General features: G+C 46.2%; 6 protein-coding genes, 2 non-coding genes and 1 pseudogene across 11 annotated transcripts; 6 read left to right on the top strand and 3 right to left on the bottom strand.

The window, feature by feature from the left end:
• Positions 1 to 18333: 18333 nt before the first annotated feature.
• Positions 18334 to 20929, top strand: LOC125552591 (uncharacterized). Of its 2 annotated transcripts, XM_048716193.2 has the most exons (3): positions 18334 to 18492; positions 19077 to 19164; positions 19469 to 20929. In XM_048716193.2, the coding sequence occupies exon 3, from the start codon at positions 19485 to 19487 to the stop codon at positions 20691 to 20693; it is 1209 nt and encodes a 402-aa protein (XP_048572150.1). In that variant the 5' UTR covers positions 18334 to 18492; positions 19077 to 19164; positions 19469 to 19484; the 3' UTR covers positions 20694 to 20929. The 2 variants fall into 2 exon arrangements, with proteins under 2 accessions (XP_048572150.1, XP_048572149.1); XM_048716192.2 differs by lacking the exon at positions 19077 to 19164.
• Positions 20930 to 21190: 261 nt separating this feature from the next.
• Positions 21191 to 25035, bottom strand: LOC125552590 (putative 26S proteasome non-ATPase regulatory subunit 3). The gene is made up of 8 exons (XM_048716191.2): positions 24858 to 25035; positions 24576 to 24766; positions 23070 to 23207; positions 22856 to 22992; positions 22704 to 22758; positions 22504 to 22614; positions 22032 to 22271; positions 21191 to 21952 (listed from the first exon to the last, which is right to left on the bottom strand). The coding sequence occupies exons 1-8, from the start codon at positions 24943 to 24945 to the stop codon at positions 21440 to 21442; spliced, it is 1473 nt and encodes a 490-aa protein (XP_048572148.2). The 5' UTR covers positions 24946 to 25035; the 3' UTR covers positions 21191 to 21439.
• A 3208-nt stretch (positions 25036 to 28243) lies between these two features.
• Positions 28244 to 31777, bottom strand: LOC125554102 (polyamine oxidase 1-like). 2 transcript variants are annotated; one of them, XM_048717710.2, is made up of 10 exons: positions 31620 to 31777; positions 31279 to 31531; positions 30280 to 30426; positions 29919 to 30174; positions 29680 to 29823; positions 29436 to 29585; positions 29090 to 29347; positions 28909 to 28990; positions 28691 to 28781; positions 28244 to 28597 (listed from the first exon to the last, which is right to left on the bottom strand). In XM_048717710.2, exons 1-9 carry the CDS (start codon positions 31729 to 31731, stop codon positions 28702 to 28704), a joined length of 1482 nt encoding a protein of 493 aa, XP_048573667.2. In that variant the 5' UTR covers positions 31732 to 31777; the 3' UTR covers positions 28244 to 28597; positions 28691 to 28701. The 2 variants fall into 2 exon arrangements, with proteins under 2 accessions (XP_048573667.2, XP_048573666.2); XM_048717709.2 differs by having other exon boundaries at positions 28244 to 28602.
• A 33866-nt stretch (positions 31778 to 65643) lies between these two features.
• Positions 65644 to 66132, top strand: LOC147976491 (uncharacterized). The gene has a single exon (XM_087520881.1). It carries the CDS (start codon positions 65644 to 65646, stop codon positions 66130 to 66132), a length of 489 nt encoding a protein of 162 aa, XP_087377007.1.
• A 925-nt stretch (positions 66133 to 67057) lies between these two features.
• LOC147976492 (small nucleolar RNA U3) lies at positions 67058 to 67281 on the top strand. Its single transcript, XR_015602347.1, has one exon. It is a non-coding gene; the product is annotated as a small nucleolar RNA U3 (small nucleolar RNA).
• An 844-nt stretch (positions 67282 to 68125) lies between these two features.
• Positions 68126 to 68339, top strand: LOC147976493 (small nucleolar RNA U3). The gene has a single exon (XR_015602346.1). It is a non-coding gene; the product is annotated as a small nucleolar RNA U3 (small nucleolar RNA).
• A 19234-nt stretch (positions 68340 to 87573) lies between these two features.
• Positions 87574 to 97517, top strand: LOC125530305 (FRIGIDA-like protein 3). The gene is made up of 3 exons (XM_087518827.1): positions 87574 to 88321; positions 96426 to 96598; positions 96686 to 97517. The coding sequence occupies exons 1-3, from the start codon at positions 87649 to 87651 to the stop codon at positions 97334 to 97336; spliced, it is 1497 nt and encodes a 498-aa protein (XP_087374953.1). The 5' UTR covers positions 87574 to 87648; the 3' UTR covers positions 97337 to 97517.
• On the top strand, positions 92502 to 96419 carry LOC147976494 (uncharacterized; annotated as a pseudogene).
• A 5129-nt stretch (positions 97518 to 102646) lies between the features above and the next one.
• LOC147976495 (uncharacterized) lies at positions 102647 to 107170 on the bottom strand. Of its 2 annotated transcripts, none has more exons than XM_087518828.1 (6): positions 106954 to 107170; positions 104042 to 105306; positions 103790 to 103949; positions 103512 to 103687; positions 103170 to 103431; positions 102647 to 103075 (listed from the first exon to the last, which is right to left on the bottom strand). In XM_087518828.1, exons 2-6 carry the CDS (start codon positions 105103 to 105105, stop codon positions 102929 to 102931), a joined length of 1809 nt encoding a protein of 602 aa, XP_087374954.1. In that variant the 5' UTR covers positions 105106 to 105306; positions 106954 to 107170; the 3' UTR covers positions 102647 to 102928. The 2 variants fall into 2 exon arrangements, with proteins under 2 accessions (XP_087374954.1, XP_087374955.1); XM_087518829.1 differs by lacking the exon at positions 106954 to 107170 and adding an exon at positions 106246 to 106930.
• Between the last annotated feature and the right edge of the window lie 37009 nt (positions 107171 to 144179).

The raw sequence follows: 144179 nt of genomic DNA on the forward strand, positions 1-144179 counted from the left end.
CTGGACGAAAGGAATCCCATCCGACTGGCCAACATCATTAAAAAAAAGTATCGCGAGGTTGCCTAAAAAAAAATCTAGTTTTGAGCCTTGTAGCTATATAAGGCTACTCTCAAGAAAAGAAAAAGGCTACATCAGGCCATGATGAGCAAGCACTCTTCCATAGTTAATGTCTTTTATTTACAAAACATATAACTGCTCTTCTAGATTACTTAAAATAAACTGCATTTGCAAACTGCTGAGCCTTTTAGCCCGACGATGGCGATAGTTTTATTAGTTGAGATGCCTTGGTGATGTGTGTGCTTACCTTTGCTAATGTACCAACTAGGATCGCTTATCCATTGGCAGCACTTTGGACTAAATCACTCACCATGTTCACACGGTGAGTGGGAACTTGTGTAGAAAAGGTGGAGTCGTGTTAAAAAAAAATGTGAATGGTATAATTGTCGTTTCACTCGTGCCTTGTATTTTCTTCTGTCTCCAAAATTCACCTCTTAGTTTTTTAAAGCTATTTCACTTCCTTAGTTATGTGCTAAGTTTTGCCAACTAAAACCACGGCAAGAATTATGGATCAGAGGAAGTACTACATAATTTCTCACAGCAAAAATAAGAAGATACAGTACTACATAATTTCAGAACACACTGTGCACTATTCAATAGTATTTCTTCATCTTTTCTGGGATGCAGTTAATCTCTCACACAATATTCGACTTTTTTGGCAGGAAAATATATAGTTGATATGCACTTCTTGTTATATTGATGTATGGGAATGGGAGGGGGTATTTGTGATTTAACGCATGTGATACAAAACTTGCACCTATTCGGCTTGAGTGGCTGCAAACCCTTTAGGAATAAGATGCTTTGGCGGAATGGAACATAATTCTCGTTGACTGAAACTTAACTTCTTTTGCATAGTAAACAGTAACTTGCTAAAATGAGTTACATAGGAGCAACTCTAACATAGTTGTTGTATTGGCAGCCTCATAACACGTATGGACCACACTCCATAATAATATGGAGGTTGTCGAGTTGATGTGCAAAGTCAAAGTCGTCATATTGGCTGCCTTCACATATTTTCTTTTATTTTCTGTTTTTCCTTGTGTTGACTCAATATCCACACTAATTTGAGCTAACATTGCATTACACGGATCTTACATAGGAGGAGTGAAGTTGATTAGCGGTATTTTCATATCATATGTTCAAAATTTGTCGGTTTCTAGCGACTATAACATGATTTTGAGCCCGCCACCTCAATGATGAATGCTATGCACGGGGCACATGCATATTTGATGTGTCCACTTGTCCTTTTGGTGCGACGGTGAGGCGGGCCGGCGATCTCATCTTTATCCATTCCTGCCTGTGGTCGTCGATGTTGGGGACGACTTTATCAAGGAGGGAGGGGGAGTCCTAATATGGCGTGATTCTTTTTGGTGAATGTCACCATCTCCATGTCGAATTTGTGCTATCTAACACACTCCCTTTCTCGTCATATCCACAGATTCCCGACAACGATCTCCTTGAAGATTAGGTCGGGGCGAACAATCGAGGTGTAGGTAGCGTAGTGCTCATCCCATACCTCCTTAACTGTGAGGCGGCGGGGAGTACGTGGTGACCGATATGAGTTGTGTGGGCGAGGCTTTTCTTGGCCATACGGGATATGTATATAGCCGTGCTCGATATCCCAAATAATGGCGCTTGTTTGGGGATTTCAATCTGACCACTCACGGGGGAGGATGGGATACTGTTGTGCATACGTAGCCAAAAGGGCCGGCCTGGCACAACACGGCTAGGCCTAAGTTAAACGGGTCAAGCATGGCATGGCCTGACCAGGCACGCTTAGTACACGGGCCATACCATGCAAGCATGCGTGTTGACCTCCGTGGCCCAGACACATCACTACTATTAGACGGTGGCCCAGACACGTCATAACTATTAAACGGGTCGGCCCATCGGCACAATTAGCCATCGGCCCACATATTATTTAGCCTATTGGGTTGTCTGTAAAATAAATAAAATAAATAACTAAATGGGTCGTGCCGTGCTGGCACGCGTGCCTAGCCTCCAGGCCGACACGGCCCTAGGCGGGCCACATGTCGGGCCGGCCCATCACAGGCCGGCAGGGGCGGAGATAGGTCCCAGGCCCCCAGGGCCTGGGCCCGGGGCGTGAGGCCCAACTCCTTTGGTGAATGTACTGCTACCTAATACGTGAGGCCCAAATCCAGGAGAAATGCTTGAAGGCGGCCCGGGGCACGCGGCCAGCCTGGCTCCGCCCCTGCAGGCCGGGCACATGTGCTAACGGGCTGGTCAGGCAGGCACGGCTCAGTTGGCCAAGTTTGCTCCTGCACGGCCTCCAGCGTGTCATGGCGATCCCACCCCTCCTCCTCAGGGTGCCATGGGATCCTCCTGCCCATACGGGATATGCACTTTATCTTTTTTTTTTGCAGGATGGGATACACACTTTATCACTAATGAATTTCTTCAGAACACCACTTCGAAAAGTTTATTTTTTGCAAGTTTTTGGACAGAATTTGCATGGACATTAATATATGCCACACGTGTGACACAAACACATGGCAACTTCGAATTTTTTTTATGACAAGTTTAGTGATATGAGGATGTTAACTTTAGTTATCAAGTATGACAATTTTCTTTTCAGATGGCAAGTTTCCGTTTATTTTTTGGGTTTGTTTTTTTCTCGGATGCCAACTTTTGTCCCAAAAAAACACCAGAACCGAAGTGTTTCGTGTCGTACATTTATCATTTAGGATTTTCATTGGTTCTGCTTCGAGAGGTCCTGGCCAATCCTTGGTCTAGACATTTATCTCAAGTTCTTTTAGCTTATCGGGTTGGTAGGCACGTCACATCAACGCTCAGTGCTCCATTCAAAACATATGGATTCCCCACTAGACGATTGTTCTGAAAAATAAATAAATAAAGGCCAAATAAGACCTGCCATCGAGTTGCGTGCACCACCGTGTCATTCACTCATTAGGCCGGAGCACGCTTCCAGGGAGAAAAGCGTTGGTTAATTCCATCATCGCCAAATAAAAAAAACTGGAAACGGATGTGTTCCGCTCCGTTGGTGAACCGGCGACGCTGACGAACTGGTTTGTCCTTGCCGTTGGCGCGTCGCGGCACGGAAAAGGAACGGAACGGAAGGAGTGGTCGCGCTCTCGGAGACTTCGTTGTAGGAGAAAGAAAAGAGAAAAAAAGACAACCGTAGGATGAAGTGGGAGCACGGATGGAAATATGAGAAGGGAGCAGGCAAGCCGGGCGGAAGATGCCGATCCGTAGACTGATCTCAGCAGTTTCCTAGTACGCGGCTCCGTTCCACCCCAACGGTTGTTTCACCGATGGGGTGGCAGATACTTTTGCACGAACATTTTGGGATGCCTTGGGAATTACGAAATAGGCCACGGAAGATTAGTTTTGTAAACATGTTCCGGAAAGTATACGCGGGCATCTCGAAAAATCGCTGGCATGTAATGTGAGTGTTCTTTTACCTTACAAAAAGTACTCAAGGACGACGATGGCACGATGACTCGATGAAGACTCATCGTTGATGACTCAAGATTTGCTTACCGTGCTCCACTACACTAACGAAGACAGCCGACCCACAGGGCCATCTCCTCCTCTCCCCATCTATTAGCCGCCGTCGAACGAAGCGGGTGGGCAACGCCTGCTTGGCAGACGGTGGTGGCGGGCTCATCTCTAGGCTACAGGAGTCCTCACAGTTGGTGTGCGCTGCGGCGTCCCTAGACGGCACGTGCGTCGGCGGAGGTTGTACACGAGGCGCCAGCCCTAGGACATCTCGGCGGTGTACATACCGTTGCGGCTGTGAGGGGAGCACGACAGTCACTCGTCGTGCCAACGGCCTCGATGGTGATTTGCGGTAGATCCTTTCCGTTTCTAACGCAGCGAGGACGAATTTTCCTGGTGCATGTATGGACGCGATTTGAAGATGTCGTGGTCGCGTGCACATCGGTCATTTTTCTTCCGACGCCGCGGCCCAGGTTGCTAACCATCTCCACGAGACGTAATGTCAATAGGTTCCCGACGACGCGCTCCAAAGATCAGATGTCTCTTCCTCGGTGCAGAGATTTGGAGTGCTCGACATGGCTCAATATGGCGTCTGCGTCAACAGATCTAGCGATTCAACTTTTGCATAATGCGTGAGTTTCACCGTTGTCCAAGGTGACCCATGTTTATAAACTCCATCTTAACTACCTTTGAGGAGGCTACTTGCCATCATATTCTAGAACACAATAGGGAGTTTTATTTGTCTAATATAGCCCGGTATTTTCTACTACTTCTTTGACTTTATCAATATCTATACCTACTATTAAAGGAAGTAGGTATTCTTGATTTGGTTTAGTCATCTTTGTTTGGTTTACACACGTTAAGCGATCTGTGTCAGGTATTTGTATGTTGATGAGCCTTTTATGGGCTTTCATAGAGACCGTGAAAAATAATTGGGTCTAAATAAATCAACATTGTGGGAATTGAACACAAGACCTATGCGCCTTTCTATTTACTAATCTCAATTCACTCTAAATATACGAGTGCAGGGTGAGCTAATTAAGCGAATGAGCTAATAAAGAAAGGATTGTGTGCCTAAATAGAATATTTAAACGGATATGGCTAACTAAAGAAAGGATTATGGGTAAACCAGTGGAATAACTAAAAGGAAAATTATGGTCTTAATAAATTCTACATGAAGGATTTGAGGTACTATCTCCGTCTTGGTGTATGAGTCATTCGTCTACTTCTAGGTCATCGATTTGAGGAATTAAATATGTGTTATATGTCATGAAAAGTATATCACTAGATTTCTATATGGACGTAGTTTCTAAATATATATTTTTTGTCATATATAGGCTGTGAGACATTATGTTTGCACAAAACATTAATTTTTCCGTTGCAACGCACGGGCATATGTGCTAGTACGTACATATAACACACGATAAACTGTTTGACATTGCTCACATATGCTTTCATTGAAATCGAGTGAACCGTCGGTCCGATGTGCTCACAATGATTGGAACTGTTGAGAAATAAAAACATGTGATCAATTGTATCGGAGGGATGCCTCCTAGGAGGTGTCTGTTGGGGAAGAGGTGTCTCCCCAACACACCCCTTCACCATGTATATAAGTGGGTCTCCCACATTGCAATGGAACTAGTGGATCATTTGGACTCTTCATGTGTCTCTTTTACTTTCACTCTATAACACGTTATCAGCACTTAGACTCTATCGAGAGCAATTGGCGACACGAAAAGAAACTGTCGAGTGGCCTCCTTCTAAACATCGGCCAGTATGCACGGAGGTGCTCGGCCGTGGCAGCGCTCCTCCGAGGCGGAAGCACCACGCCAGTACGTGAAGGCGTCGATCGCAGAACTACAAGCGGCGGCAACAGCACGTGATGGCAGGGTTGATTGCGCAAGGACATGCAGCGGCAACACCATGGAGCATGCATGCATCCGTACAAGAGATTAATCATGAGAATGTTAATTTCTTTGTCTTCTTATGATTAAGGGATACAAGAATCTGATCTATTTTTTTTCCTGCGAGGATTGCTTGGCTCTTCGCTGAGAGGAAAACTCCATCTAAGCAGCAGTTACGTACGCTCACGGCAGCCGGCGGAGTCGTCCTGTTGCATTCGCATCCGGCAAACGAAGGCCTCTGATGCGGATCCATTCAATGCGGAACTGCTTGGTTCCACGCACAGATTGGGATTAGTCAATTGATTGCTTAATCAATCATCTTTCAATTATTTTTCCCCTGTACATCTACGCACTCACGAGATTTACTTCCATCTGAGCACGTACAGAAGGAGAAAACAAGAAGAAGAATCTCAGACATTGGAATCCATCGATTCCAGGAAGAACGAGAAAAGAGTCATGGCGGTGACGCGCCTGACGGCCACAAGGAATCAACGAAGGTGGCTACGCGTGCAGAACAAGCAGCGCGACATGGGGCGTTGTCGGGCCCGCGCGACGGTATGATGGGTCTTGGTGGAAAAGAGAAGAGGCAGCCCTACATGGGCTGCGCGCCTCCCCCTTCCCCTAGTCCTATTAGGACTAGGAGAGGTGGCCGGCCCCCTCTCTCTCTTTTCCCCCTCCGCGAATCCTATTCCAACTAGGATTGGGGGGGGGGGGAATCCTACTCCCAGAGGGAGTAGGACTCTCCTGGCGCGCCACACCTTGGCCGGCCAGCCTCCCCCCCTCTAGTCCTTTATATACTGAGGCAGAGGCACCCTAGAACACACAAGTTGATCCACGTGATCTATTCCTTAGCCGTGTGCGGTGCCCCCAGCCACCATATTCCTCGATAATACTGTAGCGGAGTTTAGGCGAAGCCCTGCTGCTGTAGTGCATCAAGATCGTCACCACGACGTCGTGCTGACGGAACTCTTCCTCGACACTTTGCTGGATCGGAGTCCGGGGATCGTCATCAAGCTGAACGTGTGCTCGAACTCGGAGGTGCCGTAGTTTCGGTGCTTGATCGGTTGGATCGTGAAGACGTACGACTACTTCCTCTACGTTGTGTCAACGCTTCCGCAGTCGGTCTGCGAGGGTACGTAGACAACACTCTCCCCCTCGTTGCTTTGCATCACCATGATCTTGCGTGTGCGTAGGAAAATTTTGAAATTACTACGAAACCCAACAGTGGTATCAGAGCCTAGGTTTTATGGTTTGATGTTATTTGCACGAGTAGAACACAAGTGAGTTATGGACGATATAAGTCATACTGCCTACCAGCATGTCATACTTGGTTCGGCGGTATTGTTGGACGAGACGATCCGGACCAACATTACGCATACGCTTACGCGAGACCGGTTCCCCCGACGTGCTTTGCACACAGGTGGCTTGTGGGCGACTGTCTCTCCAACTTTAGTTGAACCAAGTGTGGCTACGCCCGGTCCTTGCGAAGGTTAAAACGGAGTCTATTTGACAAACTATCGTTGTGGTTTTGATGCGTAGGTGAGATTGGTTCTTGCTTAAGCCCGTAGCAGCCATGTAAAACTTGCAATAACAAAGTAGAGGACGTCTAACTTGTTTTTGCAGGGCATGTTGTGATGTGATATGGTCAAGGCATGATGCTGAATTTTATTGTATGAGATGATCATGTTTTGTAACCGAGTTATCGGCAACTGGCAGGAGCCATATGGTTGTCGCTTTATTGTATGCAATGCAATCGCGATGTAATGCTTTACTTTATTACTAAACGGTAGTGATAGTCGTGGAAGCATAAGATTGACGAGACGACAACGATGCTGCGATGGAGATCAAGGTGTCGCGCCGGTGACGATGGTGATCATAACGGTGCTTCGGAGATGGAGATCACAAGCACAAGATGATGATGGCCATATCATATCACTTATATTGATTGCATGAGATGTTTATTCTTTTATGCATCTTATCTTGCTTTGATTGACGGTAGCATTATAAGATGATCTCTCACTAAATTATCAAGAAGTGTTCTCCCTGAGTATGCACCGTTGCCAAAGTTCGTCGTGCCCAGACACCACGTGATGATCGGGTGTGATAAGCTCTACGTCCATCTACAACGGGTGCAAGCCAGTTTTGCACACGCAGAATACTCAGGTTAAACTTGACGAGCCTAGCATATGCAGATATGGCCTCGGAACACGGAGACCGAAAGGTCGATCGTGAATCATATAGTAGATATGATCAACATAACGACGTTCACCATTGAAAACTACTCCATCTCACGTGATGATCGGTTATGGTTTAGTTGATTTGGATCACGTAATCACTTAGAAGATTAGAGGGATGTCTATCTAAGTGGGAGTTCTTAAGTAATTTGATTAATTGAACTTAAACTTATCATGAGCTTAGTACCTGATAGTATCTTGCTTGTTTATGTTGATTGTAGATAGATGGCTCGTGCTGTTGTTCCGTTGAATTTTAATGCGTTCCTTGAGAAAGCAAAGTTGAAAGATGATGGTAGCAATTATACGGACTGGGTCCGTAACTTGAGGATTATCCTCATTGCTGCTCAGAAGAATTACGTCCTGGAAGCACCGCTGGGTGCCAGGCCTGCTGCTGGAGCAACACCAAATGTTATGAACGTCTGGCAGAGCAAAGCTGATGACTACTCGATAGTTCAGTGTGCCATGCTTTACGGCTTAGAATCGGGACTTCAACGACGTTTTGAACGTCATGGAGCATATGAGATGTTCCGGGAGTTGAAGTTAATATTTCAAGCAAATGCCCGGATTGAGAGATATGAAGTCTCCAATAAGTTCTATAGCTGCAAGATGGAGGAGAACAGTTCTGTCAGTGAGCATATACTCAAAATGTCTGGGTATAATAATCACTTGATTCAATTGGGAGTTAATCTTCCGGATGATTGCGTCATTGACAGAATTCTCCAATCACTACCACCAAGCTACAAGAGCTTCATGATGAACTATAATATGCAAGGGATGAACAAGGCTATTCCCGAGCTCTTCGCAATGCTGAAAGCTGCGGAGGTAGAAATCAAGAAGGAGCATCAAGTGTTGATGGTTAACAAGACCACTAATTTTAAGAAAAAGGGCAAAGGGAAGAAGAAGGGAAACTTCAAGAAGAACAGCAAGCAAGTTGCTGCTCAGGAGAAGAAACCCAAGTCTGGACCTAAGCCTGAAACTGAGTGCTTCTACTGCAAGCAGACTGGTCACTGGAAGCGGAACTGCCCCAAGTATTTGGCGGATAAGAAGGATGGCAAGGTGAACAAAGGTATATGTGATATACATGTTATTGATGTGTACCTTACTAGAGCTCGCAGTAGCACCTGGGTATTTGATACAGGTTCTGTTGCTAATATTTGCAACTCGAAACAGGGACTACGGAATAAGCGGGCACCGGCAAAGGACGAGGTGACGATGCGCGTGGGAAACGGTTCCAAAGTCGATGTGATCGCGGTCGGCACGCTACCTCTACATCTACCTTCGAGATTAATATTAAACCTAAATAATTGTTATTTGGTGCCAGCGTTGAGCATGAACATTATATCTGGATCTTGTTTGATGCGAGACGGTTATTCATTTAAATCAGAGAATAATGGTTGTTCTATTTATATGAGTAATATCATTTATGGTCATGCACCTTTAAAGAGTGGTCTATTTTTGATGAATCTCAATAGTAGTGATACACATATTCATAATGTTGAAGCCAAAAGATGCAGAGTTGATAATGAAACTGCAACTTATTTGTGGCACTGTCGTTTAGGTCATATCGGTGTAAAGCGCATGAAGAAACTCCATACTGATGGACTTTTGGAACCACTTGATTATGAATCACTTGGTACTTGCGAACCGTGCCTCATGGGCAAGATGACTAAAACACCGTTCTCCGATACTATGGAGAGAGCAACAGATTTGTTGGAAATCATACATACCGATGTATGTGGTCCGATGAATATTGAGGCTCGTGGCGGATATTGTTATTTTCTCACCTTCACAGATGACTTAAGCAGATATGGGTATATCTACTTAATGAAACATAAATCTGCAACATTTGAAAAGTTCAAAGAATTTCAGAGTGAAGTTGAAAGTCATCGTAACAAGAAAATAAAGTTTCTACGATCTGATCGTGGAGGAGAATATTTGAGTTACGAGTTTGGTGTACATTTGAAAAATTATGGAATAGTTTCGCAACTCACGCCACCCGGAACACCACAGCGTAATGGTGTGTCCGAACGTTGTAATCGTACTTTACTAGATATGGTGCGATCTATGATGTCTCTTACTGATTTACCGCTATCGTTTTGGGGTTATGCTTTAGAGACGGCCGCATTCACGTTAAATAGGGCACCATCAAAATCCATTGAGACGACGCCTTATGAACTGTGGTTTGGCAAGAAACCAAAGTTGTCGTTTCTTAAAGTTTGGGGTTGTGATGCTTATGTGAAAAAGCTTCAACCTGATAAGCTCGAACCCAAATCGGAGAAATGTGTCTTCATAGGATACCCAAAGGAGACTATTGGGTACACCTTCTATCACAGATCCGAAGGCAAGACATTCGTTGCTAAGAATGGATCCTTTCTAGAGAAGGAGTTTCTCTCGAAAGAAGTGAGTGGGAGGAAAGTAGAACTTGACGAGGTAACAGTACCTGCTCCTTTATTGGAAAGTAGTACATCACAGAAAACTGTTTCTGCGACACCTACACCAATAAGTGAGGAAGCTAATGATGATGGTCATGAAACTTCAAATCAAGATACTACTGAACCTCGTAGATCAACCAGAGTAAGATCCGCGCCAGAGTGGTACGGTAATCCTGTTCTGGAAATCATGCTACTAGATCATGATGAACCTACAAACTATGAAGAAGCGATGGTGAGCCCAGATTCCGCAAAGTGGCTTGAAGCCATGAAATCTGAGATGGGATCCATGTATGAGAACAAAGTATGGACTTTGGTTGACTTGCCCGATGATCGGCAAGCAATTGAGAATAAATGGATCTTCAAGAAGAAGACTGACGCTGATGGTAATGTTACTGTCTACAAAGCTCGACTTGTCGCGAAAGGTTTTCGGCAAGTTCAAGGGATTGACTACGATGAGACCTTCTCACCCGTAGCGATGCTAAAGTCCGTCCGAATCATGTTAGAAATTGCCGCATTTTATGATTATGAAATTTGGCAAATGGATGTCAAAACTGCATTCCTGAATGGATTTCTGGAAGAAGAGTTGTATATGATGCAACCAGAAGGTTTTGTCGATCCAAAAGGAGCTAACAAAGTGTGCAAGCTCCAGCGATCCATTTATGGACTGGTGCAAGCCTCTCGGAGTTGGAATAAACGCTTTGATAGTGTGATCAAAGCATTTGGTTTTATACAGACTTTCAGAGAAGCCTGTATTTACAAGAAAGTGAGTGGGAGCTCTGTAGCATTTCTGATATTATATGTGGATGACATATTACTAATTGGAAATGATATAGAATTTCTAGATAGCATAAAGGGATACTTGAATAAGAGTTTTTCAATGAAAGACCTCGGTGAAGCTGCTTACATATTAGGCATAAAGATTTATAGAGATAGATCAAAACGCTTAATTGGACTTTCACAAACAACATACCTTGACAAAATTTTGAAGAAGTTCAAAATGGATCAAGCAAAGAAAGGATTCTTGCCTGTGTTACAAGGTGTGAAATTGAGTAAGACTCAATGCCCGACCACTGCAGAAGATAGAGATATTATGAAAGATGTTCCCTATGCATCAGCGATAGGATCTATCATGTATGCAATGCTGTGTACCAGACCTGATGTGTGCCTTGCTATAAGTCTAGCAGGGAGGTACCAAAGTAATCCAGGAGTGGATCACTGGACAACGGTCAAGAACATCCTGAAATACCTGAAAAGGACTAAGGATATGTTTCTCGTATATGGAGGTGACAAAGAGCTTGTCGTAAATGGTTACATTGATGCAAGCTTTGACACTGATCCGGATGATTCTAAATCGCAAACCGGATACGTGTTTACATTAAACGGTGGAGCTGTCAGTTGGTGCAGTTCTAAACAAAGCGTCGTAGCAGGATCTACATGTGAAGCGGAGTACATAGCTGCTTCGGAAGCAGCGAACGAAGGAGTCTGGATGAAGGAGTTCATATCCGATCTAGGTGTCATACCTAGTGCATCGGGTCCAATGAAAATCTTTTGTGACAATACTGGTGCAATTGCCTTGGCAAAGGAATCTAGATTTCACAAGAGAACCAAGCACATCAAGAGACGCTTCAATTCCATCCGGGATCTAGTCCAGGTGGGAGACATAGAGATTTGCAAGATACATACGGATCTGAATGTTGCAGACCCATTGACTAAGCCTCTACCACGAGCAAAACATGATCAGCACCAAGGCTCCATGGGTGTTAGAATCATTACTGTGTAATCTAGATTATTGACTCTAGTGCAAGTGGGAGACTGAAGGAAATATGCCCTAGAGGTAATAATAAAGTTATTATTTATTTCCTTATAATCATGATAAAAGGTTTATTATTCATGCTAGAATTGTATTAACCGGAAACATAATACATGTGTGAATACATAGACAAACAAAGTGTCACTAGTATGCCTCTACTTGACTAGCTCGTTAATCAAAGATGGTTATGTTTCCTAACAATGAACAATGAGTTGTTATTTGATTAACGGGATCACATCATTAAGAGAATGATCTGATTGACATGACCCATTCCATTAGCTTAGCACCCGATCGTTTAGTATATTGCTATTGCTTTCTTCATGACTTATACATGTTCCTGTAACTATGAGATTATGCAACTACCGTTTACCGGAGGAACACTTTGGGTACTACCAAACGTCACAATATAACTGGGTGATTATAAAGGAGTACTACAGGTGTCTCCAAAGGTACATGTTGGGTTGGCGTATTTCGAGATTAGGTTTTGTCACTCCGATTGTCGGAGAGGTATCTCTGGGCCCTCTCGGTAATGCACATCACATAAGCCTTGCAAGCATTGCAACTAATGAGTTAGTTGCGAGATGATGTATTAGGGAACGAGTAAAGAGACTTGCCGGCAACGAGATTGAACTAGGTATGGGATACCGACGATCGAATCTCGGGCAAGTAACATACCGATGACAAAGGGAACAACGTATGTTGTTATGCGGTCTGACCGATAAAGATCTTCGTAGAATATGTAGGAGCCAATATGGGCATCCAGGTCCTGCTATTGGTTATTGACCGAGACATGTCTCGGTCATGTCTACATTGTTCTCGAACCCGTAGGGTCCGCACGCTTAAGGTTACGATGACAGTTATATTATGAGTTTAGGCATTTTGATGTACCGAAGGTTGTTCGGAGTCCCGGATGTGATCACGGACATGACGAGGAGTCTCGAAATGGTCGAGACGTGAAGATTGATATATTGGAAGCCTATGTTTGGATATCGAAAATGTTCCGGGTGAAATCGGGATTTTACCGGAGTACCGGGAAGGTTACTGGAACCCCCCGGGAGCTAAATGGGCCATGATGGGCCTTGGTGGAAAAGAGAAGAGGCAGCCCTACATGGGCTGCGCGCCTCCCCCTTCCCCTAGTCCTATTAGGACTAGGAGAGGTGGCCGGCCCCCTCTCTCTCTTTTCCCCCTCCGTGAATCCTATTCCAACTAGGATTGGGGGGGGGGGGGGAATCCTACTCCCAGAGGGAGTAGGACTCTCCTGGCGCGCCACACCTTGGCCGGCCAGCCTCCCCCCTCTAGTCCTTTATATACTGAGGCAGAGGCACCCTAGAACACACAAGTTGATCCACGTGATCTATTCCTTAGCCGTGTGCGGTGCCCCCAGCCACCATATTCCTCGATAATACTATAGCGGAGTTTAGGCGAAGCCCTGCTGCTGTAGTGCATCAAGATCGTCACCACGCCGTCGTGCTGACGGAACTCTTCCCCGACACTTTGCTGGATCGGAGTCCGGGGATCGTCATCGAGCTGAACGTGTGCTCGAACTCGGAGGTGCCGTAGTTTCGGTGCTTGATCGGTTGGATCGTGAAGACGTACGACTACTTCCTCTACATTGTGTCAACGCTTCCGCAGTCGGTCTGCGAGGGTACGTAGACAACACTCTCCCCCCTCGTTGCTTTGCATCACCATGATCTTGCGTGTGCGTAGGAAAATTTTGAAATTACTACGAAACCCAACACTTGTTGCATACATAATAATTTTCCCTCCTTTATCATCATGGTATTGGACGATTAGAGAAATTATTGACAATTCTGTTGGCCACAACTTGACAAGTTGCAATATTCCCAACAATCATCAGATTGTTTTATGCACTACATGTGACATTGGGGAATTAATTTTAAGGTACTCTCACCTTAAAATTTGAAATGAGCCAGCCAATATTCTTGATTGGATGCAAGAATATGTTTGGATTATTCAACCATTATCTGGGTTATCTTGGTACTTCATGCTGTTCATAGACGCATCTAGAAGATGGTCTTAGGTGTGTATATCCACACATAACCATGCATTTATTGAATTAAGTGCTCAAATTGATGAATTTAGAGCAAATTATCCTAACGTGGGATAATTCCATTGGAATGGAAATGTCGTTGAAGTTGATTCACGGACATTCAATGGTTATATTCAGTATATGCTACATAACCAGAATGGTTTGGCTGGATATCTTATGAAAGAGATTCAATATTGCATAGCCAATGTTGCAGAATTGTGATTTACCGACATTTTGTTGATGGTAACATGCGGTCTCACACTCCGCATATTTGGTCTAAATGAGATCAAATGATACTGCACCCCCTTGCAGTTTGTAGGTGGAAATAAGTGAAGTATTTCCCATCTGCGGTAATTCGGTTGTATACCGATATCACCACCCCAGCGTACATCATGGGCCTTCACATATGGTTGGAATCTATGTGAGGAATAACTGTGGTATGTTCGTTAATCTGCCGAATACCTTAACCCTAGAAAGGGAGTTATTTGCAGCCCATACGCTGATTGCTTTTGCAATAAGAACATTTTCTGGCATTAGGGGGAGATGTGTACCACAAAGAATGCCAGGAAATGGATAAGAAATGTCATAGACATTTTGTCCACGTACTTAAGAATCTGAACTGCATGTTCAGATTATGAGAAATTTGCAGCATACTGCAAATAATCTGCCAAGTATATTTACTGATGACAAAGGTGTCAATATGGTCAAGTACCAGAATCAGTGGAGGTACCTAATAAGCCACTCATCTCCCTAGATGAGAGCAAGAGGGGGAGAATTCTGATCGCATGAGATTAAGTTCTCATATGTTTCAGCGGAAACATGTGAGATTGACTCCTCGATCAGTAAATATGATTCAACCTCGGGTTGAATGACACCTGAGGGATGCGCGGCATCCAAAGTCCAACACATATGTGCACACATTTTTAGGTGTTGGGAAATCGAAACACCTTGACTCCGTTGTTGTGGGAAATCACAAGGAGTTAAGAGGCGTAGTAAGAATTCCACAATGATATTGATTCATGAGAATCGTATATGAGAAAGTCTACATATGTCGACATAAAATTCTTCTTGAGAATTGCTAGAATCCTTTTGGGTCCTGAGCCAAAATCCATGGAAAGTGTTGTCTGCACTTATATTGGTTCAAATGAAAGGAAGCAATTAAGGAAGAGTGGCACTCGCTCATCAAAAGAGCGGTATTTACCATTGTAAAACCTGCTCCTCATATGTATCTTCCAGAGGGAAGAGAAGTGAATTTTCGTTTGGAAACGAAAATAAACGAGGTGGTGAGAAAGCGAGGCTTGTAGCACAAGGGTTTTTCGCAGAGACCCGACATCAGTTACGAAGTAGCATACCTTTTTGGTATAAGTGGAATTATGTTTCGATACTGAATGTTAATGGCAGTACAGATCCATACGGTTGATGTATGTAATGTCAACATACTCCATGGGTCAATTAGTTTGGATGTATATATTGAAGTCATTGAATGACTTGATAGTCTGAATCCAAAGGTAAATCGCAACATGCATGTGTGGAACTTCTAAAGTCATTCTATGACTTGAAGTAGTCGGAGATTTGTGTGGTGCAACCGACTAAGTGAGTTATTCCTTGACAAGGATTACTCTCATACTAATGATTGTTGACGTGTATTCATGAAGAAATCCTGGGTTGGATTTTACATCACCTTAATTTGTGGTGTCGATGATCTTATCATCAAAGTCTATATAATACATGAAATACACACAATCATGTTAAGACGGATATTTGGGTTAAACCAAATTATGTTAAGCTTATGACTTGAACACATCCCCCTAAGATATCAGTCTTCATATATCCGAAAGTATTGAAGAAGTTCAATATGGATATATTATATCAAAGACACATATGGTCATGTTATACCTAATATGGGATATAGATCCTTGATACATAGGGGAGATGGTGAAGTGATAGAGGAGCATGAATTGCCATATCTAAATACCATCAAAGCACTCATATATCTTGCAAAATATGTCAGGCCTGAGACTATAGTTTTTGACAATTTATTGAGAGTGCAATTCCCTAAAAGGTATAAGGTTTTTGTAAGGAATATCCTGGGATATATCCAGGGCACAAAGGGTCTTGATCAATTTCATTCGAAAAATCAAGATGGGACCATGGTTTGATATATTGATAGTGGCTAATTATCTGATCCCACAATGACATATCAAAGACTGGATTTGCTGGAAGAGTACTTTGAAGGAAGTATTCAGAATAGACTCTAAACGAGTCCTTCCAGTGAACATTCTATTTCATTTGAAGCATCGGAAAATGTGGATGACTTCATAGAATGATTGGCCACATGTGAAATCATGTGGATATTATCATTATCTACCAAGATAATGTCACTTGTATTGCTTATGGGTTATATTTATCCTTGTGAATTACAGAAATGTAAGAGGATAATATGCAAACAGATTATTGTGATATTCACAATATCTCTATCAATGTTTACATTCCAGAACTAGGTTCGTGGAATTGGTATGAGATATTCTTGAGGTTTGCAAAGTTCAGGGGGAGTAAAATCCCAAGTTATAACCCGTTGGTGATCCTCAAATCACTGATACTGTACTCTTTTCCCTTTATGAGTTTTCCATGATGGTTTCTCATATAAGGTTTTTAACGAGACAATATAAATACAAGTGCGGATATATGCCATATTGGTTTCTCCTTTTTTTTCCACTGGGTTTTAAAGGAGTTTTCGATGGCATATTATTATAAGGTTTCACCTCAATTTTTTCCACAGGGTTTTTGGAGGAGTTTTCAGTTTGCAATATACATATGACAAATTGATCAAGGGGAGTGTTGAGAAATAAAAACATGTGATCAATTGTATGGGAGGGATGCCTCCCAGGAGGTGTCTGTTGGGGAAGAGGTGTCTCCCCAACACACCCCTTCACCATGTATATAAGTGGGTCTCCCACATTGCAATGGAACTAGTGGATCATTTGGACTCTTCATGTGTCTCTTTTACTTTCACTCTATAACAGGAACGACACGAACTTGGCCCACCCCGTGACTAATTGACAGGGCCGGTCCTGAGGGGGGGGGCGGGAGGGGCGGCCGCCCCGGGCCCCCGAGTACGAAGGGGCCCCCGATGGCTTGCTTTCCATATATACGTGATATTAGCCCATGTGTAGAAAGATTCTAAAGAAACGGGAAAAAGGTAACAAATCGCAATCTTCTCGGCTTGCTGTACGAGGCGCAATCTTCTGCTTCTACTCCGCTTCCCCACTTGGCAACTAATCCGCCCCAAGGTCTACTGCTCCCCCGCCCGTATCTTCTATTCGTGATTTTTCTGCTGCTGTCCGTGATTAGTGGAACTTCCTCTTTTCAGATTTCCTGTCGAAGAAGAAATTAACCCCGAGTACAGATTTTTCAGATTTCAATCAAACTCCTCTTCAACGCAGATCCCTCTTTTTCTGTAGTCTTTACAGGTCGTTTATTCGTTTTATGAAGATGAAGATCCATCCTTTTCGAAAAATGAAGATGAAGATCATCACCATACATATCTCTTTCTCACACTCCGATTTCTTCTGTTGTTTGGGATTAGAAAAGAGGAGCTCGGATTTTTGGTCGTGACTAATAAGAAGCAGCAAAATCTTGCAATTTTTAATCTTCTACCCTCCAGGCACCTTGTTCCGAGCCTTTGTTAGCAATTTTTTATTTTATTAACAGGGTTTTTAATTTATTGTTTCATTTGTATGTGTGGCAATTATCAAGATGTTATTTAGAATGTATCCATCTGGTAATGAGTAAATAAAATAAAGTTGCATATGAGTTGATTGATTTTCAGAAAGGAGATATTGACATTTTTAAACAACTGATGCAAGTACTTCTACTAGAAATTCTGAAAAATGCCTTTTGTTACTGTTGAAGAACAACCCAGTGAGAATAGGATGATAATACTAGAGTAGGCACAAACCTAATAGAAAAATATAATTGCCAATTGAGAAAAGCAACCGATTTTTCTATGAATGCTTATGACCTTTATTTGTTGGATAGTCAACATGACAAGGCAACACAAATTATAGCGCATCGAGAATTTAGTTGCAAATTGAAATAGAGAAAAATGTGGCCTTAGGGCCCCTTTAAGCCGTCTTGCCCCGGGCACCCGAAATCTCAGGAACGGCCCTGCTAATTGAGCGTACGAACGGAGTTGGCAAGAGATAGATAGATGGCCTCCAAGCCTGCAAGCACCTCCTGTCTAAATCAGCTCATTCCCGACGACCCCGTCCAAAGTGCCAACAAACGCCAGCCACATTGGCCGAAAGAAAAAAACCTTGTGCCAACAAATGCCTAACAAATGCATTTTTCGGAGAACAGGAGCCCTTTTCTGCAAAAGCAGCGCCCTTTCATGCTAGTAGTAATTTACCTTTCCCCTCCCCTGATCCCATCCCTCGCCCGGCCGCCCAGCTCACACTCCTGCGCCTCGAGCGCGACTCGCCTCAGCGCTCAGCTCAGATCGCCCCACTGATCCTCGGCGAAGGAGGTAATTAGCACCATCCCTGCCTGCGATTTCCGGTCTAAAACCGTTGATCTCCACTCCCTGTTAGCTCATGATGCTTCTTCAGTAGCAGTAGTAGTAGTAGGCCACCGGCGCCTGGTCGGAGGTCAGCCTGCCAAACCTCCATGTCTTGTGTCAGTAGTTCTGTCTCTGTCTGTTCTTGATTTGGGCACGGATCACCTCGTACTTGTTTGGGCGGTAGGGTTTTTTTAGCCGGGCTGGGTTATTGGTGCTATTTACGGTTACTGGTGCTAAGATGTCGGCTGCTCCTTTGCCGAAATTGCTTCTGTGGCATTGCTGTATCTGTATGCCAGTATGCGCCTGAATCTCAACATTTGTAGCATGTGATGTTTAATCTGTCTGTGCACTACTGCCGTTCTTGCTGCCGCTTTTCGTGTGATTTTTGCGGTATGCGCTGCGTAAATCTCCGTTTACACGCTGTGGTGAAGCACCAAATTTGTGCCGGCTGTGCTTAATAGAGAGGTGAAGGAGATCAAATCGCGGACTGAACTTCGTTTCAAGTCTGAATTTGTGTTCCTAACCTTTTTGAGTGCTCTTCTTGCTTTCAGAGAAAATCCCTAACGGTTTCCTCGGACCACCAAAGCTTCCGATTTTGCGGCAGTTGGAGATATCTTTGGGCCAAAAGCTCTTCGGATAGTGAGTCTGAATTCCTTGACCTTCAGCCTCCTTTAGTCAGGGTTCATTTCTATCTTTGTATTGATCCTTTTGGTCTGAATTTGAAGTAGCTTGCCTTGCAATACAACATGATTAAATATGTTTACCACCATAGGATAAAGACTCCTCCTTATTTAAAGTCCAATTGTTTTAGCTAATTATTACTGTCACTGTCTCGTGTCCATTCTGCTTAGCTTCAGCTGCAATTTGCTGTCTTGGTTCACACAATATTTTGTCTTATACTTCAGCACTGAAGAAAATATTTCCTTGTGTGTGTTAATTGCAGTCTTGGGATACCTACAATGGCAGCAACATACCCTATGCCTGATCCACCGGTGCTGAACAACTATGCTATTACTCAAAGACTCGACAGCTCTGCTACCGAGACAGCCGGCAGGGACAAGTCCATAGGCTACCTGGACATCTTCGTCCACCAGGCGCGCGACATCCACAATGTTTGCATCTACCAGAAGCAGGACGTGTATGCAAAGCTGAGCCTCACAAGCGACCCACAGGTGTCGTGCTCGACCAAGGTGATCAATGGGGGCGGCCAGAACCCGGTGTTCGACGAGGGTCTACGGCTAGACGTGCGCAGCACGGAGGCGTCGCTGAGGTGCGAGGTGTGGATGCTGAGCAGGGTGAAGAACTACCTGGAGGACCAGCTTCTCGGCTTCACCCTCGTTCCTCTGTCAGACATCCTTCTGGCCGATGGAAATCTGGCCCAGGAGTTCTCCATGTCGTCCTCCGACCTGCTCCACTCACCGGCCGGGTTTGTGCACCTGTCCTTGTCTTATGTCGGCAGCTCCCCGGATGTCATCGAGATCTCATCGCTCAATAAGTCGGCGTCGGCGGTCACCGACAGTGGAAATGGCAGCTTGGATCCTTGTGAGATTGAAAGGATGGAGTTCCCAGACTTGAACATGGTGAACGAGAATGAAATGATGGTCTCCAAGTATTTCGAGATGGACTGTGAGAGTGCAGTGAAGGCTGAGAACTGCAAGTTACCACAGCATGATGCAGATGAGCCTGGTCCTGAGGTCTCCAAAATCAATCCCAAGGAGTATCCTGACGAAAGCCCTGTGAGCTGTGTCTCGACCACGGGCTCCTCCCCGGAGCTCTCTGGCACGCTGCAATCGGTCTCTGAGCCGTCCGAGACCGCCGTCGCGGCGGCATCCTCCACCGGAAGCCAGAGGGAGAAGAGCCAGGGTGTCACTACGGATGGCGAGGCCGATTCTTCTGAGGCGCCATCCAAGGATGAGGTTGCCCAGCCTGCAGTGATCAGCGTGAACCTCCAGCCCAGGGAATCGGTTGTCCAGCAGGACATAGTTGACATGTACATGAAGAGCATGCAGCAGTTCACTGACTCCCTTGCGAAGATGAAGCTCCCGCTGGATGTCGAGAACGGTAGTCCCTCGGCTGATAACATCGACTCGAGTGCAACAGAGAAGCCGTCGCCATCGCCGTCGTCGAAGGGTCCTAGGGTCTTCTATGGAAGCAGAGCCTTCTTCTAAGTTGCTGCTGCTAGCTAGGCTGGCTCATACATACTCTGCTTGCCTCACTAAGGAGGCTAGACTCTCACTGTAAACTTGTATTGCTAATGGTGTTATGCTTAGTTTAAAAAGATGGATATTTCATAATAATTCCAGAGCTGTAGATTCAGCTTGTGTAACATAGTATACTACTGCATGTAGTTAAAAAAGATGGATATTTCATAATAATTCCAGAGCTGTAGATTCAGCTTGTGTAAGTAACTTGATACTGCTTCTACATTTGAGTCGCTAGAGTTTTTAGTGCTAAATAAACGTGTGAAATTCGTTCACCTTGAGAAGGATTTACATCAGCTTACACATCAGAAAACTGCGTGTCATTTGCACAATATTCTCTTGAGTGGCACCAAGTATTAAGATCCACTATTAGATTTGCCACCAATTACAGGAGAAAGGTGGTAACTTGACCACTGCATAATCGCAAAGAAACAGGGCAAGGAAAAAAATAGATGGCAAATATATGTAAGGAAGCACAGACATACCAAAAGTCTTGAATGGACAAGGTGGATTTCAAATGGTACAGAGATCCTCGAACCCAGTTTCGATGAGGAAGAGAAAAGATAAACCCAAAACACATTTACGGTCCAATGAAGTGCTGATCGACATAGAATTACAGATGTAAAAAGTTTACATGATTCAAACCTCTCCCTCGAGGGGAGAATCCAGTGATTTCAGGGATCTAAAATCAACAATTCAAAAAACAGACCAACTTAAAAATCATCATCATCCTCCTCGGCCATGTGCTTTGCCAGCTCTTCCTCCTGCTGGAGCCTTTCTCGGCGCTTCTCAGCGCTCTCCTTCTCCTTGTGCGAATTCGGGGGGAACCTCATGGCCTTGACCGCTTCATTATGCATGTTGAGGCAGAAAGCAATTCTGGAGTTGAATGCAGCCTGGGGTTCATTTGTCGAGTAGACATCACCAGTTTCTTTCGACACCATCCAGCCATTTGCATGGTCTATGGTGGCATCAATTGCACCATCTCTTATGGCCTTGGCTACGATGCACTCCGCATCAGCAACAGGATTCTCAGTGTCTAGCCTTAGCTTCTTCGCAATATCAGCAAGAGAGATCCGCGAGTATGAAATGCTGATGTTGCGTAGTCCAGTTCGAATGACATTGTGGCGAAGCCTCACAATCAAATTGTGAGTCCTGTCTGCACTGAAGGTGCTCGCAAATTTGTCTGCAACAGCTCTGAACAGTTCCAAATCGCCAATCCTGACCGCCTAGACACCAATAATTCAAATGTTATGACTAGAGCTTTCCAGACAGTAACATGAGATTTAAAAGAAGACTGGAACTTACATTTGTAAGCTCAAAATATGGTGCCAAAGCTTCCTTCATTCCTTTCTGCATGAAAACAGTCCTCTCTGGGATCTCCCCAAGAAGCAGCCTTACTATGATAGCCCATTTATTGCACTGAATCCTAAAGCCACGAGCTGCAGCCGGTGCCTTCCTAGCAGCTTGCAGGAGGCTTTCTTTAGCATCAGTGTACTCCAACTGAATTGTTCTGATTTTCCCCAAGTAGAAGAGGTACCGGCAGAACTGTATTAAAACATGTTAACAGTTGCTTGAGTGTATCAATAAAATCAGTTAGGCTGCAGGAAGATCTCACACATCAATCATCCCAAAGCAACATTAAACCATAAGGCATTTTTAAAAGAATAGCTAACAAATAAACTAGTTTCATAATATTTAAATGTACTGGTGTAATGCAACTGAAACATGATACAATCAATAAAGTGCAGATGATGATTGGAAGAGGCAGATGAATTACTTGCTGGTTGGAATGGGCTTCAAAACGTGGTGCCTTCGACCTAAGTTTCTCTGCCTGGTCATACAAGTTATAGTGGAGGTAATTGCGGAGAAGCAGGTTGAGCAGGGTTTCCTGTTATCATGAAAAAACAATGCATTTCCATATATTAGCACAATTTAACAGCATAACACAATCAGCAAGAACCAGGAAAACAAAACTACCTGACCAAGCTCATCGTGATGTAAAGTTGCCATTCTATGTAACCCAAGGAGATTACTGTACAGAGAAGCAAATATGAGCGATGGATTACAAAACAGGGTAAATGGAAACTAAGGAAATACTAGAGTAGGGGAAGATGTAGAAGTTGACATACCCACGAATTTCAGCAAGGGTGTTTGTAAGTTCATACACATACGAATAATAGAAGTATAGTCTGGAAGCCAAAACATCAACAGTTCTCCTGTTCAAGTTCTTCAGACGAGCAATGCTTCCAGTTGCGCATGCTTTAGCCTAGAGACAATTGGAGAACTTTAACTTAATAATATGTTGCATATGCTGCACAAAACATATCAGTATATTAGACATACCTCATCGTATTTCTTCTGATCAATGAGGAAAATCAGAACAAGCAAAGAACAATATATTTCAATCTCAGGAAGGCCATGCTTGATAGAAATCTGAGTTGCTGGAGCTGCTGCATCAATATCCATCTCAGCTTCATCTTCCTAAAAAGTAACAATAGATGCATACCAGGATTAATGAGTTTCAAATAACAGAATAATATTTTTAAAAGCAAATCTAACTTCAAATGTTTTGTTCTCTAAATTATGGAGCAGGTGGCAGAAGTCTAAATTGACCGGACTTCAAAAGCATCTTCAGCTCCTCACATAGAAAGGCCGATTAACTAAGTATGTAACAAGCTTCCTGACATTCTTAAAAAACTGAAGTTATCTGGTAAAAGGCAAGTGGCAATCAGCCTGGTAATCAGTTTAATGGGTATCATCATAACAGAGACACAGATTTGGAAAAATACACCCTACTACTACAACTCCAGTAACAAATTTCCCCATGTATCTAAACATACGGCAAGCTCCCACATGCAGAAGGAGAAGAAATAAAGTTGCAAATGAATGACACAAGCAAAAATGACGTGACTAGAATTTAATCACACAATGAAAACAGAATTACTAACTGAAGGAAAATAAATAAATAATCAGAATCATACGATTATTAAGAAGAAGAAACCAGCAAGATACTTGCCATAGGAAGCTGTAAAACAGTTAATTATGCAGTGTGCAAATGATAATCACGTATAAAAGGGAGCGCCTATGTGTCAGGTGTCTTTTTTTGCTCTCAGTCCATTTTTTACAATCCAATGGCTCTGGTTCTTGTTCCACCTCTGGCACCTGAATCCAACGCCTCGCTCTTCTTCCACCTCCAACACAAACCCTCAACTAGACCCCCGCCCCCCTTACAAAAACCGAACCAGCTGAGGTCCTTCCTCCACTCTGGCTGCATCGGCACCGCAAGCTGCGTCGTCCACACCTCCGGCGAGGTCCTGGCGAGCCCTCGCCAGTGACGCCACGCCGTTCCGGCTCGAGCTTGTTGCTGAACTGCTCACTTCCAAAATCGACTGATCCAAAAAATATTTTCGGTTGCCTGATGAATAGCAACTGTACATATTAAAAGCTACCATCATCAGTTCCAGGTCCAGTTTCACCCAAAAAAAATCCAGACCAGTCCGGAATTACTGCCCCTCCGTTTGAAATATAAATTTTAGATTTTAGCAAGAATTTTTCCAGCCTCGGATTTGTTCACCCAGTACAAAACAGGAAAACGAGTTACCAAAAGGTTTTGGTACCCTGAATCCTGAACAGTACACAAACCATGCGAGTATGTGGCCGTCGCATACGCAAAAATGAAACTAAGACTGAACACTGACTTTTATAGGATAACCACCAGAGCTAACATGAAACTGTGAATTGCGCATGGCAACAACTACATGGAGGCAGTGAGGGTATCATCATGGAATCAACTGCAGTGGAAGACTAAGTCGTGGGCCATGACAAAACTCTGGTTGCTCAGAACTTTACCTTGGGGAGGAGGGGAGTGAGGCGGGCGTATGCGTCGCTGTTGGCCGGGAGGGCGAAGGCGAGGAAGGCCGAGACGTCGCGGGCGGCGAGGCGGCGGCGCAGGGCGATGGTGAGGCGGACGGCGCGGGAGATCCGGCGGACCTCCTTGGTGACCGACCCCGCCTCGATCACCGCGGCGATCTCCTTCAGATCTGGGGAACGAGCAAGTCAGAACAAATCTGAGGCACCCTGCGGCGCGGGGAGGAGAGACCTAGGGTTTGGGGGAGGGGGACGGGGGCTTACGTTGGATGGTGGAAGGGGCCGGCGCCGGCGCCGCCGCTGCGGCGGCGGGAGGAGGGGCCGCCTGCGGCTCGCCCATCTGCACGTCCATCCCGGCGGTAAGGGGAGAGTGCGAAGAATTGGTGCCGAAGCTTGGGTGCGGAGGAGCCTTTCGCTTTGTTCCTTACTTGTGGGTTAAGAAGGTCACACTTTCAGGCTTTCAGCTACAAAAGGGGTATTTTGGAAAATCGGAAGGAAATTTTCTCTACTCTGTATATGTGCCATGAAGAACATCTCTTCACCAAAGTACTCGCTCTTTTTATAAGTATGTTTATTATACAAGGACCATTCTATTTAAGAAAGAAAATGGCCATTGATTATTTTATTTTATTTTTGCAAAAAAAAAACTTCCTATCAGTTCATCAACTCTCAAGTAGTACGAAGAACATCAGAAGTAAAAATTACGTGTAGGTCCATAGACCACAAGCAACGACTACAAGCACTGAAATAAGCCAAAGACGCATCATCATCACCTCTCTCTCACTGAAGCCATACAAACCTTGTTGTAGTAGTCTGTTGGGAAGTCGTCGTGCTGAGCCTCTATAAGACCAGCGTACCAGAACAGCAAACAGCGTTGATGAAGATAACCGTAGATAAGAAGGATCCAACCGGTAGACACGCGAAATACATATCAAGTACATGTTACAAAATACATATCTTTTAAAGATTTTTTTCAATGATATAACTTTTGTGATATATGATTTGTACCTTTGCTGATAAAAATAAGGGAAACGCTCCCGTCCAACCCGTTGATCCGTCATTATTGTCGGTTGCCTGCCTCGGGTGACAGCCACAGTCCCTGCACCGCTACCAACCACGAGCCCACATTCCTTTTTTTTCTCCTTTTCACCCTTATCCTCTCGAATCTTCCTATGATCCATCTTCTTCCCCCAGATGACCCCATTTGCCCTCCTCTCTCTCTCCCACCCGCTCTCTCGCTATCACAAGCAGTTGCTACAAATCTCGAGCCTATGTTGCAACTCCCCAATCCGCCCCCTGAGCCCTGACGGAAATCCTGCCAATCCTCAAGTCTGTCGCCAACTACTGCAAAGAGGGCCACCGCTGGCACCGGGTGTTGCAGGCTAGGGACACCAATGGTGTTCACGGGGCCTTGCAGCAGCAAGAACAACACTTCAACAATGCGACAACGAGGCAGTCCGCTTTCGTAACACCAAGATTGTAGTATCAACACCCACCCCTTGCATTGACGGTGGTATGCATCACACGGCCTGTCTTGCAGCAAAGGTGGTGATACGACGAGGGGGTTGCAGCTGTTGTGGTCGTGTTCATGTGGCTCTCCTTTCCTCGTCGTGCCGCAAGGGGCTTGCCAGGTGCTGCGAAGGGAGCAGCCGTCGGAGTGCTTACAACAGGGTCATGTCGCAAAGGGGCTTTGCAACGCCTCCGTGTTGCAAAGAGCGCTCATAGGAGTTTGCAACATGCATGCTTCACAAAATGTTGTTCGTGTTGCAAACATGCTTCACAACATCATCCATGTTGCAAAGAGGGGCTTCGCAACGTCGTATGTGTTGCAAAGCGGGGCTTCACAATGTCGTCCGCGTTGCAAAGGTCCTCGGGACGTCGCTTGTGTTGCGAAGGGCCTCGCAACGCGACAATGGCCGCTCAATCACACTGAATCAAATGGCTCGCAACCCGACCGACCTTTTTCAAAGATCAGTCGACTGATGTGTAGCATGAGCCTAAAATTAATGGTCAATGTTTTTTGCTATAAGCCAGAAAGGAGGCAGTATTATTACAAGAGATTTTGTTAAAAGAAATTACAAAAATATTAGTTATTATAAACACATTAGACAAGAATTAATGATATAACCTCAACGATGGTACGCCTTTCGACGACGGTTGCGGCTCTCGTGGCTCTTCAAGGGGTAGAGTGTTTGTTTGGTGTTTTCTCGACGATGGAAGTATCCAGATCTATTGTAAAGGGTTATCAGAAGTACCACCTGACCGGCCATTACTGCCACCAGAATGAGCCGCCGACAAGCCAATGTCATCGCTCTAATACCGAAGCCGGACTAACATTGTCGCTGATAGTCGCAAAGCCTTCGTGCATGTGCCCATAAGAACCCCTCTGCTAACCTCGCCGCCCCGAGGAGCCGGCAAGAATCTACACTAGAACTATGTCTAATATGTCTCGACGGACGAACTCGAGGAGGACCGAAGCATGGAAAACCGACTCAAGGATGAAGTGTCGCCGTCCATTCTAGTACCGTCCCTGCGAGTACTAAAATCCCAACCTATCTACTAGCCGGAGCCGAGGCACCGGAAGTCCCCTCTCCATCACCGGCCGCCGGCGTACTTCCTGTTGTTCTTTGTCTGTTCTCCTCGTGATAAGTGCTAATGCAAGTATTGGTAGGCATGGCTCCTTCAGAAATTTCAGAGTTGAGCCTGAGCTCATTTGCTCGCAGGTGAGCAGTAAATTCAAAAAAAGTAGCTAACAAATTCAAAAAAAACCTGATGTTTTTACACTAAAGATGATAGAATTTATAGGAGCTTGCAAAAACTTGTGTTGAGATGACTTCAGGAGGAGCTCCTTCCAAAAAAAATCGTGCTCCAAAATGTCCAAAGCTGCTTGAGTTTTACAAGCTCCTGAAAAATTTCATCATCTTTATTGTCATTAAGAAACTATTTATTTTGAATTTATTGTTCATTCACTAGAGCAGATGAGCTCGGGTACACAAACGCTGCTCTCTAGCTCCTTTGTGGTTTTTATTTATTTGTTCCCTCGTTCTTTCTCGTGTGAGTGTCTTGAACTAGACTATAGCCTCTCTATTTTTGCGAGAGAAACTAGACTGTAGCCTTGGTGTTTGTATATGGTCAATTGCATTTGATAAATATGGCCATTGGCCTGGACTTTGAATTGTCTTCCATAGTTGCCTACAAATGATGATTTCACATTTAGAGACAATAAAAGTGAGCACTAATTCTGCCCTCTCAAATCATTAGCGTTTTCGGCCGTCAGATACAGACTTTGGAGCGGTTTCGACCGTTTATCAACTCACAATCTGCCTGGGCTTCACTTGATAACCTAAGAATGCTACACTGGTTGGGCCGCTGCTCTCGTAACAAAATGGAAGCTCTGGCGTTATTTGGACTATATGGGCCTCAGGCGTGCGAGTGGCAGCCGAAGAAAGCAGTACATAGTTTGTTATGTAAGTGGTTGTATACTATGGCATATGAGCACTAATCCAGCCCTCGTAGACCATTAGCATTTTCTGTGGTCGGATAGACTTTGGAGCGTTTTTGGCCGTTCGATGACACAAAATAAACAGAGTATCACATACAATTCACCCCAGTCGAAGAGACAATATCACAAACAGTGGATTCACACAAGATTTTATTCAACTTAAGACTTGAGTATCCCACCGATAACAAGACACAAGTAGCACTCTTCAGAAGAGTTTACAGTCTGAACAATTGATTAACACAAAAATATGGCGTGGTGACAGACACATGACGATCTCCCGGAGAGGTTGCTCTAGCTAACTTACTATCAGACTAATATAGATGCAGACATGTAATCTACCATCACATTGGGCTTTTCAACTGGGCTCGCACCCCTTTCCATCAATCTCTTAACGAAAATGACCAGTACATAGCAGTAATCTGACACCAGTCTGCCATCACTTAACTGACGTCCATCCGTTCAGTATTATTGGAACAGACATCATATGCTTATGATGCTTAGCCTACACTGAGAAATAAAAATAGCATAATGATCGATTGGGTGTCCAGGATTTGCCATCGCGTAACATGATACCAGTTTATGCAGAAGTTATTACCTCTTAAATCTCTACTCAAACTTGCCCGGGATGTGGTGTTTGCACATTCTCTTATGAGCACACTTGATCAGAATATCCGCAGAGTCAATACCTGACAAAAAGAAGCAACTAGTACACATAAGCACAAAAATAGCAATAGCATAAAAATGTTCTATGGCCACGGTGCCAAGTAAGTCATCTGGAACTCAACATTAGGCATAAGACGTCGTCATATATACCTGAAAGATAAGCTCCATGGACATAACCGTTGTAGTGCTCGCTGGTGTGCTCCCCAGTGAAGTAAACCCTCCCGACCGGTGCCTATGTAACACAGGGGGAAAACAACAAAAGTTGCAATCACAAAAGTGTCAAATGAGAATTTTTTGGAATGCCGATCGACAGGTTTGGGGTACCACGCACCCTGAGCTGGTCGTATTCGTAGCGGTTGACGCCGATGGGCCAGTTGGAGAAGGTGCCCCTGTAGAACCTGTCGGACCACCACCGCGGCACGAGTATGTCCGTCGCGTCGGGGACGTCCTCGCCGGGGAACATGCTCCTCAGCACCTCCACGATCTCCGCCTTGGTCTGGTTGTCGGGCTGCTGCTCGGTCCGCCTCGACTCCTCGTCGGTGACAGTCACCAGGAGAACGTTGGCGCCTGGGTACTGCGCCTCAAGCTCCTGAACAGACAACAATTCAAGATCACCGATGAAGTTTTAAGTTGCAAAGTTAAACTGGACATCAATATCGTTTGTAGATTGTGATTACCTGCCACACCCCGTAGTAGCCTCTCCTGCTGCTCGCGTAGAGGAAGAACTCCCTCCCTTTCCCTTCAGGCCAGAACTTCCGGGGGAACTTGACGAAGATCTTGGTGTACACAGCCATGTCGAACTGGTAGATCGAGAGGATCTTCCACGCCTGATACATCAAGAACGAGAAGCTCAGAATTCGGCTCAGCACCAACCAACAGATCATCAGTCAAGAAGCATGTATAAGCAGGACAGAGACTGACAGGAAGCCGTGGCTTAAACTGTATGAGATCGGATTGCAGGACCCCCACGCTGGTAGAGACCATGACGTAGTCTGCCTTGTACACCTTGTCGTCCTCCGTCTTGACGGCGACGCCGCTCCCGGAGTGGGAGATCTCTCTCACCACCTACAAACAATGGATTATCTCATCAATGCCTAATAAGTAATAACTGAAGGGGAGATGCAATGCAGGTTCGTTGGACGTTGGCTATATATTTGTGCCTTGTTGAGCTGGAGGCGGGGGTCGACGATGTTGCCGGACTTGTGGGCCTCGAGGTACTGTCCGGCGAGGTGGTGCACGACGGCCTCATAGCCGCGCCGGTCGGCGACGAAGTACACGTCGTCCCCGAAGTCCCTGAAGGTGGCGAGAGGGACCACGTTCTGCAGGCTGGTCACCCGCGGCGGCTCCGCGAACTCGTAGTCGTGCTTGAAGTAGTCCAGGATCATGTCCACCGGCGACGCCGGCCCGTTGGGCAAGCTGATATGCAAACACGTCCGAGACTATGAAAGTTCAGTAGTAGACTAACTGAAACAAGCCAGTTCTCGGCCTTCTCTTGCAGGCTCAAAACTCATGGAGACGTACTGGTTGTTGAGGCGTTGCATGGCGAGGATGGACATGTCGTCCTGGCCGCTGGGGCGCAGCTTGGCGGAGAGCTTCGCGCCGCCCTCTTCCACCTCGTTCGACCGGTGGAGTCTCTTCTGCACGTACGCTCTGTCGTAGACGCCGCCCCTGTGAAGTTTACACATACGTACCAACATCACAACATTTCTGACATGAAAATAAAAAACCATCACAGCTTTTGTCACCTCCATTTTTTTCGCAACTTAAAACTTTCAAGTGTGTGTGCTGGTAGTAGAATCTTGAGGAAAAACTAATTAGATTCAAACCAAGTGGTATTTGAATCAACCGCTCTTTTTGTAGACGTGGTATTTGAATCAGCTCAGCTCCTACCATTTTCGCTGCTACCAATTTAATTGAGACTCTATCCATTGTTATACTTGGAAATGTCTGCAAATTACTCAAACAAATTGGCCTGGTTCGTTTTGAAGTTCAATTTTTTTTAAGAAACATGGTGCGTGAAACTTAAACCTTGAGAGAGCACTAATTTCATCCCCCGTTTTCGAGGTTAAAAGGGACCTTTCAGACTAATTAATTAGCTACTCTCTCCGTTTCTTTTTAGTCCGCATATAAGGTTTGGTCAAAGTCAAGCTATGTAGAGTTTGACTAATTTTATATTAAAAATATATAAACATTCACAATATGAAATCAATATTATCAGATGCATCATGAAACATATTTTCATACTCTATAGTTTTAGTATTGTAGATGTTCATATTTTTTTATATAAATTTGATCAAACTTTGTGTAGTTTGACTTTGACCAAATCTTATATACAGAGTAAAAGGAAACGGAGGGAGTACTAGCTAGTGCCGTTCAGTTCTGTTTCTTTTCCTTCATAAAGCTAGCATCCAACAAGCATATGTTACCGATACGTTATTTCCCATGCAGGCATGGATAGATCGTCGGTTAGCGCGCGCGTTTTCGTGGTAATTCATTCGGCTGATCTGACGTACTACGTACCGCTCCTTGTAGACGTTCTCGGCGAGGCCGTCGAAGTCGGAGCGGAAGTTCCTGAGCTTGAGCGTGGAGTTGACGAGGGGCCAGATGGGGTTCATCTTGCCGCCGTTGACGCCCTCCACCCAGTTGGCGCCCATCTCCACGTTGACGCCCCCGAAATTCCGCTTGCGCATCCTCCCGCCGACGTGGTCCGTCGCCTCCAGGATCAGCAGGTCCGTTATCCCGGCCTCCGACAGCCGCTTCCCCGCCGAGATCCCTGCAACCACACGCACAACGTGTAAGGTTACGTGCGCTGGCTAGCTAGAGCTAGTTAATCATGTGAGTGGTGGTGTGTGCAAATGTACCGGACATGCCGGCGCCGACAATGATGACCCTGTGGCCGGCGGCGGAGGCAAGGGAGGCATGGCGTGCAAGGGTCAGTGCGAGCACCAGAGCAGTGGCTATGGTGGGCGTCATGTCTCTCGTGGATACAGAGCGGCCGGACTCACAGCTTCCTCTCCGCCTCACAGGCCTGTTTATATACTGCTAGGTCGAGGAGTTGGCAGAGAGTTCGGTCTTCTTCTATGTGCAAGGCACTTGTTTTTCTTGACGCAAGGCAACATATTTCTATTTTATATTAGTAAGTTTATATAAGAAAATTAGTGACCGGAAGAGAGAGTAAGAACTCCCAGTTAATTCATGTAAAATCAGATAATTACCCGCAAAAGAAAATGTAAAGATCAGATAATAACAAGTCGGGCATCTTTACCAGATTCCTTGTAAGTTATGTTCGAGACATATTTTTCTGTTTTATGGGATTAAGAGTTTAAGACCCATCTAGCATCTCTCTACTTTTATAAAAAAAAACGAGTTGGTGATGAGGTGTGCTTGCCAACTTGCAATATAGACCGTCCGATCTAAATTTGACGGATAGAAAGCAAACAATGGCAATTTTGCAAAAAAGATATCTGCACCTCTCTTCACATTTGCATATAAAGTTTTCCTCATTCATCCTTATCTCCCCGTTCATTCTTATCTTCCACAACCTCATTGTTAAGAAATTAAAAAAGAAAGCCTCTGGAACAATCTGGCATGGTGGCCGCTGCCGGTGTCGTCCATCCCCATGTCTCCGCTCAGTCCGACCACTAATCACCACCACGACCCACTCCTCCTCACCTTATCTCTCATCTTTCTCGAGATATGATTACTTTTTACACATGGGATTACTCCCGAATGGGTCAACCACAACATGTGTTTTGTAAAAAAAATGTATTTTGATATTCCGTACAATGCACGAGCAAGTTTTTATTAGAAACGTAGATGTTGGTCGCTGGCACTTTGGGTGATGCAGTTGGCACATGGTCTCGTGGACTGCTTGTTTTTCCCTGGTGACAAAGAGTCCCGAGTCTGCTCCTTCCATAGCAGCCGCGGATTCTTCTCTTCAATGGTGGTGGAAGGCCGACTTGTTCGGTGGAACAGGTTTCCCATAGTTTGTGTGTGAGAGTTTGAGGTCTTTTTGTTGAGCTCGACGTGCCATCAGTGTGAGTGGGCTTTGCCCTATCGTTCGATTTTTGCACAGTTTTTCGCACTTAAACAAGCAACAATTTTCTTGTTAATTAACAAAAAGGCAAAACTTTTGCCTCGGTTCAAAAAAGAACTTTCCATCCCTTAAAAGTTCTCTCTAGCCTATCTTTAATTAGATTGACTTAATTCATGTATTCTTTGTTTCTTCTTATGCTTTTAGTAGCCAGATTATTATCTAGACTAATTTGTAAAAGACATGACTTGGATCTTTGAGCACCTGACGTCTAGACCAATTGATGATACACAAATGTACGAAGGGTGAAAAGAAGAAAAAATAAACGATATGCATCAAATATTTAGCAAGTTAGCAATAAGCTATTGGCAGAACTGCTGAATAGATTGACAGAGCCTCACCGTACAAATTTAATTATTACTCCCTCCGTCCAGAAATACTTGTCATCAAAACCATTTTCTTCATTTTGATGACAAGTATTTTCGGACGAAGGGAGTATGATTGAAATTTGCATACATTAGTACTCCCGCTGGTTCTTTTTAATTTGCATATAAGTTTTATCCGAAGTTAAAGTATCTTTATTTTGACCAAACTTATAGAAAAAATTATCAACATTCACAATGCCAAATCAATATTGTTAGACTAATTATGAAGTGTAGTTTCATTGTATGTATATTCGGTATTGTAGATGTTGATATTTTTTAATATAAATTTAGTCAAAGTTTACAAAATTTAACTTGACATAAATCTAATACGCGGAGTAGAAAGGATTGGAGGAAGTACCTGAACGCTTGTTGTACTGCTTATCAAAACTGCGAGGATTAAAAGAAAAGTGGTAAGTGGTAGCACCTGTCATGAATGGTGAAATGCCCTTGATTAGTGATTTAAAGGTTGATGATCACCGGTGCACGGTCGTGTGCTTGCCGATCACTTGCTCGCTGTTGCACTGCTGCGGTGCTTTCCTGCCGGCGTCGGCTTCGGTTGGGCGGCTGGCGGCCGCCGGCTCTCTTCTGCGCCGCCGCTCTACCTGCCGCGGCGTCGCTAGGGCTGTACTATAGATCCGGATTTCTGCGACCCGTGAATCTGTGATCGATTGGTATTCTCTCTCTGGCCAGCGAGTTAACGATCTTACCTGCGAGCCCGGAGACGCTAACTTTTTTTTTTAGAAACACCCGGAGATGCTGACTCAGCTGGGCAGTTAGGTCTAAAGGGTCATTTTCTTAGAAAACGCCAGGGAAAGGCTAGCTGGGGATTAATCTTTCTGGATTTGGAACGAGATTGGTTCTGGACTAGGTTGAAGTGATCTGTACCCCCCTCCCCCCTCCCTCTCCCCGCGCGTCGTCTCCTCCGAGGCGACCCGGGGGAAACCCTAACCGCCACCGCCGCACCCGCCCCCCCTCCTTCCCCTCCACCGCCACTAGAGGTGTCCGTCGGTGTGCGCTCGACACTGATGAAGGTGGCGGCGGGTGATCCGGCGGCTCCACGTAGCATGGAGGGCCTTGGCATCCGGGGCGGCGGCACCGGGCAGACAGCGCGGGGTGGCCCTGGCGGCGGGCCATTCCTGCTAGAGCTAGTGAGGCGCCTCCCTCGGTCTCGAGGGTGACGAGGAGGCGTCGGTCCCCGGTCGCTGGTGTGCAACCTTCCCCACACGGTTGCCATCGCCAGATGCAACCCACCCCCTCCGCCCGATCTGCTCCTTCCATTACCGGATCCGGGTCCTAGTGGTTTAGGCCATTCTTCTCGGGCGTTGGCAGCATGGATCTCGTCGAGCGGGGTTGGATCCGGGGGGAACCCCTGGCCGACACTACAGCCAGGCGATGTCCTAGGTGACGTTCCCTTCCTTGGAGGCTGTGGTGTGGATCCTTCTCCCCCTCCTTCCGTCCCCTGATAGGTGAAAGCCTAGGTCCCATGATTCGGGTGGGGACGACACATCCGTGTCGTGTTCCTTCTTGGAGGCGCAGTCCGGGGATCGTAGGGGCGGCGAGAGAGTCTGGTTGTGGATGTGATGGTGGCGGGTGACAGCTAGGCTCTGCACTTCAATGCCTTCTCTTTAGTTGCTCGTCATTGTTACCCTTGTTTTTTGTGACTGTGGTCGATAGCTCTTGTCCTTCGGTGTGGCTTAACCACGGACGATGACGGTGCTCGGAGTGGTGTGTTCTGAGCTTGCGGGTCTGCTCCTAGTTTCTTCTTCATACCCAGCTAGGACATCTTCCATATGGGTTCTAGGGTGAGCCGAGCTGTCGGCTGCGGGTGCAGGATGAGAGGGCAGGGGTCCTGTCGGTGTCAAAACCGGCGGATCTCGGGTAGGGGGTCCCGAACTGTGCGTCTAGGCCGGATGGTAACAGGAGGCAAGAGACACGAAGTTTTACCCAGGTTCGGGCCCTCTTGATGGAGGTAAAACCCTACGTCCTGCTTGATTAATATTGATGATATGGGTAGTACAAGAGTAGATCTACCACGAGATCGGAGAGGCTAAACCCTAGAAGCTAGCCTATGGTATGATTGTTGTTCTGTATGTTGTCCTACGGACTAAAACCCTCCGGTTTATATAGACACCGGAGAGGGTTAGGGTTACACAAAGTCGGTTACAATGGTAGGAGATCTACATATCCGTATCGCCAAGCTTGCCTTCCACGCCAAGGAAAGTCCCTTCCGAACATGGGACGAAGTCTTCAATCTTGTATCTTCATAGTCCAGGAGTCCGGCTGAAGGTATAGTCCGGCCATCCGGACTGAAGGAAATATGCCCTAGAGGCAATAATAAAGTTATTATTTATTTCCTTATATCATGATAAATGTTTATTATTCATGCTAGAATTGTATTAACCGGAAACATAATACATGTGTGAATACATAGACAAACAAAGTGTCACTAGTATGCCTCTACTTGACTAGCTCGTTAATCAAAGATGGTTATGTTTCCAAACCATGAACAATGAGTTGTTATTAACGGGATCACATCATTAAGTGAATGATCTGATTGACATGACCCATTCCATTAGCTTAGCACCCGATCGTTTAGTATGTTGCTATTGCTTTCTTCATGACTTATACATGTTCCTATGACTATGTGATTATGCAACTCCCGTTTGCCGGAGGAACACTTTGTGTGCTATCAAACGTCACAACGTAACTGGGTGATTATAAAGGAGCTCTACAGGTGTCTCCAAAGGTAAATGTTGGGTTGGCGTATTTCGAGATTAGGATTTGTCACTCCGATTGTCGGAGAGGTATCTCTGGGCCCTCTCGGTAATGCACATCACTTAAAGCCTTGCAAGCATTGCAACTAATAAGTTAGTTGCGGGATGATGTATTACAGAACGAGTAAAGAGACTTGCCGGTAACGAGATTGAACTAGGTATTGGAATACCGACGATCGAATCTCGGGCAAGTAACATACCGATGACAAAGGGAACAACGTATGTTGTTAATGCGGTCTGACCGATAAAGATCTTCGTAGAATATGTAGGAGCCAATATGGGCATCCAGGTCCCGCTATTGGTTATTGACCAGAGACATGTCTCGGTCATGTCTGCATTGTTCTCGAACCCATAGGGTCCGCACGCTTAAGGTTACGATGACAGTTATATTATGAGTTTATGCATTTTGATGTACCGAAGTTTGTTCGGAGTCCCGGATGTGATCACGGACATGACGAGGAGTCTCGAAATGGTTGAGACATAAAGATTGATATATTGGAAGCCTATGTTTGGATACCGGAAGTGTTCCGGGTGAAATCGGGATTTTACCGGAGTACCGGGAGGTTACCGGAACCACCCGGGAGCTAAATGGGCCATGATGAGCCTTAGTGGAAAAGAGAAGAGGCAGCCCTACATGGGCCGCGCGCCCCTCCCCTCCCTTGGTCCGAATAGGACAAGGAGAGGAGGGCCGGCCCCTCTCTCTCTTTTCCCCCCTCCGCGAATCCTATTCCAACTAGGATTGGGGGGGGGTGGGAATCCTACTCCCAGAGGGAGTAGGACTCTCCTGGCGCGCCCTCCTTGGCCGGCCGCCTCCCCCCCTCTAGTCCTTTATATACTGAGGCAGAGGCACCCTTGAGACACACAAGTTGATCCACGTGATCTATTCCTTAGCCGTGTGCGGCGCCCCCTGCCACCATAGTCCTCGATAATATTGTAGCGGTGCTTAGGCGAAGCCCTGCAGCAGTAGTGCATCAAGATCGTCACCACGCCGTCGTGCTGACGGAACTCTTCCCCGACACTTTGCTGAATCGGAGTCCGGGGATCGTCATCGAGCTGAACGTGTGCTAAAACTCGGAGGTGCCGTAGTTTCGGTGCTTGATCGGTCGGGCCGTGAAGACGTACGACTACATCAACCAAACGCTTCCGTTGTCGATCTACGAGGTACGTAGATCATACCCCCCTCGTTGCTATGCATCACCATGATCTTGCGTGTGCGTAGGAATTTTTTTGAAATTACTACGTTCCCCATCAGTGGCATCCGAGCCTAGGTTTTATATGTTGATGTTATATGCACGAGTAGAACACAAGTGAGTTGTGGGCGATATAAGTCATACTGCTTACCAGCATGTCATACTTTGGTTTGGCGGTATTGTTGGATGAAGCGGCCCAGACCGACATTACGCGTACGCTTACGCGAGACCGGTTCTCCCGACGTGCTTTGCACAGAGGTGGCTTGTGGGTGACAGTTTCTCCAACTTTAGTTGAACCAAGTGTGGCTACGCCCGGTCCTTGCGAAGGTTAAAACAACACCAACTTGACAAACTATCGTTGTGGTTTTGATGCGTAGGTAAGATTAGTTCTTGCTTAAGCCCGTAGCAGCCACATAAAACATGCAACAACAAAGTAGAGGACGTCTAACTTGTTTTTGCAGGGCATGTTGTGATGTGATATGGTCAAGGCATGATGCTGAATTTTATTGTATGAGATGATCATGTTTTGTAAACCGAGTTATCGGCAACTGGCAGGAGCCATATGGTTGTCGCTTTATTGTATGCAATGCAATCACGATGTAATGCTTTACTTTATCACTAAACGGTAGCGATAGTCGTGGAAGCACAAGCTTGGCGAGGCGACAACGATGCTACGATGGAGATCAAGGTGGCACGCCGGTGACGATGGTGATCACGACGGTGCTTCAGAGATGGATATCACAAGCACAAGATGATGATGGCCATATCATATCACTTATATTGATTGCATGTGATGTTTATCTTTTATGCATCTTATCTTGCTTTGATTGACGGTAGCATTATAAGATGATCTCTCACTAATTATCAAGAAGTGTTCTCCCTGAGTATGCACCGTTGCGAAAGTTCTTCGTGCTGAGACACCACGTGATGATCGGGTGTGATAGGCTCTACGTTCAAATACAACGGGTGCAAAATAGTTGCACACGCGGAATACGCAGGTTATACTTGACGAGCCAAGCATATACAGATATGGCCTCGGAACACGGAGACCGAAAGGTCGAGCGTGAATCATATAGTAGATATGATCAACATAATGATGTTCACCAATGAAACTACTCCATCTCACGTGATGATCGGACATGGTTTAGTTGATTTGGATCACGTAATCACTTAGAGGATTAGAGGGATGTCTATCTAAGTGGGAGTTCTTTAAGTAAATTAACTGAACTTAAATTTATCATGAAACTCAGTAACTGATTAGTATCTTGCTTGTTTATGCTTGTTTGTAGATAGATGGCTCGTGCTGTTGTTCCATTGAATTTTAATGCGTTCCTTGAGAAAGCAAAGTTGAAAGATGATGGTAGCAATTACACGGACTGGGTCCATAACTTGAGGATTATCCTCATTGCTGCACAGAAGAATTACGTCCTGGAAGCGCCGCTGGGTGCCAGGCCTGCTGCAGGAGCAACGCCGGATGTTACGAATGTCTGGCAGAGCAAAGCTGATGACTACTCAATAGTTCAGTGTGCCATGCTTTACGGCTTAGAATCGGGACTTCAACGATGTTTTGAACGTCATGGAGCATATGAGATGTTCCAGGAGTTGAAGTTAATATTTCAAGCAAATGCCTGGATTGAGAGATATGAAGTCTCCAATAAGTTCTATAGCTGCAAGATGGAGGAGAATAGTTCTGTCAGTGAGCATATACTCAAAATGTCTGGGTATAATAATCACTTGATTCAATCGGGAGTTAATCTTCCAGATGATTGCGTCATTGACAGAATTCTCCAATCACTGCCACCAAGCTACAAGAGCTTCTGATGAACTATAATATGCAAGGGATGAACAAGACTATTCCCGAGCTCTTCGCAATGCTAAATGCTGCGGAGGTAGAAATCAAGAAGGAGCATCAAGTGTTGATGGTCAACAAGACCACTAGTTTCAAGAAAAAGGGCAAAGGGAAGAAGAAGGGGAACTTCAAAAAGAACGGCAAGCAAGTTGCTACTCAAGAGAAGAAACCCAAACCTGGACCTAAGCCTGAAACTGAGTGCTTCTATTGCAAGTAGACTGGTCACTAGAAGCGGAACTGCCCCAAGTATTTGGCGGATAAGAAGGATGGCAAGGTGAACAAAGGTATATGTGATATACATGTTATTGATGTGTACCTTACCAATGCTCGCAGTAGCACCTGGGTATTTGATACTGGTTCTGTTGCTAATATTTGCAACTCGAAACAGGGACTACAGATCAAGCGAAGATTGGCTAAGGACGAGGTGACGATGCGCGTGGGAAACGGTTCCAAAGTCGATGTGATCGCAGTCGGCACGCTACCTCTACATCTACCTTCGGGATTAATATTAGACCTAAATAATTGTTATTTGGTGCCAGCGTTAAGCATGAACATTATATCTGGATCTTGTTTGATGCAAGACGGTTGTTCATTTAAATCTGAGAATAATGGTTGTTCTATTTATATGAGTAATATCTTTTATGGTCATGCACCCTTGAAGAGTGGTCTATTCTTGTTGAATCTCGATAGTCGTAACACACATATTCATAATGTTGAAACCAAAAGATGCAGAGTTGATAATGATAGTGCGGCATATTTGTGGCACTGCCGTTTAGGTCATATCGGGGTAAAACGCATGAAGAAACTCCATACTGATGGACTTTTGGAACCACTTGATTATGAATCACTTGGTACTTGCGAACCGTGCCTCATGGGCAAGATGACCAAAACACCGTTCTCCGGTACTATGGAGAGAGCAACAGATTTGTTGGAAATCATACATACAGATGTATGTGGTCCGATGAATATTGAGGCTCGTGGCGGATATCGTTATTTTCTCACCTTCAAAGATAACTTAAGCAGATATGGGTATATCTACTTAATGAAACATAAGTCTGAAACGTTTGAAAAGTTCAAAGAATTTCAGAGTGAAGTTCAAAATCATCGTAACAAGAAAATAAAGTTTCTGCGATCTGATCGTGGAGGAGAATATTTGAGTTACGAGTTTGGTGTACATTTGAAAAATTGTGGAATAGTTTCGCAACTCATGCCACCCGGAACACCACATCATAATGGTGTGTCTGAACGTCGTAATCGTACTTTACTAGATATGGTGCGATCTATGATGTCTCTTACTGATTTACCGCTATCGTTTTGGGGATACGCTCTAGAGACAGCTGCATTCACGTTAAATAGGGCACCATCAAAATCCGTTGAGACGACGCCTTATGAACTGTGGTTTGGCAAGAAACCAAAGTTTTCGTTTCTGAAAGTTTGGGGCTGCGATGCTTATGTGAAAAAACTTCAACCTGATAAGCTCGAACCCAAATCGGAGAAATGTATCTTCATAGGATATCCAAAGGAGACTATTGGATACACCTTCTATCACAGATCCGAAGGCAAGACTTTTGTTGCTAAATTTGGAAACTTTCTGGAGAAGGAGTTTCTCTCGAAAGAAGTGAGTGGGAGGAAATTAGAACTTGACGAGGTAACTGTACCTGCTCCCTTATTGGAAAGTAGTACATCACAGAAAACTGTTTCTGCAACACCTACACCAGTTAGTGAGGAAGCTAATGATGATGATCATGAAACTTCATAACAAGATACTACTGAACCTCGTAGATCAACCAGAGTAAGATCCGCACCAGAGTGGTACGGTAATCCTGTTCTGGAAGTCATGCTACTAGATCATGATGAACCTACGAACTATGAAGAAGCGATGGTGAGCCCAGATTCCGCAAAGTGGCTTGAAGCCATGAAATCTGAGATGGGATCCATGTATGAGAACAAAGTATGGACTTTGGTTGACTTGCCCGATGATCGGCAAGCAATTGAGAATAAATGGATCTTCAAGAAGAAGACTGACGCTGACGGTAATATTATTGTCTACAAAGCTCGACTTGTCGCAAAAGGTTTTCGACAAGTTCAAGGGATTGACTACGATGAGACCTTCTCACCCGTAGTGATGCTTAAGTCTGTCCGAATCATGTTAGCAATTGCCGCATTTTATGATTATGAAATTTGGCAGATGGATGTCAAAACTGCATTCCTGAATGGATTTCTGGAAGAAGAGTTGTATATGATGCAACCAGAAGGTTTTGTCGATCCAAAGGGAGCTAACAAAGTGTGCAAGCTCCAGTGATCCATTTATGGACTGGTGCAAGCCTCTCGGAGTTGGAATAAACATTTTGATAGTGTGACCAAAGCATTTGGTTTTATACAGACTTTTGGAGAAGCCTGTATTTACAAGAAAGTGAGTGGGAGCTCTGTAGCATTTCTGATATTATATGTGGATGACATATTACTAATTGGAAATGATATAGAATTTCTGGATAGCATAAAGGGATACTTGAATAAGAGTTTTTCAATGAAAGACCTCGGTGAAGCTGCTTACATATTAGGCATTAAGATCTATAGAGATAGATCAAGACGCTTAATTGGACTTTCACAAACCACATACCTTGACAAAGTTTTGAAAAAGTTCAAAATGGATCAAGCAAAGAAAGGATTCTTGCCTGTGTTACAAGGTGTGAAGTTGAGTAAGACTCAATGCCCGACCACTGCAGAAGATAGAGAAAATATGAAAGATGTTCCCTATGCATCAGCCATAGGATCTATCATGTATGCAATGCTGTGTACCAGACCTGATGTGTGACTTGCTATAAGTCTAGCAGGGAGGTACCAAAGTAATCCAGGAGTGGATCACTGGACATCGGTCAAGAACATCCTGAAATACCTGAAAAGGACTAAGGATATGTTTCTCATATAGTGACAAAGAACTAATCGTAAAAGGTTACGTTGATGCAAGCTTTGACACTGATTCGGACGATTCTAAATCGCAAACCGGATACGTGTTTACATTAAACGGTGGAGCTGTCAGTTGGTGCAGTTCTAAACAAAGCGTTGTAGCGGGATCTACATGTGAAGCGGAGTACATAGCTGCTTCGGAAGCAGCAAATGAAGGAGTCTGGATGAAGGAGTTCATATCCGATCTAGGTGTCATACCTAGTGCATCGGGTCCAATGAAAATCTTTTGTGACAATACTGGTGCAATTGCCTTGGCAAAGGAATCCAGATTTCACAAGAGAACCAAGCACATCAAGAGACGCTTCAATTCCATCTAGGATCTAGTCCAGGTGGGAGACATAGAGATTTGCAAGATACATACGGATCTGAATATTGCAGACCCGTTGACTAAGCCTCTTCCATGAGCAAAACATGATCAGCACCAAGGCTCCATGGGTGTTAGAATCATTACTGTGTAATCTAGATTATTGACTCTAGTGCAAGTGGGAGACTGAAGGAAATATGCCCTAGAGGCAATAATAAAGTTATTATTTATTTCCTTATATCATGATAAATGTTTATTATTCATGCTAGAATTGTATTAACCGGAAACATAATACATGTGTGAATACATAGACAAACAAAGTGTCACTAGTATGCCTCTACTTGACTAGCTCGTTAATCAAAGATGGTTATGTTTCCAAACCATGAACAATGAGTTGTTATTAACGGGATCACATAATTAAGTGAATGATCTGATTGACACGACCCATTCCATTAGCTTAGCACCCGATCGTTTAGTATGTTGCTATTGCTTTCTTCATGACTTATACATGTTCCTATGACTATGTGATTATGCAACTCCCGTTTGCCGGAGGAACACTTTGTGTGCTACCAAACGTCACAACGTAACTGGGTGATTATAAAGGAGCTCTACAGGTGTCTCCAAAGGTAAATGTTGGGTTGGCGTATTTCGAGATTAGGATTTGTCACTCCGATTGTCGGAGAGGTATCTGTGGGCCCTCTCAGTAATGCACATCACTTAAAGCCTTGCAAGCATTGCAACTAATAAGTTAGTTGCGGGATGATGTATTACAGAACGAGTAAAGAGACTTGCCGGTAACGAGATTGAACTAGGTATTGGAATACCGACGATCGAATCTCGGGCAAGTAACATACCGATGACAAAGGGAACAACGTATGTTGTTAATGCGGTCTGACCGATAAAGATCTTCGTAGAATATGTAGGAGCCAATATGGGCATCCAGGTCCCGCTATTGGTTATTGACCGGAGACATGTCTCGGTCATGTCTGCATTGTTCTCGAACCCGTAGGGTCCGCACGCTTAAGGTTACGATGACAGTTATATTATGAGTTTATGCATTTTGATGTACCGAAGTTAGTTCGGAGTCCCGGATGTGATCACGGACATGACGAGGAGTCTCGAAATGGTCGAGACATAAAGATTGATATATTGGAAGCCTATGTTTGGATACCAGAAGTGTTCCGGGTGAAATCGGGATTTTACCGGAGTACCGGGAGGTTACCGGAACCACCCGGGAGCTAAATGGGCCATGATGGGCCTTAGTGGAAAAGAGAAGAGGCAGCCCTACATGGGCCGCGCGCCCCTCCCCTCCCTTGGTCCGAATAGGACAAGGAGAGGAGGGCCGGCCCCTCTCTCTCTTTTCCCCCCTCCGCGAATCCTATTCCAACTAGGATTGGGGGGGGGGGGGAATCCTACTCCCAGAGGGAGTAGGACTCTCCTGGCGCGCCCTCCTTGGCCGGCCGCCTCCCCCCCTCTAGTCCTTTATATACTGAGGCAGAGGCACCCTTGAGACACACAAGTTGATCCACGTGATCTATTCCTTAGCCGTGTGCGGCGCCCCCTGCCACCATAGTCCTCGATAATATTGTAGCGGTGCTTAGGCGAAGCCTTGCAGCAGTAGTGCATCAAGATCGTCACCACGCCGTCGTGCTGACGGAACTCTTCCCCGACACTTTGCTAGATCGGAGTCCGGGGATTGTCATCGAGCTGAACGTGTGCTAAAACTCGGAGGTGCTGTAGTTTCGATACTTGATCGGTCGGGCCGTGAAGACGTACGACTACATCAACCAAACGCTTCCGTTGTCGATCTACGAGGTACGTAGATCATACTCCCCCCCCCCTCGTTGCTATGCATCACCATGATCTTGCGTGTGCGTAGGAATTTTTTTGAAATTACTACGTTCCCCATCACGGACACCCCCTAATCCAGGACTCCCTCAGTAGCCCCCGAACCAGGCTTCAATGACGATGAGTCCGACGCGCAGATTGTCTTCGGCATTGCAAGGCGGGTTCTCCTCCAAATTCCGTGTACCTGTTGAATAAAGTCCGGCTTCTTGTAAATGTTGCGCTCCTTGGCTTCTACGCCCAATAACGGCCGTCTCCCACGTGTCAAACGAATATGAAAAGTCTGAGTGTTTTTACATCCACACCCCTAGCCGCGTAAATGAGCCGCCCATTTAAGGGGATGAGGATTTAGATCCAAACCACACCTTCTCCCCCTCGCGAGTGTTCATCAGAGCGCGTCCGACAAAGGTCCATACCACCATGGCTAGCCGTCGCAACTCCTCCTTTCGCCCTTCCAGCCCTCAGCCTGGATATTGGGAGAGATGCTCCATCCTGCATAGCGAGCTGGTGACGCTCCAGACCAAGGGATTTCTCCCCCCGGCCTATATGGTCCCGGTTCGAGCCGGTCTTGCCATCTATAATGGCGGAAAGCAAGCGGGGAGTGCCCCTAATCCCTCCAAAGGAGAGCGGGTATGCCTCGTCCCTTATTTAATAAGAGGGCTCGGATTTCCAATCCATCCGTTTCTCCGGGGGCTCCTGGAGTTCTATGGCCTTCAGCTACACAATCTTACGCCTGCCTCCGTATTGCATATCGCGGGCTTCGTAGCCCTCTGTGAGCTGTTTTTGGGTGTTGAGGCTCATTTCGGGCTGTGGAAAGAGCTATTCTGCCTTGTGCCCCGTTCTCAGAAGGGGTCAATATATCAAGTGGGCGGAGCCGAAGTGTGGCGCATCGCCGGGACCGGATATCTATCTGGAACCCCAAAGAAGGCGTTCGAGGACTGACCTTCGGAATGGTTTTACATAGAGGACGTCCCGCTGCCGGATCCTGTCCGAATCGGCCTCCCTAAGTTCGACAGTGCTCCACTAAAGAAGCGCCTAAGTTGGCGTCCACGGAGCCCTCAGAGGGAAAGTGACAAGAACGTCCTTTACCTGATGGGTCGGATAAGATTGTTAGCTCATTCCGGACTGACCATGATCGGGGTCATGGCCGCATGCATCATGCGAGGGGTGCAACCGCTACAGTATAGAGGCCACCCCATGTGTGATTTCAACGGGGAGGACGACGCCACCCGCTACGGCCGTAAGGGACCGGATTCGGCTGCGGCCCTAATAAAGACCTTGTCCGCTTTGTACAAGGGAGAAGAGGAGGAATTTCTCCGCGTCAACCCACAGGGTGGATTTTCTATGTACAATCCCCCAAGCTGGGTAAGTGGTCACATTTACTTGCCCATCCATTTTATATTCCCATTGTTAAATATTCAGTCTAATGACTTCAACGCAGGAACTGCGCCAGGCTGTTAAAGAAATAAACAACCCTCCTCCACAACCCGAGGACCCAGGACGGTCCCTCGACCCGGCCTCTCAAGAGGATCCAGACTTATCTGTGGAGCTGATTGATGGAGTGTTTCATCAATTGAGCAAGAACAACGCCTTGGTGGCCATTACGACCGATTACCCAGGGCTAATCCCGGCCTCCCAAGTAACTGAGATCGAAGTCCCAGTACCCCGAATAGGGGTCCGCCCTCTCGTGTTTTCAGTTTCCTGATTACAACCGAGCTTTGCAGGGGAGGTTTTTGAGACGGGAGGCCGAACCTGCGGCGACAAGCCAACGAGGGGCCGCAGGGCCCCGTGGGCAGAAAAGAGGTGCAGTCCGGACCGAGGCGTCAGCGCAAAGGTATGGCGCGCCCCCTTATCCCAAGTGTTATACCTTCAAGGCATATTAACACTCGTGCTCTCTTCAGGACAAAGAGACCTCGCCGGACTATATCCGGAGAGGCTGCCAATCGCGCCTCCACCAGCCAGGCTCCAAAGCCTGGTCCGGAGGCGGAGGCGAACACAAGGCGCGCACCGGACGCTCCTCCGACGGAGGATGTGGACAGGTTGTCTGCCACCAACTCTAAGGTGGAGAGTGCCATGAACCACAGGCGTCGCCGAACAATTCTTCGCGACGCTTGTTTCTCCCGAGAGGCATTAGATGCCTTCAATTCGGGAGATGCATACCTCCGTGCCGCTCAAAATGGTCTAGCCAGAGCCACAGAGCAATATGTAAAATACATACGGGTAAGAAAATTTTGGTAATTATATATATATACCAGTAGCCCCCGAGACTTGAAACAGTTAGAATAACTGATTTAAAAATCATTTGTTATGCAGGTTCTTACAGAAAAGAATTCCCTACTGTCCCAGGAGCTGGAAGAGTGCAAAGCCCAACTTGAGGCCGCACTAGCCGCGGCAGGGGAGCCCAAGGAGACCCCCTCTGGTAATATACACTTCGAAAGATAAGTATTTTGTGAAGCACGGCATGGGTGCGAATCTGACAAATGAAATTGCAGATGGCGCCGGATTGAGTCCGGAAAGGCAACAACTCCTACGCCAGCTGAAGGCTGGTGAGAAGGTGCTGACAAAGGTGAGGCGGGAGAAGAACAATCTCCAAGATGCCAACACCAAGCTGGGCATCGACCTGAAAGATGTTCGTGCCCAGCTGTCAGACTTCGTTAAGGAGAATCAGCGGCTTCGGCGCGACATATTTAGTAAGTGCTTGAGCAAACCTTTGAAAAAAAGTTCGGCGGGGAAGTCGACTAACAGAGTAATGTCTGTAGGTGTGCTAACAGGTCGTCCTGCAGAGGAGATGCCCAGTTCTACGGGTGACCTTCTTCCCGAGCTCTCGCAACTGCTCGAGCGACTTCGGCAGGCGATGCAAGGCGTCGCCCAGGCCTTGTGGCCATCCATCTCCATGCCCGAAGGTCTTGGAGAGCTTGCGGAGAAGCTAAAGGGAGCACGGCGGCGCTTCCGATTGTGGAAGATATCGGCCTGCCGTCAAGGCGCTAGGGAGGCCTGGGCCATGGTGAAGACGCGATACACAAAGGCTGACCCCAACCACATGGCCGAGGTCGGTCCTGTGGGGCCCGATGGGAAGGAGATCCCTGTAAGCTTAGTATATGGCCAAGTAGAATTGGCCGCAAAGTATTCCCAGCAGACTGTAAATTAGACAGCCTGTTAGATGGTATTGAAGAGGAATACAATCAGTCAGAATGACTATGTAATTTAATTGACATTTATAATGCCTTCTATCCGGATTGTAGATCGTTTGTCATGGCCGACCTTTTCGCTTCAGCCTTGGGACCTGACGGTCCGGAGTGTGTCCGAATTCCCATGCAGTTATATAAGAACCGGGGAATGCATGGAGACCAGGCGTAGGGGGCATTAGTGCGTGAACAGACAAGTGCCCGACTAGTTATGTTATATTACATGGTTAGTAAGAAACATCTTCCAGGGAGAATAGTTCCGTTAGGGGTTCCTTTCCCTGGGAGGCATGCCCTAAAGTGCATGCCCATTCCGTGAAAAAGACGCGGGAAAAAGCATCTGGGGGCGCATAAATAAATAAGTGAAAAGATCATCTTTTAGGTCACTGACCGAATATTCCCTTAAGAACGCTAGCTTTCGGCTTCACCCAGTCTGAGGTACACATCCGGCTGATCCGGCAGTAACAATCGCAGAGGTGCTCCCTTTACCGCCTAGCCGAATAATCGGGAACGTAGGGGTAAGCACAGGAGCCAGGCAACCCAGCTTGGCCAAAACTTAAGTCATATCGATGCATATAATGGTGAAATAAAAGGTACATGCGGAAGTGTAACACATGTGTTGGGCATGAAGCCCGTATAAATAAGCTTCTGTTAAAAGAAGCCCCCAGGTTTAATGAGTGCGAATAGCACGTCATTTGATGAGCCTTTAAAGGCTATAAGAGAAAGGAAGGGGAGAAGGAGAGAAATGTAAGACAGACAGTATATAAAAAATGGACAGAGGAAGGAGACGAACACAGAGTCCGGCGCTAGGCATAGAATCTTCGGAGACGGGCTGCGTTCCATGGGTTCGGCTCGAGTCGGTTATCCGATGCATCTCGCAGGCGGTACGCTCCACCAGTCAGGACTTGGTCAATTATGAAGGGACCTTCCCACTTGGGCTTGAGTTTGTCATTTTTCTTGTCCGACAGGCGTAGAACTAATTCGCCAATGTTGTAATTTTTGGCCCGTACTTCTCTGCTTTGGTATCTTCGAGCCCGCTATTGATAGAATGTGGAACGGGCTTTTGCCACATCACGCTCCTCCTCCAATGCGTCCAAACTGTCCTGCCGATCGAGCTCGGCTTCTCTTTCTTCGTACATGCGCACTCGAGGTGAGTCATGAATTATGTCGCAAGGCAAAACTGCCTCTGCGCCGTACACCATAAAGAATGGTGTGTATCCGGTGGTGCGATTCGGCGTGGTCCGCAGCCCCCAGAGTACGGAGTCGAGCTCCTCTACCCAGTGCATGTTAGATTCCTTGAGGGACCGCACTAATCTGGGTTTGATGCCGCTCATGATAAGACCATTTGCACGTTCGACCTGGCCGTTAGTTTGTGGGTGATAGACGGAAGCATAATCGAGCTTGATGCCCATGTTTTTGCACCAGAGTTTTACCTCGTCGGCCGTAAAGTTCATGCCGTTATCAGTGATGATGCTGTGGGGGACGCCGTAACGGTGTACAACCCCGGATATAAAGTCTATCACCGGTCCGGATTCGGCCGTCTTAACAGGCTTGGCTTCTATCCATTTGGTGAACTTATCCACCATGACCAGTAAGTATTTTTCCTTGTGGGTTCTGCCTTTAAGGGGTCCAACCATGTCAAGCCCCCAGACCGCGAAGGGCCAAGTGATGGGGATAGTTTGGAGGGCGTTGGGTGGCATATGGCTTTGGTTTGCAAAGAGCTGGCAACCGACACATCGTTGGACTAAGTCCTGGGCGTCTGCCCGGGTTGTCGGCCAATAAAAGCCTGTACGGAAGGCCTTGCTTACAAGGGACCGAGCTGCAGCGTGATGACCGCCGAGTCCGGCATGAATTTCAGCCAGGAGGTTCCGCCCTTCCTCTTCGGAGATGCACCTTTGAAGGACTCCGGTAGTGCTTTTCTTATAAAGCTCTCCCTCATGGACTTTGTAGGCTTTGGATCACCGCACTATGCAGCGTGCCTGATTTTGGTCCTCGGGGAGTTCCTTCCTAGTAAGGTAGGCGAGGAATGGTTCTGTCCACGGGGCGATGACGGCCATTATTACGTGGGCTGAAGGTGTTATTTCATTGGCAGAGCCTCCGATTGTGTCAGAATGTTCGGTGTCGGGCAGTGCGGTTGGGTCCGAGCTGTTATTGTTCGGCTCCCCTTCCCATACTACGGATGACTTGAATAGCCTTTCCAAGAAGATGTTGGGGGGGACTACATCGCGTTTTGCGCCGATGCGTGCCAGGACATCTGCCGCCTGATTATTTTCCCGGGCTATATGGTGAAATTCAAGCCCTTCGAACCGAGCTGACATTTTTAGGATGGCGTTGCGGTAAGCTACCATTTTTGGATCCTTGTCATCAAAGTCTCCATTTATTTGGGATATTGCGAGGTTCGAGTCCCCGCGCACCTCTAGGCGTTGAATGCCCATGGATACTGCCATCCGGAGACCATGTAAAAGGGCCTCATATTCGGCTGCATTGTTGGAGTCTGTGTACATAATCTGGAATACGTATTGAACTGTATCTCCTGTGGGGGACGTCAAAACGACGCCAGCCCCTAGTCCGGCCAACATCTTGGAGCCGTCGAAATGCATGATCCAATTTGAAGATGTGACGTACTCTTTAGGGAGTTCGGCCTCCGTCCATTCTGCGACGAAGTCGGCCAAAACTTGCGACTTGATGGCTCGCTGTGGCTTATAAGTTATGTCAAACGAGAGGAGCTCAATGGCCCATTTTGCAATCCGGCCCATTGCGTCACGGTTGTTTATAATATCGTTAAGTGGTACTTCCGAGACTACTATTATTGAACACTCTTGAAAGTAGTGTCGTAGCTTCCGGGATGCCATGAATACCGCGTAAGCAATCTTTTGATAATGCGGGTACCGTTATTTGCACGGAGTGAGGACAGTGGACACATAATAGACCGGCTTTTGAAGGGGGAATTTGTGTCCGTCCGTTTCTCGTTCGACGACGAGCACTGCGCTTACAACCTGATGTGTTGCTGCAATGTACAATAGCATTGGTTCGCCAATGTTTGGCGCGGCCAGGACTGGGTTTGTTGCCAATATGGCTTTTATTTCGTCGAGTCCGGCCGTGGCTGCATCCGTCCATTCGAAGCGTTCGGTGCGCCGAAGGAGGCGGTAAAGGGGTAGGGCCTTTTCTCCCAAGCGGGAGATAAAGCGGCTTAGAGCCGCCACGCATCCGGTTAACTTTTGTATTTGTTTGAGGTCCTTTGGGATATCCAATTGTGACAGAGCTCGGATCTTGGCTGGATTTGCTTCAATTCCTCTACCGGATACAATGAAGCCCAAGAGCTTTCCGGCTGGGACGCCGAAAACGCATTTTTCCGGGCTGAGCTTGATGTCGTATGTTCGGAGGTTATCAAATGTGAGCCTCAAGTCGTCTACTAGAGATTCGACATGTCTTGTTTTGACGACCACATCATCTACATATGCCTCCACTGTTTTGCTGATCTGGTTTGCCAGACATGTCTGAATCATGCACTGATATGTTGCGCCGGCGTTTTTGAGCCCGAAGGGCATTGTGTTGAAGCAGAATGGGCCGTATGATGTGATAAATGTCGTTGCGGCTTGGTCTGATTCTGCCATCTTGATTTGATGGTAGCCGGAATATGCGTCGAGGAAACACAACGAATCGTGTCCTGCGGTAGCGTCGATAATTTGATCGATGCGGGGAGGGGGAAGGGATCCTTTGGGCGCCAGGATTTGTCCTTCCTTGGTACCATCACTAGGTTTGCTAGCCAGTCCGGATGTTTTATATCTCTGATGAATCGGGCCTCCAATAGCTTTGCTAGCTCCTCTCCCATGGCCTGTCTCTTAGGTTCGGAAAAATGCCGAAGAGCTTGTTTGACAGGTTTGAATCCTTTTAGGATATTTAAGCTGTGCTCGGCCAGCCTGCATGGGATTCCTGGCATGTCTGAAGGGTGCCAAGCGAAAATGTCCCAGTTCTCTCGTAGGAACTCTCGCAGTGCGGCATCTACATCAGGGTTTAACTGTGCCCCGATGGAAGCTGTTTTATTGGGGTCCGTTGGATGGACCTGGAATTTGACTATTTCGTCCACCGGTTTAAAGGAGGTGGACTAGGATCTTTTGTCAAGTACCACATCGTCCCTATTCACCATGGAGCGCAGCGCAGTCAGTTCCTCAGCCGCTAGGGCTTCGGATAGTGCCTCGAGGGCCAGTGCAGCTGTCTTGTTTTCGGCACGGAGTCCTATGTCCGGATCACTAGCGAGAGTGATGATCCCGTTAGGCCCGGGCATCTTGAGCTTCATGTACCCGTAATGGGGTATTGCTTGGAAGATTGTAAACGCTTCCCACCCTAGCAGAGCGTGATAACCGCTGCTGAACGGAGCCACATGGAACATGACCTCTTCGGACCTGTAATTATCCGGCGTGCCGAACACCACATCTAGTGTGATTTTTCCTGTACAGCACGCTTCCCGACTGGAGATTATGAAGGAAATATGCCCTAGAGGCAATAATAAAGTTATTATTTATTTCCTTATATCATGATAAAAGTTTATTATTCATGCTAGAATTGTATTAACCGGAAACATAATACATGTGTGAATACATAGACAAACAGAGTGTCACTAGTATGCCTCTACTTGACTAGCTCGTCAATCAAAGATGGTTATGTTTCCTAACCATGGACAAAGAGTTGTTATTTGATTAACGGGATCACATCATTAGTTGAATGATCTGATTGACATGACCCATTCCATTAGCTTAGCACCCGATCGTTTAATGTGTTGCTATTGCTTTCTTCATGACTTATACATGTTCCTATGACTATGAGATTATGCAACTCCCGTTTGCCAGAGGAACACTTTGTGTGCTACCAAACGTCACAACGTAACTGGGTGATTATAAAGGAGCTCTACAGGTGTCTCCAAAGGTACATGTTGGGTTGGCGTATTTCGAGATTAGGATTTGTCACTCCGATTGTCGGAGAGGTATCTCTGGGCCCTCTCGGTAATGCACATCACTTAAGCCTTGCAAGCATTGCAACTAATGAGTTAGTTGCGGGATGACGTATTACAGAACGAGTAAAGAGACTTGCCGGTAACGAGATTGAACTAGGTATAGGATACCGATGATCGAATCTCGGGCAAGTAACATACCGATGACAAAGGGAACAGCGTATGTTGTTATGCGGTCTAACCGATAAAAGATCTTCATAGAATATGTAGGAACCAATATGGGCATCCAGGTCCCGCTATTGGTTATTGACCGGAGACGTGTCTCGGTCATGTCTACATTGTTCTCGAACCCGTAGGGTCTGCACGCTTAAGGTTTCGATGACATTTATATTATGAGTTTATGCGTTTTGATGTACCGAAGGTTGTTCGGAGTCCCGGATGTGATCATGGACATGACGAGGAGTCTCGAAATGGTCGAGACATAAAGATTGATATATTGGAAGCCTATGTTTGGATATCGGAAGTGTTCCGGGTGAAATCGGGATTTTACCGGATTACCGGGAGGTTACCGGAACCCCCCAGGAGGTATATGGGCCTTAGTGGGCCTTAGTGGAAGAGAGGAGAGGTGGCCAGAGATGGGCCGCGCGCCCCTCCCCCCCTTGGTCCGAATAGGACAAGGAGAGGGGGCCGGCCCCCCTTCCTCCTCTCTCTCCTCTTTCCCCCCCTCCGCGAATCCTATTCTAACTAGGAAAGGGGGGAGTCCTACTCCCGGAGGGAGTAGGACTCCTCCTGGCACGCCTCCTCTTGGCCGGCCGGCCCCCCTTTTTGAACCTTTATATACGGAGGTAAGGGGCACCCCTAAGGACATAAGTTGATCCACGTGATCATATTCTTAGCCGTGTGCGGTGCCCCCTTCCACCATAGTCCTCGATAATATTGTAGCGGTGTTTAGGCGAAGCCCTGTGACAGTAGTACATCAAGATCGTCACCACGCCGTCGTGCTGACGGAACTCTTCCCCGACACTTTGCTGGATCGGAGTCCGGGGATCGTCATCGAGCTGAACGTGTGCTAGAACTCGGAGGTGCCGTAGTTTCGGTGCTTGATCGGTCGGGCCGTGAAGACGTACGACTACATCAACCAAGTTAACGCTTCCGTTGTCGATCTACAAGGGTACGTAGATCACCCTCTCCCCTCTCGTTGCTATGCATCACCATGATCTTGCGTGTGCGTAGAATTTTTTTTGAAATTACTACGTTCCCCAACAGTGGTATCAGAGCCTAGGTTTTATGTGTTGATGTTATATGCACGAGTAGAACACAAGTGAGTTGTGGGCGATATAAGTCATACTGCTTACCAGCATGTCATACTTTGGTTCGGCGGTATTGTTGAACGAAGCGGCCCGGACCGACATTACGCGTACGCTTACGCGAGACCGGTTCTCCCGACGTGCTTTGCACATAGGTGGCTTGCGGGTGACAGTTTCTCCAATTTTAGTTGAACCGAGTGTGACTACGCCCGGTCCTTGTGAAGGTTAAAACAGCACCAACTTGACAAACTATCGTTGTGGTTTTGATGCGTAGGTAAGATTGGTTCTTGCTTAAGCCCGTAGCAGCCACGTAAAACATGCAACAACAAAGTAGAGGACGTCTAACTTGTTTTTGCAGGGCATTTTGTGATGTGATATGGTCAAGACATGATGCTAAATTTTATTGTATGAGATGATCATGTTTTGTAACCGAGTTATCGGCAACTGGCAGGAGCCATATGGTTGTCGCTTTATTGTATGCAATGCAATCGCGCTGTAATGCTTTACTTTATCACTAAGCGGTAGCGACAGTTGTAGAAGCATAAGATTGGCGAGACGACAACGATGCTACGATGGAGATCAAGGTGTCGCGCCGGTGAAGATGGTGATCATGATGGTGCTTCGGAGATGGAGATCACAAGCACAAGATGATGATGGCCATATCATATCACTTATATTGATTGCATGTGATGTTTATCTTTTATGCATCTTATCTTGCTTTGATTGACGGTAGCATTATAAGATGATCTCTCACTAATTATCAAGAAGTGTTCTCCCTGAGTATGCACCGTTGCGAAAGTTCTTCGTGCTGAGACACCACGTGATCATCGGGTGTGATAGGCTCTACGTTCAAATACAACGGGTGCAAAACAGTTGCACACGCAGAATACTCAGGTTATACTTGACGAGCCAAGCATATATAGATATGGCCTCGGAACACGAAGACCGAAAGGTCGAGCGTGAATCATATAGCAGATATGATCAACATAGCGATGTTCACCAATGAAACTACTCCATCTCACGTGATGATCGGACATGGTTTAGTTGATTTGGATCATGTAATCACTTAGAGGATTAGAGGGATGCCTATCTAAGTGGGAGTTCTTAAGTAATATGATTAATTGAACTTAAATTTATCATGAACTTAGTCCTGGTAGTATTTTGCAGATCAATAGCCCACGTTGTTGCTTCCCTGTGTTTATTTTGATATGTTCCTAGAGAAAATTGTGTTGAAAGATGTTAGTAGCAATGATGCAGATTGGATCCGTGATCTGAGGTTTATCCTCATTGCTGCATAGAAGAATTATGTCCTTGATGCACCGCTAGGTGACGGACCTATTGCAGGAGCAGATGCAGATGTTATGAACGTTTGGCTAGCTCAATATGATGACTACTTGATAGTTTAGTGCACCATGCTTAATGGCTTAGAATCGGGACTTCAAAGATGTTTTGAACGTCATGGAGCATATGAGATGTTCCAGGAGTTGAAGTTAATATTTCAAGCAAATACCCGAGTTGAGAGATATGAAGTCTCCAACAAGTTCTATAGCTAAAAGATGGAGGAGAATCGCTCAACTAGTGAGCATGTGCCTAGATTGTCTGAGTACTACAATCGCTTGAATCAAGTGGGAGTTAATCTTCCAGATAAGATAGTGATTGACAGAATTCTCTAGTCACCATCACCAAGTTAGTAGAACTTCGTGATGAACTATGATATGCAAGGGATAACGGAAACGATTCCCAAGCTCTTCGTAATGCGGAAATTGACGAAGGTAGAGATAAAAAAACATCAAATGTTAATGGTAGACAAGACCACTAGTTTCAAGAAAAGGGCAGCGGGAAGAAGGGGAACTTCAAGAAGAACAACAAGCAAGTTGCTGCTCAAGTGAAGAAGCCCAAGTCTGGTCCTAAGCCTGAGACTAAGTGTTTCTACTGCAAAGGGACTGGTCACTGGAAGCGGAACTACCCCATGTGATTGGCAGATAAGAAGGATGGCAAAGTGAACATAAGTATATTTGATATACATGTTATTGATGTGTACTTTACTAGTGTTTATAGCAACCCCACAGTATTTGATACTAGTTCAGTTGCTAAGATTAGTAACTCGAAACGGGAGTTGCAGAATAAACAGAGACTAGTTAAGGGTGGAGTGACGATGTGTGTTGGAAGTGGTTCCAAGATTGATATGATCATCATCGCACACTCCCTATACTTTCGGGATTAGTGTTGAACCTGAATAAGTGTTATTTGGTGTTTGCGTTGAGCATGAATATGATTTGATCATGTTTATTGTAATACAGTTATTCATTTAAGTAAGAGAATAAATTGTTGTTCTGTTTACATGAATAAAACCTTATATGGTTACACACCCAATGAAAATAGTTCGTTGGATCTCGATCGTAGTGATACATATAATCATAATATTGAAACCAAAAGATGCAAAGTTAATAATGATAGTGCAACTTAGTTGTAGCACTGCCGTTTAGGTCATATTGGTGTAAAGCGCATGAAGAAACTCCATGCTGATGGGATTTTGGAATCACTTGATGCTTGCGAACCATGCTTCATGGGCAAGATGACTAAGACTCCGTTCTCCGGAGCGAGCAACTGACTTATTGGAAATAATACATACTGATGTATGCGGTCCGATGAGTGTTAAGGCTCACGGCAAGTATCGTTATTTTCTGAACTTCACAGATGATTTGAGCAGATATGGGTATATCTATTTGATGAAACATAAGTCTGAAACATTTGAAAAGTTCAAAGAATTTCAGAGTGAAGTGGAAATCATCGTGACAAGAAAATAAAGTTTCTACGATCTGATCGCGGAGACAAATATTTGAGTTACGAGTTTGGTCTTCAATTAAAACAATGTGGAATAGTTTCAAAAACTCATGCCACATGGAACACCACAGCATAATGGTGTGTCCGAACGTCATAACCGTACTTTATTGGATATAGTGCAATCTATGATGTTTCTTACCGATCTACCACTATCGTTTTGGGGTTATGCATTAGAGACAGCTGCATTCACGTTAAAAGGGCACCATCTAAATCTGTTGAGACGACACCGTATGAACTGTGGTTTGGCAAGAAACCAAAGTTGTCGTTTCTCAAAGTTTAGGGTTGCAATGCTTATGTGAAAAAGTTTCATCCTGATAAGCTCAAACCCAAATCGGAAAAGTGTGTCTTCATAGGATACCCAAAAAGTTACTGTTGGGTACACCTTCTATCACAGATCCAAAGGCAAGACATTCGTTGCTAAGAATGGATCCTTTCTAGAGAAGGAGGTTCTCTCGAAAGAAGTGAGTGGGAGGAAAGTAGAACTTGATAAGGTAATTGTACCTTCTCCCTTATTGGAAAGTAGTTCATCACAGAAATCTGTTCCTATGACTACTACACCAATTAGTGAGGAAGCTAATGATGATGATCATGTAACTTCAGATCAAGTTACTACCGAATCTCGTAGGTAAACCAGAGTGAGATCCGCACCAGAGTGGTACGGTAATCCTGTTCTGGAGGTCATGCTACTTGACCATGACGAACCTACGAACTATGAAGAAGCGATGGTGAGCCCAGATTCCGCAAAATGGCTTGAGGCCATGAAATCTGAGATGGGATCCATGTATGAGAACAAAGTATGGACTTTGGTTGACTTGACCGATGATCGGCAAGCAATTGAGAATAAATGGATCTTCAAGAGGAAGACGGACGCCGATAGTCGCAAAAGGTTTTCGACAAGTTCAAGGTGTTGACTATGATGAGAGTTTCTCCCTCGTATCGATGCTTAAGTTTGTCCGAATCATGTTAGCAATTGCCGCATTTTATGAAATCTGGCAAATGGATAAACAAAACTGCATTCCTTAATAGATTTATTAAAGAAGAGTTGTATATGATACAACCATAAGGTTTTGTCAATCCTAAAGGTGCTAACAAAATATGCAAGCTCCAGCGATCCATCTATGGACTGGTGCAAGCATCTCGGAGTTGGAATATACGCTTTGATAAGTTGATCAAAGCATATAGTTTTATACAGACTTGCGATGAAGCCTGTATTTACAAGAAAGTGAGTGGGAGCACTACAACATTTCTGATAAGTATATGTGAATGACATATTGTTGATCGGAAATAATGTAGAATTATTCTGCAAAGCATAAAGGAGTGTTTGAAAGGAATTTTCCAAAGAAAGACCTCGGTGAAGCTGCTGACATATTGAACATCAAGATCTATAGAGATAGATCAAGACGCTTGATAAGTTTTTTTTCAATGAGTACATACCTTGACAAGATTTTGAAGTAGTTCAAAATAGAACAGTTAAAGAAAGAGTTCTTGTCTGTGTTACAAGGTGTGAAATTGAATAAGACTCAAAACCCGACCACGACAGAAGATAGAAAGAGAATGAAAGTCATTCCCTATGTCTCAGCCATAGGTTCTATAAAGTATGCCATGCTATGTACCAGATCTATTGTATACCCTACACTGATTTTGGCAAGGTAGTACAATAGTGATATAGGAGTAGATCACTGGACAGCGGTCAAAATTATCCTTGGTGGAATAAGGATATGTTTCTCGATTATGGAGGTGACAAAAAGGTTCGTCGTAAAGGGTTAGGTCGATGCAAGTTTTGACACTAATCCAGATGACTCTAAGTCTCAATCTGGACACATATTGAAAGTGGGAGCAATTAGCTAGAGTAGCTCCGTGCAGAGCATTGTTGACATAGAAATTTGCAAAATACATACGGATCTGAATGTGGCAGACCCGTTGACTAAACTTCTCTCACAAGCAAAACATGATCACACCTTAGTACTCTTTGGGTGTTAATTGCATAGCGATGTGAACTAGATTACTGAATCTCGTAAACCCTTTGGGTGATGGTCACATGAAGATGTGAACTAATCACATAAAGATGTGAACTATTAGTGTTAAATCACATGGTGATGTGAACTAGATTATTGACTCTAGTGCAAGTGGGAGACTGAAGGAAATATGCCCTAGAGGCAATAATAAAGTTATTATTTATTTCCTTATATCATGATAAAAGTTTATTATTCATGCTAGAATTGTATTAACCGGAAACATAATACATGTGTGAATACATAGACAAACAGAGTGTCACTAGTATGCCTCTACTTGACTAGCTCGTCAATCAAAGATGGTTATGTTTCCTAACCATGGACAAAGAGTTGTTATTTGATTAACGGGATCACATCATTAGTTGAATGATCTGATTGACATGACCCATTCCATTAGCTTAGCACCCGATTGTTTAGTGTGTTGCTATTGCTTTCTTCATGACTTATGCATGTTCCTATGACTATGAGATTATGCAACTCCCGTTTGCCAGAGGAACACTTTGTGTGCTACCAAACGTCACAACGTAATTGGGTGATTATAAAGGAGCTCTACAGGTGTCTCCAAAGGTACATGTTGGGTTGGCGTATTTCGAGATTAGGATTTGTCACTCTGATTGTCGGAGAGGTATCTCTGGGCCCTCTCGGTAATGCACATCACTTAAGCCTTGCAAGCATTGCAACTAATGAGTTAGTTGCGGGATGACGTATTACAGAACGAGTAAAGAGACTTGCCGGTAACGAGATTGAACTAGGTATAGGATACCGACGATCGAATCTCGGGCAAGTAACATACCGATGACAAAGGGAACAACGTATGTTGTTATGCGGTCTGACCGATAAAAGATCTTCGTAGAATATGTAGGAACCAACATGGGCATCCAGGTCCCGCTATTGGTTATTGACCGGAGACGTGTCTCGGTCATGTCTACATTGTTCTCGAACCCGTAGGGTCCGCACGCTTAAGGTTTCGATGACAGTTATATTATGAGTTTATGCGTTTTGATGTACCGAAGGTTGTTCGGAGTCCCGGATGTGATCACGGACATGACGAGGAGTCTCGAAATGTCTGAGACATAAAGATTGATATATTGGAAGCCTATGTTTGGATATCGGAAGTGTTCCGGGTGAAATGGGATTTTACCGGATTACCGGGAGGTTACCGGAACCCCCCGGGAGGTATATGGGCCTTAGTGGGCCTTAGTGGAAGAGAGGAGAGGTGGCCAGAGATGGGCCGCGTGCCCCTCCCCCCTTGGTCCGAATAGGACAAGGAGAGGGGGCCGGCCCCCCTTCCTCCTCTCTCTCCTCTTCCCCCCCCCCTCCGCGAATCCTATTCCAACTAGGAAAGGGGGGGAGTCCTACTCCATGAGGGAGTAGGACTCCTCCTGGCGCACCTCCTCTTGGCTGGCCGCCCCCCCTCTTTTTGAAACTTTATATACGGAGGCAAGGGGCACCCCTAAGGACATAAGTTGATCCACGTGATCATATTCTTAGCCGTGTGCGGTGCCCCCTTCCACCATAGTCCTCGATAATATTGTAGCGGTGCTTAGGCGAAGCCCTGCGACAGTAGTACATCAAGATCGTCACAGCGCCGTCGTGCTGACGGAACTCTTCCCCGACACTTTGCTGTATCGGAGTCCGGGGATCGTCATCGAGCTGAACGTGTGCTAGAACTCGGAGGTGCCGTAGTTTCGGTGCTTGATCGGTCGGGCCGTGAAGACGTACGACTACATCAACCAAGTTAACACTTCCGTTGTCGATCTACAAGGGTACGTAGATCACACTCTCCCCTCTCGTTGCTATGCATCACCATGATCTTGCGTGTGCGTAGGAATTTTTTTGAAATTACTACGTTCCCCAACAGAGTATTCCTCTAAAGGTTGTGCTACTTCGCTCAATGCGGTTCCAGTCTATTTCCATTTTTTGAAGGGTTTCGTCATAAATGAGGTTCAATCCGCTGCCGCCGTCCATGAGTACCTTGGTAAGACGAAAGCCGTCCACTATTGGACTGAGGACCAATGCGGCTGGTGCTCGGGCTGTTCGGAATTTAGGTTCATCACTGGCGTTAAAGGTAATAGCCGTGTCACTCCATGGGTTTATTGTTGCTACTTGGTAGACTTCGGCAAGGCTGCGGAGTGTCCTTTTTCGCATATTATTTGATGCGAAAGTCTCGAAGACTGTTAATACCGTATTGGTGTCTCTGGGGTGGCTTTCTGTGGCCTCCGGAATTAGGAGATCTTCGCCAATTTTGGCCACCTTCCGGAGTATCCAACATGCTCTAAGGCTGTGAGTTGGTGTGGCGTCCTCTGTACTGTGAATTTTACAGGGTCCATTAAGCCATCCTTCTAGTACGGTTCCATGCCCTGTAGAGGGTTTTTGCTTTTTGGTGTTTGACCCAGGTGTCTGGCGATGATGCACCCTTTTATTTCGGACTGGGTTTGTATTCAGGGCCGGATCGTCCCAAAATTTTATTTCGGTTTTCCAGGCGCTTTCCATCGCACAGTACTTTCGTACAATGGACGCTAAGTCAGCGAAGCGTGTAATATCACGGCGACTTATGGCGTTGAGGATACCCTTGTCCGTGCAATTATTGCAGAAGATTGAGATTGCGTCTTCCTCGCGGTAGTCCCTTGTCCTATTCCTAACCAGGAGGAATCTGGCCCAGTAATGATGTACTGTTTCATCGGGCTCTTGCCTGATTTGGGATAGATCGCTTATATTCGGGTGGGTGGGTGGAATTAAATCCGAAGCCTCACCCAATCTGAGGCTCAGAGGTCGAGGAATTTCCGAACTCGAAAATTTGGATTCCTGGATGTTGTCCAATGAATCCAGCCCGTCGCCTGACTCTAAGTTCAGGTCTTGAGTGATATCCTCCCCTCCGCGGGTATCCGGCTTGGAGGGATCGGGAATCCGGACGTAGCTAGTCCTTAAGATAGATGAAGGGTCACCGCACTGTCCCTCTACCACGACAACGTGATGGGTGACTTGGGGAGAGTTAATCTCTCTCAGGTCGGGTTTAGGCCCAATCTGGTCGTAATCCGTAGCGACTCGCAGGGCGGCGATGCGATCCAAGAGCTCGTTTATGGAGGAGAGCTCCATTGGATCTAACTGCTCGGCGAGTTCCGAGCTGACATGAAGATTGTTTTCGATGGCTCGAGAGGTCATCGTCGGCGCAGAAGCCGAACAGGCGGTCATAAGAAAACCACCTAGCCAGAGGGTTTGGTCGAGAACCAAAGCTCCCTTAGCAACGGTGCCGTCTTTAAAGACGGGGCGAGGCATCCTTCCTGATGGCGACGACACAGAGGAACTCTCAATGAAAGCACCAATGTCGGTGTCAAAACCGGCGGATCTCGGGTAGGGGGTCCCGAACTGTACGTCTAGGCCGGATGGTAACAGGAGGCAAGAGACACAAAGTTTTACCCAGGTTCGGGCCCTCTTGATGGAGGTAAAACCCTACGTCCTGCTTGATTAATATTGATGATATGGGTAATACAAGAGTAGATCTACCACGAGATCGGAGAGGCTAAACCCTAGAAGCTAGCCTATGGTATGATTGTTCTTCTGTATGTTGTCCTACGAACTAAAACCCTCCGGTTTATATAGACACCGGAGAGGGTTAGGGTTACACAAAGTCGGTTACAATGGTAGGAGATCTACATATCCGTATCGCCAAGCTTGCCTTCCACGCCAAGGAAAGTCCCTTCCGGACACGGGACGAAGTCTTCAATCTTGTATCTTCATAGTCCAGGAGTCCGGCTGAAGGTATAGTCCGACCATCCGGACACCCCCTAATCCAGGACTCCCTCAGGTCCTTTGCAGCGGCAGTTTCAGAGGAGGTTGGGTCCATTATTGTCTTCAAGTTTGGCTACGAGCACGAAGCTTTGCGCAGTGGTGCATCCTTTCAAGTCCGTAGTTAGTCCTGTTGGTGCAGGTCGTCCTGTAGGGTGATGGCCGCAGCATGGCGTTGCCTCTGCTTGCTATCGCTTCTGCCTTCGAGTGTGCTTCGCTTTGCTCCTTGTATCAGCCGCTTTGCTTCTATTTGCTTTTCCTTGTAATTTGGTGATCTTGTAATCCTGGCCGGTTGATGGCTTTGTTAATTCAAAGTCGGGCTCTTCTTGAGCCTTCGTTCTAAAAAAAGGTTAGCTGGGCTTAACTAGGCCTATCTACACAGTACTCACAAAGTGGGCCCTACAAATTTGGGGGCTTGTGCGGCCAGCACGTGTTGTACACCCCTGGGCCCGGGCCTGACGGGAGGTTGCTCACCTTTTATATTCATGGCATGCTGACCGGCACAACGACCGTTTGTCCCGAATCCAGCTATAAAGCCTGGCGTCGGCGCCCCGAAACCCTAGATCAACCCAGCCATGCTTCCATTTTTCTTACCTCCACCCTCGATTCGGACCTCTCCCATTGTTGATTCGACCCACCATTGTCGCTTTTCCTCGGGGTCGAGGTCGCAGCCGCCAATCGAGCTCCGACACCTCAAGCAGCCCTGTGTCGCCTACCCTGCGCTGCTACTGCTCTGCGCTACCTCCCGCAGCCCAAGCGCCGACTTCCTCAACCCAGGCACCGCCTCTCCCGAGCCTTATCGCCGCCTCCCCTCAGCCTCTTGTCATCCTCTTCGACCGGCTTCGCTCGCCATCAGCACCCCCCTAGGCCCTAAGTCGATGTTGTAGTCATCGTCGCTGGTGCCATCCCCGAAGTATTGAGGCGTTCGGTGCCACCGTGGGGGAAATCCGCCACGCCGATGTTGGTTGCACGGTGGTTGGGTTCTTCGGCACGACAAATGAGACATCGTGTTCCTACGACGCCACCGTAGTTTGCTTCTTCGAGCAGCGGGCGAGACTTAATTTCCCGGCAGATGCCATGACTACTCTTGCCCCTACCGCCGTTCGGACACATCTCGAGCAGAGGAGAATGATGCAACGACGAGTTGGTGGCCAAGATGATCAAGGGTGAGTCATACGTTCTCACCGTCAACGTAGAGCACGCTGAGTTCGCCCACCACAAAGTTGAGAACAAGCATTTGTTCGGTGAACTCGACAAGCTCCTCGAGGAGGAGGAGATGTCGTGCAGCCGGCCCACCGCCACCACCAACAAGCACCCCCTCACCCGGGTTGGAGGGGAAGGGTGATCCCCGACTCAAGTAGACCTAGATAGTATGTAGTTTCATATGTTTGAGATCGATGTTTGGGCTAGTTCGATGTCGATTAGTAGGCATGCACTCTATAATTATACTTTGTGATACCATTGTCAAATTTTGCAATTAACTAGTTTAAGTTAGTGTTTGAAATGCGTTTGTGTGAAAAATCCGTGTTCGATTTTGTTGTTGTTGAGGGATTAAGTTTCAAAGGATTTGATAGGTAAAGAAACGCATAATCTCTTAAGAAATATAAAATGTAAAATAAAATGTAGTACATTTTATATGGTAGAGTACTTGCTAGAGATGCCATGCAAGATGCCCTTGCACAGCCCCGTGCGCCACCATTATGGAACTTGACAGCATAAACGGCACCGCCGGCCAAATTTGGTTGCTAGTAACACAGATGCGACACACTTGATCAATGTCGTTGTCATTTTCCGTTTCCGAACTAGCGACCCCAACCTCACCGTAGGATCCAACGACAAAGCAACCACGCAACCGCGGCAACACTATAGAATGAGCGGTAACACATGCCAAGAATAGGCCCACACGGCGCACAAAAGACTAAGGATTTGCTCTCTTGTCATCATCACCATCTGCGATCCTCGACCACAGTTCCAACTCCAGAAATGACACAACGATAGTCCGCGTCGGACATATACATGCGTGCCCGACTACCTCGACCGGCGCCGTCATGGTCGCCAAACAGAGATGGCACACGTTTCGCTTGGCATGACAGGGTATCAGGGGGGAGAGGGAGTCTGCACGGCACGGCGTGCCAGCTGCCATGCGCTTCGCGTTCGCAGCTTAGGCCTCAGCTAGCCAGTCAGGTAGGTGTAAGCAACAATTGACACGCATGTCCGTGTCAGCGTGTGCAGTCGCTAGATTCTCACGTCTTCGTGTCTTTTCTGAAAACAGTGGCTGGGTTACTGAAACTGGCACGCACGACATGCATATGCATACCCAGCACAGGATGGTACGTGTGCATGTGGGTCATTTCCTCTTGGATAGATATAGATGCTTTGGCATCAAGCGTTCAAGATCATCAGTAGCACTGGCAATGGCCCGATAGACCGCACGGCAAAGCCCCGGCCCACGCACCCCATAATCTCACCGTTGCCGCGAGACCTCGCGTTCGTGCGTGCATGTGCTCCATCACTAGGGCTGCTCAGCTCATGTGGCAGTGGCACGACGGCGACGTGTCACATTGATCTGTCATGTACTAGTACTCCGGCACACTGCACGCGTATTGGATACGCACATTCCTGTGCATTCGGTGCGGATGATTGATACGTATTGCTAGTAATGTGCCAGGGCTTTTCGCTGTCACAGCGAGCACGGTAACGATGCCAGTAGCGCTTCATGATTGCATGCAGTTTGCATGTATGCTCACGTCGCTCCTCGGTAGGTAGGCTGAACGTACACCTCAGTTGATTCCTGGCAGCCTGGCACACAATGTTGGCGGACGACGACGACGAACGACGACGCTCGTGGCAGAGAGCGAGAGACGAGCTCGTGCTGGGGGATGATGCTCGTAGATGGGCGACGTGTCCTTGGTGAAGGCCCAACACGCATGCTGTCAAGGCGTTTTCGCGACGGAGACAATGCTCGTGATGGAGTCACGTTGATAAATATCCGAGATGATGTTCCCAGCGGGAGGGCGGTTTTGATAGTCACAATGCGCGTTCTCGTGGCGTTTTCAAACGGAGACAATGTTCACCGCGAGGCCGTGCTCGAATCGGAGGTGGCGCCTAGCTACTGTCGAGGCCCGGTTGTTAGAGCATTTCTAACAGTCGCGCCAAAAGACGCGCGTGCAAGGTAAATTGACTTTTAAGCACGAGAGGGATGTTTTCGCGCGCTTCAGCGGTGGTGGAAAATTAGCGCGCGGGAAACGATTGCGCGCGCGGAAAAAGGCGGCCGCTCGCGCGTTACATTTGACGCGCCGCGTTCGGTGCGCCTATAAATTGCAGCGCCCTCTGTCGCTCTTTCCATCTTTTCATCGCCCTCTGCCGTTCTCTCCATCTCTTCATCGCCTTCTGCCGCGCTCTGCCACCGACACGCCACCATGCCGCCTCGCCGCCGGGGAGGTATGGGCTACCGCAGCGTCCGCGTGCGTCCGTCCGGCACCTACTCCGCCGAGATCCGGTCGGGCGACGGCATGCGGCTCCGTCTCGGAATCTTCGACACCGCCCGGGAGGGTGCATGCGCGTACAACGCTGCGGCGTGGCGCCTCCTACGGTCCCGTCAGGACATGAACTTCGCCGATGTGGCGACGCGGGAGCGCGCACAGGAGTTGGCGTCTTTCCCGCGGCTTCTCACCGACGAGGATCGTCGCAAGCACCAGAGGCGGGAGCATCGTCTCAGACTGGCCGGGATGGACGAGCAAGCCATGGCGCTGTGGAGCCATCGCTTTCCGGAAGACACCAACGAGGAACAGTTTTTCTCCCAGAGAAGGGCGAAAAGGAGGAAGGAGCGAGCCGACTATCGCGAGGACAAGCAAACGCGGAAGGCGGTCGCTAAATACAACCAAGCGCTTGGAGATGCGTCCTCCTGAAACTCCGGCGACGAGCGGTTCCTTGACGCCTACGCTCCGACGTCGGAGGAGGACATCACTGAGATAGAGTCCGAGTCGAACGAGTAGTAGTAGTAGGAGAATTATCTACGAACCCAAATATGTATCGAATCATAGTAAAAAAAACTGAAATATAGCGCGTCCGCTGGAGCGGCGTGGGCGCGCTTTAATTTGCGACGGCCGCTGGAGCCAGCGCACCGCCGCGCGCAAAAGCTGGCTAACCCGGCGCTGTATCGTGACTTTTAACGCGCGACGTGTTGCGCGTCTATTGGAGATGCTCTTACGGAGGTGACGCGCACAGTTGGGGTCTTCTTGTGATTGAGATGGGAGCGTTGCCGCGTTATGATGCAGGCAGGTAGCTCGGTCGCGTGTACGTTCCTTGGGTTGAAACAACAACGACCCAGGTATCTCGATGGAAAACTCGTCTCAGGACCATTCCACCTGATGGATAAGCGAGGACATGGTGTGCAATTTGAGATTCAGGGGCAGCTTCAATGGGAACCACCATATCAGTCGCAAATGTCCAGACAACGGTTCAAACGTTTTAGGCCATTCAACAGCGGTCATCGAATTTGTCTGCACCCATCCATCTCCATCTCCAAACGGGGGGGGGGGGGGGGGGGGCTCTTACGACATAAACTTACTCAAAACCAAAGCGGAGTCCGCACATTTGGACAATAACACCGTTTTTTCACTGCCTCTGCCCAATGAGCACTCGATCCCCTCCACTGGCAGCGTGTTTGGTTTGATGAAATTAGAGATGGGGAATGAGAGTTGAGGGGTGAGGAGATTAAAAGTCCACTGTTTGATTAGAGGAAATGGGAGTTTAAATGGGAAGGGGAATGAGAGTCAGGCACACAGGCTGAGCCAAGCAGGAACGATCGTCTACAGCCGTCGGATCCATCAGATGAATCCTGGCCGTTAATCACGCTCTGGCCCAGAGGTCAGAGGTCATCAACCGCATCCTTTACCAATAAGGAGGCGAGCACTCAAGTCTGGTTGATGACCTCTGACCTCTGGGCCAGAGCGTGATTAACGGCCAGGATTCATCTGATGGATCTGATGGCTATAGACGATCGTTCTTGCCAGGCTCAGCTTGTGCAGGGTGGTCCAGAGGTTGTCTGACAGACTCTAAAATCTTCTCCCGAGTGGGAGGATTGCTCTCCACTCGGTAGGATTTTTTCAAACTTAGGCGAGTACTGGACTGCAGCTAAGTCTTCTAGTGAGAGAACTTATGCGAGTACTGGACTGCAGCTAAGCCCCTGAGTGGGAGGATTGCTCTCCACTCGGTAGGATTTTTTCAAACTTAGGCGAGTACTGGACTGCAGCTAAGTCTCCTAGTGAGAGAACTTAGGCGAGTACTGGACTACAGCTAAGCCCCCGAGTGGGAGGATTGCTCTCCACTCGGTAGGATTTTTTCAAATTTAGGCGAGTACTGGACTGCAGCTAAGTCTCCTAGTGAGAGAACTTAGGCGAGTACTGGACTGTAGCTAAGCCCCCGAGTGGGAGGATTGCTCTCCACTCGGTAGGATTTTTTTAAACTTAGGCGAGTACTGGACTGCAGCTAAGTCTCCTAGTGAGAGAACTTAGGCGAGTACTGGACTGCAGCTAAGCCCCCGAGTGGGAGGATTGCTCTCCACTCAGTAGGATTTTTTCAAACTTATGCGAGTACTGGACTGTAGCTAAGTCTCCTAGTGAGAGAACTTAGGCGAGCACTAGACTGCAGCTAAGACCCCGAGTGGGAGGACTGCTCTCCACTCGGTAGGATTTTTTTAAACTTAGGCGAGTACTGGACTGCAGCTAAGTCTCCTAGTGAGAGAACTTAGGCGAGTACTGGACTGCCGCTAAGCCCCCAAGTAGGAGGATTGCTCTCCACTCGGTAGGATTTTCTTTCGAACTTAGGCAAAATGGATTCGCGACTAAGCCCACCCACTGAGGGATTTCAGAAGTAAATAAGGAGACTTAGCTGCAGTCCATTACTTACTTGAACATGATCTGTTCTATAGGCTCGTACCGATGCATCCTTTACCAATAAGGAGGCAAGCACTCAAGTCTGGTTGATGACCTGTGACCTCTGGGCCAAAGCGGGATTAACGGCCAGGATTCATCTGATGTATCCGATGGCTGTAGACGATCGTTCCTGCCTGGCTCAGCCTGTGTAGGGTGGCCTAGAGGTTGTCTGACAGACTCCAAAATCTTCCCCCGAGTGGGAGGATTTCTCTCCACTCGGTAGGATTTTTTCAAAGTTAGGCGAGTACTGGACTGCAGCTAATCTCCTAGTGAGAGAACTTAGGCGAGTACTGGACTGCAGCTAAGCCCCGAGTGGGAGGATTGCTCTCCACTCGGTAGGATTTTTTCAAACTTAGGCGAGTACTGGACTGCAGCTAAGTCTCCTAGTGAGAGAACTTAGGCGAGTACTGGACTGCAGCTAAGCCCCCGAGTGGGAGGATTGCTCTCCACTCGGTAGGATTTTTTCAAACTTAGGCGAGTACTCGACTGCAGCTAAGTCTCCTAGTGAGAGAACTTAGGCGAGTACTGGACTGCAGCTAAGCCCCCGGGTGGGAGGATTGCTCTCCACTCGGTAGGATTTTTTCAAACTTAGGCGAGTACTGGACTGCAGCTAAGTCTCCTAGTGAGAGAACTTAGGCGAGTACTGGACTGCAGCTAAGCCCCCGAGTGGGAGAATTACTCTCCACTCGGTAGGATTTTTCAAACTTAGGCGAGTACTGGACTGCGGCTAAGTCTCCTAGTGAGAGAACTTAGGCGAGTACTGGACTGCCGCTAAGCTCCCGAGTGGGAGGATTGCTCTCCACTCGCTAGGATTTTCTTTCAAACTTAGGCAAAACGGATTCGCAACTAAGCCCACCCACTGGGGGATTTCAGAAGTAAATAAGGACACAACAATCGAATGATAGGACCATAAGCTCTTGTCTTTGATAAACAAATTACAAAGGTGTTTCTTATTACATTTTATTCGAACGAGTGCTTAAGTATAAAAGGGGCGGAGCAGCTCCGCGTTCCAAGCCTGTGGCTCGTCTTTCTGATTCTCAATACTATAAAGATGGTATGCTCCGTTGTGGAGAACTTTGGTGATGATGAAGGGGCCCTCCCAAGTTGGGGCAAGCTTGTGTGGTTTCTGTTGATCCACTTGAAAAACCAGGTCTCCTTCTTGAAAGGCTCAACCCCTCACATTTCTGGCGTGGAATCGACGCAAGTCTTGCTGATAATGTTGGGGAACGTAGTAATTTCAAAAAAAAATCCTACGCACACGCAAGATCATGGTGATGCATAGCAACGAGAGGGGAGAGTGTGATCTACGTACCCTTGTAGACCGACAGCGGAAGCGTTAGCACAACGCGGTTGATGTAGTCGTACGTCTTCACGGCCCGACCGATCAAGCACCGAAACTATGGCACCTCTGAGTTTTAGCACACGTTCAGCTCGATGACGATCCCCGGACTCCGATCCAGCAAAGTGTCGGGGAAGAGTTCCGTCAGCACGACGGCGTGGTGACGATCTTGATGTACTACCGTCGCAGGGCTTCGCCTAAGTACCGCTACAATATTATCGAGGATTATGGTGGAAGGGGGCACCGCACACGGCTAAGAATATGATCACGTGGATCAACTTGTGTGTCTAGGGGTGCCCCCTGCCCCCGTATATAAAGGATCAAGGGGAGGAGGCCGGCCGGCCCCTATGGCGCGCCAAGGAGGAGTCCTCCTCCTAGTAGGAGTAGGACTCCTACTAGGAGGGGGAAAGAAGTGGGGAGGGAGAAGGAAAGGGGGGCGCCGCCCCCCCCTCTCCTAGTCCAATTCGGACCAGGGGGGAGGAGGCGCGCGGCCCACCTTTGGCTTCCCCTCTCTCTCTCCACTAAGGCCCATATGGCCCATTACTTCTCCCGGGGGGGGGGTCCGGTAACCCTCCGGCTCTCCGGTTTTCTCTGAAATTTCCCGGAACACTTCCGGTGTCCGAATATAGCCGTCCAATATATCAATCTTTATGTCTCGACCATTTCGAGACTCCTCGTCATGTCCGTGATCACATCCGGGACTCCGAACTAACTTCGGTACATCAAAACTCATAAACTCATAATATAACTGTCATCGAAACCTTAAGCGTGCGGACCCTACGGGTTCGAGAACAATATAGACATGACGGAGACACGTCTTCGGTCAATAACCAATAGCGGAACCTGGATGCTCATATTGGCTCCTACACATTATACGAAGATCTTTATTGGTCAGACCGCATAACAACATACGTTGTTCCCTTTGTCATCGGTATGTTACTTGTCCGAGATTCGATCGTCGGTATCTCAATACCTAGTTCAATCTCGTTACCGACAAGTCTCTTTACTCGTTCCATAATACATCATCTCGCAACTAACTCATTAGTTGCAATGCTTGCAAGGCTTATGTGATGTGCATTACCGAGAGGGCCCAGAGATACCTCTCCGGCAATCGGAGTGACAAATCCTAATCTCAAAATACGCCAACCCAACATTCACCTTTGGAGACACCTGTAGAGCTCCTTTATAATCGCCCAGTTACGTTGTGACGTTTGGTAGCACACAAAGTGTTTCTCCGGTAAACGGGAGTTGCATAATCTCACAGTCATAGGAACATGTATAAGTCATGAAGAAAGCAATAGCAACATACTAAACGATCGGGTGCTAAGCTAATGGAATGGGTCATGTCAATCAGATCATTCACCTAATGATGTGATCCCTTTAATCAAATAACAACTCTTTGTTCATGGTTAGGAAACATAACCATCTTTGATTAACGAGCTAGTCAAGTAGAGGCATACTAGTGACACTCTGTTTGTCTATGTATTCACACATGTATTATGTTTCCGGTTAATACAATTCTAGCATGAATAATAAACATTTATCATGATATAAGGAAATAAATAATAACTTTATTATTGCCTCTAGGGAATATTTCCTTCAGTCTCCCACTTGCACTAGAGTCAATAATCTAGATTACACAGTAATGATTCTAACACCCATGGAGCCTTGGTGCTGATCATGTTTTGCTCGTGGAAGAGGCTTAGTCAACGGGTCTGCAATATTCAGATCCGTATGTATCTTGCAAATCTCTATGTCTCCCACCTGGACTAGATCCCGGATGGAATTGAAGCGTCTCTTGATGTGCTTGGTTCTCTTGTGAAATCTGGATTCCTTTGCCAAGGCAATTGCACCAGTATTGTCACAAAAGATTTTCATTGGACCCGATGCACTAGGTATGACACCTAGATCGGATATGAACTCCTTCATCCAGACTCCTTCATTTGCTGCTTCCGAAGCAGCTATGTACTCCTCTTCACATGTAGATCCCGCCACAACACTTTGTTTAGAACTGCACCAACTGACAGCTCCACTGTTTAATGTAAACACGTATCCGATTTGCGATTTAGAATCGTCTGGATCAGTGTCAAAGCTTGCATCAACGTAACCTTTTACGATGAGCTCTTGGTCACCTCCATATATGAGAAACATATCCTTAGTCCTTTTCAGGTATTTCAGGATGCTCTTGACCGCTGTCCAGTGATCCACTCCTGGATCACTTTGGTACCTCCCTGCTTTACTTATAGCAAGGCACACATCAGGTCTGGTACACAACATTGCATACATGATAGAGCCTATGGCTGAAGCATAGGGAACATCTTTCATTTTCTCTCTATCTTCTGCAGTGGTTGGGCATTGAGTCTTACTCAACTTCACACCTTGTAACACAGGCAAGAACCCTTTCTTTGCTTGATCCATTTTGAACTTCTTCAAAACTTTGTCAAGGTATGTGCTTTGTGAAAGTCCAATTAAGCGTATTGATCTATCTCTATAGGTCTTAATGCCTAATATGTAAGCAGCTTCACCGAGGTCTTTCATTGAAAAACTCTTATTCAAGTATCCCTTTATGCTATCCAGAAATTCTATATCATTTCCAATTAGTAATATGTCATCCACATATAATATCAGAAATTCTACAGAGCTCCCACTCACTTTCTTGTAAATACAGGCTTCTCCAAAAGTCTGTATAAAACCAAATGCTTTGATCACACTATCAAAGCGTTTATTCAAACTCCGAGGGGCTTGCACCAGTCCATAAATGGATCGCTGGAGCTTGCACACTTTGTTAGCTCCCTTTGGATCGACAAAACCTTCTGGTTGCATCATATACAACTCTTCTTCCAGAAATCCATTCAGGAATGCAGTTTTGACATCCATCCGCCAAATTTCATAATCATAAAATGCGGCAATTGCTAACATGATTCGGACAGACTTAAGCATCGCTACGGGTGAGAAGGTCTCATCGTAGTCAATCCCTTGAACTTGCCGAAAACCTTTTGCGACAAGTCGAGCTTTGTAGACAGTAATATTACCGTCAGCGTCAGTCTTCTTCTTGAAGATCCATTTATTCTCAATTGCTTGCCGATCATCGGGCATGTCAACCAAAGTCCATACTTTGTTCTCATACATGGATCCCATCTCAGATTTCATGGCTTCAAGCCATTTTGCGGAATCTGGGCTCACCATCGCTTCTTCATAGTTCGTAGGTTCATCATGATCTAGTAGCATGACTTTCAGAACAGGATTACCGTACCACTCTGGCGCGGATCTCACTCTGGTTGATCTACGAGGTTCAGTAGTATCTTGTTCTGAAGTTTCATGATCATCATCATTAGCTTTCTCACTAACTGGTGTAGGTGTCACAGAAACAGGTTTTTGTGATGTACTACTTTCCAATAAGGGAGTAGGTACAGTTACCTCGTCAAGTTCTACTTTCCTCCCACTCACTTCTTTCGAGAGAAACTCCTTCTCCAGAAAGTTTCCGAATTTAGCAACAAAAGTCTTGCCTTCGGATCTGTGATAGAAGGTGTATCCAATAGTTTCCTTTGGATATCCTATGAAGACACATTTCTCCGATTTGGCTTCGAGCTTATAAGGTTGAAGCTTTTTCACATAAGCATCGCAGCCCCAAACTTTCAGAAACGGCAACTTTGGTTTCTTGCCAAACCACAGTTCATAAGGCGTCGTCTCAACGGATTTTGATGGTGCCCTATTTAACGTGAATGCGGCCGTCTCTAGAGCGTATCCCCAAAACGATAGCGGTAAATCAGTAAGAGACATCATAGATCGCACCATATCTAGTAAAGTACGATTACAACGTTCGGACACACCATTACGCTGTGGTGTTCCGGGTGGCGTGAGTTGCGAAACTATTCCACAATTTTTCAAATGTACACCAAACTCGTAACTCAAATATTCTCCTCCACGATTAGATCGTAGGAATTTTATTTTCTTGTTACGATGATTTTCAACTTCACTCTAAAATTCTTTGAACTTTTCAAATGTTTCAGACTTGTGTTTCATTAAGTAGATATACCCATATCTGCTTAAGTCATCTGTGAAGGTGAGAAAATAACGATATCCGCCACGAGCCTCAACGTTCATCGGACCACATACATCTGTATGTATGATTTCCCACAAATCTGTTGCTCTCTCCATAGTACCGGAGAACGGTGTTTTTGTCATCTTACCCATAAGGCACGGTTCGCAAGTACCAAGTGATTCATAATCAAGTGGTTCCAAAAGCCCATCAGTATGGTGTTTCTTCATGCACTTTATACCGATATGACCCAAACGGCAGTGCCACAAATAAGTTGCAGTATCATTATCAACTCTGCATCTTTTGGCTTCAACACTATGAATATGTGTGTCACTACTATCGAGATTCAATAAAAATAGACCACTCTTTAAGGGTGCATGACCATAAAAGATATTACTCATATAAATAGAACAACCATTATTCTCAGATTTAAATGAATAACCATCTCGCATCAAACAAGATCCAGATATAATGTTCATGCTTAACGCTGGCAGCAAATAACAATTATTTAGGTCTAATATTAATCCCGAAGGTAGATGTAGAGGTAGCGTGCCGACTGCGATCACATCGACTTTGGAACCGTTTCCCACGCGCATCGTCACCTCGTCCTTAGACAATCTTCGCTTAATCCGTAGTCCCTGTTTCGAGTTGCAAATATTAGCAACAGAACCAGTATCAAATACCCAGGTGCTACTGCGAGCATTAGTAAGGTACACATCAATAACATGTATATCACATATACTTTGTTCACCTTGCCATACTACTTATCCGCCAAATACTTGGGGCAGTTCCGCTTCCAGTGACCAGTCTGCTTGCAGTAGAAGCACTCAGTTTCAGGCTTAGGTCCAGGTTTGGGTTTCTTCTCTTGAGTAGCAACTTGCTTGCTGTTCTTTTTGAAGTTCCCCTTCTTCTTCCCTTTGCCCTTTTTCTTGATACTAGTGGTCTTGTTGACCATCAACACTTGATGCTCCTTCTTGATTTCTACATCCGCAGCTTTCAGCATTGCGAAGAGCTCGGGAATAGTCTTATTCATCCCTTGCATATTATAGTTCATCACGAAGCTCTTGTAGCTTGGTGGCAGTGATTGGAGAATTCTGTCAATGACGCAATCATCTGGAAGATTAACTCCCAATTGAATCAAGTGATTATTATACCCAGACATTTTGAGTATATGCTCACTGACAAAACTGTTCTCCTCCATCTTGCAGCTATAGAACTTATGGGAGACTTCATATCTCTCAATTCGGGCATTTGCTTGAAATATTAACTTCAACTCCTGGAACATCTCATATGCTCCATGACGTTCAAAACGTCGTTGAAGTCCCGATTCTAAGCCGTAAAGCATGGCACACTGAACTATTGAGTAGTCATCAGCTTTGCTCTGCCAGACGTTCATAACATCTGGTGTTGCTCCAGTAGCAGGTCTGGCACCCAGCGGTGCTTCCAGGACGTAATTCTTCTGTGCAGCAATGTGGATAATCCTCAAGTTACGGACCCAGTCCGTGTAATTGCTACCATCATCTTTCAACTTTGCTTTCTCAAGGAACACATTAAAATTCAACGGAACAACAGCACGAGCCATCTATCTACAATCAAGCATAAACAAGCAAGATACTATCAGGTACTAAGTTTCATGATAAATTTAGGTTCAATTAATTTACTTAAAGAACTCCCACTTAGATAGACATCCCTCTAATCCTCTAAGTGATCACGTGATCCAAATCAACTAAACCATGTCCGATCATCACGTGAGATGGAGTAGTTTCATTGGTGAACATCACTATGTTGATCATATCTACTATATGATTCACGCTCGCCTTTCGGTCTCCGTGTTCTGAGGCCATATCTGTATATGCTTGGCTCGTCAAGTATAACCTGAGTATTCCGCGTGTGCAACTGTTTTGCACCCGTTGTATTTGAATGTAGAGCCTATCACACCCGATCATCAGGTGGTGTCTCAGCACGAAGAACTTTCGCAACGGTGCATACTCAGGGAGAACACTTCTTGATAATTAGTGAGAGATCATCTTATAATGCTACCGTCAATCAAAGCAAGATAAGATGCATAAAAGATAAACATCACATGCAATCAATATAAGTGATATGATATGGCCATCATCATCTTGTGCTTGTGATCTCCATCTTCGAAGCACCGTTGTGATCACCATCGTCACCGGCGCGACACCTTGATCTCCATCGTAGCATCGTTGTCGTCTCGCCAATCTTATGCTTCCACGACTATCGCTACCGCTTAGTGATAAAGTAAATCATTATAGCGCGATTGCATTGCATACAATAAAGCGACAACCATATGGCTCCTGCCAGTTGCCGATAACTCGGTTACAAAACATGATCATCTCATACAATAAAATTTAGCATCATGTCTTGACCATATCACATCACAACATGCCCTGCAAAAACAAGTTAGACGTCCTCTACTTTGTTGTTGCAAGTTTTACGTGGCTGCTACGGGCTTAAGCAAGAACCAATCTTACCTATGTATCAAAACCACAACGATAGTTTGTCAAGTTGGTGCTGTTTTAACCTTCGCAAGGACCGGGCAAAGCTACACTCGGTTCAACTAAAGTTGGAGAAACTGTCACCCGCAAGCCACCTATGTGCAAAGCACGTCAGGAGAACCGGTCTCGCGTAAGCGTACGCGTAATGTCGGTCCGGGCCGCTTCGTCCAACAATACCGCCGAACCAAAGTATGACATGCTGGTAAGCAGTATGACTTATATCGCCCACAACTCACTTGTGTTCTACTCGTGCATATAACATCAACATATAAAACCTAGGCTCGGATGCCACTGTTGGGGAACCTACGCAAGATCATGGTGATGCATAGCAACGAGAGGGGAGAGTGTGATCTACGTACCCTTGTAGACCGACAGCGGAAGCGTTAGCACAACACAGTTAATGTAGTCATACGTCTTCACGGCCCGACCGATCAAGCACCGAAACTATGGCACCTCCGAGTTTTAGCACACGTTCAGCTCGATGACGATCCCCGGACTCCGATCCAGCAAAGTGTCGGGGAAGAGTTCCGTCAGCACGACGGCGTGGTGACGATCTTGATGTACTACCGTCGTAGGGCTTCGCCTAAGCACCGCTACAATATTATCGAGGATTATGGTGGAAGGGGGCACCGCACACGGCTAAGAATATGATCACATGGATCAACTTGTGTGTCTAGGGGTGCCCCCTGCCCCCGTATATAAAGGATCAAGGGGAGGAGGCCGGCCGACCCCTATGGCGCGCCAAGGAGGAGTCCTCCTCCTAGTAGGAGTAGGACTCCTACTAGGAGGGGGAAAGAAGTGGGGAGGCAGAAGGAAAGGGGGGCGCCGCCCCCCCTCTCCTAGTCCAATTCGGACCAGGGGGAGGAGGCGCGCGTCCCACCTTTGGCTGCCCCTCTCTCTCTCCACTAAGGCCCATATGGCCCATTACTTCTCCCGGGGGGTTCCGGTAACCCTCCGGCTCTCCGGCTTTCTCCGAAATTACCCGGAACACTTCCGGTGTCCAAATATAGCCGTCCAATATATCAATCTTTATGTCTCGACCATTTCGAGACTCCTCGTCATGTCCGTGATCACATCCGGGACTCCGAACTAACTTCGGTACATCAAAACGCATAAACTCATTATATAACTGTCATCGAAACCTTAAGCGTGCGGACCCTACGGGTTCGAGAACAATGTAGACATGACCGAGACACGTCTCCGGTCAATAACCAATAGCGGAACCTGGATGCTCATATTGGCTCCTACATATTCTACGAAGATCTTTATCGGTCAGACCGCATAACAACATACATTGTTCCCTTTGTCATCGGTATGTTACTTGCCCGAGATTCGATCGTCGGTATCTCAATACCTAGTTCAATCTCGTTACCGACAAGTCTCTTTACTCGTTCCATAATACATCATCTCGCAACTAACTCATTAGTTGCAATGCTTGCAAGGCTTATGCGATGTGCATTACCGAGAGGGCCCAGAGATACCTCTCCGACAATCGGAGTGACAAATCCTAATGTCGAAATACGCCAACCCAACATTCACCTTTGGAGACACCTGTAGAGCTCCTTTATAATCACCCAGTTACGTTGTGACGTTTGGTAGCACACAAAGTGTTCCTCCGGTAAACGGGAGTTGCATAATCTCATAGTCATAGGAACATGTATAAGTCATGAAGAAAGCAATAGCAACATACTAAACGATCGGGTGCTAAGCTAATGGAATGGGTCATGTCAATCAAATCATTCACCTAATGATGTGATCCCGTTAATCAAATAACAACTCTTTGTTCATGGTTAGGAAACATAACCATCTTTGATTAACGAGCTAGTCAAGTAGAGGCATACTAGTGACACTCTGTTTGTCTATGTACTCACACATGTATTATGTTTCCAGTTAATACAATTCTAGCATGAATAATAAACATTTATCATGATATAAGGAAATAAATAATAACTTTATTATTGCCTCTAGGGCATATTTCCTTCAGATAAATGGTCGAGCGGATCAAGGCCATCTCTCTTTCCTCCTCTAAGAGATCGACTGAATCTTGCCGGGCCTGCTCTGCTTCCTCTTCGGAGAAGAGCTCAACTCAGGGTGCATTGTGGAGCAGGTCACTTGGCAGAACAGCTTCGGCTCCATAGACTAAGAAGAAAGGAGTTCGTCCGGTTGACCGATTATGAGTTGTCCTTAAACCCCACAGAACTGACGAAAGTTCATCAACCCAAGCGCCTGCTGCATGTTTGAAATCACGCATCAGTCGGGGTTTCAGTCCTTTGAGAATTAGGCCATTGGCTCTTTCTGCTTGTCCGTTCGACTGCGGGTGAGCGACAGAAGCATAGTCGACTCGAGTGCCCTGAGAGGCGCAGAAAGCTCTGAACTCATCGGAATCGAAGTTCGATCCGTTGTCCGTGATGATGCTGTGTGGGACTCCATATCTGAATGTCAATTCTCTGATAAAACTGACAGTGGTGCTAGCATCAAGGTTCTTGATAGGTTTAGCTTCGTTCCATTTGGTAAACCTGTCGACTGCAACGAGCACATGAGTGAAGCCGCTCCTGCCAGTTCTTAGTGGTCCAACCATATCCAGTCCCCAAACAACAAAGGGCCAGATGAGGGGGATGGTCTTCAGGGCTGACGCTGGCTTGTGAGACATGTTGGGGTAAAACTGGCAGCCTTCACATCTGTCGACTATATCTTTCGCCATTTCATTTGCTCGTGGCCAATAGAATCCAGCTCGGTATGCTTTAGCCACGATGGCGCGAGAGGACGCATGATGACCACAGGTCCCTGAGTGGATGTCATTGAGGATCATTCGACCTTCTTCTGGTGTTATGCATTTCTGACTGAGTCCAGTCACGCTTTCCCTGAACAGCCGCCCTCTTATCACAGTAAAGGCCTTGGATCAACGGACGATCTGTCGAGCCTCTTCTTCATCCTCTGGGAGTTCTTTCCTGAGGATGTACGCAATGTAGGGCACCGTCCAGTCGGGAGTAATGGCTAGAATCTCCATGATCAGGTCGACCACGGCTGGGACCTCGACTTCAGTCGGATCTGTGGCGCTCTTAGGTTGCGGGGGCTCTTCAGTAAAAGGATCTTCCTGAACTGTCGGCGAGTGAATATGCTCCAAAAACACATTGCTGGGAATGGCTTCTCTCTTGTAACCTATCTTTGCCAAATCGTCGACTGCTTGATTTTTTAGTCGGGGTATGTGGTGGAGTTCTAACCCCTCAAACTTCTTCTCAAGCTTTCTCACCGCGTTGCAGTAACCAGTCATGGCTGGACTTCTGACGTCCCACTCCTTCATCACTTGATTAACTACCAAATCTGAGTCGCCATAGACCATGAGGCGACGGACGCCGAGTGAGATGGCCATGCGCAACCCATACATGAGTGCTTCATATTCTGCTTCATTGTTGGAGGAATCAAAGTGAATCTGGAGGACATATCTGAGCCTGTCTCCTCGGGGGGATACCAGAACTACTCCAGCACCAGAACCGTTAAGCATCTTGGATCCGTCAAAGAACATGGTCCAGTGCTCAGAGTGAACTTGAGTCGGCAGTTGCTGTTCGATCCACTCGGCGAGGAAATCTGCTATTGCTTGGGACTTGATAGATTTCTTTGCCTCAAACTTGATATCCAAGGGAAGGAATTCAATCGCCCATTTGGCCACTCAACCAGTTGCATCTCTGTTGTGCAGAATCTCTGACAATGGAGCGTCGCCGACGACTGTAACAGAGTGATCTGAGAAATAGTGTGCAACCTTCTTCGTGGTCATGTAAATCCCATAGACAAGCTTCTGATAATGAGGATATCTCTGCTTTGACGGGGTCAGGACTTCATAAATATAATAAACTGGGCGTTGAACCTTATAAGCTTTTCCTTCTTCTTCCCGCTCGACCGTAAGTACTGTACTGACGACTTGTCCAGTGGCTACTATATAAAGCAGTAGAGGCTCTTTGCTGATTGGAGCAGCAAGCACCGACTGGGTGGAAAGCAGGGCTTTTAGCTCTGCAAACGCTGCATCAGCTTCTGGGGTCCACTCGAACTTGTCTGATTTCTTCATCAGTTGGTAAAGAGGTAGCGCCTTTTCACCGAGGCAAGAAATGAATCGACTTAGGGCGGCCAAGCAACTAGTAAGCTTCTGGACATCATGCACACTCACAGGGCGTTTCATTCGGAGTATAGCGCCTACTTTCTCTGTGTTAGCATCGATTCCTCATTCGGAAACAAGAAAACCGAGTAACTTTCCGCTTGGAACTCCAAACGTGCACTTTGATGGATCGAGCTTGATATCATACCTTCTGAGGTGGGCAAAGGTTTTAGCAAGGCCAGTCAGTAGGTCGGAACCTTTACATGACTTGACCACAATGTCATCCATGTATGCTTCCACATTCCGACTAATCTGAGTGAGCAGGCACTTCTGAATCATCCGCATGAATGTGGCTCCGGCATTCTTCAAGCCGAATGGCATTGTGACATAACAGAAGCACCCAAACGGGGTGATAAAAGCTGTCTTTATTTCGTCGGGTCCGTATAGACGGATCTGGTGGTACCCGGAGTAGGCGTCCAAAAAGGACAAATGCTCGCACCCTGCAGTCGAGTCGACTATCTGATCGATGCGAGGGAGAGGGAAGTGATCTTTCGGGCAGGCCCGATTGATATGCTTGAAATCAATACAAATGCGAAGTGAGTCGTCTTTCTTTGGGACCATGAAAACATTGGCTAACCACTCGGAGTGATAAATCTCTCGGATAAACTCAGCTGCCAAAAGCCGAGCCACCTCTTCAACGATTGCCTTTCTTTTCTGGACGACGGACCGTCGAAGATGCTCTTTGACTGGTTTCACCTTCGGGTCGACTCACAAACGATGCTCAGCCAGTCCCCTGGGAACACCCGGCATGTCAGAAGGCTTCCATGCAAAGATGTCCCAGTTCTCACAGAGGAACTGGATGCGCACTTCTTCCTATTTGGAGTTGAGTGTGGTTGAAATGTGAGTTGGAGCTGCATTGGGATCCGTCGGGTGAATGTGAATCGACTTCGTTTCACCAGACGACTGGAATGCTGAATCTGTGGCTGGCTTCTTGGCTCGCAGCAAGTCACTCGGATCTGCACTTTTCTGGTATTCTTGCAATTCTACTACGACCATCTGGGCATCGGCGATCTTTGAGCCCTTCTGGAAGCATTCTTCTGCCTTCTTCCGGTTACCAGAGATAGTGATCACTCCTCTGGGACCAGGCATCTTCAGTTTGAGGTACAGTAACATGGTCGAGCCATAAATCGTGCATAAGCTGGCCTGCTTAGAATTGCATGATAAGCACTCTGGAAATCCACAACTTCAAACGTCAACTTTTCTTTGCGGTAATTTTTGGAATCACCGAAAACCACGTCGAGTGCAATCTGACCGAGGGATGCAGCCTTCTTGCCTGGAATGACCCCATGGAAACTCATATGGCTTTCGCTGAGTCTAGACATCAGAATGCCCATTCCTTTCAACGTTTCTACATACAATATGTTCAGGCCACTGCCACCGTCCATCAGGACCTTTGTCAGTCGAGTGCCTTTGATCACCGGGTCGACCACCAGTGCTTGCCTCCTAGGGGTGGCGATGTGCGCTGGATGATCAGACTGGTCGAATGTAATGGCAGTCTGCGACCACTTCAAGTAACTGGGTGTCACCGGAGCGACCATGTTCACTTCCATGTTGATGACTTTCAATCGACTTTTGCTCTCAACGTCAGCAAAAATCATCAGAGTGGAATTCACGTGGGGATAACCATCGTCATCCTCTCCCTCATCCTCAGCCTTGTCCGCCTCCTTCTCCTTTTCCTTGGGCTGTTTCTCTCGGAACTGCTGGATTAGGAGCCAACACTGCCGAGTGGTGTGCTTCGGGTAAATGAAATTACCTTCTTCATATTTTTTGGTGTGGATATGGCACGGCAGATCCAACACGTCATTTCCATCTTGATCTTTTACTTTCTTGGGGTTCCACGACCCTTTGGGCTTCCCCTTGAACTTTCCTTGAACCACAGCCAAGGCTTCACCTGGAGCAGCTGGCTCGGCCTTGCGCTTCTGTTTCCGACCGGAGTTTCCTCCTCCGGCTTCGTGGGCGACTGCTTTGTGCTTGCCACTCTGGAGTCGCTCTTCTTCTTCATCATTGGCATACTTGGTGGCAATTTCCATCATCCGAGCCAGAGTCATATTTCCTGTCCGGCCGAATTTCATATTAAACTCCCGATACCTGACGCCTTCCTTAAAGGCACAAATTGCCTGATGATCTGACACATCTTCTACCGTGTGGTGTAGGGTGATCCATCTCTGGATATAATCCCTCAAAGTTTCATTCGGTTTCTGAACACAACACTGTAATTCTGTCAAACCTGCCGGCCGTTTGCAAGTGCCCTCGAATGTTCTGACAAACACTCGGGCGAGATCTTCCCAAGTATAGATGCTGCCAGGCGCTAACTGATTCAGCCATGCTCTAGCCGAGCCCTCCAACATCAGAGGAAGGTGTTTCATGGCCACTTCATCATTGCCGCCACCAATCTGGACAGCCACTCAGTAGTCTTCAAGCCAAGTGTCAGGCTTGGACTCTCCGGTGAACTTACTAACTCCAGACGCCAACCTGAAGTTGGGGGGAATCACCGCAGCTCTGATAGCTCTGCTGAAGCACTCTGGACTAGAGACATGCACCCTGTTGCTGGTTTGCGGATCTCTGTCATGGCCATCTCGGTGAGCTCTATTTCTGTCGACCAAGCCCTGCACGAGAATAGATCTTGCATCAAAGCCTGGCTCCCTGGGGTCGACTGGAATACCTCTTCCGACACTGTGAGGGCGTCTGTCTTCATGTGGCCGAGGCACGTATGACCCACTCCTTGGAGGAGGCGTAGGCACTCGACGACGATCATCGCGATCGGCACGGCGATCATACTACTCTCGGTTTCTGTACTAATCACGCCGATCTCCACGTCCCTCACGCCTCGGGGGAGATCTCGGGCTATGGGCCGACTGAACTGTGTCTACGGCCACGGATCTGCTATGGATCCTATTCCGCGACTGAGACACGACCATATTCTTCTCTCCCGCTGCCCGGAGCAAGGCTCTGATCTGCACCAGACCTCGGCCAGCTTCTGATTGGGAAGGTTGGATCGACTCTGCTATCCGGGCAGCAGCTGCTAGATTCTGGATCGGTGTTCAGTATACCTGAGTCGGAGGTGGAAAAAGATGGCGTCGACTGGACTCAGGAGCACGTTGTCGAGCGCGATCGTCGAGTGCGCGCTGGAGGTTCTCCAGTCGAGTGCGCTCAGCCAGGTTGGCCAAGCGCGCCTGCTCCAAGGCCTGGGCTTCAGGGGTTTCTCCAACTATAGGAGTATGCAATGCATCCATGTTCCGGCGGCGAAGTTCCTCCCTCTGCTGCGAGGAAAGGGGTTCGGGGTGGTACTCCTCGTGAACGCGTGACGGATCGCCGTTCCCGTCGCCTCCGTCTTCGCGGTTGAAGCCAGGAGGGCTGCGTGGTCCGTTGACCATCAAAACTTCCGTCGCCGGGTCGCTGCTGTCGCACTCGGATGCGGTCTCTACGGAGCCAGTCGACAGATCGAACAGGCCGTAGAGAGTTTTGTCGGGCTCGATCGCCGCGACTTGAGGGGTGGCCGACTGGCGGGCCACCGCATGCTTCACCCACCGCTAAAGCCTCGACTGACCGGTGCGTTTGCTCCGGCGGGTCGCAGGGAGGGGGAAAGCTGCTGGAGTTGACTGGTACTGGGTCGACGGTTGCCGCAGGAGGACGCCGCGGACGCACGCGCGAAAGTGCGTCGCCCCGCGGGCGGGGAGCGCGTCGGCATCGAGTGGTGCCTCCTGAAGCCAAGCGGAGTCGTCGGCGACAAACATGAGCGCGCCGAGACGGATCTCGCGGCCCTCAGCCAAACCTCCGCCTGGAACCATGATGAAGGGGATCGGAAAAATTGCAACTTCTCCAACAAGTCGCTAAGACACCTGCCCCACGGTGGGTGCCAACTGTCGTGGTTCTAAGACTGACAGTAGAATAGGGGGGTAGGAATGTAGAGGCAAGATCCTAGCTACGGAGGAGTTGTACACACGAGTTTACGAGTTCAGGCCCTTCTCGGTGGAAGTAACAACCCTACGTCTCGGAGCCCTGAGGCGGTTGACTGAATATATGTGTGTGAATTATAGAAAGTGAGAACCACTGTCCCAGAGGAGGGGGTGGCTTATATAGAGTGCGCCATGACCCCAGCTCTCCTTCGTTACACAAGGTTCAATGCTCATAAAGGAGGGGCGTTACTGGTAACGTCTGCAGTAAAGTGTTGTAAATGCCCATAAAGCTATGGTTTAAGTCCTGAGTCCTGACCGTTGCAGAGTGGAGGGTTCCTCATCTTCTGGTGGTCGAGTGTCTTCAAGGTGGTCGAGTGAGCACATCTTCATGGTCGAGTGGATGATGGTTTCTCTTCGACTGCTTCTGATTCTTTGTAGAGATGTCCTTGGGGAGGGTATGTTGGACAGATCCATGACCCTACCCTAGGTACATAGATTCATCACCACCCATTTATTTTCAGGGGGTACCTTGTTAATTCATGAGCAAAATTTTATGCCACACTAATTCCCAGCATATACCAAACAAGGGAATGGGAGTAAAACTCTACTTCCCATGTCTAATCCCTACACAAACACCCCTGTGAAAACTCCAACCCCCCTGCCAAAATGGTGACCAAATAGGTTGTGGGTTTCATCCCCTTCCACGGACCACCACCATGATGGAACAAGCGAAGGAGCCTATGACTTTGTACGCTGTTCCTTCGAACCTGGAGGCGGCTGGCCGCGTGATCCAGTCCGCGGAATGCAACAATCATCACATCAAGGCGAAGAAGAGGGCGGAAGATGCTGCGACAACCAGTCAGGGCGGAGCACGTAAGCCAAAGTGCAACGCTAGGCCGGTGTTGCCCAGGAAATCACAACCTTGACCATCCGAGTTGAAGGTGCCCCTACTAGTATGCCGCCCATCAGCTCGGTCCGCCCGAAACGCATCAATAGTTCGCCACAACCTCCTTCATTCCCGTCCATCCCACTACAACTGCAAGAACCGCAGCCGCACGGTAACGATCTAGAATCAATCACAATGGCAAGTTGCACTCAGTCACGATCTATCAGACCTCTTGACTGGTGGATTGTGATGGCCACTGAGGGGACTTCGTGAGAGTTCTTCTCTCCAGATCTGGTGGCTTGTATTGGCGAGGTTGTGGGATGCAGCTGGAAGAATCCTTTGTGGGTTTTAGCGGCTCCCAGTCCGTCTAGTTCGCATTTAGCAGTGAGATGAAATCTATGGAAGGCGGCTTGATGTAGACGATATGGTTGTACTTGTACAACGGCGATGATAGCGCCATCACATCAAGACGGTGCTACCCTTGTAGCTGCTGGGATCTCAAAAAAGTGGTGACGACAATACATGATTGCCTTCAATTTAGTGGTGCTTCTTGAGTACACGGTCTCGAGCCCTGTGATGATAATCTTAGGTCTGACCCAAGTTGGTTATATGGTTATATGTGCCAATTGCGATGTTTTTGCATTGTGACCTTGTTGAAAGCATTGCTTGAATAGGCTCGAACTCGCTCTTTAGGGTGAAACCCTAGGATCTGGCCTTTGGTTGTTGGATCTAATGACGACGAAGCTTGAGTGCCATTCCCTTCATGAAGGCATTGCTGCTGAAGAACGTCATTGTCCTTTTGGTGTCAAAAGATGGTCGATGCAGATATGGTCATTGGTGTAGTTTGTCCATTGCTGTTTTGACAGCTTCAGGCTTTTTTCCTCACTAAGTGACAGCTTTGGTTTTATATGACTTTGCTATTTGCCATGTGTTTAGTTATGTGTGTGCGTTCATGTGGAATGTATGTATCCTAGGTACGAAGAGGCTGGATATGTGCTCATTATGTCCGTATCCACTTGATACTTCATCTTGAGTTAATAAATTCACCCTTTGTTAGAAAAAGCTAACAAACGTCATAATTGTTGGGACATGAATTTCGCATCCAAGTTTTCCTTTTGAGCCAAGAAAACCTTATTTTCAATAGAGCATATAAGAAAAGAAAGAAGAAACACTAGCTGGCGTTGGGCTACATGTTTCTTTAAGCTATTCATGAACTTTCACTGAGGCATGACAAAACAAAAGTTTTTCATTTATACCAATATAAAAAGATTCAAATGGGTAGATTCAATTAATCTCGGCCATCAAATCATGTCAATCCAACGACCTAGACTGCTTCAATGTCGAGCACTCAACACGTTTAACGTGCAGTTAATTTCATGCCAAAATATAGTGCTAATCACATAATAACACGCAAATAATATTCTACTTAATATCCGCATGCACTTAATATACTTCCAAATTAACGTGCATTGCACGTACACATTGACTAGTAACATTTAGAAGCTGTTTGGTTGTCAGTCTTAGCTAGCCACGTCAAAGGTGTGGCATGCCAGAACTTTCTAGGAAGACATTTAGTTCTTTACTAAGGTTCGGCTTGCCACAACTCAAAGGGGTTTTGGCTGTAGAAATTTTCGCCTAAGGTGTGGCGCTTGTTTTAGCCGCCACACATTTCGTGGTGCGTCACAATTGCCTCTACTTAGGCATGACAAACGGAGTGTCCAACCAAACAACTTCTTATTGTTGTCGGAGTATGGCAATTCTTTCAAGTGAACATGCTAATATTCACAACAAAACTATACATTGCCGTAATTTGCTATGTTTATGAATAAATTGCCATGTGTGTTTTAAAGATTTTATAGCATATAAAAAACGTCTGCAAATGCCACCCCCTTTCACTGGCTAAACAGGTCTTTTTTAGGCTCGTTGGGCTACATGTAGATGGGCATGGGCAACTCTTTGTTATCTTGGACTGTTGGTCGGAAGCTCCTATACAACGCTGCAGGCTCCCGTTAATGATCCGGCGTATGCAGCGCTGCTCGCATGGGCCGGCCCACTAGCATGCTGCCTCCAGTTTTTTCAATTTTTTTGTTACGAAAATAAAATTATGAAATCAAGAAAGTTTACAGATTTAAAGAAAAAAGGTTCATCCATTTGAAAGGTTCACCAATTTTTAAAAAAGTTCATCAATTTGAAAAAAAAAAGTTCATCCAATTTAGCAAAAGTTCATAGAAATTGAAAAAAATTTCATGGACCTGAAGAAAAGTTCATAAATAAAAAAAGTTCATCCATTTTCAAGACAAATGTTCATTGAATTTGGAAAAAAGTTCATCAATATTCAAAAAAGTTCATCAATCTGAAAAAAACTTTTGAAAATTTTAAAAAGTTCATCAATATTCAAAAAAGTTTACAGAATTAAAAAAAAAAATCCTCAACCGGCGCGTAGATGGGCCGGCCCATTTACGGACGCCACAGGCGCCAGTTAGCAAAATGCACGTTAACTGGCGCCTGTGGCGCCAAATAGGAAATGCCCTGTTGGCCTGTACATGACTTGGTCTCTTACTCAACGTGGGCCTCTTCCATCCAGCCTGCTTCTTCCACCTCCCCACCACCGGGCCAGCGTAGACCGTAGCAGAGCCAAGGGTTTCCGGCGCTGGCTGCAGCCATGGCCGCCGAGCGAGAGCCGAACCCCTCCGTCCTCGACGCCGTCGCCTCCCTCCAGACCTACTCGACCGCCCTCTCCGCCTTCACTTCCGCATGGCGCTCCTTCTATTCCGATGCCACCACAATCGACTCCACCCTCGCCTCCCGCCTCGAAGGCTTCTCCCAGCTCGAGCTGCTCTGCTCCGGGATGGACGGGCCAGGCCTCCGCGCGTACCTCGCCGAGCACAGGGACGAGCTCCGGGACCCCGCTCGCTCACTCGATGCCGCCCTGCTGGTGGCCCCCGACCCGGGGCTCCTGGTGCTCGCCGCGGCCGCGGGGTTCTGCCGCTCGCCTCCGACCAATGGCAAGGCGGACGGTGAATCCAAGGTGTCCTGCCGCCTGCTCATCGACCTCCTCGACCGGATTCGCGCGCTCGGCGTGAAGCCGTCGCCGGAGGCGCGAGAGGAGGCCAGGGCTGTCGCGGCGGACTGGAAGCGGAGCAAGCGGATCGAGGAGCAGTCGCTGTTTAAGAATGAGACGATCGCCTTTCTGCTTCTCGTCGGGGTATTTGGTTTGGTGGAGGATGTTGGTGGCGCCGCCCAGGTGCTCGATCTGGTCGTGTCAATCTCGAGCCGGGAGCGCGCCGTGGAGATCTTCCTCGGCCTTGGCCTCGACCTCGACAAGCATCTACCAGGTAAGACACATTTTCCTCGCCGTATGAAAATTAGAACTGTATTATGCTCTGTGCAACCATGTTGTTCAGTAAATGTGTGTTTGCATCTTCCGTTGACTATGCCTAGCTAAGCAAGTATTTCTAGCTAGCACAAGCTACAGGATGCAACGGCTAGGCGATTTGTTTGGTTCATCTTCATTTAGCTTTCTACTAGCTAGCCATGAAATATGAGCAGTGGTTATCATCACAGTAGCACCTGCGGCTCACTTTTCTCGTTCTTGCTGGTTTTTTTAGTCCATTGAAGCTAGTTTGATTGGCAAAGCTGGTACTAGGTATGGCTAGCAATGGTGCCCAGGGGTAACCTTTATGTTAATCATTTCTTGAGTAGACTGCCAATATTCTAGTAGCAGGAATGCAACACTCTGTTATCGATAGATATTGCCACAGACTGCAACACAATGTTCTGTTAGAACTTCCCCGTGGTGATTCTTGCGTATTTTTATTTTATTTGCATTTAAATCCTGCAACCTAGAGCTGTTTGTGAATATGCAATTTGGAGATGCTCTTGTTGAGCTACAGGATGAAACGATGATGCTTTTGCATTTTTTTTAAAACTCTTCACCATCATGATCTATTTGCAGTTAGATAGCACAGATTAGTGTCTGATAGTTTTGACTGGCTATGTTTAAGTTGTTCAGGTTGACGGCACTTGGAAGTACTATATTAATTTTTTATGTTGAACTTTTCATTTGGAATATCATGATTTCATAGGACATTTGTCATCTGCCCTTGCTCCTTAAATCATCTATTTTATTATTAGTATTTCTTTTATTCTCACGCTGTAGCTTTATTTCTATGTTGGTTTACCCACCTACCATCTTCCTGGATTTGTTGGGTTGATGTAGGTTCCATTCCACTGTAATGGGTCGGTTTCGTTCCTGTGTTTGGTTGGGATATTTGATGGAATGGAATGGTTACGTTTCAGTGTTTGGTTTGAGTGATGGAATGGAATGGTTACGTTTCAGTGTTTGGTTTGAGTGATGGAATGGAATGAATTCAGTTCAAAACATCTCCTGTATAAAAATGATGAGGCTGCCTCTCATATGCATAGATATACAATATGACCAAGTATAAAATCTTTGTATTTCTGGAAACATAATATTGAAATTTACCGTAGCATTTATATTGAATTGTACTTTGACATCAAATATGGTATTCTCTCAATGGAATATTTACATTGAATTGTTTCCTATTGAGAGGACATAGACAGGGTAAAAAATCATGAATGGGCACAGAATCAAGGAAATTTTGCTCAATATTTTTTGACTATTTACATTAGATTGGATTTCAATCAAGAAAAATTGCTCACTGATGACCTCGAGATAGTAGCACATCAACGCTCTTGCTGCTCATAGATGGAGCCCTGTCCATACCGAGCGGAAGTAGTGCTTGTCCCGCCGGATAGGTGGCTGTCGCAGCCCGCGAGGGGATGGCCGCCGCCTCATCAGATCAGGTCGCCGCCGCCACATCAGATCAGGACGTCGCCGCCCATCCCATAGATCAGGTCACCGCCGCCCCTCCTGTGGATCCGCTGGCCTGGTCGCCGCCGCCCTGCTGTGGATCTGCTGTCCTGGTCGCCGCCGCTCATCCGCCGGACTTGGAGAGACGAGCGTGGAGGAGCGACGGGAGACGAGAGGGGTTGGGAGAGACGGAGAGTGCGTCGGGTGGGAGGTGGAGTGGGCGAGAGGCCGTTCCGCGTCGTTCCACCAAATTGGAGAAACGAGTGTGTTCCGGATATTGGCGGAATATTCTCTTTCGGGGAACGAGTGGGTTCTAGTCCGTTCCCAATCCAAACGCAAGAACGTGGCCCAGGGACGGGACGGACCCGTGCCATTCCGTTCGATGACTGAAACTAAACAGACCCGTAATGTTGATATTATTTTGGGAGGCACATATTGCTATATCCTTGTATTTTTCTTTGTGTCCAGTTGTTTCATCTGCATCTTTGGGTCGATGTTTCATCAACATGCTATTTACTTTCCTCAAGGTCTCTCCTAACTGTAGCCTATTTTAATTTAGGCATATGAAATATTTTATGCTTCTGCCATTCTTCAATTCTGATGTCCGTCACTCTATGCTAATGGATGACTGAGCCTGTTTATGTTCTTGGTATTATCTTTTGAGCTTGAACTCCACAATATTGCTGGGGTGCATAAGGGCTCTTAGGCCACTTTTGGCACTGTGGTAGATTATAATAATCTTGTTTGCCTAACCAGCCTTTCCCTATCTTTTGGTAACCAGCTCCTTCCTGCTTTCATGGGTATTTATCCACAGCACATCGCTATGAAACAAGTTCAGTGTAACACAATTAGGCAACTGCAAGCTGAGCCTTATTGTCCTATGTCAGTTTATCCACGATCATCCTGAGCTTACCCAATAAAATCACTTATTTCACTTGTTATCTTTTGAGTCTATTAACTAGTGAGCTTATAACGTAAGTGCAAGGCAGGGCAGAAGGGTTGAATATGAACCGTTCATTCCGAAAAACCCCAAATGATAAGTCTTATTTTGGAGATTATTCTGTAAAAACTCCTAGCATTGATTTGAGTGTTGCTCATATCGTACATTGTTACTGTTTGTTTCAGTTGCCAATTTGCCTTGGCTCATGAGTTATTGTTGATTGTTCTCTGATTTTGCTGTTAGATTTTTAGGCTTCTTCATGTACTCCCTCCGTTCCATAATAAGTGCCGTGGTTTTAGTTCAAATTTGAACTAAAACTACAACACTTATTATGGAACGGATGGAATAAACACTAACTTTGTACCGTTGAACACTATAATGTGACCTGTGAAGCTGTGATGACACCTTTGTAAAACGATTGCCAACTGTTGGGATTGATTGGCATTGGCATATAGCGAATGCTGCAATTGTTCCCATTCAATGCCCGAGTCATGACCCCATGGCTTTGTTCAGTAACTTTGCAATTTATTTCCCTGTCTTAGCTTGCTAACCGCTTCTAAATTCCCTACTTGAGCAATCTTTTCAGTTTTGCTTTGTTTTCAGCTGTATAATATAATATATTTCTTCATCTGTTTTGTGATTTGCCTGTATAATCATGTTAACACTTCTGTGCGCTAAATCTATGTGCTTATTTGGGAATTATAATTCACATTCTTGTTCTTTCCTCTTTTCTCCTTTTCTCCCTAAGGCACTCTTGTTCAGATTGTTACACGCTATTTATTTCTGCAAGGTCACTCGTAAGTCCTAACCGAAGGCTATTTTAATTTAGGTATATGAAAATTTGAATGCTGCTGCCATTCTTTAATTCTGATGTCCTGTTAATGGATGAACTGAACCTGTTTCATCCTTGGTATTTAGAAACATCATAACCGCGCATCTTTCCAACCATCTCAGACCACTTGCATTTCTGGCCATTAGATATTGAGATCTATGCGTTTCCGGCCGTCTGATTACCTTTGCGGTCGCTTTGGTACGTCGTTCAGTAATCACGAAGCGGTACATAGTGGTGGGCCGCTGCTCCAGTAACATTTTCGGTCGTCTCCTGTTAAAATGGGCCTGGTGGGTTTTCTCTTCGATGGGGAACTGGTGGGCTTAATCGTGTTGTGTGTGTATGAGGTCGGTCTCCCTTGGATGGTGAGTTCTGCGGCAGCTGTGGAGTTGTCCCGGGGCAGCATGGGCGGTCAATTGAAGTGCGCCGTTGAATTGACGAGTTAAGGTGCCGTTCCTACTAGCCATTAATGTTAGTTAAGGTAGGCGACTCCTCTGCGGTTGATGGCAGAGTTTCGTTTAGTCCCTTTGCCTCCCTTCTCCTATTTATATGTCCTCACCCAATCTTCCGCCCCGATCGTTGTTTCCAGCTACTCCGGACGAATATCCAGGGGGGTCGAGCTCTCGGTGTTCGCAGACTCCGTCTCCTGCCGATGGACGCCGACTGGTGAGTTCTCGACGGCGTCGGCATACTCTATCCAATTCGAGGGAGAGAGGCGCACAAATTTCAAGCACAACATCCAATGCGCCGCTCAAGTGTAAGGTGTTCTCATGGCTCGCAATCTTGAGAAAGTTTCTGACGGCAGACAACTTGGCAAAGAGGGGCTGGCCGCACAACCCTTCCTGTTCCCTGTGTTCTGCTGCTTCGGAAGACGTGGTTCACATGCTTGCCAATCGCCCATCCGCTTAGGCGATGTGGGAGCGAACGTTGGTGGGCCTGGCCCGGGCGACGCTGGTGGCGGCGGCCCCCGGCCATTCCCCTCTCGGTTGCTCTCCGGCGCGGGGCGGAGGGCGCCGGGGGGTGCTCCCTAGGCGGCGGCGGTCCGGCGTGGCGGCGGGGCTTCCTGGCGCGGCGCGGGAGATCGGCTGGACGGCGGCGTTGCCGTTGGCGGCGCCCGCTCGGCCCAGATCTGGGCCCTTCGGACCCCATCTGGGTTTGGGCGGGCCAACGGCGGGGCGGGTCGACGACGTGGCTCCCAGGAGGCGAGGGAGCGGCGATGGGCGTTGGGGTGCTGGCGGTGCTGGCGCTGCCCTGCTGCAGCGTGGCCGGCGGGGCTTAGCAGGCCCGATTCGGGCCTGGCCGGGCCAGGGGTGGCCTGGTATGCCCTGCTGCTGCGTCCGGACGGCGACCGCGACGGTGCCGGAGGCTCAAGCCTCCTGCACGACGGCAGAGGAGGTGGTTCCCTCCCGTGCGGCTACGGCGCTGCTGCTCCCATCGTCCAACGCCCCCTCGTTCTCTTGGCCTCGTGGTGGCGATCTCAGTGAGGCGGCGTGGGTGGCGTTGCGACCGCGGTGGCGCATGCTGGTGGGCGGTGGGCGGCGAGCTGGTTGGTTGGCTTCGATCCGGTTGGGCGGTGGGGTTTGGAGTTGGGAGAAATCCTTGCCGGATCTTCCGGCTCCGGTGCGGTGACGCCTGCGGGTGCCACCATTCCTCCCTGGAGGGTGTCGGTGGTCTTCATTCCCCTCTACCCTCCGTGTGCCGGGGGAAACCCTAGGATACGTCCGGGCAGCAGCGTCGTCGGCGTCGTTTCCTTCCTGGAGGTGCTGCTTGGTACACGGAGGATCGGAGCCTAGGATCGTGGTGGGTAGATTTTGGAGGGCGCAGCGGTTGTAGGTCATTCGCGTCTGTCGAGCTGCCGGTGTTGGCATTGTTTCTTTTTCTTTTTCTTTGGCTTGTTGTGCTGCTCGCCCCAGCGTTTGCTCTGTAATCGGTGTTGGTGCTTTGGAATACAAAGCGGGGGGAAACCCTTTTTCGGTATGTGGGAGCGAACGCTGCAGTTCTGCAACCTTCCATCCTTCCGATCGACAGAGCTGCACTGATTCTCTTTCTCTGTTGTTTTATACCTTGCACAACGGGTGCTTGCTGTTTCTTGTAATGCTCAGCCTAAAACTCTCCTATTATTTCTTCATCTATAATTCAATGAAAAGCTGCTCCGCCAGTCAAGGTCCCTCGTTGTTTCGCTCTGTTTAAGGTACAGTGATAATTCAATGAAAAGTTTATTTTTTATTTCATGTCCTCTTGTTGCTACAGGAAGTTGAACAGCAACAACACCTAGAATTTTAGGTGACTCACTAGCAACCATGGAATGTTCTCCTATTATGTATGTTTTGTCGGTCTCTTTTCCTTTTGCCTCCGTGGAGTCTCGAGATAATGATATGCCTGCATCAAATGGGCATAGATTTTAATATTTTTCATTATCAACGTGACCTAAATACTGAGATCGTGGATTACTATTTATCTATGGAAATATACGCCTCCACATCACCGAACATGTCTTACGATAATAAATTCTATATGGTTCTACAATATTGTCTATATCAGATTAATCTTTCATGGGATATTGGCATGCTGTGCCACACAACCCTTCAGTTTATTTGTCCACACTTAATATTGTTATAATGGTACTTTCAGGAATTTTTTATCCAGGTAAGCATATTTCTTTTTAGTACTGGTGGGTGCCCTCTTTCTAGACAAATAAGTATATCACACATTGTCTTGACGACATAGCATTCCCGAGTCCAGGTTGTAACTTTAAAGTTTGTTACCTTATTAAGTTAATGAAATTTCTATCCATTTTTCGTACAACGACAATTTTGCTTCCACCTACACACATTCATCTGTTTTTGGTCAGAAGATTGATTACCCAGTTCCTTTTCAGTTTTGTCGGTGCACTCCTACTTGGCAATCCAAGCTAATAGCCTGGATTTAGCTACTTATGCACAATGAAACTTCTACTTGGCAATACAAGCTAATTGCCTGGATTTAGCTACTCATGCAAAATGAAACTTCTAATTGGCAATCCAAGCTAATTGCATGGATTTAGCTACTTATCCACAACGAATGTAGCATGCATACGAAATGAAACAAGGGAAACTTAATTATGTTTACTATGTTATTGCCGAGTTATCTTTTTGTCAATATGTGGGCTATTTTATGCAACTTTCACCTATATATTTCATGTTTATATATATTTAATTATTTACTATGCAAGTCTATGTCATTCTATTGGAAAAAATGACGGACGCAGCAACGCGTGCAATTTTTATAGAAATTCCTGTGAGTGTTATTCTATCGTATGATAAAAATGAGGATCTTGCAAACATACAACCATCTCAACATGCATGTTTCGTGTCTATTTCTATGCAATTACCTAACTCAATGCCACAATGGATGGGTGCGGCAACGCGCGCCACCAATGATCTAGTTATCTTTTAAGCTTCAACACCAAATAGTAGGTGGAGCTATTCCAGGGGATGCGTAATGGCTCTTAGGGCACGTTTGGCATTGTGGTGGATTATAATAATCCTGTTTGCCCAACCAGCCTTTCTCTATTTGAACATTTGGTAGCTAACTCTTTCCTGTTTTCATGGTTATTTTTATGTAGCACCCGGTTATAAAATAAGTTCAGCATAACACGATTCAGCAAGTACAAGCTGAGCCTTATTGTCCTGTATCAGTTTATAGGCTGAGTTTATCCGCGATCATCTTGGACTTGTCCAATAACCTCACTTAGTTTTGCTTTATTATCTTGTGAGTCTAGTTACTAGTTGTAAGTGAGCTTATAATGTAAGTATGGCAGGGTCGAAGGGATTAAATTTGAACTGTTCATTAGGAGAAACCCCAAATGATATGTTTTCTTTTGGAGATTGTTGTTAGCTTTATACTGTTCTGTAAAACCTCCTAGCAGTTTTGTATAGTGCTCATGGTTATGTCAGCTAATCTTTGATTTGGTTATTGTTCATATCATACTGGTTTCAGTTGCTAACTTGCCTTGGTTCATGAATTATTGTTGAACTTTTAAACATTGTTCTCTGATTTTTCTGTTAGATTTTTAGGCCTCTTCATTTACTCTATACACTAAATTTGTATGTTGTAGACTGCATCATGTGACCTGTGATGACACCTTTGTAAAACAACTCCCAAGACTGATTGGCATATAGTGAATGCTGCAATTGCTCCCATTAATTGCCTGAGTCATGACCTCATGGCCATGTTAGTGTGCAGTTTATTTCTCTGTATTAGTTTGCTAACTGCTTCTAAATTCTCTATTTGAGAATCTTTTCACCTTTGCTTTGTTTTCAGCTGTCCAACATAACATATTTCGTGATCTATTTTGTGATTTGCTTGTATAAATGTATAATCATGCTAACACTTATAGTTGGGAATTGTAGTTCACATCATTGTTCTTTGCCTTTTTTTCTCCTCCTTTTCTCCCTAGGCACTTGGTGCTGTTCTGATTCTATGTGCTCAGTTTGGAATTTTAGTTCAATTCATCGTTTATTTCCATTTTTCTCCCTTTTCTCCCTAGGTTGTACTAATTTTTATACTTGGTACTTTAAGCATATCTTTGGAGAATTTTTTGGGAAGGCGATGAGTATCGAATACAGCTCTGCCCAACATTAAGTGACATAGATGAGAGGATTTAATTATATCTGATCTTCTTGTTTGTTCGGCCTGTGTGTGGTGTCTGTTTGTTCACTTCATTCTATTGTGTAGCCTTCTGGTTTGAGCTTTATGTTGTAAGAGTCAATTGTATGTTATTTTCTGTTCCACCTTGTTAGTTCTATCAGCTGAGATGATGAGAATATTAATCTCCGCATGTTTTCTTTGCACCAGTTCTCACTCAGGCAATGATAAACAAAGGCAAACAGCTCGATGCAGTCAAATTTATCCAAGCTCTTAATTTAGTGCACAAATATCCTTTATTGCCTATTCTTAGGTCATATGTGAATGATGCAAAAAATGCTGGGAACATGATCCGCATCAGGGGAGACGGTCCTGCCTCTCAGGTAGCTCTGCTGCCTTGAGTATCATCTATTATGAACATCATGTATTCATGGTCGTCTGAATTGTCGTTTCTTAAAATGCTTCGGCAGGATGCAGGTGATGCAAAAGAGCGGACATTGCTCGGAGCATTGCAGAAGTTCATTAAAGAACACAAACTAGAAGAGCTGCCTATTTTGGAAGAAGCTAACAACAGAATGACACTATTGGATCTGCAAAGTGCAGAGAGAAAGCGAGCAGCCAATGCTGCTGCTGCAGCTGCTCGTGAAGTAAGTAAGAACATTCTGGACTCCAGGAAGAGACCACAGCTTCCAGAGAGTGCTGTACAAGGTTCCTTAGGCCAGAACACCCGCCCGGTAGGAACATGGAGTCAGGAGCTCATGTTAAGGCAGAGCCTCCCTACAGCTGGAGTTGCAAATAAGTACCAAGCTGTTTCTAGCCATAACATAGTTCCAGCTACCGCTCATGATCCATTGCTTTCTGTTGGGAACCAGCGTCCCATTGGCATCCAGAATCAGACCCTGGCTGCTTCATCTGTTCAGACTCAGTACAGTGGCGGCGTGGCAGACTTCTATAATTTGGCGTCGATCAGACCAGGTGGTTTGAGTGTTCCAGGTGCCAGCGCATCATCAAGGTCAAAGCTCTATTCTGAAGACCCCCTTGCGTATGTCTCTCGAGCATCCGATAAGAAGGGTTCATCTTACAGTTATTCTTTGTCTAATATGTCGAAGTATAATCCGTAGATGATGCTACCTGACATCAAGCGTTGGTATGGATCGAGACCTGCTTAGATGCTAAATATAGTTGTATATATCTCTATTGATGTTTTAGTTGTCGTTATGTAATTAACAGTGTCAAACTTTGTCAATCTCGGACCAAAAAAAAAAAAAACTGAATCAATGTCAAGCTTATTTTGGTGACTCAGTGTTGTGTTGCACCTGCACACTCTGCCGTACTTTTAGCTTGTTCTAAAGAGAACTTTGAGTGGGGTTTTTCTAATACTCAAACAACAACATTGTATCTATTTTTTGTTGCGTGAAACAACATTGTTTGTAACCTTGCAGCGACGGCATATGTTGTTTCAATGTGCAAACGCCAAGGAGCTGTGTAACTGATTGGTACTCAGATCACGCCATCATCATCGATGGAAGCAATGGCTATGCGAGATGGGCTAGTTTTTGCTAATTCTCTTGGTTTCCATCGGGTTCAAGCAGGATCTGATTCTCTAGATGTCATCAAATTTTGTACTGGACAGTCACGGTGGTGGGATGCTGCAGCAGCAATTTTGGCAGAGTGCGTTGATATGGCAACATATGTTAGAAAGGTCATGTTTAGTCATTATCCTCGAGCAGCTAACATGTGGCCCATGAGCTAAGTTAGTCTTTGTAATTAAGTTTGTAATAATTGGGTTGACGAGCATTCAGGCAGTATTGTCAACACACTTGTAGATGATGTAACCGTGATATAAGTTTAATAAAGCTAGCCATGGTGGCTTTCCTAAGGCATTATCATTGTTTGAGCATCTATTTAACATTCAACAGAAAATGACACTGGCTGCAGAACAAGTATTATGCACAATTTAAATTGTGAGTAAGACTAAAAAGGGCCAATTCTCACTTAGTTTAAAATATAGTTGAAGATGCAAACAATTACAACACTTACCAGGTAATGCAACAAGAATTGTAACTCGGGTTACTTTAGAACTGTAAAATTCATCATCAAGCGATACCTCCACTATCAAATTATATAGAACACCTATAAACTACTACCTAAATACAAGACGTTTTTTCAGTTCAATTTGAACTGCAAAAACGCCTTATATTTAGTTACGGAGGTAGTATAAATCAAATTCTTTGGAATTGTAAAAAATTAACAATACTAATTCTGGGAGAAGGTGAATAAATTAATACCATAAAAACATGAAAATAATTCCAGCAGTACTTCAATTCACAACAAATGTGAATTTGAACAGAAGGAGCCATAAAATGGGTAAATTTAGAATAATTTTTTTTCCGAAAAGAGGGGAAATGCCCTTGGCTCCGTATCGAGTATTTCTTGACTATATGCTAGTACAAGGGAATGATATACAAGGGAACAATTAATATCATCCATGAACTCGAGACCAAAATGAGTGCCCCCTGCAACAAAATACCGGCAAAAAACCTCCTGCCAAAGTTTCCAGTATTAATCATAGCGCACTGTCCGACAGACAAAAATTCAAATGAAGACACAAGAAAATGACTGTAAAACAACAATTATGTTTATAAAACTGCAAATATTATCTAGTTACCTCAAAGTATTTGAATCTGGACACACAACAAAGTATGCTACAATGACAGACACAAACATACCCAAGCTCTGGTCGACCACCTTACAAAATCCTACACAGGAACGCTCGTACTGTTCGAACTACCAGCGGTTAATCTTGAGATGATGCCATCGTTGAACCATAAGGAGGTCATTCCTATCGGTTGTTGGTACTTGTGGTGGATTCAGAGGCAAATTACTCACAATGAACCAGTCCCACCTTGGAAATTTTCTGAAGCCAAACTTGAAGAGCCCTAGTAATCCTGATCACAAGGGGAGTAAACATGAACCCAAGTTCATCAAGGTAAATGTCGAAGCGTCATACCATGAAGACGAAGGTTCAGGCGCCACTGCCTTTGTCATACGCGACAAGAAGGGCTACTTCCTGGCTGCTCAATGCGAGTACGTCCCTATTGCTTTCGGATGCTATGATGATGGAAGCGATGAATATGTGAGATGGACTTTTCGCTAATTCTCTTGTCTCCATCAGGTTCAAGCAGAATCAGATTCTCTCGACGGGACAGTCATGGTGGTGGGATGCTGTAGCAACAACAAAGTTTGTAATAATTGGGTTGACCTTCCAGGCAGTATGGTACTTCTGGACGATGTAACTGTGATCTAAGTTCAATATAAGTACTTCCTCCGATCCATAATAAGTGTCGTAGTTTTGAACAAAGATCTAAACTAACACATTTATTTTGGATCGGAGGGAGTATTTAACACTCAATTAAAAATGAATTGACCTTCATTCAAATTTTAGTCAATTACAAGCTGACAGTTGTATGCAAGCAATTAACTTACACTGGCTGCAAAGTATTACACACAATTTACTTTGTGAGCAAGACTAAAAAGGGCTAAAAAAATGGGAAGATAGTTGGATCCCACAATCTCCATCCAGGAAGGTTATCTCTAGTAGAGGGAATCACCTCCTCTCTCGGGTGTCAGAGCTTATAGATCCAGTGTCAGATGACTGGGATTCAGGGTTGATAAACCAAACGTTTTGCAGTGTTGATGCTTAGAGAATTCTTGCAATCCCACTACCAGTATATGAAATGACAGACTTTTTAGCTTGGAGTTTTACTAAAACAGGTGGGTTTACTGTAAAATCAGCATATCACGCCGTCTGGGAGTCAAAATTTGGCCACAATTCGCAAGGTACGACGAGTTCTTCCTCGCCAACACCTACATGGGATTCGGTGTGGAACTTGAGAGCAACTAGTTAACGACCGCTCTTTCGGGAGCCTCGTAACGATCAGCGCCACTTGGCGTGCTCTTAGCCATTCGCCACGTGTCGCGCTTTGGGCGCTCCCTTCGAATTTTGTTTTTTTAATTTTTTAAACGGGTTTTTTCGACGTTTTTGCGCGAAAAAACGCGTTTTTTTTCTTTCGCGAGAGTCACGGCCGTGCCTCTCGAAAATGAAAAAAAAACGTGTTTTCTATTTTTTTTCTTCCGCGAGAGGCACGGGTGTGCTTTCGCGAGTCACAGTCGTGCCTCTCGGAAACGAAAAAAATGCGTTTTCTATTTTTTTTCTTTCGCGGGAGTCACGGTTTTGCTTCCGCGAGAGGCACGGTTGTGCTTTCACAAGAGGCACAATTGTGCTTTCACGAGAGTCACGGCCGTGCCTCCTCATGGAAAAAAACATGTTCTCTTTTTTTTTCCTTTCGCGAGAGTCACGGTTTTGCTTTAGCTAGAGGCACGGTTGTGATTTCGTGAGAGGCACGGGTGTGCCTCTTTCGGAAAGGGAAAAAACCCGTACTCCCGGTTTGTTTTTTTCGTCCGGTTTTTTTCGTGAAAGAAAAGTTCATCAAAACCTATCAACATGGGATCTAGTTTTGAAGATCTCGACGCGAGAAATTCAACGGTGAAAGCGGTTCGAGATTTGGACGCACGGTTTGAGAGATAAAACATTTTGAATAAACGGATCTACGAAAAAAGGGAAAACTCCCGAGTTGCGACAAGTGGCGCGCTGCATGTGCGCCACTTGTCGCAACCAGGGGAATTGGACTGATCTTTGCAACGAGTACTCCTCAATTAGTGATTTCGAACTTGTCTAGTATGCAACCAAGGACCGGAGAGTATCCGTCATCTGCTATTTGAATGTCCAGTTGCGGTTCAGGTTTGGAAACTCCTTGGAGTGTGGGATGTTATACAGAGGGGATTGGCGATGAACACATGTGGGGAGGTTGTGTTGGATTTTCTTCTCAGTCTACCGGACGATCATATCCATGTACTAGGATTGCCGAGACTGCGAGAAACGGTGGCTACATGATGTTGGTATATGTGGTGGGAAAGGAGGAAAATTACATACGGAGGTGATCCACAAACGGCGCCACAGATCAACCTTGCTGTACGTTCTGTGGCAGAGAACTTCATAGCAGCGAATTCCCCACGGCCAAGAGTTCGTTTGGGAGGTTGGATGAGAAAGTACTTGAAGGTTCAGTAGGTGCTGTCATTAGAGACCACAAAGGCAAGTTTATAGCTGCTGCGAATGAGAAACTTGGACTCTGTTATAATGCTTTTACCGCAGAAGCAATTGCAATCAGATTCGGCCTAAATCTTGCTCGCACAACCGGATGTAGCAAAGTTAAAGTAAATTCAGATAATGTGGAGGTGATCGCAGCGCTCAGAGAGGGCTATTCATCTTCGGTGGCCAGTGCGATTTTTGATGATTGTTACTTCATGTCTTTAGATTCCAATCACATTATTTATGAGCATTGTTTTAGAGAGAACAATAAGGTAGCACACAAATTAGCTAGTCTAAATAGATCCAATCCTCCTAATGTATGGATGGATGTTGCCCCGATGGCTGTCATCCGATTGTCTCAGATGCTACAATTGTAGCCAATTAATAAAGGAGATGCTTATAAAAAAAAAGGCTAATTCTCACTTAGTTGAAAACATAGTTGAAGATGCAAACATTTACAGCATTACAGGGTAATGCAACAAGAATTGTAATTTATCAGCAATACCTCCTCAAGTTCTTTGGAACTGTAAAAATTATATAGTACTTACAAACTAACAATACTAATTCTGGGAGAAGAAGAATGGATCATAAAGAAATACAAGGCAAGCATGGAAATAATTTCAGTAGTACTTAAATTTGCAACTAATATAAATTCTAACAACAAAAATAGAGAGCTAGCAAGAATGAACCATAAATGAGTAATTTAGAATGATTAATTCAAAGAAACCAAACATAGACAAAAATAACAACATGAAAAATGAGTGCCCCCCTGCAATAAAATATCGGCCCAGACTCAAGAAGAAAAGGCCTCCTGCTGAAGTTTCCAGCATGAATCATAGCATGATCGGGCAAAAAATCGAATTTAAATGAAAAAATCGCCTGTAAAATAGCAATTCTGTTTATAAAACTGCAATATTTATCTAGACAAATACCTCAAACTATTGAAATCTGGACACAAAACATTGAAACAAAGTACTGCTGCCATACATAGTGCATACGTCACCCCTAACAAACCGAACACACAGAAACCACAACGAAATCACCAAATTACAATTAATATCAACCATGAACTCAAGACAGAAAGACCGGCCCAAATTCAAAGCAAAAAGCCTCCGGCCGAAGTTTCCGCACGGATCGTAGCGGACAATCAAGCATGCAAAAAAAGACGAATGTTGTTGAATGTTGACAGTAAAATAGCAATAGCAATTCTGTTCAAATCTGGACACAAAACATACTCCCTCCGTCCGGAAATACTTGTCGGAGAAATGAATGTATTACATTCATTTCTCCGACAAGTATTTCCGGACGGAGGGAGTAGTACCGCTGCCATACATATTTAGCGCTTACAGCACCCCTAGCAAACCGAACACACAATAGAGAAACAAACTACCGAACACACACACCGCTTCCGCTACTACAACGACACAGACACAGACACACAGACGCAAAGCTCTCGACCGATCACCTACACAAAACCCTACAAAGGAACATTGATAATGTGCGCATGTTGACAACAACAGAATTAAGGCGCGAAGCAGCCAAACCACACCGGAGGCGGAGGGGATCAGCGATACGAGGGGCCGTGATGAGAGTGGCGAGACAGGATCTTGCCGACGACCCTCATCACCTTCTCGGCGTACACCTGCCAGACGCCGTTCCCGTGCAGCCTGTAGATCCGCCGCGCCAGCCCCAGCGTCTCCTTGGGGTACCTCTGCACGCACGCCATCGATCACGGTCAGAGCTAGCCAGGCATGGCCACACGGCCATGATCCAGAAAGAGGGAGCTAGGTGCTGGTTCTACTTACGTCTTTGGCGGCCTCGAGCATCCTGTGGACGACGTAGTTGGAGGAGCGGCCCTGCACGAGCTCCACGAGCTGGGCGTCGTCCATGCTCACGAACTGGGCGAGCACGAGGTTGAGCAGCCCCGCCTTGTTGAAGCACGCCTCCACGACGTAGCTGCCGGAGCGGTGCAGGGACAGGCCCACCGCCTGCCCCATCAGCCGCTGCACCAGCTGCTGCCGCGTCTGCGCGTCGCCGTGCTCCAGGGCGTGCTGCACGAAGTAGTTGCTGCATGCATTCATCCACCATCATCAGTACTGATATTGGTCAGTCCGTAACCATGGATGGATCGATGGTAGGCTACGCACCTGTACTCGCCCCTGGCCAGGTCGATGGCCTTGTCGAGCAGGACGGCCCGGAGTTTGCCGAACTCGTCGCCTCTGGCATTGTTGAAGCACTCCACCAGGCACTTGGACCCGGCCGGCGACTGCGAGTAGGCCATCGCGTCAAGCGTGTTGCCATGGAGGACGGAGACCACCAGAAACTATATAAACATACATCGACGACGAGCAAAAGGATCAGCCCTGGCCGGCGCGCATGTGTGTACTTGAGTAAGTAGTAGTATGCATCTAATGTAAGAGCTTACCTTGGTGTCCTCGTATCTCATGGTGGCAAAGCAGTGGTGAAGCACCTGGTCCCCTTTGAGGTCCAGCAGCACGTTTTCAAACAGGAAGCGGTTCACCAGCATCTCGCACAGGTTAGGGTACGGCGCCGCCGCCGAGATGAGCTCCGCCAGGCAATCCTCCCTGCATGCATGGACCAGTTAATTAGCACATAGTACATCCTGCACTAGTAGCTAGCTAGGACTAGGAGGAGGAGGAGGAGCAATGCGACCTACCCGTGGTCGTGCCTCATCAGCGGCAGCAGGTTGTGCCTGCAGTAGAAGGAGGCGGCCTCCACGATGTCCTTGACCTCGCCGGCCCGCCCCGCGCAGGCGCGCAGCAGCGCCACGAACACCGCGTGCCCGTCCCTGCTGTCCATGAAGTCGTGCATGCGGTGCGTCACCCCGGCGAGCACGTTCAGGCGGATCTTGTCGACGCCCTCCTCCAGCAGCGTCACCACGTGCGCGGGGGACTGGGGGAACGTCACCACGTGCACGTCAATCGGGGCCTTGAGCAGCCGCGACCGGGTTTCCTCCAGCGTCCGGGCACGCCGTGGCTGGGCCACCGGCGCCGCCCTGTACGGCACATAACCCGCCTGAGCCTGGGCGGCTTGGATGGCTCTCAGCCTCAGATCCATGCGCTTGTCCTCATCGGGCGCGGACCAGGCGTACGCGCCGGCGCCGGATTGGTTGGACATGGCATACTGCTGCTGGTACAGGTACTGCAGGCTGGCGTTGATGTTGGGGATGGAGCTCGCCGCCACCGGCGAGGCTACCGGTTGGTACTGGCTGGCGCCGGCGCTCAGAGTGTACTGCTGCTGCTGCTGCTGCTGGCTACCGCTCTGGCCCTGCGCACTGAAGAAGTTGGCGCCTGCGGAGTTGTACCACGCGCTAGGGTTATTGGCCGCTGTGGCGGCCGTGTCGTACCACGCGCTAGGGTTATTGGCCGCCGCGGCGGCGCCCATCGGCGAGACGTAGGGGCCGCCGCCGCTCGATGAGCCCATCTCCTCCCACCGGTAGGCCTGGTGCTGCTGTGACTGCTGCGACCAGGACTGCCGCGCAACCTGGAGCCCTGCCTCCATCAGCAGCCTCGTCCTGAGCTGCTGCTCCGGCATCCCCGGCGGTGGCGGCGCGGTCCTCTGCCGCAACCACGCCGCTCTCTGCTGCCGCTGCAGCGCCTGCTCCTGCTGCCCCCGCGGCTGCGGCGAGGGGTTGCTGCCAAGGCCCATCGCGCCCAGCGAGTCGGCGAGGTCGGGGTGGGCGGCGGACTTGCCGTCGTCGCTCCGTCCGCTCCGATCCATGGCGTCGTCGATCGCGCGCGTCCGTGCTCCGAACCGAGGTGATCGATCGTGGTGCGAAGCAATCGGGGGCGGTGCGCGCTGGTGATTCGCGGGCCTTGGGTGCGCCTTATGTAGACGCCGTGCGGTGCGGTGCGGTGCCGGGCGTGTCGGAGTCCAACTAGGGTATCGGCGAGCCGGCGGTCTCTGCGTCTCCGGTGCCTCCTGCAATCGAATCGAAACGTATTTGTAACAGACAGGCGTGCGATCGCAGAGATCGGGGGAGAGTCCCGTGCTTTCCAAATACTCCTACAAAGCGTACAGCAGTGCGGGACCTGCTTTGACTAGAGATAAACTGCCGATTTAAGTTGTCTGTCGTATCTGCCGTGGTTCCTTCGTTCAGAACAAAAATCGTTTTATCTGTACAGTTTAAACTACTGTGCCCTTAGTTTTTCCCCTCCTACAAGCCGTATTTTGTTTCAATGTCATGTCAGTTGAGAAAAAAAGATCCATCAACAGAAAGTCGGTTAAAGAAAGAAAACATGAAAATTCTTCGACAAGCTGAGAAAAAACCGAGTGCCATTTTTTTACCCTTTGTTTAAACACATGAAAGAAAATCATTTTTTACCCTTTGTTTAAAAACATGAAAGAAAAACATATATGCAAAAGCTTTTTAGACTGCCAGTGACCAACATGTATTGCCTTGTTTGGCGTCCTGGGCAAACACGAGTATAAAGAAAGAAAATCCTCCCCCATGCCACTCTCGGCTTTACCATCCCCCCCTTCGCATAACATCACTTCGTGTTGGACGGGATTCATCCCCCTCCCCTAGCACGAGACCACACCATGCCACACGAGATCCGCGCCGCCTTGCATAAGGTCTCATCGTGTCACGCGAGATCCACCCCCTCCCCCGATACAAGATCTCATCATGTCGCACGAGATCCATCCTCTGACCCCTTCCGCTCAAGATCCCATTGTATCGCGCAAGATCAAAACCCTTATGTGCATAAAACCACATCGTTGCGCGAGATCCATCCTAATGTACACTTCTTCCGCAACAACGGTGGCTCCTCTACCATCCCGCCACGCAAGACACATCGTAACCCTCCCCGCCGACCGCCATTAATCACGCATGCGAGGTGTGGGATCTTGGGGACTTACCGGTGGTCACACGAGATCCATCCTCTGACCCCTCCCGCTCAAGATCCCATTGTGTCGCGCAAGATCCAAACCCCTATGTGCACAAAACCACATCGTTGCGCGAGATCCATCCTAATGTACACTTCTTCCGCAACAACGGTGGCTCCTCTACCATCCCGCCACGCAAGACGCATCGTAACCCTCCCCGCCGACCGCCATTAATCACACATGTGAGGTGTGGGATCTTGGGGACTTACCGGTGGTCACACGAGATCCATCCTCCGACCCCTCCCGCTCAAGACCCCATTGTGTCGCGCAAGATCCAAACCCCTATGTGCACAAAACCACATCGTTGCGCGAGATCCATCCTAATGTACACTTCTTCCGCAACAACGGTGGCTCCTCTACCATCTCGCCACGCAAGACGCATCGTAACCCTCCCCGCCGACCGCCATTAATCACGCATGCGAGGTGTGGGATCTTGGGGACTTACCGGTGGTCACACGAGATCCATCCTCTGACCCCTCCCGCTCAAGATCCCATTGTGTCGTGCAAGATCCAAACCCCTATGTGCACAAAACCACATCGTTGCGCGAGATCCATCCTAATGTACACTTCTTCCGCAACAACGGTGGCTCCTCTACCATCCCGCCACGCAAGACGCATCATAACCCTCCCCGCCGACCGCCATTAATCACGCATGCGAGGTGTGGGATCTTGGGGACTTACCGGTGGTCACACGAGATCCCGTGAGATTTGATGATGGTTGCTCGCCATGGTGCTTGGGCTGTCAACCCCCTCCCCCACCTTGTCTTGCGGCTCGACGGTCCCGCTAGCCTCTTGCTCTGCTCCCTGCTTGAACAACCCTGATGGCAAACACTAATGTCTTCCCCTTACCAGGCTTGGGCTCCTCCTGCAACGGCTGCACGCTATCCCCCCTCCCCCCCACAAAAAAAAACAATTTTGGCAGTTTTTGAGAGAAAAGGGTGGATAAGGATGTTGACAAGGAAAAGAGTAAATGCTTCATGTAATAACCTATATCGGATGCGTGGACCCCAACCAGGATAGCCGGGCATTATGTGCACGTGGTCCCCCCTATAATGATGCACTGGTTTTAGTTGTCTCGCTATTGACTACGTGCCTGACACCATCCCACCTACGTGTTGTCAATTGTTTCTCCACGTGATCGAACGGTTAGGACAACATGCATTTCAGAGCAGACTAAATAGCACAACTACACTATTGAGTACTTGGCGATATTTTTATGGTCCGTAAGTTTCATCATTAGGTGTAGCATTTTTGTCAAATAGCCATTCATGCAAGGAGAAGAAAATCGGTTGCTTACATTCTTTGCTGCAATGATTTCTTTCATGAACCTGACATCATGTTATGTAGAGCATTGCTACGCGGACGACAATATGCGCACGATTTCTACACGAAGATCAAATCAAACCATCCATGCATGCAAAAGATAGCAGAACATCGCTAGATGGATCATTGTTCAATGGATGCACAGACTATTCATCATATGTGCAGTAGTTCTGTACTGTATAGTGCAAACACTAGCGAAAACCCAATTCCACTAGCTTCAAACACTAGCTCAATTTTCCATTTCCACTATACTTATAAAAGAGTGAGTTATGTGAATCTCACATATCTTTTTTTTCTCGAATACGCATAGCATGCGTACTATTCTATATAAGAGGGGAAAAGGCATGAAGAGCCCTCCACGGTGTGACAAAATTACATGTTACACCTCTACAGACAACAACTCCACACTCACGCTCTACACTCTACTGTCGGGACTACTCACGCCTATTCCACGCACTCAACTTGGCAAAGAAGCCCTCTACGTTACCCTTCATGAGCCCTGCATTCCACCACGCACGCCCTTCTTGATCCACCCGACGCATGACCTTGGCAATCCCTGGGGTGACACCATCGAAGACCACGGCGTTTCTCTGCTTCCACAACTCCCATAGGCCAAGTAGGATGATTGCTCGTGTGGTTCTAATGCTTAGACTGATTGGCCTTGCCCTGGCACCAATCGGTTAGCACGTCCACCACACTAGGCGTCCACGTCAGCTCATGAAGTGCCCAACAAATGTGCGACCAAACCTATTTGGTAAATGCGCATGTAAGCATCAAATGGTTTATTGTTTCTTCTTCCTGATCACAGAATGGGCATGAGTCCTGGTGCGGTAGTCACCTCCTAGCTAATCTGCCAGACATCCAACACCTGTTGCGGAGGGCAAGCCACGAGAACAGATGGCACTGAAAAGGAGCCCTAGTTTTCACGAGAAGTCTGCGGTAGGGGCAACTGTCCGTCCGGCGAACTTGGCCACATGGCCGATCTTACAGAGAAAATCCCGCCTCGCTCCCAAGACCATGTGAACACGTCGGGGCAGGACCGCTGGAGCGTGAGTGCACTGATCCTCGACCACAGTTGAAGGTATTCCTGGATGGTATCCAACTCCAGGTCAGGCCCTATGTCCCGTGCCCATGCGTTGTCTAGAAGGGCTTCAGCCACCGTCTGCGCCCGCGGAATCCTGCCGCCATAGTGGCATATACCCGTGGTGAGCACTCTTGGATCCTATATCCATCCAGCCACCGATCCTCCTAGAAGCGGGCCTTACACCCGTTTCCAAGTTGCAGTCTGGATGCTGAACAATTGCATGGACTCCTTAGGCACCGTGATCTTGAATTCCTGCCAGAATCTGTCTTCCCCAACTCGTTGTAGCCATGGCCACCGCGCCTGCATAGCTATATTCATCCAGCTCAAGTCTGGAACTCCGAGGCCACCAGCCCACTTGGGCGCGCACACGGCCGACCACGTGACCGAGAAGTTGCCTCCCCTTGTCTCCTTCTTACCACACCAAAGGAACCCTCATATGATCTTGTTAAGTGCATTGATCGTTTTTGTTGGCAGTTCCATTGCCATCATGGCATGCAGAGGCATTGTTGCGAGCACTAAGATCACCAGCAGCAGGTGCCCACTCTTGGGCAATGCATAGGCGCGCCAATTTGGCAAACAAGCTCTGAGGCGATCAACTAAGTACCGCAACTGCGCGGTTGACTGCTTCTTCAGCGTCAATGGCAAGCCAAGATACTTGCAAGGGAAGCTCCCCGCAGAACACCCGAGCCTCGTGCCCACCTTAGTCGCTTGCTCCTGTGAGCACCGGATAGGAATGGCAGCGCTCTTACTCATGTTCGCTTGCAGACCCGATGCCATTCCGAAGATCTCTAGCATCCTTCTACACACATCTATGTGTGTTCCATGTGGCTTTATAAAGATCATGATGTCATCCGCATATATGGACATTCTCTGCTCCATCGCACGCATCGCCAGCGACTCAAGAATGTCATTTGTCCCTGCCTTGACAAAAAGCTTGTGAAGCGGCTCCATGATGGATGAACAACATCGGCGAGAGAGGACCTCCTTGTCGAAAGCCTCGGCAATTTGCTATTGGTTTGCCAGGAGCACCATTCACCATAATGCGGGTCGACGACGTTGCCAGCATCCCGTTGATCCACGAGATCCATCTACGGCCAAACCCCATGTGCTGGAACACCTCTACTAGGAAGGGCCACGGTATCGAATCAAAAGCTTTTGAGATGTCCAGTTTCAGCATTATCATGGGCTCCTTCAGCGTGTGCAGTCTCCGAGCCATGCACTAGACAAACATAAAATTATCATGCAATAAGCGTCGTTTCATGAATGTGCTTTGGTGCTTGCCTACTATACGGGGTAGCTTCATCGCCAGTCTGACTGCCATTGCCTTATCAAAAATCTTCACCGCCCCATGCACGAGACTGACCGGGCGAAAGTCCCGCGGCTATTCGGCTCCATCCACCTTTGGCAGCAAGGCCATCAGAGACTTGTTGATGGCCTCCATGCCTCACATGTGCCCATGGTAGAAATCCCCCATGCCCCTCATGAAATTTACCTTGATGATATGCCAGCAGCTAAAGTAAAAGCGGTCCGTAAAGCGGTCCGGCCCCGGCGCCTTGTCCAAGGGCATAGACTTGACAACCCTTTCAACCTCCTCCTCCATGGACGGCCTTTCCAAGTGTGACAGTTCCAACCGTGACATGTTTAGGGTGTCTAGGTTCACTGCATACTCTCTCTCCGGAGTAGAGCCAAAAATGTTCTCATAATATTCATCTACTGCCGCCGCAATGGCCTCATGCCCAGTCAGGATAAAGCCATCCTTCTTGATGGAGGTTATGATGTTCCTCCTCTGCCTCTGTCTTGCATGGCGAAATAAGAATTTCATGGCCGCGTCGCCCTCCTTTAGGTATAGAAGCCTTGATCTTTGCCTCGCGATTGTCCTTTCAAGCGAGCATAGCCCTAGCAGCTTGTGCTTCAGGGTTTTCCTCAATTCATGTTCCGCATGAGTCAGTGTCCGTGATTGCGAAGCCACGTCCAACCTTAAGATCACTGATGTCGCCTGAAGCTACGTCGGTATTTCCCCAAAGAGGAAGGGATGGTGCAGCGCATCTACGGTAGGTATTTCCCTCAGTTATGAAACCAAGGTATCAATCCAGTAGGATAACCACGCAACACTATGTAAACGGCACCTGCACACAAAGAATAAATACTTGCAACCCGACGCGTAAGAGGGGTTGTCAATCCCTCCATGGTAAAAAGATAGATAATTTTGTGGTAGATTGGATAAATGGCTCTTGATAAAATGCGAAATAAAAGATGCAAATAAAAAGTGCAGCAAGGTATGTTTGGATTTTTGGAACAATAGATCTAAAAACAAAAGCGAATAAAAATAGATCGGAAAGCAAATATGATAAAGAAGAGACCCGGGGACCGTAGATTTCACTAGTGGCTTCTCTCGAGAAATAGCACACAGTGGATAAACAAATTACTATTGGGAAATTGATAGAAGATCAAATAATTATGACAATATCCAAGGCAATGATCAATATATAGGCATCATGTCCAAGATTAGTAGACCGACTCCTGCCTGCATCTACTACTATTACTCCACACATCGACCACTACCCAGTATGCATCTAGTGTATTAAGTTCATGGAGAAACGGAGTAATGCAATAAGAACGATGACATGATGTAGCCGGGATCTATTCATGTAGGAATAGCCCCCATCTTGTTATCCTTAATAGCAACGATACATGCGTGTCTTGCTGCCCCTTATGTCACTGGGAAAGAACACCGCAAGATCGAACCCATTGCAAAGCACCTCTTCCCATGGCAAGAAAAATCGATCTAGTTGGCCTAACTAAACCAAAGATTCGAAGAAGAAATACGAGGCTACAAATAATCATGCATATAAGAGATCAAAGAAGACTCAAATAATATTCATGGATAAAAGATCTGATCATAAACTCAAACTTCATCGAATCCCAACAAACACACCGCAAAAAGTCATTACATCAAACAGATCTCCAAGAGACCATTGTATTGAGAATCAAAAGAAAGAGAGGAAGCCATCTAGCTGAAGGAAATATGCCCTAGAGGCAATAATAAATGTTATTATTTTATTTCCTTATATCATGATAAATGTTTATTATTCATGCTAGAATTGTATTATCCGGAAACATAATACTTGTGTGAATATATAGACAAACCAAACGTCACTAGTATGCCTCTACTTGACTAGCTCGTTAATCGAAGATGGTTATGTTTCCTAACCATAGACATGTGTTGTCATTTGATTAATGAGATCACATCATTAGGAGAATGATGTGATTGACATGACCCATTCCATTAGCTTAGCACCCGATCGTTTAGTATGTTGCTATTGATTTCTTCATGACTTATACATGTTCCTATGACTATGAGATTATGCAACTCCCGTTTACCGGAGGAACACTTTGTGTGCTACCAAACGTCACAACGTAACTGGGTGATTATAAAGGAGCTCTACAGGTGTCTCCAAAGGTGAATGTTGGGTTGGCGTATTTCGAGATTAGGATTTGTCACTCCGATTGTCGGAGAGGTATCTCTGGGCCCTCTCGGTAATGCACATCACATAAGCCTTGCAAGCATTACAACTAATGAGTTAGTTGCGAGATGATGTATTACGAAACGAGTAAAGATACTTGCCGGTAACGAGATTGAACTAGGTATTGAGATACCGACGATCGAATCTCGGGGAAGTAACATACCGATGACAAAGGGAACAAAGTATGTTGTTATGCGGTCTGACCGATAAAGATCTTCGTAGAATATGTAGGAGCCAATATGAGCATCCAGGTTCTGCTATTGGTTATTGACCGGAGACGTGTCTCGGTCATGTCTACATTGTTCTCGAACCCGTAGGGTCCGCATGCTTAAGGTTTCGATGACAGTTATATTATGAGTTTATGCTTTTTGATGTACCGAAGTTTGTTCGGAGTCCCGGATGTGATCACGGACATGACGAGGAGTCTCGAAATGGTCGAGACATAAATATTGATATATTGGAAGCCTAGATTTGGATATCGGAAGTGTTCCGGGTGAAATCGGGATTTTACTGGAGTACCGGGAGGTTACCGGAACCCCCCGGGAGGTACATGGGCCTTAGTGGGCTTTAGTGGAAGAGAGGAGAGGTGGCCAGGGCTGGGCCGCGCCCCCTCCCCCTAGTCCGAATAGGACAAGGAGAGGGGGGCGGCGCCCCCCTTCCTTCTCTCTGTCCTCTTTCCCCCTTCCCGAATCCTATTTCAACTAGGAAAGGGGGGGAATCCTACTCCCGGTGGGAGTAGGACTCCTCCTGGCGTGCCCTCCTCCTGGCCGGCCGCACCCCCCCTTGATCCTTTATATACGGGGGCAGGGGGCACCCCTAGACACACAAGTTGATCCACGTGATCATATTCTTAGCCGTGTGCGGTGCCCCCTTCCACCATAATCCTCGTTAATATTGTAGCGGTGCTTACGCGAAGCCCTGCGATGGTAGTACATCAAGATCGTCACCACGCCATCGTGCTGATGGAACTCTTCCCCGACACTTTGCTGGATCGGAGTCCGGGGATCGTCATCGAGCTGAACGTGTGCTAAAACTCGGAGGTGCCGTAGTTTCGGTGCTTGATCGGTCGGGCCGTGAAGATGTACGACTACATCATACGCGTTGTGCTAACGCTTCCGCTCGGGCTACAAGGGTACGTAGATCACACTCTCCCCTCTCGTTGCTATGCATCACCATGATCTTGCGTGTGCGTAGGAATTTTTTTGAAATTACTACATTCCCCAATAGTGGCATCAGAGCCTAGGTTTTATGTGTTGATGTTAGTTGCATGAGTAGAACACAAGTGAGTTGTGGGTGTTATAAGTCATACTGCTTACCAGCATGTCATACTTTGGTTCGGCAGTATTGTTGGACGAAGCGGCCCGGACCGACATTACGCGTACGCTTACGCGAGACCGGTTCTCCTAACGTGCTTTGCACAAAGGTGGCTAGCGGGTGACAGTTTCTCCAACTTTAGTTGAACCAAGTGTGGCTACGCCCGGTCCTTGCGAAGGTTAAAACAACACCAACTTGACAAACTATCGTTGTGGTTTTGATGCGTAGGTAAGATTGGTTCTTGCTTAAGCCCGTAGCAGCCACGTAAAACTTGCAACAACAAAGTAGAGGACGTCTAACTTGTTTTTGCAGGGCATATTGTGATGTGATATGGTCAAGACATGATGCTAAATTTTATTGTATGAGATGATCATGTTTTGTAACCGAGTTATCGGCAACTGGCAGGAGCCATATGGTTGTCGCTTTATTGTATGCAATGCAATCGCGCTGTAATGCTTTACTTTATCACTAAGCGGTAGCGATAGTCATGGAAGCATAAGATTGGCGAGACGACAACGATGCTACGATGGAGATCAAGGTGTCGCGCCGGTGACGATGGTGATCACGATGGTGCTTCGAAGATGGAGATCACAAGCACAAGATGATGATGGCCATATCATATCACTTATATTGATTGGATGTGATGTTTATCTTTTATGCATCTTATCTTGGTTTGATTGACGGTAGCATTATAAGATGATCTCTCACTAATTATCAAGAAGTGTTCTCCCTGAGTATGCACCGTTGCGAAAGTTCTTCGTGCTGAGACACCACGTGATGATCGGGTGTGATAGGCTCTACGTTCAAATACAACGGGTGCAAAACAGTTGCACACGTGGAATACTCAGGTTAGTCTTGACGAGCCAAGCATATACAGATATGGCCTCGGAACACGGAGACCGAAAGGTCGAGCGTGAATCATATAGTAGATATGATCAACATAGTGATGTTCACCAATAAAACTACTCCATCTCACGTGATGATCGGACATGGTTTAGTTGATTTGGATCACGTAATAACTTAGAGGATTAGAGGGATGTCTATCTAAGTGGGAGTTCTTTAAGTAATATGATTAATTGAACCTAAAATTATCATGAAACTTAGTACCTGATAGTATCTTGCTTGTTTATGCTTGATTGTAGATAGATGGCCCGTGCTGTTGTTCCATTGAATTTTAATGCGTTCCTTGAGAAAGCAAAGTTGAAAGATGATGGTAGCCATTACACGGATTGGGTCCGTAACTTGAGGATTATCCACATTGCTGCACAGAAGAGTTACGTCCTGGAAGCACCGCTGGGTGCCAGACCTGCTACTGGAGCAACACCAGATGTTATGAACGTCTGGCAGAGCAAAGCTGATGACTACTCGATAGTTCAGTGTGCCATGCTTTACGGCTTAGAATCGGGACTTCAACGACGTTTTGAACGTCATGCAACATATGAGATGTTCCAGGAGTTGAAGTTAATATTTCAAGCAAATGCCCGGATTGAGAGATATGAAGTCTCCAATAAGTTCTATAGCTGCAAGATGGAGGAGAACAGTTCTGTCAGTGAGCATATACTCAAAATGTCTGGGTATAATAATCACTTGATTCAATTGGGAGTTAATCTTTCAGATGATTGCATCATTGACAGAATTCTCCAATCACTGCCACCAAGCTACAAGAGCTTCATGATGAACTATAATATGCAAGGGATGAATAAGACTATTCCCGAGCTCTTCGCAATGCTGAAAGCTGCGGAGGTAGAAATCAAGAAGGAGCATCAAGTGTTGACGGTCAACAAGACCACTAGTTTCAAGAAAAAGGGCAAAGGGAAGAAGAAGGGGAACTTCAAAAAGAACAACAAGCAAGTTGCTGCTCAAGAGAAGAAACCCAAACCTGGACCTAAGCCTGAAGCTGAGTGCTTCTACTGCAAGCAGACTGGTCACTGGAAGCAGAACTGCCCCAAGTATTTGGCGGATAAGAAGGATGGCAAGGTGAACAAAGGTATATGTGATATACATGTTATTGATGTGTACCTTACTAATGCTCGCAGTAGCACCTGGGTATTTGATACTGGTTCTGTTGCTAATATTTGCAACTCGAAACAGGGACTACGGATTAAGCGAAGATTGGCTAAGGACGAGGTGACGATGCGCGTGGGAAACGGTTCCAAAGTTGATGTGATCGCAGTCGGCACGCTACCTCTACATCTACCTTCGAGATTAATACTAGACCTAAATAATTGTTATTTGGTGCCAGCGTTAAGCATGAACATTATATCTGGATCTTGTTTGGTGCGAGACGGTTATTCATTTAAATCTGAGAATAATGGTTGTTCTATTTATATGAGTAATATCTTTTATGGTCATGCACCCTTAAAGAGTGGTCTATTTTTATTGAATCTCGATAGTAGTGACACACATATTCATAGTGTTGAAGCCAAAAGATGCAGAGTTGATAATGATAGTGCAACTTATTTGTGGCACTGCCGTTTGGGTCATATCGGTATAAAGCGCATGAAGAAACTCCATACTGATGGGCTTTTGGAACCACTTGATTATGAATCACTTGGTACTTGCGAACCGTGCCTTATGGGTAAGATGACAAAACACCGTTCTCCGGTACTATGGAGAGAGCAACGGATTGTTGGAAATCATACATACAGATGTATGTGGTCTGATGAATGTTGAGGCTCGTGGCGGATATCGTTATTTTCTCACCTTCACAGATGACTTAAGGAGATATGGGTATATCTACTTAATGAAACACAAGTCTGAAACATTTGAAAAGTTCAAAGAATTTCAGAGTGAAGTTGAAAATCATGGTAACAAGAAAATAAAATTCCTACGATCTGATCGTGGAGGAGAATATTTGAGTTACGAGTTTGGTGTACATTTGAAAAATTGTGGAATAGTTTCGCAACTCACGCCACCCGGAACACCACAGCGTAATGGTGTGTCCGAACGTCGTAATCGTACTTTACTAGATATGGTGCGATCTATGATGTCTCTTACTGATTTACCGCTATCGTTTTGGGGATACGCTCTAGAGACGGTCGCATTCACGTTAAATAGGGCACCATCAAAATCCGTTGAGACGACGCCTTATGAACTGTGGTTTGGCAAGAAACCAAAGTTGTCATTTCTGAAAGTTTGGGGCTGCGATGCTTATGTGAAAAAGCTTCAACCTGATAAGCTCGAACCCAAATCGGAGAAATGTGTCTTCATAGGATATCCAAAGGAAACTATTGGATACACCTTCTATCACAGATCCGAAGGCAAGACTTTTGTTGCTAAATTCGGAAACTTTCTGGAGAAGGAGTTTCTCTCGAAAGAAGTGAGTGGGAGGAAAGTAGAACTTGACGAGGTAACTGTACCTGCTCCCTTATTGGAAAGTAGTACATCACAGAAACCTGTTTCTGTGACACCTACACCAATTAGTGAGGAAGCTAATGATGATGATCATGAAACTTCAGAACAAGATACTACCGAACCTCGTAGATCAACCAGAGTAAGATCCGCGCCAGAGTGGTACGGTAATCCTGTTCTGGAAGTCATGCTACTAGATCATGATGAACCTACGAACTATGAAGAAGCGATGGTGAGCCCAGATTTCGCAAAATGGCTTGAAGCCATGAAATCTGAGATGGGATCCATGTATGAGAACAAAGTATGGACTTTGGTTGACTTGCCCGATGATCGACAAGCAATTGAGAATAAATGGATCTTCAAGAAGAAGACTGACGCTGACGGTAATGTTACTGTCTACAAAGCTCGACTTGTCGCAAAAGGTTTTCGGCAAGTTCAAGGGATTGACTACGATGAGACCTTCTCACCCGTAGCGATGCTTAAGTCTGTCCGAATCATGTTAGCAATTGCCGCATTTTATGATTATGAATTTTGGCAAGACGACAACGATGATCGACTTTGGTTGACTTGCCCGATGATCGGCAAGCAATTGAGAATAAATGGATCTTCAAGAAGAAGACTGACGCTGACGGTAATGTTACTGTCTACAAAGCTCGACTTGTCGCAAAAGGTTTTCGGCAAGTTCAAGGGATTGACTACGATGAGACCTTCTCACCCGTAGCGATGCTTAAGTCTGTCTGAATCATGTTAGCAATTGCCGCATTTTAAGATTGGCGAGACGACAACGATGCTACGATGGAGATCAAGGTGTCGCGCCGGTGACGATGGTGATCACGATGGTGCTTCGAAGATGGAGATCACAAGCACAAGATGATGATGGCCATATCATATCACTTATATTGATTACATGTGATGTACATAGCTGCTACGGAAGCAGCAAACGAAGGAGTCTGGATGAAGGAGTTCATATCCGATCTAGGTGTCATACCTAGTGCATCGGGTCCAATGAAAATCTTTTGTGACAATACTGGTGCAATTGCCTTGGCAAAGGAATCCAGATTTCACAAGAGAACCAAGCACATCATGAGACGCTTCAATTCCATCCGGGATCTAGTCCAGGTGGGAGACATAGAGATTTGCAAGATACATACGGATCTGAATGTAGCAGATCCGTTGACTAAGCCTCTTCCACGAGCAAAACATGATCAGCACCAAAGCTCCATGGGTGTTAGAATCATTACTATGTAATCTAGATTATTGACTCTAGTGCAAGTGGGAGACTGAAGGAAATATGCCCTAGAGGCAATAATAAATGTTATTATTTTATTTCCTTATATCATGATAAATGTTTATTATTCATGCTAGAATTGTATTATCCGGAAACATAATACTTGTGTGAATATATAGACAAACCAAACGTCACTAGTATGCCTCTACTTGACTAGCTCGTTAATCGAAGATGGTTATGTTTCCTAACCATAGACATGTGTTGTCATTTGATTAATGGGATCACATCATTAGGAGAATGATGTGATTGACATGACCCATTCCATTAGCTTAGCACCCGATCGTTTAGTATGTTGCTATTGCTTTCTTCATGACTTATACATGTTCCTATGACTATGAGATTATGCAAATCCCGTTTACCGGAGGAACACTTTGTGGGCTACCAAACGTCACAACGTAACTGGGTGATTATAAAGGAGCTCTACAGGTGTCTCCAAAGGTGAATGTTGGGTTGGCGTATTTCGAGATTAGGATTTGTCACTCCGATTGTCGGAGAGGTATCTCTGGGCCCTCTCGGTAATGCACATCACATAAGCCTTGCAAGCATTACAACTAATGAGTTAGTTGCGAGATGATGTATTACGAAACGAGTAAAGAGACTTGCCGGTAACGAGATTGAACTAGGTATTGAGATACCGACGATCGAATCTCGGGAAAGTAACATACCGATGACAAAGGGAACAAAGTATGTTGTTATGCGGTCTGACCGATAAAGATCTTTGTAGAATATGTAGGAGCCAATATGAGCATCCAGGTTCCGCTATTGGTTATTGACCGGAGACGTGTCTCGGTCATGTCTACATTGTTCTCGAACCCGTAGGGTCCGCACGCTTAAGGTTTCGATGATAGTTATATTATGAGTTTATGCTTTTTGATGTACCGAAGTTTGTTCGGAGGCCCAGATGTGATCACGGACATGACGAGGAGTCTCGAAATGGTCGAGACATAAAGATTGATATATTGGAAGCCTATATTTGGATATCGGAAGTGTTCCGGGTGAAATCGGGATTTTACCGGAGTACCGGGAGGTTACCGGAAGCCCCGGGAGGTACATGGGCCTTAGTGGGCTTTAGTGGAAGAGAGGAGAGGTGGCTAGGGCTGGGCCGCGTGCCCCTCCCCCTAGTCCGAATAGGACAAGGAGAGGGGGGCGGCGCCCCCTTCCTTCTCTCTCTCCTCTTTCCCCCTTCCCGAATCCTATTCCAACTAGGAAAGGGGGGAATCCTACTCCCGGTGGGAGTAGGACTCCTCCTGGCGCGCCCTCCTCCTGGCCGGCCACACCCCCCCTTGATCCTTTATATACGGGGGCAGGGGGCACCCCTAGACACACAAGTTGATCCACGTGATCATATTCTTAGCCGTGTGCGGTGCCCCCTTCTACCATAATACTCGATAATATTGTAGCGGTGCTTACGCGAAGCCCTGCGACGGTAGTACATCAAGATCGTCACCACGCCGTCGTGCTGACGGAACTCTTCCCCGACACTTTGCTGGATCGGAGTCTGGGGATCGTCATCGAGCTGAACGTGTGCTAAAACTCGGAGGTGCCGTAGTTTCGGTGGTTGATCGGTCGGGCCATGAAGACGTACGACTACATCAACCGCGTTGTGCTAACGCTTCCGCTGTCGGTCTACAAGGGTACGTAGATCACACTCTCCCCTCTCGTTGCTATGCATCACCATGATCTTGCGTGTGCGTAGGATTTTTTTTGAAATTACTACGTTCCCCAACACTAGCTATTGCCTACGGACACGTAGGTCTATGGTGGACTACTCACGCATCATCGGAGAGGCACCAATGAGGATGATGAACCCCTCCATGATGGTGTTAGATTGGATCTCGTGGTTCTGGAACTTGCGGTGGCTGGAATTGTGTTTCATCGACTCCCCTCGAGTTTATGGAATATTTGGGAATTTGTTGATGGAAATATGCCCTAGAGGCAATTATAAAGTTGTTATTATTATATTTCCTTATTCATGATAAAGGTTTATTATTCATGCTAGAATTGTATTGATCGAAAACTTAAATACATGTGTTGATACATAAACAAATACCGTGTCCCTAGTGAGCCTCTGCTAGACTAGATCGTTAATCAAAGATGGTTAAGGTTTCCTAACCATGGACATGTGTTGTCACTTGATGACGGGATCACATCATTAGGAGAATGATGTGATGGACAAGACCCATCCGTTAGCTTAGCTTATGATCGCTCATTTTATTGCTACTGCTTTCTTATGATCATGCAACTCCCGAATATCGGAGGAATACCTCGTGTGCTATCAAACGTCACAACATAACTGGGTGATCATAAATATTCTCTACAGGTATCTCCGAAGGTGTATGTTGAGTTGGCATGGATTGAGTTTGGGATTTGTCACTCCGTGTATCGGAGATGTATCTCTGGGGCCTCTCGGTAATACACATCACAAGAATCTTGCAAGCAAAGTGACTAAGGAGTTAGTTACAAGATGATGTATTACAGAACGAGTAAAGAGACTTGCCGGTAACGAGATTGAAATAGGTATGAAGATACCGGCGATCGGATATCAGGCAAGTAACATACCGACAGATAAAGGGAATTACATATGTTGTTGTCGGTGTTCTGGGAATGGGGGTCCCCAGACTTGCCTGCCTGCGGCCCATGGCGTGGCTGGGCTGGCAGGTTCGTATGACCCATCTTCATCAAAAAGACATTCAAGACCCTCGCGAGGGGCCAAGCCTCACGAGGCGGACGACGCAAGACCTCCTTAAGAGCGGCCTCGCCAGGCAGGCTCACGAGGGGCGGAGAGATCAAGGTGAGGCAAACCTTGCGAGGCCCCTCGTGACGTAAGCCATGACGATCGAGACCAGGCGGGCGCCAGCACGCGCAACATCCTTGTTTCCTCTTTGGTGCTAAGGGGGCAAGCGCGGGCGCGGAGTACCGAGGCATCAAGCAAAGGTTTCCATATTGGTGCAACGAGACCAGGACCAGAAGGACGGCAAGACGGAGGTCACCATGGAGCCCAAGACGGCGTCATCACCAGAGCCTTTTGCAGGTGAAGACCACCTTTTGTTAGGATAACTTGTACTAGCTGTCCCCTTTCGAATTGGCCGTTGTTGGCATCCCTTCCCGCTCAATATTTGGGGAGAGGACCATGGCCTATATAAGTAGAACTAGCCACCGCCATGAGGGGCATAGGATCGACACCATCACAAGTCAGCAGCTGATTCTGATCCTCACACACACACAAGCTCACCAAACACAAGAACACCTCAACCTCAGGAGGCTGTTCTTCCTCTTGTATTGTTCATCGTTAGCCCAAGAGGCAATCCACCACCACCACACTGGAGTAGGGTATTACACCACAACGGTGGCCCGAACCAGTATAAATCTTGTGTCTTTCTGTGTTGAGAGTTCGCCGTGTTTGTCTGCGAGATCTTAGAGAGCTAGGGTGTGGATCCATAGGGAGAAAACCTTCGCGTGCACCCCAGTGTTCGAACCTCAAGGGTCTGCCGGAACCCCATATCCGACAGTTGTCATAAGGTTCGATCGAATCTTCATAGAATATGTAGGAACCAATATGGGCATCTAGGACCCGCTATTGGTTATTGATCGGAGATGTGTCTCGGTCATGTATGCATCATTCGCGAACCCTTAGGGTCCACACGCTTAACGTTCGCTGACGATATAGTATTATATGAGTTATGTGAATTGTTGACCGAATGTTATTCGGAGTCCCGGATGAGATCACGGACATGACGAGGAGCTCCAGAATTGTCCAGAGGTTAAGGTTGATAGATAGGACGATGCTATTTGGTCACCGGAAAGGTTCCAGGATGTACTATTCATCGGGTCACCAGAAGGGGTTACGGGAGACCTACGGGGATTATATGGGCCTAATGGGCCAAGGGGAGGCACACACCAGCCCACAAGGGACTCGTGCGCCCTCTTCCTGGCCCTCAGCCCTAGGGAAGGAAAGGGGGAGGGCTAGCCCCTCCTGTCTTCCCCTCCTCATGGGAGAAAGGAAGGGGGGGGGTCGCCACCCCCTCCTGCCTTTCCCTGCATGCCTAAGGAAGGGGGGGGCAGAGGCTCAAGGTGGCTGCTGGCCCCTTGGGGGAACCCTAGGCTGCCTTCCCTCCTCCCCCACCTATATATATATATATATGTGGAGGGATGATACGTCTCCGTCGTATCTATAATTTTTGATTGTTCCATGCCAATATTATACAACTTTCATATACTTTTAGCAACTTTTTGTACTATTTTTCGGAGTAACATATTGATCCAGTGCCCAGTGCCAGTTCCTGTTTGTTGCATGTTTTTTGTTTCACAGAAAATCCATATCAAACGGAGTCCAAACTGGATAAAATCTGATGGAGATTTTTTTCTGAATATATGTGAATTTTGGGAAGTGGAATCAACGTGAGACGATGCCCGAGGGGGCCACGAGGCAGGGGGGTGCGCCCCAGGGGGGCAGGTGCGCCCCTGACCCTTGTGGACACCTCGTAAGGCGGTTGGTGCCCTTCTTTCGCCGCAAGAAAGCTAGTATCCAGATAAAAATCGTGTTCAAATTTCAATCCAATCAGAGTTACGGATCTCCGGGAATATAAGAAACGGTAAAAGGCCAGAATCTAAAACGCAGAAACAGAGAGAGACAAAGAGACATATCCAGTCTCGGAGGGGCTCTCACCCCTACGCCACCATGGAGGCCATGGACCAGAGGGGAAACCCTTCTCCCATCTAGGGAGAAGGTCAAGGAAGAAGAAGAAGGGGGTCCCTCTCCCCCTCTCTCCCGGTGGCGCCGGACCGCCGCCGGGGCCATCATCGGGTGACGGCGATCTACACTAACACCTCCGTCACCTTCACCAACATCTTCATCACCTTCCCCCATCTATCTACAGTGGTCCACTCTCCCGCAACCCGCTGTACCCTCTACTTGAACATGGTGCTTTATGCTTCATATTATTATCCAATGATGTGTTGCCATCCTATGATGTCTGAGTAGATTTTTGTTGTCTTATTCGGTAATTGGTGAATTGCTATGATCAGTTTAATTTGCTTGTGGTTATGTTTCTGTCCTTTGGTGCCCATCATATGAGCACGCGCGTGGATCACACCATAGGGTTAGTTGTATGTTGATAAGACTATGTATTGGAGGGCAAGAGTGACAGAAGCTTCAACCTAGCATAGAAATTGATACATACGGGATTGAAGGGGGACCAATATATCTTAATGCTATGGTTGGGTTTTACCTTAATGAACGTTAGTAGTTGCGGATGCTTGCTAATAGTTCCAATCACAAGTGCATAGAATTCCAAGTCAGGGATGATATGCTAGCAGTGGCCTCTCCCACATAAAACTTGCTATCGGTCTAGTAAAGTAGTCAATTGCTTAGGGACAATTTTGCAACTCCTACCACCACTTTTCCACACTCGCTATACTAAATTTATTGCTTCTTTACCTAAAAAAGCCCCTGCTTTTTATTTACGCGCTCTTTATTATCTTGCAAACCTATCCAAAAACACCAACAAAGTACTTCTAGTTTCATACTTGTTCTAGGTAAAGCAAACGTTAAGCGTGCGTAGAGTTGTATCGGTGGTCGATAGAACTTGGGGGAATATTTGTTCTACCTTTAGCTCCTCGTTGGGTTCGGCACTCTTACTTATTGAAAGAGGATACAATTGATCCCCTATACTTGTGGGTTATCAAGACATTTTTCTGGCGCCGTTGCCGGGGAGTTATAGCGTGGGGTGAATATTCTCGTGTGTGCTTGTTTGCTTTATCACTAAGTAGTTTTTTATTTTGTGCTCTTGTTTTCCATCTTTAGTTATGGGTAGCAAACGCAAAATACCAAAAAAATAGTTGTACCTACTACACCAATGGTTGAAGAACCACTCAAAATCTATCACACTCCTGAAGCTTTTTACTTGGATCATCTTCGATCCCTATGTGCTCGTGCTGAAACCCCAACTAGCTTAGTTGAGGGAAAATATTTAGATGAGCATGCTTGTTATGTGCGATACCGCTTATCTCAAAAGGGGAAACTTTTACTGGATCAAATTCATCGTTTGCAATGCTATGCTTGGAATTTATGTGAAATATATGATTTTACTTGTTGTTATGAAGACCCTAAGAAACACCTTCCCTACCAATGTGAGTTTAGTGATAATCGAATCGTATCTTCGTATGCTAAGGGTGTTTATAATTACTATGATGTTCAACAAATTGAAGAATTTGTTGCTTTCAAGGGTGCTTACGAAATTGCTTCTTTGATTGGAAAGTATGATGCTACTCTTTACAAATTTGAAATTTTTGCCACACTTAAATATTGTTATGATAATTATGCTTCTAATTCCTATGCTAAAACATATATTGAGGACTCCTCCGCTCTCCAAGAAGAGACTAATATTTTGCAGGAGTCTATGGAAGAAGGAATTGATGAAACTATGGGCTCATTGGATGAAAAAGACAATGAGGAGAGTGAAGAACAAAAGGAGGAAGAGCGGATTAGCTACGCGTGCCCACCTTCTAATGAGAGTAACTCTTCAACTCATACATTGTTTAATTTCCCTTCGTGCTTACCGAAGGATGAATGCTATGATGATTGTTATGATCCCATTGATTCTTTTGAAACATCCCTTTTTGATGATGCTTGCTATGCTTGTGGCCAAGATGCCAATATGAATTATGCGTATGGATATGAACTTGCTATAGTTCCTTATATTAAACATGAAATTGTTGCTATTGCACCCACGCATGATAGTCCTATTATCTTTTTGAATTCTCCCGACTACACTATATCGGAGAAGTTTGCCCTTATTAAGGATTATATTGATGGGTTGCGTTTTACTACTACACATGATGATTTTGATAGATATAATATGCATGTGCTTGCTGCTCCTACTTGCAATTATTATGAGAGAGGAACTACATCTCCGCCTCTCCATGTTTCCAATATGATAAAATTGCAAGAAACTATTTATACTATGCATTGGCCTTTACTAGGTGTGCATGAATTGTTCTTTTATGACATGCCGATGCATAGGAAGAGAGTTAGACTTCGTTGTTGCATGATTTATGTTTTTTTGTGCTCACTACTAAATCACAAATCATTATTAATTAAAATTGGCTTTGATGTACCTTGGGATCCGGGTGGATCCATTACTTGAGCACTTTATGCCTAGCTTAGTGGCTTTGAAGAAAACTCTGCCAGGGAGACAACCCGGAAGTTTTAGAAAGTCATTTATTTCATAAAAATAATGTGCCAAGATTTGCCTTTAGGATGTTTACATTGCTTGTCAGTTTGTGCGGTGCAAGACAGAAACTTTGGCTGTAGTGCACGATTTTACATGTTTTACTGGAACGTCAAACGGTTCTGAAACTTTTTGCACTGTCTTTCTATACAAATTGTTTATTTTCCTATTTTTTCAGAATTTTTGGAGTACCAGAAGTATGGTGAATGTTGAGATTACTACAGACTGTCCTATTTAAGATAGATTCTATTTTTGATGCATAGTTTGCTTGTTTTGATGAAAATATCAATTTCTATCAATGGATTAAGCCATGGAAAAGTTATATTACAGTAGCTACAATGCAAAGACAAAATATGAATTTTTTTGCAACAGTACATAGAGTAGTGATTTTCTTTATTATACTAACGGATCTTACCGAGCTTTCTGTTGAGTTTTGTGTGGATGAAGTGTTCGAAGATCGAGGAGGTCTCGATGTGAGGAGAAGGAGGAGATGCAAGAGCTCAAGATTGGGGATGCCCAAGGCACCCCAAGTAAATATTCAAGGAGACTCAAGCGTCTAAGCTTGGGGATGCCCTGGAAGGCATCCCATCTTTCTTCAACAAGTATCAGTATGTTTTCGGATTCGTTTCGTTCATGCAATATGTGCAAATCTTGGAGCGTCTTTTACATTTAGTTTTCACTTTTCTTTTATGCACCATGCTGGTATGAGATAGTCCATGGTTCATTTATAGAATGCCTTTTGCACTTCACTTATATCTTTTGAGTATGGCTTTATAGAACGCTTCATGCGCTTCACTTATATCATTTGAAGTTTGGATTGCCTGTTTCTCTTTACTTAGAAAACCGCCATTTGTAGAATGCTATTTTGCTTCACTTATATTTGTTAGAGTGTGGGCATATCTTTTGTAGAAAGAATTAAACTCTCTTGCTTCACTTATATCTATTTAGAGAGATGACAGGAATTGGTCATTCACATGGTTAGTCATTAAATCCTACATAAAACTTGTAGATCACTGAATATGATATGTTTGATTCGTTGCAATAGTTTTCTGATATAAAGATGGTGATATTAGAGTCATGCTAGTGGGTAGTTGTGGATTGTAGAAATACTTGTGTTGAAGTTTGTGATTCCCATAGCATGCACGTATGGTGAACCGTTATGTAACAAAGTTGGAGCATGAGGTATTTATTGATTGTCTTCCTTATGAGTGGCGGTCGGGGACGAGCAATGGTCTTTTCCTACCAATCTATCCCCCTAGGAGCATGCGCGTTGTACTTTCTTTCGATGACTAATAGATTTTTGCAATAAGTATGCGAGTTCTTTATGACTAATGTTTAGTCCATGGATTATACGCACTCTCACCCTTCCATCATTGCTAGCCTCTTCGGTACCGTGCATTGCCCTTTCTCACCTCGAGAGTTGGTGCAAACTTCGCCGGTGCATCCAAACCCCGTGATATGATTGAAGGAAATATGCCCTAGAGGCAATAATAAAGTTATTATTTATTTCCTTATATCATGATAAATGTTTATTATTCATGCTAGAATTGTATTAACCGGAAACATGGTACATGTGTGAATACATAGACAAACAGAGTGTCACTAGTATGCCTCTACTTGAACTAGCTCGTTGATCAAAGATGGTTATGTTTCCTAGCCATAGACAAAGAGTTGTCATTTGATTAACGGGATCACATCATTAGGAGAATGATGTGATTGACTTGACCCATTCCGTTAGCTTAGCACTTGATCGTTTAGTTTGTTGCTATTGCTTTCTTCATGACTTATACATGTTTCTATGACTATGAGATTATGCAACTCCCGTTTACTGGAGGAACACTTTGTGTGCTACCAAATGTCACAACGTAACTGGGTGATTATAAAGGTGCTCTACAGGTGTCTCCGAAGGTACTTGTTGGGTTGGCGTATTTTGAGATTAGGATTTGTCACTCCGATTATCAGAGAGGTATCTCTGGGCCCACTCAGTAATACACATCACTTAAGCCTTGCAAGCATTGCAACTATGATGTGTTACGGAACGAGTAATAGACTTGCCGGTAACGAGATTGAACTAGGTATTGAGATACCGACGATCGAATCTCGGGCAAGTAACATACCGATGACAAAAGGAACAACATATGTTGTTATGCGGTTTGACCGATAAAGATCTTCGTAGAATATGTAGGAGCCAATATGAGCATCCAGGTTCCTCTATTGGTTATTGACCGGAGACGTGTCTCGGTCATTTCTACATAGTTCTCGAACCCGTAGGGTCCGCACGCTTAAAGTTTGATGACGGTTATATTATGAGTTTATGATTTTGATGTACCAAAGGTAGTTCGGAGTCCCGGATGTGATCATGGACATGAGAAGGAGTCTCGAAATGTTCGAGACGTAAAGTTTGATATATTGGACGACTATATTTGGATACCTGAATGGTTCCGTGTGAGATCGGGATAATACCGGAGCACCGGGAGGTTATCGGAACTCCCCGGGAGGTATATGGGCCTTAATGGGCTTTAGTGGAAAGGAGGGGAAAGGAGCAAGGGAGGGGGCGCGCCCCCCAAGCCCAATCCGAATTGGGAGGGGGGCCGGCCCCCCTTTCCTTCCTCCCTCCTTCCTCTTCCTTCCCTCTCCCTGTCCAAATAGGAAAAGGAGGAGTCCTACTCCCGGTGGGAGTAGGACTCCCCCCTTGGGCGCGCCTCCTCCCCTTGGCCGGCCCTCTCCTCCCCTCCTTTATATACGGAGGAGAGGGGCACCCCATAGACACAACAATTGATCTCTTGGATCTTTCAGCCGTGCGGTGCCCCTCTCCACCATAGTCCACCTCGATAATATCGTAGCGGTGCTTAGGCGATGCCCTGCGGTGGTAGAACATCAACATCGTCACCACGCCATCGTGCTGACGGAACTCTCCCTCAAAGCGCGGCTGGATCGGAGTTCGAGGGACATCATCGAGTTGAACGTGTGCAGAACTCGGAGGTGCCGTGCGTTCGGTACTTGACTGGTCGGATCGTGAAGACGTACAACTACATCAACCGCGTTGTGCTAACGCTTCTGCTTTCGGTCTACGAGGGTACGTGGATGCACTCTCCCCTCTCGTTGCTATGCATCACCATGATCTTGCGTGTGCATAGGATTTTTTTTGAAATTACTACGTTCCCCAACAATGATATGCTCTATCACACATAAGCCTCCTTATATCTTCCTCAAAACAGCCACCATACCTACCTATCATGACATTTCCATAGCCATTTCGAGATATATTGCCATGCAACTTCCATCATCTTCATATACATGACTTGAGCATTTGTTGTCATGTTGCTTTGCATGATCGTAAGATAGCTAGCATGATGTTTTCATGTCTTGTCCTTTTTTTGATGTCATTGCTACGCTAGATCATTGCACATCCCGGTATACCACCGGAGGCATTCATATAGAGTCATATCTTTGTTCTAGTATCGAGTTGTAATATTGATTTGTAAGTAAATAAAAGTGTGATGATCATCATTATTACAACATTGTCCCATGTGCGGTTATCAAAATAAAAGTTGCCAAAGAAGCCCCCCCAAAAAAGATAGAGGCCAAAGAAGCCTACAAGAAAAAAAAGAAAAAAGAAAAAAAGAGAAAAGAGAAAAACAAAAAAATGAAAGAAAAGAGAGAAGGGACAATGTTACTATCCCTTTACCACACTTGTGCTTTAGAGTATCACCATGTTCTTCATATAGAGAGTCTCTTGAGTTATCACTTTCATATACTAGTGTGAATTTTCATTAACTTGGTTTGTATATTCTGATGATGGGCTTCCTCAAATGCCCGAGGTCTTCATGAGCAAGCAAGTCGGATGCACACCCACTTAGTTTCTAGTTTGAGCTTTCATACACTTATAGCTCTTAGTGCATCTGTTGCATGGCAATCCCTACTCCTCGCATTGACATCAATTGATGGGCATCTCCATAGCCCGTTGATTAGCCGCGTTGATGTGAGACTTTCTCCATTTTTGTCTCCTCCACACAACCTCCACCATCATATTCTATTCCACCTATAGTGCTATGTCCATGGCTCACACTCATGTATTGCGTGAAAGTTGAAAAGGTTTGAGAACGTCAAAAGTATGAAACAATTTCTTGGCTTGTCATCGGGGTTGTGCATGATTTGAATATTTTGTGTGGTGAAGATGGAGCATAGCCAGACCATATGATTTTGTAGGGATAACTTTCTTTGGCCATGTTATTTTGAAAAGACATGATTGCTTTATTAGTATGCTTGAAGTATTATTGTCTTAATGTCAAATGATAGACTATTGCTTTGAATCATGCCATGATTAGATTACATGATCAAGATTATGCTAGGTAGCATTCCACATCAAAAATTATCTTTTTTATCATTTACCTACTCGAGGACGAGCAGGAATTAAGCTTGGGGATGCTGGTACGTCTCCATCGTATCTATAATTTTTGATTGTTCCATGCCAATATTATACAACTTTCATATACTTTTGGCAACTTTCCATACTATTTTTGGGACAAACATATTGATCCAGTGTCCAATGCTAGTTCCTATTTGTTGCATGTTTTTGTTTCGCAGAAAATCCATATCAAACGGAGTCCAAACGGGATAAAAACTGACAGAGATTTTTTGGAACATATGTGAATTTTGGGAAGTGGAATCAACGCGAGACGATGCCCGAGGGGGCCACGAGGCAGGGGGCGAGCCCCTGACCCTCGTGGACACCCCGTAAGGCGGTTGGTGCCCTTCTTTCGCCGCAAGAAAGCTAATATCCGGATAAAAATCATGTTCAAATTTCAATCCAATCGGAGTTACGGATCTCCGGGAATATAAAAAATGGTGAAAGGCCAGAATCTAAAACACAGAAACAGAGAGAGACAGAGAGACAGATCCAATCTCGGAGGGGCTCTCGCCCCTTTGCCGCCATGGAGGCCATGGACCAGAGGGGAAACCCTTCTCCCATCTAGGGAGAAGGTCAAGGAAGAAGAAGAAGGGGGGCCCTCCCTCCTCTCTCCCGGTGGCGTCGAAATGTCGCCGGGGCCATCATCATGTGACGGCGATCTACACCAACACCTCCGTCACCTTCACCAACATCTTAATCACCTTCCCCCATCTATCTATAGCAGTCCGCTCTCCCGCAGCCCGCTGTACCCTCTACTTGAACATGGTGCTTTATGCTTCATATTATTATCCAATGACGTGTTGCCATCCTATGATGTTTGAGTAGATTTTTGTTGTCCTATTCGGTAATTGGTGAATTGCTATGATTGGTTTAATTTGCTTGTGGTTATGTTGCTGTCCTTTGGTGACCATCATATGAGCGCGCGTCTGGATCACACCATATGGTTAGTTGTATGTTGATAAGACTATGTATTGGAGGGCAAGAGTGATAGAAGCTTCAACCTAGCATAGAAATTGATACATACGGGATTGAAGGGGGACCAATATATCTTAATGCTATGGTTGGGTTTTACCTTAATGAACGTTAGTAGTTGCGGATGCTTGCTAATAGTTCCAATCATAAGTGCATAGAATTCCAAGTCAGGGATGATATGCTAGCAGTGGCCTCTCCCACATAAAACTTGCTATCGGTCTAGTAAAGTAGTCAATTGCTCAGGGACAATTTCACAACTCCTACCACCACTTTTGCACACTTGCTATACTAACTTTATTGCTTATTTACCTAAAACAGCCCCTACTTTTTATTTACACGCTCTTTATTATCTTGCAAACCTATCCAAAAACACCTACAAAGTACTTCTAGTTTCATACTTGTTCTAGGTAAAGTGAACGTTAAGCGTGCATAGAGTTGTATGGTGGTCGATAGAACTTGAGGGAATATTTGTTCTACCTTTAGCTCCTCGTTGGGTTCGACACTCTTACTTATCGAAAGAGGCTACAATTGATCCCCTATACTTGTGGGTTATCAAGGGAGAGGGGCAATACACACCACGATCCCAAGCCGTGTGTGGCGTCCCTCTCCCTCTAGTTCATCCCCAGCCATATTTTCATAGTGCTCGGCGAAGCCCTACGGAGATAGTTGCATCACCACCATCACCACGCCGTCATGCTGCCAGAACTCATCTACTACTTCACCCGTCTTGCTAGATCAAGAAGGCAAGGACATCATCGAGCTGAACGTTGAAGGAAATATGCCCTAGAGGCAATAATAATGTTATTATTTTATTTCCTTATATCATGATAAATGTTTATTATTCATGCTAGAATTGTATTATCCGGAAACATAATACTTGTGTGAATACATAGACAAACTAAACGTCACTAGTATGCCTCTACTTGACTAGCTCGTTAATCAAAGATGGTTATGTTTCCTAACAATAGACATGTGTTGTCATTTGATTAACGGGATCACATTATTAGGAGAATGATGTGATTGACATGACCCATTCCATTAGCTTAGCACCCGATCGTTTAGTGTGTTGCTATTGCTTTCTTCATGACTTATACATGTTCCTACGACTATGAGATTATGCAACTCCCGTTTGCCAGAGGAACACTTTGTGTGCTACCAAATGTCACAACATAACTGGGTGATCATAAAGGAGCTCTATAGGTGTCTCCAAAGGTACATGTTGGGTTGGCGTATTTCGAGATTAGGATTTGTCACTCCGATTGTCGGAGAGGTATCTCTGGGCCCTCTCGGTAATGCACATCACATAAGCCTTGCAAGCATTGCAACTAAAAGGTTAGTTGCGAGATAATGTATTATGAAACGAGTAAAGAGACTTGCCGGTAACGAGATTGAACTAGGTATTGAGATACCGACGATCGAATCTCGGGCAAGTAACATACCGATGACAAAGGGAACAACGTATATTGTTATGCGGTCTGACCGATAAAGATCTTCGTAGAATATGTAGGAGCCAATATGAGCATCCAGGTTCCGCTATTGGTTATTGACCGGAGACGTGTCTCGGTCATGTCTACATTGTTCTCGAACCCGTAGGGTCCGCACGCTTAAGGTTTTGATGACAGTTATATTATGAGTTTATGAATTTTGATGTACCGAAGTTAGTTCGGAGTCCCGGATGTGATCACAGACATAACGAGGAGTCTCGAAATTGTCGAGACATAAAGATTGATATATTGGACGGCTATATTCGGACATTGGAAGTGTTCCGGGTGATTTCGGGGAAAACCGGAGAGCCGAAGGGTTACCGGAACCCTACAGGGAGAAGTAATGGGCCATATGGGCCTTAGTGGAGAGAGAGAGAGGAGCAGCCAGGGTGGGCCACGCGCCTCCTCCCCCCCTTGGTCCGAATTGGACTAGGAGAGGGGGGGGGGCGGCGCCCCCCTTTCCTTCTCCCTCCCCACTTCCTTTCCCCTCCTACTCCTACTAGGAGGAGGACTCCTCCTTGGCGCGCCTATAGGGCCGGCCGGCCTCCTCCCCTTGCTCCTTTATATATGGGGGTAGGGGGCACCCCTAGAGACACAAGTTGATCCACGTGATCATATTCTTAGCAGTGTGCGGGGCCCCCTTCCACCATAATCCTCGATAATACTGTAGCGGTGCTTAGGCGAAGCCCTGCGACGGTAGTACATCAAGATCGTCACCACGCCGTCGTGCTGACGGAACTCTTCCCCGACACTTTGCTGGATCGGAGTCCAGGGATTGTCATCGAGCTGAACGTGTGCTAAAACTCGGAGGTGCCGTAGTTTCGGTGCTTGATCGGTTGGGCCGTGAAGACGTACGACTACATCAACCGCGTTGTGCTAACGCTTCCGCTGTCGGTCTACAAGGGTACGTAGATCACACTCTACCCTCTCGTTGCTATGCATCACCATGATCTTGCGTGTGCGTAGGAATTTTTTTGAAATTACTACGTTCCCCAACAGTGGCATCCGAGCCTAGGTTTTATGTGTTGATGTTATTTGCACGAGTAGAACACAAGTGAGTTGGGCGATATAAGTCATACTTCTTACCAGCATGTCATACTTTGGTTCGGCGGTATTGTTGGACGAAGCGGCCCGGACCGACATTACGCGTACGCTTACGCGAGACCGGTTCTCCCGACGTGTTTTGCACAAAGGTGGCTAGCAGGTGACAGTTTCTCCAACTTTAGTTGAACCGAGTGTGGCTACGCCCGGTCCTTGTGAAGGTTAAAACAGCACCAACTTGACAAACTATCGTTGTGGTTTTGATGCGTAGGTAAGATTGGTTCTTGCTTAAGCCCGTAGCAGCCACGTAAAACTTGCAACAACAAAGTAGAGGACGTCTAACTTGTTTTTGCAGGGCATGTTGTGATGTGATATGGTCAAGACATGATGCTAAATTTTATTGTATGAGATGATCATGTTTTGTAACCAAGTTATCGGCAACTGGCAGGAGCCATATGGTTGTCGCTTTATTGTATGCAATGCAATTGCGCTGTAATGCTTTACTTTATCACTAAGCGGTAGCGATAGTCATGGAAGCATAAGATTGGTGAGACGACAACGATGGTACGATGGTGATCAAGGTGTCGCGCCAGTGACGATGGTGATCACGACGGTGCTTTGAAGATGGAGATCACAAGCACAAGATGATGATGGCCATATCATATCACTTATATTGATTGCATGTGATGTTTATCTTTTATGCATCTTATCTTGCTTTGATTGACGGTAGCATTTTAAGATGATCTCTCACTAATTATCAAGAAGTGTTCTCCCTGAGTATGCACCGTTGCGAAAGTTCTTCGTGCTGAGACACCACGTGATGATCGTGTGTGATAGGCTCTACGTTCAAATACAACAGGTGCAAAACAGTTGCACACGCGGAATACTCAGGTTATACTTGACGAGCCAAGCATATACAGATATGGCCTCGGAACACGGAGACCGAAAGGTCGAGCGTGAATCATATAGTAGATATGATCAACATAGTGATGTTCACCAATAAAACTACTCCATCTCACGTGATGATCGGACATGGTTTAGTTGATTTGGATCACGTAATCACTTAGAGGATTAGAGGGATGTCTATCTAAGTGGGAGTTCTTTAGTAATATGATTAATTGAACCTAAATTTATCATGAACTTAGTACCTGATAGTATCTTGCTTGTTTATGCTTGATTGTAGATAGATGGCCCGTGCTGTTGTTCCGTTGAATTTTAATGCGTTCCTTGAGAAAGCAAAGTTGAAAGATGATGGTAGCCATTACACGGACTGGGTCCGTAACTTGAGGATTATCCTCATTGCTGCACAGAAGAGTTACGTCCTGGAAGCACCACTGGGTCCAGGCCTGCTGCTGGAGCAACACCAGATGTTATGAACGTCTGGCAGAGCAAAGCTGATGACTACTCGATAGTTCAGTGTGCCATGCTTTACGGCTTAGAATCGGGACTTCAACGACGTTTTGAACGTCATGGAGCATATGAGATGTTCCAGGAGTTGAAGTTAATATTTCAAGAAAATGCCCGGATTGAGAGATATGAAGTCTCCAATAAGTTCTATAGCTGCAAGATGGAGGAGAACAGTTCTGTCAGTGAGCATATACTCAAAATGTCTGGGTATAATAATCACTTGATCCAATTGGGAGTTAATCTTCCAGATGATTGCGTCATTGACAGAATTCTCCAATCTCTGCCACCAAGCTACAAGAGCTTCGTGATGAACTATAATATGCAAGGGATGAATAAGACTATTCCTGAGCTCTTCGCAATGCTGAAAGCTGCGGAGGTAGAAATCAAGAAGGAGCATCAAGTGTTGATGGTCAACAAGACCACTAGTTTCAAGAAAAAGGGCAAAGGGAAGAAGAAGGGGAACTTCAAAAAGAACAGCAAGCAAGTTGCTACTCAAGAGAAGAAACCCAAACCTGGACCTAAGTCTGAAACTGAGTGCTTCTACTGCAAGCAGACTGGTCACTAGAAGCGGAACTGCCCCAAGTATTTGGCAGATAAGAAGGATGGCAAGGTGAACAAAGGTATATGTGATATACATGTTATTGATGTGTACCTTACTAATGCTCGCAGTAGCACCTGGGTATTTGATACTGGTTCTGTTGCTAACATTTGCAACTCGAAACAGGGACTACGGATTAAGCGAAGATTGGCTAAGGACGAGGTGATGATGCACGTGGGAAATGGTTCCAAAGTCGATGTGATCGCGGTCGGCACGCTACCTCTACATCTACCTTCGGGATTAGTATTAGACCTAAATAATTGTTATTTGGTGCTAGCGTTAAGCATGAACATTATATCTGGATCTTGTTTGATGCAAGACGGTTATTCATTTAAATCAGAGAATAATGGTTGTTCTATTTATATGAGTAATATCTTTCATGGTCATGCGCCCTTAAAGAGTGGTCTATTCTTATTAAATCTCGATAGTAGTGACACACATATTCATAATGTTGAAGCCAAAAGATGCAGAGTTGATAATGATAGTGCAACTTATTTGTGGCACTGCCGTTTGGGTCATATCGGTGTAAAGCGCATGAAAAAACTCCATACTGATGGACTTTTGGAACCACTTGATTATGAATCGCTTGGTACTTGCGAACCGTGCCTTATGGGTAAGATGACGAAAACACCGTTCTCCGGTACTATGGAGAGAGCAACAGATTTGTTGGAAATCATACATACAGATGTATGTGGTCCGATGAATATTGAGGCTCATGGCGGATATCGTTATTTTCTCACCTTCACAGATGACTTAAGCAGATATGGGTATATCTACTTAATGAAACATAAGTCTGAAACGTTTGAAAAGTTCAAAGAATTTCAGAGTGAAGTTGAAAATCATCGTAACAAGAAAATAAAATTCCAACGATCTGATCGTGGAGGAGAATATTTGAGTTACGAGTTTGGTGTACATTTGAAACAATGCGGAATAGTTTCGCAACTCACGCCACCCGGAACACCACAACGTAATGGTGTGTCCGAACATCGTAATCGTACTTTACTTGATATGGTGCGATCTATGATGTCTCTTACTGATTTACCGCTATCGTTTTGGGGTTATGCTTTAGAGACGGCCGCATTCACGTTAAATAGGGCACCATCATAATCCGTTGAGACGACGCCTTATGAACTGTGGTTTGGCAAGAAACCAAAGTTGTCATTTCTGAAAGTTTGGGGTTGCGATGCTTATGTGAAAAAGCTTCAACCTGATAAGCTCGAACCCAAATCGGAGAAATGTGTCTTCATAGGATATCCAAAGGAAACTATTGGATACACCTTCTATCATAGATCCGAAGGCAAAACCTTTGTTGCTAAATTTGGAAACTTTCTAGAGAAGGAGTTTCTCTCGAAAGAAGTGAATGGGAGGAAAGTAGAACTTGATGAGGTAACTGTACCTGCTCCCTTATTGGAAAGTAGTACATCATAGAAACCAGTTTCTGTGACACCTACACCAATTAGTGAGGAAGCTAATGATGATGATCATGAAACTTCAGAACAAGATACTACTGAACCTCGTAGATCAACTAGAGTAAGATCCGCACCAGAGTGGTACGGTAATCCTGTTCTGGAAGTCATGCTACTAGATCATGATGAACCTACGAACTATTGAGAAGAGATGGTGAGCCCAGATTCCGCAAAATGGCTTGAAGCCATGAAATCTGAGATGGGATCCATGTATGAGAACAAAGTATGGACTTTGGTTGACTTGCCCAATGATCGGCAAGCAATTGAGAATAAATGGATCTTTAAGAAGAAGACTGACGCTGACGGTAACGTTACTGTCTACAAAGCTCGACTTGTCGCAAAAGGTTTTCGACAAGTTCAAGGGATTGCCTACGATGAGACCTTCTCACCCGTAGCGATGCTTAAGTCTGTCCGAATCATGTTAGCAATTGCCGCATTTTATGATTATGAAATTTGGCAGATGGATGTCAAAACTGCATTCCTGAATGGATTTCTGCAAGAAGAGTTGTATATGATGCAGCCAGAAGGTTTTGTCGATCCAAAGGGAGCTAACAAAGTGTGCAAGCTCCAGCGATCCATTTATGGACTGGTGCAAGCCTCTCGGAGTTGGAATAAACGCTTTGATAGTGTGATCAAAGCATTTGGTTTTGTACAGACTTTTGGAGAAGCCTGTATTTACAAGAAAGTGAGTGGGAGCTCTGTAGCATTTCTGATATTATATGTAGATGACATATTACTAATCGGAAATGATATAGAATTTCTGGATAGCATAAAGGGATACTTGAATAAGAGTTTTTCAATGAAAGACCTCGGTGAAGCTGCTTACATATTGGGCATTAAGATCTATAGAGACAGATCAAGATGCTTAATTGGACTTTCACAAAGCACATACCTTGACAAAGTTTTGAAAAAGTTCAAAATGGATCAAGCAAAGAAAGGATTCTTGCCATTGTTACAAGGTGTGAAATTGAGTAAGACTCAATACCCGACCAATGTAGAAGATAGAGAGAAAATGAAACATGTTCCCTATGCTTCAGCCATAGGCTCTATCATGTATGCAATGCTGTGTACCAGACCTGATGTGTGTCTTGCTATAAGTCTAGCAGGGAGGTACCAAAGTAATCCAGGAGTGGATCACTGGACAGCGGTCAAGAACATCCTAAAATACCTGAAAAGGACTAAGGATATGTTTCTCATATATGGAGGTGACAAAGAGCTCATAGTAAATGGTTACGTTGATGCAAGTTTTGACACAGATCCGGACGATTCTAAATCGCAAACCGGAGACGTGTTTACATTAAACGGTGGAGCTGTCAGTTGGTGCAGTTCTAAACAAAGCGTTGTGGCAGGATCTACATGTGAAGCAGAGTTCATAGCTGCTTCGGAAGCAGCAAACGAAGGAGTCTGGATGAAGGAGTTCATATCCGATCTAGGTGTCACACCTAATGCATCGGGTCCAATGAAAATCTTTTGTGACAATACTGGTGCAATTGCCTTGGCAAAGGAATCCAGATTTCACAAGAGAACCAAGCACATCAAGAGACGCTTCAATTCCATCCGGGATCTAGTCCAGGTGGGAGACATAGAGATTTGCAAGATACATACGGATCTGAATGTTGCAGACCCATTGACTAAGCCTCTTCCACAAGCAAAACATGATCAACACCAAAGCTCCATGGGTGTTAGAATCATTACTGTATAATCTAGATTATTGACTCTAGTGCAAGTGGGAGACTGAAGGAAATATGCCCTAGAGGCAATAATAATGTTATTATTTTATTTCCTTATATCATGTAAATGTTTATTATTCATGCTAGAATTGTATTATCCGGAAACATAATACTTGTGTGAATACATAGACAAACTAAACGTCACTAGTATGCCTCTACTTGACTAGCTCGTTAATCAAAGATGGTTATGTTTCCTAACAATAGACATGTGTTGTCATTTGATTAACGGGATCACATTATTAGGAGAATGATGTGATTGACATGACCCATTCCATTAGCTTAGCACCGATCGTTTAGTGTGTTGCTATTGCTTTCTTCATGACTTATACATGTTCCTATGACTATGAGATTATGCAACTACCGTTTGCCGGAGGAACACTTTGTGTGCTACCAAACATCACAACGTAACTGGGTGATCATAAAGGAGCTCTACAGGTGTCTCCAAAGGTACATGTTGGGTTGGCGTATTTCGAGATTAGGATTTGTCACTCCGATTGTCGGAGAGGTAACTCTAGGCCCTCTCGGTAATGCACATCACATAAGCCTTGCAAGCATTGCAACTAAAAGGTTAGTTGCGAGATAATGTATTACGAAATGAGTAAAGAGACTTGCCGATAACGAGATTGAACTAGGTATTGAGATACCGACGATCGAATCTCGGGCAAGTAACATACCGATGACAAAGGGAACAACGTATATTGTTATGCGGTCTGACCAATAAAGATCTTCGTAGAATATGTAGGAGCCAATATGAGCATCCAGGTTCCGCTATTGGTTATTTACCGGAGACGTGTCTTGGTCATGTCTACATTGTTCTCGAACCCGTAGGGTCCGCACGCTTAAGGTTTTGATGACAGTTATATTATGAGTTTATGAGTTTTGATGTACTGAAGTTAGTTCGGAGTCCCGGATGTGATCACGGACATAACGAGGAGTCTCAAAATGGTCGAGACATAAAGATTGATATATTGGACGGCTATATTCGGACACCGGAAGTGTTCCGGGTGATTTCGGAGAAAACCGGAGAGCCGGAGGGTTACCGGAACCCTACCGGGAGAAGTAATGGGCCATATGGGCCTTAGTGGAGAGAGAGAGGAGCAGCCAGGGTGGGCCACGCGCCTCCTCCCCCCTTGGTCCGAATTGGACTAGGAGAGGGGGGGGGGCGGCGCCCCCCTTTCCTTCTCCCTCCCCACTTCCTTCCCCCTCCTAGTAGGAGTCCTACTCCTACTAGGAGGAGGACTCCTCCTTGGCGCGCCTATAGGGCCGGCCGGCCTCCTCCCCTTGCTCCTTTATATACGGGGGCAGGGGGCACCCCTAGAGACACAAGTTGATCCATGTGATCATATTCTTAGCCGTGTGCGGTGCCCCCTTCCACCATAATCCTCGATAATACTGTAGCGGTGCTTAGGCGAAGCCCTGCGATGGTAGTACATCAAGATCGCCACCACGCCGTCGTGCTGATGGAACTCTTCCCTGACACTTTGCTGGATCGGAGTCCGGGGATCGTCATCGAGCTGAACGTGTGCTAAAACTCAGAGGTGCCGTAGTTTCGGTGCTTGATCGGTTGGGCCGTGAAGACGTACGACTACATCAACCGCGTTGTGCTAACGCTTCCGCTGTCGGTCTACAAGGGTACGTAGATCACACTCTCCCCTCTCGTTGCTATGCATCACCATGATCTTGCGTGTGCGTAGGAATTTTTTTTGAAATTACTACGTTCCCCAACAAACGTGTGCTGAACACGGAGGTGTCGTACGTTCGGCACTTGATCGGGTGGATCGTGAAGGTGTACGACTACATCAACCATGTTGATAAACACTTCCACTTTACAATCTACGAGGGTACGTAGACACACTGTCCCCTCTCATAGCTATACATCTCCATGGATAGATCTTGTGTGTGCGTAGAATTTTTTTGTTTTCCATGCAACATTCCCAACATTTATATGGCGAAGAGGCGGTGCAGGAGGTCTCCGTGGTGGGCACAACCCACCTGGGTGAGCTTGGGTCTCCTGGCACGCCTAGGTGTCTTGTGCTCACCCCGTGCCTCCTCCCTGGTACTTCTTTAGCCCACTGGGTGTCTTCTGGTCCAGAAAAATGCTCCAAAAAGTTTCACTGCATTTGGGCTCTGTTTGGTATTGATATTCTACGAAGTAAAAAACAAGTCAAAAACAACAACTCGCACTGGACACTATGTCAATAGGTTAGTTCCAAAAAATGATATAAAGTTGCTATAAAATGATGGTAAAACATCCAAGAATGATAATATAACAACATGGAACAATAAAAATTTATAGATACGTTGGAGACGTTTCAGCATCCCCAAGCTTAATTCCTGCTCGTCCTCGAGTAGGTAAATGAGAAAAACAAAATTTTTGATGTGTAATGTTTCCTAAAATGTTCATCACATATTCTTTTCTTATGTAGCATGGACATTTTGACTTTTATATGGTTCAAAGCAATAGTCTAGTTTTTACATGAAGATTTCAATACTCAAGCATATCAACAAGCAACCATGTCTTTCAAAATATCAACACTAAAGAAAGTTATCCCTAGCCCATCATGCTCAATCATTGATCCATTCGTGAAACACACTCGCATATTAGCTACATCCAATGCTCAAGTATGATCATAGTGCTCCCTAGTTGGTGCTTTAAGATGGAGACTCATATAAAAATAAAAATTGCATAAAGTAAATAGATAGGCCCTTCGCAGAGGGAAGTAGGGATTTGTAGAGGTGTCAGAGCTCAAAGCTTAAATTGAGAATTTTTTTTGAGAGGCATACTTTTCCCGTTAACGAAAATGACCGAGTAATTCCCAACACTTTCCATGCTAGATATATGTGGCACCCTAGCTCAAAGAAACCGGAATGCCATGTATTCCAGCCCAGAGATCAAGGAGAAGTCTTCTGGAACACGACACTTCTTAGCATAGAACAAACCAGCTTTCTATTATTACACGAATATGAGTACAAGGTCTCCGATATTACAAGGAATAACATCGGCATGGCAACACTACGCCATCCTCAGTTGCTCTATGCAAGCAGCAGAACAACTCGAAGCAGCGGAAAAACTTCTAGAAGCAGAACAACGACGACGGTGGTGAATACCACTCCGTAGGGACTCTGGCTGGAACGCTTATCCTAGCTCGCACGAACGGAAACCATGACAAGCAATCAAGCAATCTTGGCATGACCTGCAAACTAGCATGACACGCCACATCAGTACATTGAATGTACTTGCAAGCTCACAATAACCAGAAGCATTCAAGACATACAACAGCATGGCAATTACAGGTTAAGCAGGAATTTACCATGATATCATCAGAATAACATGGCATGAACAACATGGACATAATGCCGCTAGAACAATATGAGCATGGCATGAACATATAAATCTGACGATACTAGCATGCAACATGATGACACTATATGCACCATTTATTCTGCTCCGGTTACTTCGTAACCATCACACGCATCACTTACCAACCTCGGACATCACACGATCATCTCAGGATCAAATCAAGCTTGGTACAAACAACACCGTAGTAATCATTAAATGACCACAAGGAGCTTGATCTTTACCCATGATTTTCGCACAACATCACGAATATCCAACAACTCGGTATCCTCGATACCACGGTGATCATCTCATGATCACGAACGGAACCACTCTTGGCTCAGCGGGTTACCTCGTAACCAAACGGTGATCTTTCCGGCGATCACAACCATGACCAACACTTGGTCTCAAACGATGATCCTTCCGGCGATCACAACCAACTTATCTCCTCATCGAACCGGGGTTGTTATTAAGCACATTATTATTATTACTGTTGACTCACAGTGTGACCGACACGAACTGGGCCCTTATCTGCGGGCATGGCTATCGATAGATTTAATATACACTCTGCAAAGGTTAGTACACTGTACCCACACTACAGAACCCATGGCCTCGCACTCCCATTCGGGTGGACCAACGGCGTTCCGACAAAACCGTCCTACTGCCATGACACTCTCCTGGCCACTCCGACTCACTCCCCACTGGGCTAGTCCTGGGTGGCCTCGTGTCTACCAAAGACACCAACGGCCACCGTCGTGGCCAAACATAAACGATCCCAAACGGGGACCCGGATCCATAACAACAACAACGGGCACACAAGGCTTATGTCCGCCTACCTGATCAGGGTAGCGCGCGCTCATAACCTTCCCTCGTTGGAGGCATCGGCGAGAGGGACGACAATAGACCCAGTTAGGACCTTCCCATAAAGGTAAGCGTGGTTGCACTGGTCAGTTCGATATGGTGGCACCATGACTCAGCCAATAGTTGTTCAAGTTCAATTTAATATGGTTAAACTTGAATGCAATATGCTGAGCCATGATAAAATAACATGATGCAATTACAATGCATGAGCATGATATCAACATAAGCACGGGTGCAACATAACTATCCACCATATCAACAATGAATCATCTCCAACTGAGCATGGCATAATGATGAACATGAATATTACAAGTACAACACTACTCATAGCATAACATGACCACTAGCATCAACAATAAATACCATGCAAGAACACATTAATAACATTACCGAGTAAACACTTAACCAACTAGCAGCAAAGAAACAATGCATATTAATAGTACTCGGTAACCGACGTTAGTCATGCACCGAAGAACATGACCAACCCAACATGTACTACTATCAAGCATGGCAATATGAAAGTAATACTAGCAGGTAGAACGTGATAACAAAGTGCAAGAAAGATAGCATGACGGTAATCACCGATCCACAAGCATAACCGACATAACGACAGCAGTAGCAAAACAATCATACAGTTATTAAAGATTCAAGTTGAAAACCAATGCTACTGCATGGCTATCGTGCAAATGATGGTTGTGGCTTGCCAGAGGGTGAAGAATGCACTGAGGAGAAGTGCGGAATGATCGTGGAAAGATTCGCCGGAAACAGTTCTCTCTCGGAGGGGGCTGTTTAACGGCAAGGGCAAAATGGTCATTTTCACAGTGTCAAACCATAATGAAAATGAAACCAATAGAAGGGTTCAACGAGACGAAGACGTGGGCGTTGGATTCACCTCATTCCACTACTAGGGAAAAGCTTATACATAGGATCTTACCAGCAGCGAGTTTTAAAATAAGGCGTTGCTGCAATGTAGCAATAGCGCGCTCCGTCAATACGCGCTGCTGAAATAGACATATCAGCAGTGCGCCTCCTCTAAGCCACGCTACTGCTATAATTCCCACGACCCCGCCGCGAAGCTAGTTCTAGCAGCAGCGCGTTTACTGGGACCACGCTACTGATAGGTAGTTCAGCAGTAGTGCCTTTGCCTTTAGAGCGCTACTGCTAAAACTAGCTATCTCCACCCCCACGTACGCTCCTCTCCGCGATCCACACTCACACACTCAGACTCACTCCCCCTCAAACCCCCCGCGCGTCGGTCCTCCCCCACCGGCCGCCGTCGCCCCGGCCAGCCGCCGTCGCCTACCCCTCTTCCCTCTGTGCCGCCGTCAACTCCTCCTCCTCGCTGGACTCGGTACCACTCTCCTCCTCCGTCCTCCCTCGACTCGCCGCCGGCCGGCCCCTCCTCGCTCCGCCTTCCTCCTCCGTCCTACTCTCTTCTCCCTCCTCCCTGCTACATTTTTATTTAGTAGGCTAGTTCATATGCAACA

Source organism: Triticum urartu, chromosome 4A (assembly GCF_056163025.1).
Source record: "Triticum urartu cultivar PI428250 chromosome 4A, HENAU_Tu73, whole genome shotgun sequence".
NCBI lineage: Eukaryota > Viridiplantae > Streptophyta > Magnoliopsida > Poales > Poaceae > Triticum > Triticum urartu.

Excerpts from the sequence above, each read along its gene's own strand:
- LOC125552591 (XM_048716193.2), top strand. The coding sequence starts at position 19,485 with ATGGCAGCAACATACCCTATGCCTGATCCACCGGTGCTGAACAACTAT.
- LOC125552590 (XM_048716191.2), bottom strand. The coding sequence starts at position 24,945 with ATGGACGTGCAGATGGGCGAGCCGCAGGCGGCCCCTCCTCCCGCCGCC. Across the intron at positions 22,759-22,855 it reads ACCCTTGCTGAAATTCGTGG|TAATCTCCTTGGGTTACATA; the intron begins GTATGTCAACTT and ends TTCTCTGTACAG. Across the intron at positions 21,953-22,031 it reads CATATTTTGAGCTTACAAAT|GCGGTCAGGATTGGCGATTT; the intron begins GTAAGTTCCAGT and ends ATTGGTGTCTAG.
- LOC125554102 (XM_048717710.2), bottom strand. The coding sequence starts at position 31,731 with ATGACGCCCACCATAGCCACTGCTCTGGTGCTCGCACTGACCCTTGCA. Across the intron at positions 31,532-31,619 it reads TGTCGGCGCCGGCATGTCCG|GGATCTCGGCGGGGAAGCGG; the intron begins GTACATTTGCAC and ends GTGTGGTTGCAG. Across the intron at positions 28,991-29,089 it reads ACGAATACGACCAGCTCAGG|GCACCGGTCGGGAGGGTTTA; the intron begins GTGCGTGGTACC and ends TGTGTTACATAG.
- LOC147976491 (XM_087520881.1), top strand. The coding sequence starts at position 65,644 with ATGCCGCCTCGCCGCCGGGGAGGTATGGGCTACCGCAGCGTCCGCGTG.
- LOC125530305 (XM_087518827.1), top strand. The coding sequence starts at position 87,649 with ATGGCCGCCGAGCGAGAGCCGAACCCCTCCGTCCTCGACGCCGTCGCC. Across the intron at positions 88,322-96,425 it reads CCTCGACAAGCATCTACCAG|TTCTCACTCAGGCAATGATA; the intron begins GTAAGACACATT and ends TCTTTGCACCAG. Across the intron at positions 96,599-96,685 it reads GAGACGGTCCTGCCTCTCAG|GATGCAGGTGATGCAAAAGA; the intron begins GTAGCTCTGCTG and ends ATGCTTCGGCAG.
- LOC147976495 (XM_087518828.1), bottom strand. The coding sequence starts at position 105,105 with ATGGATCGGAGCGGACGGAGCGACGACGGCAAGTCCGCCGCCCACCCC. Across the intron at positions 103,688-103,789 it reads TGAGATACGAGGACACCAAG|TTTCTGGTGGTCTCCGTCCT; the intron begins GTAAGCTCTTAC and ends ATGTTTATATAG. Across the intron at positions 103,432-103,511 it reads CTGGCCAGGGGCGAGTACAG|CAACTACTTCGTGCAGCACG; the intron begins GTGCGTAGCCTA and ends GAATGCATGCAG.